This window comes from Bubalus bubalis, chromosome 4, assembly GCF_019923935.1.
Source record: "Bubalus bubalis isolate 160015118507 breed Murrah chromosome 4, NDDB_SH_1, whole genome shotgun sequence".
NCBI classification, from domain to species: Eukaryota; Metazoa; Chordata; class Mammalia; order Artiodactyla; family Bovidae; genus Bubalus; species Bubalus bubalis.
Genome location: NC_059160.1, coordinates 114,621,542 through 114,765,720, shown reverse-complemented (window position 1 = coordinate 114,765,720; position 144,179 = coordinate 114,621,542). Strand labels below are relative to the sequence as shown.

Below are 144,179 nucleotides of genomic sequence, written 5' to 3'. Positions count from 1 at the left end.
GCAATCATGAGAGAGTTCATGATTCAGACAATCTTTGACAAGATGTAAACAAGCTTTCACTTGAAGGCATGAAGACTCAACAAGATAGTGAATAATTAGCAGCCCATGACCCAGAAGAGGAGAGAAGTTAAGACAGGCAAGTTTAGGACTTAGCTTCACTTTTCCCCTGGTGCTCCTAAGAGACTGAGAGGCTGAGCAGCATTCTAGACAATATCCCCGGAATCAGTGGAAAAGAGTTGGATTCCAGGACCTGCTTGGGAGTATGGTGAAATGCTAGTGATCTAATAGACACATTCCGGGTTAGGATCTTGAAGGGTTGGCCCTTAGGAATAACAGCGAACCAGAAGTGGTCCTTCATTGGAATGAGACTCAAGCTTTCAATTCCCTCAGTCTCAGAAATTAAACGGAGGTCATCCCAGATGCTAGTACCCAGAGATAACTGTTGAAGCAAAAGTAAATAATCTTCAAAGACATTAAATCAGGACTCAATTTCTACAAGTGATCTTTAACACAAAAGAGTGTTAGTCACTCAGTCATGTCCAACTCTGTGACCCCACATACTACACAGCCCACCAGGGTCCCCTGTCTATGGAATTCTCCGGGCAAGAATACTAGAGTGGGCAGCCATTCCCATCTGCAGGGGATCTTCCCGAGCCAGGGATTGAAACTGGGTCTCCTGTATTGTAGGCAGATTCTTTACCATCCGAGCCACCAGGGAAGCCTTTTAATACAAAGTCTGTGCTCAAACTGAAAACATTCACACATATGAAAGTACGAGGTAAAATAAATGAGAACCAGTAGAAACAACAAGTGATTTAAAAGGCCTACGGGGGCTGCAGATGTCGATGTTCTCCAACACAGGCTTTAAAATAACTATGATTACTATAATTAAGGCTATAAAGATATAATTGAGAATTTCAATATAGCTGGAAACTACAAAAAAAGGGCATAGTAGATTCTTAAAAACACATAGAAATTCTAGAAATCAAAAATACAATCAACAAAATTAAAAACCCAATGATGGTTTAACACTAGCTTAGAAGTAATGACAGAATTAGTGAAATGCTACAGAAATAAGAAGAAACAAGTTAGAAATAAGGACAAAGAGAGGGAAAATGATTAAAAATACAGAAGAAAGGTGAAGAGGCATGGGGAACAGAATGAGAAGGTCTAAATTGGGTGTAAATCACAGTCCTGGTTAAAGAAGGGATTATGGGTCAGAAGTGATATTTGAACAACGGTGGAAAATATTTCAAAACTGAATATTCTAAGACAGATTCAAGAAACTATAAACCCAAGAAGATTACATATGGGAAATACATGTTTAAACACACCTTAGTAAAACTAATTATGGGTCAAGAACATACAGATCGTCTTCAAAACTGCAGAGGAAATAAACGTAGATTACCTCAAAAGGAGTAACAATTACACTGAACGTTGACTTTTCAAAACAAACAAATGACAGTAAAACACAGTAAAAGCTGGAGATGGTATATGTATAGCGCTTAAAGAAAACAAGTGCTAATTCATAATTCTAGTGAAGGTGAAATAGAAACACTTTTGGGAAAAAATTGAGAGATTTCTTTACCAACAGACCAATATTAAAATATTCAAGACATTCTTTAGGTGGTAAAAAATATAAAACCAGATAAATGGTTAAAAAATGGAAAAAAAAAAAGAATTAGAAGAAGAAATAGCAAACAAAAACAGTAAATGTGTGTGCAAATATATTTGAATATTGACTACATAAAATAATTAAAACTAACAATACAAGTAGCATCTAGTGGGAAAGGTAAATGACATTAAAATGCTTTAAGATTATTTTATTTTCTGGAAATAGATTAAATATAACATTAAATTAAATATAATATAAATATAGTAAAATGTATTTATATTTTAATGAATATATTAACTATTATATGTAATATATTAAATATTATCTTTATTAAATATAATAACAATAATAGATTAAAAACAATTTAATATTAGACTTTGATAAGTTACAGATACATGTTGCAATCCCTAGGATAACACTAAAGAGGATGTAAATTCTAACTTAATTGGATGAGAGCAATGGAAAAAATACAAAAAGTGTCCATCGAAAGGAGAAAAGATATACAGGGCTATCAGGACAAATAGAAATGAACATCATAAAATGGTAGATTTAAATCCAAGGAGATCAGAAATTATATTAAAGATAAATGTTAAGGGTTTCCCTGGTAGTCCAGAGGTTAAGAATCCACCTTGCAATGCAAGGGACACAGTCTGGTCTGGGGGGCATCCTGGTCTGGGAAGATCTCACTTGCCGCAGAGTAGCTAAGCCCGTGTGCCACAACTACTGAGCTCACACTTTGGAGCCCACGAGTTGCAGCTACTGAGCCCGTGTGCCACAACCGCTGAAGCCTGCACGCCTGGAGCCCGTGCTCCACAACGGGAGAAACCCGTGCAATTGGAGCTTGTGCACGGCAAAGGAGCGTGGTCTTCACTCACTGCAAGGAGAGAAAGCCTGCGTGCGGCATGAAGACCCAGCGCAGCCAAAATAAAATAAATAGATAAATACATACATCTTTTAAGAAAGATAAATGCTACAGTTAAAAGTTGGCTTATTGGACTGAATTTTTTCTCTTAATGCTATATACAGGAGAAATGTAGACAAAATTTAAAGGGTGAAAAAGAATTTTCAAACATTTACCAAAAAAATTGAGTCATCTTAATGCCTAAATAAGTAGATTTTAAGGAAAACAAGCACTATAAGAGATAAAGAGGAAACTTTTTTGTTGGCTGATGACTATATATATCCATAAAATGACTAAAATTAAGAAGGAAAACAAAAGAGAATATGGGAAAATGAGAATTCTATATATTCCAAGACAGCAGGAACAAGTACATTTGGAAGACATTCTATTATTTACATAATAAAGACATGCATATTTTCTATGAACTGCTTATTTGCTTTCCCCTAAAATTCATGTCCTAACCCAAATGCGATGGTATTAGAAGGTGGGTCCTTTGGGAAATAATAAGGTCATGAGGGCAAAATCCTCACAATGGGATTAGTGACCTTTGTTAGAAGACAGACAGGAGGGAGCTTGCTTCCTCTCACTGCTCTCTGCCCCGTGAGGACATAGCAAGAAGATGGCCACTTGCAAACGAGGAAGTGAGCTCTCCCTAGACACTGGATCCGCTGGCACCCTGATCTTGGACTTCCCAGCTCTCAGAACTGTGAGAGATAGATGCTTGTTGTTCAAGTCACCCAGTCTGTGGTGACTTGTTATAGTGGGTCAAACTAAGACAATATGTATGTATGCAGAAAATTATATACATATGCATCAGGATTCAAATATTCAATACAATAATGTTCATGGTAGCATTATTCACAATTTTCCCAAACTGAGAACTCCCAAATTTTCATGCCATTAGAAAATAATAAGAAAACTCATACAACAGAGTAGTATAAAGCAATTAAAATTAACAAATTGTTACACACAACATGAAAAACTCACAAATGTCTTACAAATCTAATTTTTAGCTAAAGATACCAGACATATAAGAATGCATGATTTCTGGAAACATACATTGCCATATGTAAAACAGATAGCCAATGGGGGGAAAAAAAGACTATTTCAGTTAAAAAAATATATTGAATTTATTAACATCATAAATGTAGAACCTTATTTAAGTTCAGCTTATTAATCTATTATTTTAATTATGAATCTTCCAAATTTCAAGCAATTATTTTCAGGAGGTTTTTGTAGCTTTATTAAATCCCCTTTATGTTTGAAACTGCTACCTTAATAAATTTATTATACCTGGTTTCCTTTATAAGCCTTTCATGTATTTGCCTAACTCCAAACACCTTCCAAGTACTTAAGTAATTCTTATTTAACCAAGGTTGATAAATCTAACCAATAAAACTTAAGATAACATGTATCTTGTTATCTTAACTATTCCAATATTGTTTATAAGCTTAGTAAAGTTTCATCTTAAAATTTAAAAAAAGGAATGCATATTTTCATTTGAAAGTCACCATTACTAAATTATAACATTTAGAAATACATATGTGGATGATAAAACTGTAAAGAAAAGCAAGGAAGTGATACTATAAAGTCAGGATAATGATAATCTTTGTGAAGGAGGAATAAAGGAGGTCATAACCAGATAGGAGGTTAAGGAACTTCTCCGAGATGCTGGCAACATTCTATTTCTTGACCTAGGTGGTAGCTAGACAATCACTTTGCAATAATTCATTGGGATGTACATTTTTAGCTGTTTTGCATTTTATTCTGTTTTTGTATGTTTGCTTTATTTTATTATTTTTAAATAAACATATAAATAAAAACTTTTGAGAATTTGTAGCCTTACCAAGGTAAGTCCATGTGATCTGGACTAGGTCAGTGGATCAGTCAATTTAAAGTTCATTAATATAAAAACTGGGCTTCTCTGGTGGCTCAGAGGGTAAAACGTCTGCCTGAAATGTGGGAGACCTGAGTTTGATATTATAATAATAATATAAAAATTATTTAAATAAAGATGCTTCCATACCCAGAACATTTAATTTTCAGCTAAAATTATATGCAATCCCACTCCTAGGTATTTGAAAGTGAAAGTGTTAGTCACTCAGTTGAGTCCGACTCTTGTGACCCTATGGACTGTAGCCCACCAGGCTACTCTGTCCATGGGATTCTCCAGGCAAGAATACTTGAGTGGGTTGCCATTTCCTTCACCAGGGGATCTTCCCGACCCAGGGATTGAACCCTGTGTCCCCCACATTGCAGGCAGACGCTTTCCCAAGTGAGCCACCAGGGAAGCCAGGGAACCATAACCCTAACCCTAATGGGAAGCCTAGGTATTTATTCAAAATAAATAAAAACATATGTCCATAGAAAGACTTATATAAGGACATTCATGGCCATTTTATTCACAATAGCCCCAAACTAGAAAAATACAAATATATATCAACACAATTTGCAATATATCTCTACAATATATTGACAAATGATCATGGTGTATCTATTTAAAGAAACACTAGTCTGTAATATAAAGGATTTTTTTCCTGATTCACCTGACCACATGAGTGAAACCAGTGGTGTGCTAACAGCTGACTCTTCAGGGTAGAAAAAAGCCCAATTCCTACTGTTTGCCAATTTCCATAATGTAAATATCCCCACTTAAATATTCCCATTTCAAGCTGACAGTGCCCGCCGGTTGGGAAGAGACCCCACTGACTCTCACAACCTGGTTTGAGCTGCCTTACAACCAGTTGAGTCTCACATACATTATGCCAAGGAAAAGAAGGCAGACTCAAAAGAATACATATTATATGAGTTCATTCACATGAAGTTCTTAAACACCAAAGCGAGAAAAAGAAATCAGAAAAATGGTCATATCTGGGGAGGGGCATTCCCTGGGAAGGGGCATGAGGAAAGGGGCATGGAGGAGATAGAAATGTTCTCGATTGTGATAAGCATGTATATAACAAAAGTCTATTTGTCAAAATTGTACAAAATTGTAAGATCTGTGCATTTCAAAGCACATAAAGTTTACCTCAAAAATAAATAAATAAATCAAAGGAACCAAGGAAAAACGATGGGATTAATTGAGATAGGAGAAGTAGGTGAAAGGCAGAAAGCTGCTAACTACTGGATCTGCATGACGGGTATATGGAGGTTATGTTACTTTGTTTATTTTGCATATGGTAAGTTTTTCTGCAATGAAAAACTTAAAAATAATACATATAGAGATGAACATAAATACATCCAGTTTTCTACACTTGTCTTTGATCATAGGTTCTCTAGTTTTGCTTTGTCTTTGTTGCATAAACTGCTCCACACATGTCTAGTTGTTTTACCTTAAGACAAAGACACATGTAAAGCCATTATTGTACATAGTTCTAGATTGTTCTGATTTTCCCTACATACAGTTTTCCCCTTTAGCAATTATCTCATCCATACTTAATTGACAGATTTTTTTTAGCCACCTAAATATATTGTGCCTTTCCATAACATAAAAATCTAGTTGCCATAAAATCAATACGTCCCTTTCTTTTTTCATTCACATTTCACCAATCATATAATTTTCAAAGTTATGTAAGTAAAATAATAGCATACCTGGCACATACAGGTTTGGAAATGAAGACAACCTCAAGTCACTAACCCTTGGCAAGCAAACAGCAACTTAACTGACATACAGGGGTACCAGAGTGCACCAGAACACTCCTTACCTCTTCCCAGGCTTACCGGGTTAACTGGCACTCTCTACACCCTCTTCTAAATACAAAATCTGATGCATATGGCTATTTGATTCCTAGACTCTTTCAATGAAATTTAAAACTCCAAAGTTGCCTGAATAATATACGGTGATATATTTCAACCATTGCTGACTGTGTATGTATGTCATTTTGTCTATTGGAGAATATGTTTTAAGTCCTCATTTACACATATTTCGGTCTTTTATAGTTGTAGTTCTATCCAGCAGTGACATTTGATGTCACAACAGAAAGATACACTAATGCCTTATAAACTTGGAATCTCTGCATAAGACATGCCACCAAACTCCCCCAACAGTCTGAAGAAGGGTAGATGCTAAAGAATACAACACACTTTATAATGTAATGAAGTTCTAGAAAACTAACACAAAATGAAACAAATCAGAATAGTCGTTTGGGGAATGGTGAGCGGTTTATTGAGAAGGAGTATGAGTGAATTTTAAATGTATACACGGGGCATTCACCCTTGGAAACCGAACCTTTAGATCAACAATCTTATAATGCATTTATAAGAATGGGAGAAAGGAAGCAAGAAAGCTGGGCACAGCTCTATTTTTCTGCTTTTCTAGCCTGAACTCACCTTAGACAGAAGGTTCTTGTCTGCTGCATTGTTTTACTTCCTGGAGAGGAAGTTAGAATATGAATAAAGAATGATTTTTTTGTTCTGTAAGAGACAGATGTCAGATGTACTCTGGCCAATGGATATCCTTCAGTGGCTAACAATGGGCCTTCCGCTTCATCCTTTGAAAGTCAAGAGAGCAGAGAGAATGACAACTCGGTGACGGACAGGTCCACAGAATAGCTCTGTGCACCTGCGTGGGCTGGCCATGGAGGCCCACAGCGCCATTCAGGTGTACTTTCGGAAAATCTAGGCCATATGACCTTCTCCATCTCTCTCAAGGTTAAGAATACTTAATTTCATATATAACCAGAATAACAGCAATTCTTTACAGCACTTTTAATTGGCACCAGGAAATAATTGCTTCACATGGATTATCTCATTTGACCTTCCCCCAAATCCTGTATGTGAGATGCCATTATTATTCATGGTTTTTAAAAACAGGGAAAAGTAGCTCAGATAGTTTAAATAGCTAACCCAAGATTGCCTAGCTAACAGAGGTAGAGCCTGGATTCCAATCCGTGCAATCTGACTCCAGAGTGCCTATTGTTAACTACAGACAAGTAAATCGATGAATGTGCTGCAAGGAGCCAGGGGAAGTGTCAGCAAAGTAGGATCCCCTTCTTTGATCCCCTTAGACTCAGTATTAACTAGGAAGTAAAAGATGCAGCTGATGAATCCTGGTCAGAATTTGCCCAGTGACGCAAAGTCTCCAAAAGATGATGCAAACAAAAGTACTGTGATTGCTGTCCTGGGAAACTAGCAGAGGAATTTTTAAATCACAGGATTAAAAATCAAGAAGATTAACAAGAGTGTAGCAAAGGAAGGGAAAGAGAGCGAGGCGAGGTCTGAATGTGTTAACAGCATTCTCCTGTATTTTAGAACATTACATTTTTGCTCTGCGTGCGTGCTAAGTCACTTAAGTTGTGTCTGAATCTGTGACCCTGTGGACTGCATAGCCTGCCAAGCTCCTCTGTCCATGGGATTCCTCAGGTGAGCATACTGAAGTGGGTTGTCATTTCCTCCTTCGGGGGTTCTTACCGACCCAGGGATCAAATTCCCTCCTCTTATGTCTCCTGCATGGGCAGGCAGGTTCTTTATCTCTAGTGCTCCCCTGGAAGCCCATATTTTTACTCGAATTTTATAGGGAAAAAAAGGAAGGATATTCATGTGTACCATTTCATATTCTTGTAGCTTATATCAGACGTGACTTATCCGAATTGAAGTGCCTCATTTAGTATATACTGGGTCAATTTATTTTACAACTTTGATGTTTTCATTTTGCACAAATGCAAATGCGTTTGCCTCCTGGCCCTGTGACAAAGTAACTGTTAATAAAAGTAAAACACATGCACAGGTATGAGTGTTTATATAGATACAGTATATATATTTACATTTCTATCTTATCAAAAATACACATTTCTGACAAGTTGGAAAGAACAGACCATATTCAATCTATCACCAGCAATGTTCCATGACCCCTAAGATAAATAATAACAAGAACAAAAATTTCTCTGCAAAAAGTAACTCCTTGTTTATCACCTTGAGATTCTTTTTCCAAGATCAAAAGTACACATATTATAAGATAATGGCATAACTAGCCAGATGACCTTGGACAAGTCACTACAATTCTTCTTATCTTAGGACAAAGGACCCGATTCAGGGCTGTGACTCTGAGCTCTCCTTCCATCTTAAGACTGTCTCCGCTGCAGCATGGCTGGGGACAGAGGGTATGATGAAAGAAACTTTTCATGTGTTCATTCTATCTCCTCCCTGCATTTCCCCCATTCTGCATGGAGACGCCAAGACCTTCGCAGAGGCTGAACAAGACAATTGACATCTCTGATAGTTTGCTGCTACGATTGCATCCAGGTTTTGAAAAGCCATTGGACACTAGAGATATGTATTCCAAAGTCCTGGAGAGTTCAAACTCTTCGATAAACTTGTAAAAATCTCAACTGAGTAGGAATAGGAAAAAGCATCTGGGTAACACTTACAGGAAGCTCCAGCTGATGGGGAATAAATGGGCTCTATACTCAGCAACAGCTGCAACAACAGAGGGCTGAGCCTTGATAGGTGGACATGCACAAAACAAGCTGAGCTGGGACCTGGAATTCCCCGAAATGAAACCTGAGAACTATTTAGGTTGACCTTCTCTCTCTCAGCACAGTTGACCCTTAAGAAATAAGGAACGACACATCCCAAAGCACACTAAACTTTACAACAGCAGTTTAAAAAAAAGAAAAGATTGGAAAATGCATGAGAGTTCTCTTACAATACTGGAAGAATAAACTGGTTGACTTGACTGCCTTCTGTTTGAGGGAAAAAAACAAAGAGATTATTTAAGAATCGTATATGCTGGGGCTGCTGTGGAATGCACAGTTTCTAGAAAACAGACTTATCTGTTATTATCATCAGGCTTCCTACACTGCAGGACTCATTTTTACATGGCAGTCAGGGTTACAATGACATAAAACAGAATGCCATGAACTGTAATGAGAAAAGTTGATCTTTAAAAAATAAAATGCAATAGGGAGAAAGATTGACATGTTTGGGAAAATACACACAAGCAGGTACAGTATAGATGGGGAAATACGCTCTTTTTCAGTCATGGCAGTCTCCTCAATCATATTTTGCAGAAAATTGAAAAAAGAATTTTCATAGCAGGGAAGCCATGTAAGTGGCATCACCTGCTGGAAAAGTATGTCAGGATATGTCTTAAAAGGTTGCTCTAAATTAGGTCTCCCACGTGGAAAGCAAGGCTGGTATGAGGCGTAGTCCCTTGGATTACCCACTTCCATCCAGCCTGCAGTGACGGGCTTGGGGTAGGAGAAAGAGCAGCACCGGGAACGCCTGTCCTGGATAAGAGTCCTCTTCTGACTCTGACGGTCGAGTCACGCAGCCCTCTCTTTACTCGGTTGGACACTAATGTACACCTCCTTCAGTTCAGTCGCTCAGTCGTGTCCGACTCTTTGCGACCCCATGAATCGCAGCACGCCAGGCCTCCCTGTCCATCACCAACTCCCGGAGTTCACTCAGACTCACGTCCATCGAGTCAGTGATGCCATCCAGCCATCTCATCCTCTGTGGTCCCCTTCTCCTCCTGCCCCCAATCCCTCCCAGCATCAGAGTCTTTTCCAATGAGTCAACTCTTCGCACGAGGTGGGCAAAGTACTGGAGTTTCTTAGTTTTGTTAAAACTGTGCCTCACAATCACAAGCATACAAGAAACAAGTGCAGTCCTAAGGATGATCTGGCAGGAAGTGCTGGGAAGGAAAAGCTCCATAATTGTTCAATGGGGAGAAACCTTAGAAGCCATCTAGGCCCTTAGCTTGCAAAGGCTGCCTTAAGCACTGTGTTCTTTGTAAAGCAATGGTCAGAGCAAATAGAGATCAGAGACTGCACTGATTCTACATCACTAACAGAATGTGTACAGACATGATGACTTTATAAACTCTCTTACACAGAGTGCAACAACACAAAAGAATGGCGTGCCCTCTCCAGACTTTAGTACAGCCACAGTCGAGAGCAGTGTGGAGGTTTGCTAAAAAACTAAGAGTAGAACCATCATATGACCCTACAATTTGACTCTTGGGCTTATATCCAGAGAAAACTGTACTTTGAAAAGATACATGCCCTGTAGTGCTCACTGCAACACTATTTACAAGAGCCAAGACATGGAAGCAACTTAAGTGTTCATTAACAAGTAAATGAATAAAGATATGTATAAGTATATATATATATATATCACATCTTATACTATACATATATATATGTACATCAGATATACACAATGGAATATTACTCAACCATAAAAAAGAATGAAATAACACCATTTGTAGTAAAACAGATGGATCTAGAGATTTTCATACTAAGTGAAGTAAGCCAGATAAAGATAAATATCATATGGATAACACTTGTATGTGGACTCTAAAACTAAAAAGATGTAAATGAACTTATTTCTAAACCAGAAAGAGACTCATAGACATAGAAAACAAACTTATGATTACCAAAGGGGAAAAGGCAGTGGGGGGAGGGATAAATTACAATGTTCAGATTAACGTATACACACTACTACATATAAAATAGATAACCAACAAGCACAGGGAAATAAACAAATTTTCTAAATTAAAACAAAAAATGCTTAAACTCAAAAGAGTTGTCCGTAATCAATATCGTCTTCTCCCATCCTCTCTTAAATCCACCCAGAGAAGTCTTTGGCCCCAACACTAACACCTACTGTTACTACAGGCTCTAATAAGTCCTGTTGCCAAATCCACACCCAATTCTTAATCTTCAACCTAGTTGACCTTTGAGCAGTTTTTGGCATAGTTGGTCACTTCCTCCTTGAAACACTGTCTTTACTCAGATCTGAACCACCACGCTCTCTCGTTTCCTCTCCTGCTTCACTGGCTAGTGCTCCCTACCATCCCTCCACCCTTCTCCATCCCATTAGCCTCTAAATACGGAAGTGAATTTGATAAGAGATCTCTGTAATTCATTGTGTGGTATTTCAGTAATTCAACAGCTTAAGGCAAAACAAACAAAAAGAAAAGCACTAAATATATGTAAATGGGATATAGGGAGAATATGTTTCTTAGCAGAGGAAATATATTTCAGGAGCTGCCTTTGAAATATGGGTGGACTCTATGTCCTCAAGTCTCCTGGAAAGCTGGCTGCTACCATGTTCTTATTACTTCTGCCATGTAGAAAGTAGAGCAAATGCCTCTCCAAAGCCCTTCATTTTATTCAAATGCTGAAACTCCACTACAGGATGACCATGGAGTCTGGGAATCACAGACACACATTTGCCTCATTTTAGTGACTAAATAATGCCTGTACTTGATGGACATCCAGAGCAACTCTGTCAGGATGGCACACCATCCCACTGCGCCAGAGTGGTAGGGCTGGAAGTCTGGGCACAGGCTGATGGAAGAGCGGTGTTGTGCACCGTGATCACCGCAGCTTTGCACAACACATTCAACTATACACTGCGAATGAGGGCTGACACAGCACCACACCATGGAATTTACAGTAATACCCACAAACTACTTATCATGGGTATTTATCCTCTGTTTCCAAGATTTTATCGTCACCCTGCATGCTACAGACTGAATGTTTGTGTCCCCCCAAAATCCATCTGCTGAAATCCTGATCCTCAGTGTGATCGTATAAAGAGGTGGAGGTCTTCAAGGTAATGGTTTATGAGAGTGGAGCCCTCGTGGATGGGATTCGTGACCACAGAAGAGAGGCCCCTTCCCTTTTCCGCCTTGTGAAGACTAACTGTTGAATTGGAAGCAGGCTCTCACCAGACACTGAATATGCCAGCACCTTGATCTTGAACCTGCCAGCCTCCAGAACTGCGAGAAATAAACTATTGTCAGGTATAAGCCACCCAATCTATGGCATTTTGTCATGGTAGTCACGTAGATTAAGACAGTGGAGAATCCACACATGGTGATAAATGTGTTTGGACCTGTTCTGGTCCAGTTCAAAATACTTACAATATGGGCTGGGTCCTCAGCTCCCGAAAAACAAAGGCGGTTTTGACCTCTGCAAAGCTGCCCAAATAACGAACAAGGAAATGAAACTCACGGGGTCCTTGCTGTACTATTGGCATAGTTCTGGAAACTTTCACACACCTACTCCACCTAACCCTTACACTCTCTCAAGGCAGAGACGGTGCTCAAGCCTCATTACAACCATATGAAGTGAGTTCTAACACTTTGGGTGTTCGGCGAGGGGGTGGTTCCCTGGTGGCTCAATGGTAAAGAACCCACCTGCCAATGCAGGAGACATGGGTTTGATCCCTGGTCCGGGAAGAACCCCTGAAGAAGGAAGTGGCAACCCACTCCAGTACTCTTGCCTGGAGAATCCCATGGACAGAGGAGCCTGGTGGGCTACAATCCTAGGATCACAGAGAGTCAGGCACAGCTTAGTGATTGAAAGTGAAAGTGAAAGTGAAGTCGTGTCCGACTCTTTGAGACCCCATGGACCGTAGTCTACCAGGTTCCTCTGTCCATGGGGTTTTCCAGGCAAGAGTACTGAAGTAGGTTGCCATTTCTTTCTCCAGGGGATCCTCACAACCCAGGGATTTAACCCAGGTCTCCCGCATTGTAGGCAGACACTTTACCATCTGAGCCACCAGGGAACTACAACAACTAACACTTTTTTAGGCTCCAACAGGCTAAAGAACTAAGATTTAAACTCATCTCCTCTGCTTCTAAAATGAATGGTCTCTCCTCCATGCCACACTATTTGTTCCAATTTTACAAATGAGTCAACAAGGACTGTAAGAGATTGAAAAGCTGGCCTAATGTCACATAGCCAATCCTTGGCAAAGCTGAAATTCAAACTTGGGTTTTTCTAACTTCAAGTTCCATAATCTTTCCACTATATAGCAGAACAGTTACATATGTTTTTAAAACCAGGGATAAAAAGGGAAGATAAAAAGAAGCCAGGAGGGAATTTGGGGTCTGTGTCTTTACACTGGACAAGAATAAGCTTGACATGATAAAAGAAATAGCAGATATTGGAACATTCATTATTCTGCATTTCTACAGCCTTGAGTGGTTGAATTGGAACCATCCCCAGAATGAGGACCAAATTAATGCTGAAATCACTGCAGTTATTCCAGAGGTCAGGAACACAGTGCTAATGAGGTCAGGGCCAGGACTTCAGACTGCCCAACTTCTCTCTGATCTAAAGCCAACCTTCAAAGTTCTCCCTATAATGCCAACTCAGAAACTCACCCTGTTGGTTACAAGTAGGACTAGAGAGAGAGTAAGAATCTGTACACTGTTAACATTGTCAGAAAAACAAAGCTGGAGCACATGCCCTACAGCATGGGCATTTATTTTATGCTGGGTCAGAGCCACTAGTTTTATATTATAATCAAAGGAGAGCCTTCTATATTGAGCAGAAGAATAAACAATGTGAGCTTCAGCTGTGGATTCTATCAGATACAAAGCTCTAGGACGTGTAATAGAACCGTCAGAGCCCATGAAGAAGACACACTCCATGGTGCTGCCCCTCCAAGGGTCTCTGTTCCCCTCCCCTTCCCTTCTCCTCACCCTGCAGGTACAGAGCTCTCTGGGACTTGACCTTGACTTCTCTAGAGATTGGGCCACTGAACCATAATATTCACAGCAGTACTAAAAGTGATCAGGCCTTTTCTTCAAATATAGTAGGCATTCAGACCAATTTTTTTTAGTTGATTTACAATATTGTGTTAGTTTCAGGTATACCACACAGTGATTCAGTTATTTTTTCTAATTATATTCTAGAAGGCAATGGCAGCCCCCTCCAGTACTCTTGCCTGGAAAATCCAGTGGACGGAGGAGCCTGGTAGGCTGCAGTCCATGGGGTCGCTGAGAGTTGGACACAAACTGAGCGACTTCACTTTCACTTTTCACTTTCATGCACTGGAGAAGGAAATGGCAACCCACTCCAGTGTTCTTGCCTGGAGAATCCCAGGGACGGTGGATCCTGGTGGGCTGCCATCTATGGGGTCGCACAGAGTCAGACACAACTGAAGTGAGTTAGCAGCAGCAGCAGCATAGGTTATTACAAGATACTGAATCCAATTCTCTATGTTGTATAGTAAACTCTTATTGCTTACCTATTTTATATATAGTAGTTTGCATCTGTTAATGAGGAGTTACTTCAGAGAAACTAAGTTAAGGTTTTAAATTGAGTAAAAAAGAAAAAGAAAAAATAGCTAAGGTTTTAAGTCCAGAAGAACCTCTATTGTCCTTCATGGATCACAGCCTTGTCATGGCAAAGGGGCTTGTGTAACTCAATGAAGCTATGAACCATGCCATGCAGGGCCACCCAAGACAGCTGGGTTATAGTGGAGAGTTCTGACAAAACATGGTCCACTGCAAGAGGGAATGGCAAACCATTCTAGTAGTCTTGCCGTGAGAACCCCACGAACATAAACAGTATGCTTTGACCACCTGATGTGAAGAGACAACTCACTGGAAAAGACCCTGATGCTGGGAAAGATTGAAGGCAAAAGGAGAAGAGGGCAGCAGAGGATGAGATGGCTGGATGGCATCATCGACTCAATGGACCTGAATCTGAGCGAATTCCAGGAGATGGTGGAGGACAGGGAAGCCTGGTGTGCTGCAGTCCACGGGGTCGCAAAGAGTCGGACATGACTTAGAGACTGAACAACAACGAAACCTCTATTATCCTGGAAGTGTCTGTTCTCTGTTGAGCCCTAACAGTATTTAATGAAAAGAGATCAAGAGATAGATGAGTGTCATCATAGAATGGAGGGTACAGTGAGTACTAGCCTTTATTAGTATACGTTCATAAAAATCACAAGTGACCTTTTTTAGAAAATTACAAGAAAACAGCACAGCAAATATTACACAAAACTGGTTTCCTTTTAGGGAGGAGAGCTAGGAAAGGATTGCATCCTCTTGGAAGATCTCACGTGGAGAACAAAAGCAGCTCTGTGCGCACTTTAGTTCCAGGTGAATGTGATTATACAGCCTCATTCTTCTGTCCTAAAAAAGCTTGTCTCTGAGAAAGACAACTGGCTCCTTTGCTAAGATTTCCTGGCAGCGGGAGCTTACGAGAGTCCTGGGTACTTTTTCACACCCAGTGCATGTGAGGCCAGTTTTCTAAAAATAAGCATTAGTTACCTGCTCGGGAATCAGGGTTGTTTTAGCCCTTAGGTCCTATAACCTAGTCGACATAGCCCTTACTTCCTGCCTTTCCGTCGTGATACACATATTTCTACATGCCCATTGGCAGCTGAGAGTTGATCTCTACTTTCTCCAAAGGGTGTGGTTATGTATTTAAGCACTCCCAATGCTCGTGGGAGCTGCACACCCTCACTTTTGGCTCTGGCCTGCCTCTTATTGTGGCATGGGTATAGTGAATGTTATGGCTGTCTTTCCGTTTCCTGAGTTGCTACCCAAACAACAACATCTAATAATGCCAGGAAGAGTCATCAATTCTCTCTATATATATCCATAAGAATGAGCTCATCTGCAAATGAAGGATGGAGGGTACCACGAGTCTTCAAACTGTCCATGGTTTAGTCTAGCAATGCCTTAGAATGTCTCAAACTACATGGGAAACATGTCTGTGGACACTCAACACTGCATGCAGTGAATTAGTCACCTACTTATTAAAGACACACACCCTCCTATAGTGCTTGGCACATCTATATGTGCTAAACACTTCCTGGCTCAGATGCTGTGCTGGCGAGAGGTCAGCTGGACACATGTATCTGTGTATGTGGGCACTGGCTCCTTCCTCTAGGATCACTGTCTGAGCCCTCACTTTAATTACAAGGAAATGATCAAACCAGTCAGGATCATGGTCCGTTGCCTCTGTGTGAAAAGGGCAACCACCCTTCCTTCTCAAACGTGGACATGGACATTAGCCGCCTCATAAATTGAATCAAACCCACTACTACAGCTGAATTATCCACTTCCAAAAAGTCTTGCTCCTCTAGCCACGTGGAGGGAGAAAGGGACTCTATTCCCAGTATCACAGACACATCTTATTCCACCAGGAAAAAGAAAAGTATTCTCTGTAGGACTGAGTGCTCAGAAAGTCACTTTGAATTAGGGAGGATGGGCTGAGGCATGCTCTGCTCAAAGGAAAATAGAAGCTGGATTGACCAGAGGCAAGTATTTCCTTCCTCTATTTTCAAAAGACCTCCCTTCTTGACTCTGATTTTCCACCAAGCGCCCTAGTTTCTTTTATTTAGTTCACAAAAATAGCAGCCAATGCTAAGATTAGGACCTGAAAACTGAAACTGGAAGCAAAGGAGAGATGAAAGTTGAACCTTCGAACTTGTCTATTTGTCCATCTTCACATGCAGCATTTTCCCCCTCATGCCCTAGTTCTTTGTACTGTATGCCAATATACCAGCTTCTCAAAATGCTGACTATTATAGGTTGACAAATGTCATCAATTAACAAGGCAATACACAACTGGTTTTATTTTTTAACATCAATGGATGTTTTATCTTATTTTTGACATTAATGGATTTTAGCCAGAATTAATTAGTATTTTATTGATAGCTCAAGGTTTTGCTTAAAGTATATATAAGACAATCAGCTAGAGAGTATTCAAAAGAAATACATTTATTATTTGGTCACAGTAGGAAAGACTGGAGAATTTCAAGTTACAATTCAGTTCTAACTTTTGCCTAATTTATCTTTGGAGTTCGTGGCTAACTTCCCTCACAGTCTCGGCCTTTCTATATGAGGACTTAACTGGAACCCCATAATCTCTACTGTCATCTGTATTTCCTGTCTCAATAGCCTCACCTTGAAACTGGGCAAGTTCTCAAGGATACAATAAGTCAAAGTCAAGCTGAACTACTTTTCAAAGGCTTTTTTTGGTGTCCTTTACTAACCAAGGGGCCTTTATTTACCTTGACTTCCAGGGGCTTAGAAAAAATTAGCCTTGCTGCTAATGCTGCTAATACACAATAACCCCTTTTCAAACCGCCTAAATGTTAAACAAATGCCATTCATAATTAACTGAAAGTGATCAAATGCCAGATCTGCAGCATTTGAGATCTGTCTTTTGACTCTGTTTTAAAAAGTTGGTTGTTTACTCTGGCAAACAGGAAAACAAAAGAGCAGCATTATTTTTTTTCAATCTAAAAGCTATGAAGGGAGGAAATATGCATGAGGCTCCAGGGTCTTTTCTACTTATTTGTTGAGTGGCCTTAACCTCTTTAAGCTTTCATTTCTGCATCTATAAAGTAGAGATAATCTATGAGATATGAAAAACATGCCTGGCACATAATAAACACTGATGAGACGATCATTAATTGTTAGGAAGCTGGTTTATGACATCATTTCCAGATACTACCCAACCCAGGGAGAAACAGCAACATGCCTGTTCCTTTAAGGAATGATCAAACCCACCACACAGGAGCACCATTCTGCCACCTTTGTCTTCATCGCTGGCTCTGTTCACGCCCTGATGGCTCAGACGGTAAGGAATCTGCCTGCAATACGGAAGACCTGGCTGGTTCAGTCCCTCGGTTGGGAAGATCCCCTGGAAGAGGGCATGGCAACCCACTCCAGCATTGCAGCCTGGAGAATTCCCAGGGACAGCGGGGCCTGGTGGGCTACTGTCCATGGAGTCGCAAAGAGTCGGACACAATTGAGCAACTGAGCTCGGCACAGCACACCTTCACCAACCCCCAGAACCTATGAGCCATCAGATACCTCCCACCTGTCACCCGGCTACCTCTGACCTACCATCAGGGCCAGCTTCTATTCCCTCCTACAGGTATCCTCTCTTTTCAAAAGCTTGCTTTATAGCACTTCACTCTTGCTTTATAGCACTTCACTCTACAAAAGATCTACATTGGTACCTGTTTTCCTAACAGAAAGAAATATGAGGAGGATTTTCCCTTTACAAAACAAGGTGAAAAGCCAAAATAGCGTTCGGTGTTTAGTTTGCAGCGGGTTGTCAGAGAGGCAGTGCAGCGAGAGTAGCACCAGGAACTACCACACTCGGCATCTCAGCATCAAAGTGCCATAGATCTGAACTGTGTCTGTGACCATGTGTTTTGTGCATCCATTAGCAAGGTGTGTGTTAAGGTAATTGCTTTTACAATTCACATCACTTTGTCTCACAAAAGTTTCACAGGGATTCTCCACTTGCAGATAACAGAAGAAACCTGTATTTCTTTTTCCCATTTCCTGCTTTCTATTTCTCCTGCCTTCCGTTTTCCTTGACTGTTCTGCAGATAGAATCACTAATTAGCATAGGCTTTACCTTCTTTTCCTTCCAGTCAGAAAACAGACCAATCTCGCCACAGTGGCCTTTGGTTCTCCCACACTGTTTTCATGCTAGTTGTTTAAAAGCGCTTTCTTTGCTACCACAAATGACTATATTTCTTTTTTTATTCAGAATGCTTGAGGGTGAAAACAGACATGATCACTAGTTGCCTGAGGTTTTGTTGTGTCAAAGCAAAAAGTCATAACCAAAGCCAGCTAACTTGCTTCAATCATTTGTCCTTATTCTACAAGTTCATCTCTCATACAACTGCTCAGAACATCAAAGGCTTTTTTTTTTTTTTTTTTTTACTAATAATACTCATTGAATGTTGCATATGTGCCTGGTATTATGATGAGTATTTTACTTGTAGTATCTCACTGGCTTCTCGTCACAGTTCAAGAGATGATGATGATGATTCCTATTTCATAGAAAAAGGAATAGAAAAAATCTGAAGCTCAGAGAGGTTATCCAGCTTTTATGTGTCTAAGGATACAACCACAGATCAGTCTTGCTTGAGAGTCAGTCCTCAAGTCCATATCCTATGTATTTCTTATAAGCTTGCCAGTAGGAAGTCTTCTGGAGAAGGCAATGGCAACCCACTCCGGTACTTTCGCCTGGAAAATCCCATGGATGAAGGAGCCTGGTAGGCTGCAGTTCATGGAGTCGCTAAGAGTCAGACATGACTGAGCGACTTCACTTTCACTTTTCCTTTCATGCATTGGAGAAGGAAATGGCAACCTACTCCAGTGTTTTTGCCTGGAGAATCCCAGGGACGGCGGATCCTGGTGGACTGCCGTCTATGGGGTCGCACAGAGTCGGACACGACTGAAGCGACTTAGCAGCAGCAGCAGCAGGAAGTCTTCTAGGCTTGCTGCTAAGTCACTTCAGTCGTGTCCAACTCTGTGCGACACCATAGATGGCAGCCCACCAGGCTCCCCCCGTCCCTGGGATTCTCCAGGCAAGAACACTGGAGTGGGTTGCCATTTCCTTCTCCAATGCATGAAAGTGAAAAGTGAAAGTGAAGTCACTCAGTTGTGTCCAACTCTTAGCGACCCCATGCGCTACAGCCCACCAGGCTCCTCTGTCCATGGAATTTTCCAGGCAAGAGTACTGGAGTCGGGTGCCATCGCCTTCTCCGCTTCTAGGCTTGTGTAGCTTAAAATCAGAGTGTTCTCAGCTGGGATCCTTTCTTTAAAGAAACAAGATTCCATTTAAGAAAATGGATATAGAAGAAAACAAAATCTGCCTTTTACCTCCTATGGGACTGTGTCGCTTATCCCCAGTTAAAGACAGAACAATCTAAAGTTTATTTCAAGACCTTACCACAGGGTCATAAACCTCTGAGTTTCCAAATGCATATGTACACCAAGCACAGTGCACATCTGTTTTCTGAGTGAAAAACCTAAGTGGTGGCTGTTGAGATGAATAATAATCCAAATGGATTTTAAACTTTTACTGAACTCATAGACACTTAGTCCCCTTTAATCATTTTGTATTTTCTCTCATCAATGGATGACTAAAGTAAAGCAGTCATCATATGAATATCTGATAATATTTTACGTTAAAAGTATTTACACTTCCACAACTACTGAGTCCATGTGTCGTGACCACTGAAGCCTGCGTGCCTAGAGACTGTGCTCGGCAACAAAAAAGCCACCACAGTGAGAAGCTCGTGCACCTCAACTAGAGAGTAGCCCCACTCTCTGCAACTAGACAAAGCTGCAGCAAAGACCCAGGACAGCCAACAATAAATAAACAAACATTCAAAAAGAGAAGAAGAAGAAAAAAGGGGATAAAAGCCCCCAAAAAGGATTTGCACTTAAAAAAAAAAAAAAAAGGAGGGAGATCTGGATATGATTGGATTTGAGGCTTACTTCATAATTTTGACTTCCCTGGTGGCTCAGATGGTAAAGCATCTGTCTACAATGCGGGAGACCTGGGTTCGATCCCTGGGTCAGGAAGATCCCCTGGAGAAAGAAATGGCAATCCACTCCAGTACTATTGCCTAGAAAATCCCATGGACAGAGGAGCCTGGTAGGCTACAGTCCATGGGATCCCAAAGAGTTGGACACGACTGAGCGACTTCACTTTCACTTTCACTTTCATAATTTTGAAAGGCCGAGTCGCCCCAGTTATTTCCAGTTGCCCGAAACTATGTCAGGTCTCTACATTCTAATGTCAGCTCATGGTTTTGTGGGTATGGTATTAGGCATACAGAATGCTGGTGCTGGGATCATGACTCTCCTGCTGACAAACTGTGTCATCTAGGGTCATGTGCTTAGCTTCTCTATTCCTCTGATCCCTCTTCTATAAAGTAGGTAATGATAATGTCTGTAGTTGGAATTTTTAGAAGTATTGTATGAGATTCTCCAAGAACAGTGTAGGGCACAGAGCAAATTTTCAGTTAATCTTTGCTTTTTGCTTGGTACCCTTGGTAGACGCAAACCCAATCACATTAAGAGCTCACAGTCTGAATGGCAGGATTACCTTATTTTGCTTATGAGCAGAATCCTAGATTTACTCTGGCCCCTGAGAAATGGTTTCCCAGGGGGCACTAGTGGTAAAGGATCTGCCTACCAATACAGGAGACGCAGGAGAAGCAGGTTTGATCCCTGGGTCAGGAGGATTCCTGGAGTAGGAAATGGCAACCCATTCCAGTATTCATGCCTAGAAAATTCCATGGACAGAAGAGCCTGGCAGGCTACAGTCCATGGGGTTGCAAAGAGTCGAACATGACTGAGCATACACATACATTGAGAAATGGAGTATTTCCTACCATGTCAATAAACAAGGATGTCAGAGCCATAAGAGATTCTGGACCTCCAAATGTGAATTTCTGAGCCTGGAGGGCACCCAGGAAGGAGAACAATACCTGCTGTCTGGTAGCCATTCAGATCAGATCAGATCAGTCGCTCGGTCGTGTCCGACTCTTTGCTACCCCATGAATTGCAGAACGCCAGGCCTCCCTGTCCATCAGGCTGCAGCTGTTCCTTATGGTGAGAACTGGGATCTGGGGAGAATGTGAAAAACTCAGGATACTGACCCCAGATGGCTGAGATGCATATGAAAGGAATGATTTCAGTGAGCCCAGACTCTTGCATCTTCCCATACACACAAAAGCACTAAATTCCTTAACTTGAAATACCTGCTGCTGCTGCTAAGTCACTTCAGTTGTGTCCGACTCTGTGCGACCCCATAGACGGCAGCTCACCAGGCTCCCCCCGTCCCTGGGATTCTCCAGGCAAGAACACTGGAGTGGGTTGCCATTTCCTTCTCCAATGCATGAAAGGGAGAAATGAAAGTGAAGTCGCTCAGTCGTGTCCGACTCTTCGAAACTCCATGGACTGCAGCCTACCAGGCTCCTCCGTCCATGGGATTTTCCAGGCAAGAGTACTGGAGTGGGGTGCCATTGCCTTCTCCGTGAGATACCTGCTTCTCCTTAATTAACACTAATGGTTTACTGTTCAGACTCTCTGCCCTCTGTTGCAAACGTCTGTATAACCTGACTCCTCCTCACTCTCCACCTCTTTGGAGCAGTTTCTCAAGGTTACTTGCAGTGTTGTCTCCTGGGTATGAAGTCCTAAAAATTCCCTCTGAATAAACCATAATTCTTAACCTTTAGGTTGTGACTATTTTTTAAGTCAACTCCCCACTGCTCTCCTTGCAGCACTCCTGATTCCTCTTACTATACTTCATTTTTTTTCTTTTTTTATGACACTTATCACCCTCTAACACATTATATTCTTTACTTATTGTGTTTACTGCTTATTAACTGCCGCCCCAGTAGACTGTCGGAGAAGGCAATGGCACCCCACTCCAGTACTCTTGCCTGGAAAATCCCATGGACGGAGGAGCCTGGTAGGCTGTAGTCCATGGGGTCGCTAGGAGTCAGACACGACTGAGTGACTTCACTTTCACTTCTCACTTTCATGCACTGGAGAAGGAAATGGCAACCCACTCCAGTCCTCTTGCCTTGAGAATCCCAGGGACAGGGGAGCCTGGTGGGCTGCCATCTATGGGGTCGCACAGAGTCGGACACAACTGAAGTGACTTAGCAGTTAGCAGTAGACTGTAAGCTGGACAAGAGCAGAAATATTTATTTTTCCCACGACCATACTCCAATGCACAGATCTATATAAAACATGGCACAGAGTGATTACTCAATAAATATTGGTTAAATAATGGATAAATATCAAGATAGTTTGCTGTCTTTCTCAAAATTACTCCCATCTCCCACTTTTCTCGAGCCTCATTTCCCTTTCAAACTCTTCCCCAGTGAACGATAATTATATAATGACTTAGATTTATTATTTCTTGAATTCCAGGTATCATGGCCAGGCTTAAAAATGCATCATCTCATTTAATCCTGTTGAAAAAGGAGATAGCAGATGCAAAATGGGATCCTTTGTGCTTAATACCTAATCTAATTGCAGTCTCAACCCCCCAGGAATGTAACCTTTAACCTGTCAACCTGGAATTACCTGGTCAGCTCTAACTGAGGTAATCAGGCCCAAAGGCTCTTCTGTTCCCCTTACAGAGGATGACCTCGCCTGACTCAATTCATTCTTTGCTAATAATTTCCTTTTTCCTCCCTCTTTCCACATAATCTTTCCTTTCCTACAGCTCGGTAAACCTCTTTTCTATCTGGTAGATAGATGCTGCCTGATTCATGAATTGTTTAATAAAACCAATGTGATCCTTAAATTATTTAGTTGAATTTTTGCTATTTAATAATCCAATGGAGTAAGTACTGTTATTCCCCTGACATTATGTTGTGGCTACGCGTTCCGGGAAACAAACTCACTCAGAAGGACAATGCAGATAGTGGAGTGCAGTTTATTACACCGGCGGGCAGAAGCAGAGTCTCCTTTTAGCCAAGGACCCTGACCAGTTTTTGTGAAAACTTTATATACTCTAAGTGTATGTGCCAAACCCACCTCCCCAAATTCTCTGAAACTAGTCTGAACAAAGGAAAAGAAAGACACAGTCAAAGTTAACCCATGATTCGTATGCCTTAAGCCTAGGTAGTTAACAGTGGACAATTATCAATAGGCCTGTGGTCATACCCCAATAAGCATAATAGAATTTATGATTCTATTCGGTTACACAGATAATTAGAGTATTCTTTTAGGCAATGGAGAGTCTAGGTACGAGCCCTGAGGCTCTTCCATCCGGGGGTCTGGTTTTCCAGTTGGTATGTCGTTTCCATAGATGCTGGGCACGTAGCTCAAAGTCCACAGTGCAGCCCAAGATGGAATCCTGCTTCCAAGATGGAGCCTGTTCTGTCTGTTTCCTCCTTCAGTTACAGAGGTTTAGAAAATCAAGGCACTTATCCAAAGTCATACAGCTAGTTTAAATGGGGACACAGTTGAGAGCCTTGGGCACCGTTATTCTGGCATCTGAGCTCTAAACCATGACACTCCGGCCTGTGACGGTGACTGTGAGCCTGGCACAGGGCGCCTTCCTATGAATGGGGATCTGAGTCCAAAGGATAAGACCTACTCTCATAGCAAATGCTTTATCTGCACACACCAAGAGCAGAATCCGCACAGTCAGTAAAACAAAGTTTGAGGCTGTCTACATTTACTGGCAGGCTAACACAGCATTCTATGGTAATAACATTGCTATCTTCTGGTTCACTGCATTCACTTCATCATCATGAACAAAACGTCCCAGTGCATGCTAATCTACCAACCTAACCCCAGAGTGATGATAAAATGAAATCCTGCCATAAGCAGCCATCACCGGTCAAGATTAATTAACTTGAATGATCCGTGATGATTTGGCTTTGCAAGGAGTTTGACGTATAAGATTCCATAAGAACATGTCTTTGAGATATTGGAGTAATTAATTCCACTGGCACTAAAGGAAAAGCCCTTGGGATTTGCAAATAGACCTGAGATTTAAGCATTTCCCTGTTTCTGTGGCAACAGTGGGCTTCAAGGACAACCAGTCAGGGCATGGAGTTATCGAATTCCCTTCCCCCTTGTCTGGCCTTCAGCACCTCTAGTTTGCTCAAAGCAGAATCATTTAGCACATCTAAGAGTATGCCTCATCTTCCAGGTCTGTGCAGGATTCAGAGTAGCATGTATTAGAGTGTTATCCTAGAGCTTCCAGGTAATGAGACTCGATAAACGATACACAAGAGAGGAAGGGATGGGGTTGAAGTCAGGTGGTAAGCGTTGCAACAGTTAATGATCAAAAACGACCCATAGAAACTCAGATACAGCTGGCTATCAATCTTGATTTGCTTATGACCTGAGAGCAATGCTTGACAGAGAGGGGATGTGATCACCATCATCGCTAATCTGGGACTGGGGAAGCTAGGAGGGACCTGTGCTGCACGAACGACCTCTCTACCATTATCTTCCCATCCTTCCTTTAACCCAATAGATTTTAAATATCCATTCAACAGAAAAGTGACCTTTTAAAGACTAATTCTTCTGTTCAGGACTTACCTATCTTATTAGTATATCAAACTTATTTCAGGAATAAATAATTCCTTTTATTATTAAGTAATAACAGATGAATTAGTATTTCCATAAATGAAAGCTGGAATTGAAAAAGTGCCATTGAGTGAAATTTTACTAAAACTGGTATTTAGCAAATATACAGTCACTTAAATGATCTTCATCTGAAGAATAACATAATTTTTTGGCAGCAGGGTGATTAAATAAAGAAAAATTGCAATAGTCTGATATACTTTAGTACTTGTTTGAGCTGTATGAAATAGCAGGGGAGCTGCTTTTTAGTTACCTTATAGGAAACCGATATTTTTACTTCTATGCACCTAAAAATCTATGCATCTTAGCTAAGATGGTAAACATTGGAAGGGTGAATGGAGGGAGGGAGGGAGGGATGGAGAGATGGATGAATCAATTCATTCAATAAATATTTAATGAGTACTTATTATGTACCTGATACAAGTAAACACAGTGTGATCAAAAACAGATAAAAATCCTTGTGCTCATGGAGCATATATTCTAGTGGAATAGTAGTTAGATGGCTGAATAAATTCTAAATGGATATAGGAGCTCCCAAGTCCCCATTACATTGTTTCATAGGCCACAAGAGTGCATTTCCCTTAACATGGATAGACCCATAAGAGTTAGTGCCCAATGCTATAGAATTATTGCTGACAAGGGAATCAAACTTCCCTTTAAACTGATGAATGCCAGATCCCATAAATGGGGTTCAAGGTTAAAGCTAGGAAGGTATTACAGTGAAAGGCATTTATTCCTTCTCTGAATGATTAATAGACATATCTAAAAAGAACCAAGTGCACTCTGAGCTGAAACGTGATTGCCAAGCAAAAAAAAAAAAGCAAAAGCAAGCAAACAAAAAACCTGGAATTGGCAATTTGTTCATGAGAACACCCTTGAATTTTGCAAAAGCAAAAGGAGTAGGAATTATTCATGAATGGAGATTATGGAACATGTAACTCTGGTTTCTAAAAGAATTAGGCCTGCTTAGGAATCTTTGAGGTGATTTCATGGTACAACCAATAAAACAGTGGGACCAGACCTTTAACTACTAATATTCACTAGCCTTGTATGTATATTTAATGATAAAAACAGGAAAGACCACATCTCTCTTGAATCTATATTCCCTTTTGGGGATTTTAAAGTGAAGTAAGAAAAACTAAATGCATAAATCCTTTAGTACAGAAACTTTCATGGGGCTGGAGCAGGGAGATAATTAAGAGATAGAAATTAGTTTGCTGATAATACCATGGTGAAATTACCCAGGGTCAGCTATTATTGTCAGGTTTTCAAGTTTTGAAACTTAATTTTAATCATAGTACACAGGACTGCTCAGCCCTTCAGGGGCCCATTTCTACACCGACCAAAATCATAAGATTCTGGTGTATAAACCAGACTGCCAATATGAACCTATGTTGGAAGTTATCTCCTAGCAGGTGTTTATGCCTTCTGATGGGCATAAATACTCAGTCCTACAAATTATCCATCAAAAGACTTAAAACCAAATAGACTGTATAATCTCAAGACATCAGGGTTCCAACAAGTGAAGGAAATAATGGATTGTTTTCTTTTAGGGAGATGGTCCAGCACCGAAGCTAAGTGATTAGGGTATGGGTGAAAGACCAGGGCTGGATTCAGAGTTCATCTACCACCAGATAGTGACTTTGAGGAAGCTCACTAGTGCTTATTGCTCTCTTCTGAATATGGGAATAAAAAGAGTCAATACATTTAAAGCACTAAGCTCAATAATTGACACACAGGAAACAGTCAATAAATGTTCAGCATTATTACATGTGTAACTAAAGACTTGCTATTGGTTTTCTGGGAAAAGTTTGTCTTAATAGGGTTGTGAAAATTAATTAAGATGCTCCATATTAATTATTGAGGAAAAGAAATTGATTTTTTTGGAATCAAAATACCCACCACCTAGAGAGAAGCACTCAACATATTAAAATTTCCCAATTTCAAGACTGCGTTCATAAGACACACTAAACACCCCAGGATGATATTTTGATCAGTCCTCTTTTTACCAGACATGTTCTAAGCATGACTTTCTGAGCCTGGCAGCCTGATCTGGCTTGGGGGGTGGTTTCCTAAATCTCTGGGGAAGATTAATTCATTAGGGGTGTAGCAAAAACAAGACCAGGAGCTGACTGTGGCTCAGACCATGAACTCCTTATTGCCAAATTCAGACTTAAATTGAAGAAAGTAGAGAAAACCACTAGACCATTCAGGTATGACCTAAATCAAATCCCTTATGATTATACAGTGGAAGTGAGAAATAGATTTAAGGGCCTAGATCTGATAGATAGAGTGCCTGATGAACTATGGAATGAGGTTCGTGACACTGTACAGGAGACAGGGATCAAGACCATCCCCATGGAAAAGAAATGTACAAAAGCAAAATGGCTGTCTGGGGAGGCCTTACAAATAGCTGTGAAAAGAAGAGAAGCGAAAAGCAAAGGAGGAAAGGAAAGACATAAACATCTGAATGCAGAGTTCCAAAGAATAGCAAGAAGAGATAAGAAAGCCTTTTTCAGCGATCAATGCAAAGAAATAGAGGAAAACAACAGAATGGGAAAGAAGACTAGAGATCTCTTCAAGAAAATTAGAGATACCAAAGGAACATTTCATGCAAAGATGGGCTCGACAAAGGACAGAAATGGTATGGACCTAACAGAAGCAGAAGATATTAAGAAGAGATGGCAAGAATACACAGAAGAACTGTACAAAAAAGATCTTCATGACCCAGATAATCACAATGGTGTGATCACTGACCTAGAGCCAGACATCCTGGAATGTGAAGTCAAGTGGGCCTTAGAAAGCATCACTACGAACAAAGCTAGTGGAGGTGATGGAATTCCAGTTGAGCTATTTCAAATCCTGAAAGATGATGCTGTGAAAGTGCTGCCCTCAATATGCCAGCACATTTGGAAAACTCAGCAGTGGCCACAGGACTGGAAAAGGTCAGTTTTCATTCCAGTCCCAAAGAAAGGCAATGCCAAAGAATGCTCAAACTACTGCACAATTGCACTCATCTCACACGCTAGTAAAGTCATGCTCAAAATTCTCCAAGCCAGGCTTCAGCAATATGTGAACCGTGAACTTCCTGATGTTCAAGCTGGATTTAGAAAAGGCAGAGGAACCAGAGATCAAATTGCCAACATCTGCTGGATCATGGAAAAAGCAAGAGAGTTCCAGAAAAACATCTATTTCTGCTTTATTGACTATGCCAAAGCCTTTGTGTGGATCACAATAAACTGTGGGAAATTCTGAAAGAGATGAGAATACCAGACCACCTGACCTGCCTCTTGAGAAATTTGTATGCAGGTCAGGAAGCAACAGTTAGAACTGGACATGGAACAACAGACTGGTTCCAAATAGGAAAAGGAGTACGTCAAGGCTGTATATTATCACCCTGCTTATTTAATTTCTATGCAGAGTACATCATGAGAAACGTTGGACTGGAAGAAACACAAGCTGGAATCAAGATTGCCGGGAGAAATATCAATAACCTCAGATATGCAGATGACACCACCCTTATGGCAGAAAGTGAAGAGGAACTCAAAAGCCTCTTGATGAAAGTGAAAGTGGAGAGTGAAAAAGTTGGCTTAAAGCTCAACATTCAGAAAACGAAGATCATGGCATCTGGTCCCATCTCTTCATGGGAAATAGATGGGGAAACAGTGGAAACAGTGTCAGACTTTATTTTTCTGGGCTCCAAAATCACTGCAGATGGTGACTACAGCCATGAAATTAAAAGACGCTTACTCCTTGGAAGGAAAGTTATGACCAACCTAGATAGCATATTCAAAAGCAGAGACATTACTTTGCCAACAAAGGTTCGTCTAGTCAAGGCTATGGCTTTTCCTGTGGTCATGTATGGATGTGAGAGTTGGACTGTGAAGAAGGCTGAGCGCTGAAGAATTGATGCTTTTGAACTGTGGTGTTGGAGAAGACTCTTGAGAGTCCCTTGGACTGCAAGGAGATCCAACCAGTCCATTCTGAAGGAGATCAGCCCTGGGATTTCTTTGGAAGGAATGATGCTGAAGCTGAAACTCCAGTACTTTGGCCACCTCATGCGAAGAGTTGACTCATTGGAAAAGACTCTGATGCTGGGAAGGATTGGGGGCAGGAGGAGAAGGGGACGACAGAGGATGAGATGGCTGGATGGCATCACTGACTTGATGGACGTGAGTCTCAGTGAACTCTGGGATTTGGTGATGGACAGGGAGGCCTGGAGTGCTGTGATTCGTGGGGTCTCAAAGAGTTGGACACAACTGAGCAACTGATCTGATCTGATCTGAAGTTTATCCATTATGTGATAAATTCTACTTGTTTCAGCCTCAAAACTGCAAGTGAGTTTTTCCTGACCATGGTACTAAATCCACCACCTTTCAAAGGATGAAGAAAGGCACGCATATACATCCAGATCACTGGAGCTGCTGGTTACAATTGCAGACTCCTGGAATCATTAAAATGGTGGCTATCTCAGGCAAGGTGGGTAAGGTTGGCCTGGAAAGGGCATGAGCAAACATTCTGAGGTGTTGGAACATTCTCCAACTTTGTCTGGGTGGTGGCTGTATATTCAGACGATACATACATAAAAATTCACTGAACTTCATGTTAAGCCTTGACAGAAAACAGCAACATTCCGTAAAACAATTATCCATCAATTAAAAAATAAATAAAATTTTTAAAAATTCACTGAACTGAGAGACTTCTGGTTTCCAGTTCTCCATATAAGGAGTTTGGAATTTGCCACGTCATCCTTTTGTTTGTACTGAAAACAAGTTAAAAAAAAAAAAAAAAACAGCTTAAGGAGACAGGTAGAAGAATAAAGCAAGACACAGCTCACTAGAGCAGAGACTCATGAATGGAAACCGCCTCAGGTACAGTGATGCCTTTTTAGATACAACATCAAAGACAAGATCCATGAGAGAAATAATTGATAAGCTGGACTTCATTAAAATTAAAACCTTTTGCTCTTCAAAAGATAGTATCAAAAGAATTAGGAGACAAGCCACAAACTGGAGGAAAATGCTTGCAAAAGACATTTGATGAAAGACTATTACCAAAATACACAAAGAACTCTTGAAACTCAATAATAAGGAAACAAAATCTAACTGAAACACGGGCCAAAGACCTTAACAGACATCTCATCAAGATACACAGATGATAAATAAGTGTATGATAAGATTCTCCACATCATTTGTCTTCAGAGAAAAAGCAAATTAAAACAATGAGATATCACTACACACCAATCAGAATGGTCAAAATCAGAACACTAACAACATGAGATGCTGTGAGGAGGAGGAGGAGCAACAGGAACTCTCATTCACTGCTGGTAGAAGTGCAAAATACGACAACTATTTTGGAAGACAGTTTGGTAGTTTCTTATAAACATCGTCCTACCATACATTTCAGCAATCAAGAACCTTGGTATTTATTCAAAGAAATTGAGAATTTATTTTTACACCCAAAACCTGCACATGGATGTCTCTGGCAACTTCATTCATAGTTGCCAAAACTTGGAAGAAACCAAGATGTCTTTCCGTAGGTGAAGGGATGACTAAGCTTTCTACACCCAGACAATGGAATGTCCTTCTGTGCTAAAAGCAAATGATCCATCAAGCCACGTGGTAACGGAGCCGTCTTCAGCGCATATTACTAATTGAAGAAAACCAATCTGAAAGAGCTATATACTGTCTGACTCCAACTGTATAACATTCTGGAAAATATAAAACTATGAAGATAAAAGACAGGGTTGGGGAGTTCAGGAAATAAATAGGCAGAGCACAGAGGATTTTTAGGGCAGTGAAAATACTCTGATATTAAAATGATGGACATATGTACTATACATTTGTTCAAACCTACAAAACATACAACACCAAGGGTGAACCCCAAGGTGAACTGTAACCTTTGGGTGATTACAATGTGTCAGTGTGACCTTGGAGAAGGCAATGGCACCCCACTCCAGTACTCTTGCCTGGAAAATCCCATGGACGGAGGAGACTGGTAGGCTGCAGACCATGGGGTCGTGAAGAGTCGGACACGACTGAGCGACTTCACTTTCACTTTTCCCTTTCATGCACTGGAGAAGGAAATGGCAGCCCACTCCAGTGTTCTTGCCTGGAGAATCCCAGGGACGGGGGAGCCTGGTGGGCCACCGTCTATGGGGTCGCACAGAGTCGGACACGACTGAAGCGACGGCAGCAGCAGCAGTGTGACCTCATTCTTCAGGAAATGTGTACCATTCTGGGGAATGATGTTGATGGGAGAGGAGGCATGTGTTGAGGCAGGAGCAGTAAGGGAAACCTATGTACCTCCCTCTCAATTTTGTTGTAAACCTAAAACACCTCTAAAAAATTAAGTCTTTTAACAATTCATTGAACTGTGAACTTAAGGTGAGAGCACTTTATACAGGTATGGGACAACTCAATAAAAAGATTTAAGCATCAAATAAAAATGTCTGGCCTCACCTCAGACCTTCTGAATCAGAATCTCTGGGCAAAGGGCATGGTAGTCTTCATTTTTATTAAGCACCCTCGGATGATTCTAATGTACACTGAAGTTTGAGAACCACTGATATGAAAAAGCACATTTTGAATATCAAATACAAAGAAAAAATAATCTGAAATCAAAACATTAGAGAAATGCCACATAAATACCAGTTTTCATATATTCTGAAACCTTAGAGCTTTGAGTCAAGAAAGCAACATCTGTTTCTTGTACTCTCTGCTAGCTCTCTACATGCAGCTCTAAGAAAAATTGAAAAAAGCTGTTGGGAGGGGAGGACCCACAGAGAGGCTGCAGCGGGGCTTGGCTCTTAACGTTCACCTTGTGGCCAGAGCCTCAGGCAGAAGAGCTCCCCCTTCCAATCTGATAACATCAAGAGCCACTCAAATTACTGGGGGTTGAATTACAATGCTCTTTGGGAAGAGCTCTTGTCAAGAACCTACCTCCTCCCAAATAATCAGGGGTCTGTTCAGGAAAAAGAAGAAAAAGCATCTGCCTAATGGAGCTTTTTGAAAGCTAAGATAAAAGACTTTCTTCCGTGTTACTGCCTGCAGAGTGTCGTGATTCCAAATGAAAAACTCTCTGGCTCTCAAACAGATGCTCTAATGTTTGAATGAATGAATTGGGAGCCTATTTAGAGACCCGTCCAAGACCGCTGCAAGGATTTGCTTACAACAGGCTCCTTCTGCTTTAGTGTTACTTGACACGGCATCATTTTCTCGTAATACTCACTGTGGTGTTATTAGGGATGTTAAGCAAGAAAAGGTGAGCTTGCCTTCAAGGGCGTCATCTGCCTGCATTTACAGACTCGGGGAGGATATACAACATCCACAACAAACTATAAGACTCCGGTTACCCACCTCTTAGGTTTTCCTTTTACAGTTTTGGATGTATGTGGCACACTTTCAATAAAGGAGGCCCCAACTGAACAGACCTTCTCTGAGCTGCAAATCCACAATCTCTCCTGTGGCCAGCATGGCTAAGGTTACAGTGAAAAGTGATCCCCAGCACAACTTTCATGACTAAACCCCTTCGTCTCTAGCCCTGTCCCCACTCACAATAGTCACATTCTTCAGTTTGTGCCCCACCCCCAACAGCACACCTGTTATTACCAACCTATAATAACAGAGTGCAGACTTCCCTGGGGAGATAGCAAAATAACTCGAGGTATTTATCAGTTGGCAACACCGTGCTTCCATCGGAGACTGTAATATGTACACAGAGATTTCTTCTCACGTGAATCATAGCATTTTCCAGCTGGACAGGCCTTGAGGACTAATCTAGGGAGCCATCTCATTAATAGATACAGAAACACAAGCCCATAGCACACTTACCTCAGGTTACAGAACGAGTTAGGAAGAAAATCTGAGCTTCAGTGAATGTCCCCTGGCCAAACCAGGATTGCTTAGAACACAGGCTTTGTCAACAACTCTCAATTCTTCTTTTTAAAAAAAATTTTAGAGCAGTTTTAGATTTTCAGCAATGTTGAGTGGAAGTAGAGAGATTTCTCATATAACTGCCCCATCCCCACACATGTCTCCAAGTCCTTTCTCAGTAACTCTAGGGCAGTTCATGGAGGTTAAACCAAATTAATACCTTTTTCCTCTCTATTTGTCATGTATTTTTTCAGGATGAGACATCAGATCAGATCAGGGTCACATTAGGAAAATGTCACAAATGTCCCTATCCTCCTGCAACCAAACTACATTTGTGTTTACATCTTCCCAACAACTAATCCCATTCCCTCCCTCTTCATTGTGAATCATGACTTCCAGTTCCCTCCTAAATTCATTAATTTCTCCAGCTCTACTTCCCTGGAATCCATCACACAGTTTCTTCCAGGCCACAGCACACGTGTCAATTATGTTGAAACAGTCCATGTTTTTTCCCCAATGTTTATCATCAGTTTCCAGGCGCTTCTCTGGTGGTCCCGTGGTTAAGCCTCTGCAATTGCCCTTGTGGGGGCATGGGTTCAATCCCTAGCTGGGAAACTAAGATCCCACATGCCACACAGCCTGGCCAAAAAATAGGGGCAAAGAAGTATCATCAGTTTTTTCACATGAGAAAGCACTGGGTCATCTTGGCATTCTTATTAGTCTCTGGTTGCATTTCAATGGTCTCCTACAAACTGAATGACAAAAATGTCCACAATATTCAAGAAGCTGCACATTTTCATCATGCCTCATTGTCCCCAGCAATGAAAGCACATGTTCAGGATGAGTCATCCCACTTCCTGCCAACAATAATTGGCAGCATTCTGCAGCTTCCTTTACACTTCTTAGTCTCAGCTATTACAATTTTAAATCTCAAATCATTCATGATTTTAGTAAAATCTGAAATTATTATAAGCAAATGCCTTGTTTCATATATTGACAGACAGAGGTGAAATATACATATAAGCAAATTAGAAATTTAGCATTGGCAAGTAATAAGTATCTTAGCTTCATTTGTTTTTTAATAAGCATCAGAGGGGCCTATGGCACTTTCAGATAACCTAATTTAAGATGGGGAATCACAGACTTTCCTGATATAATATTCTTCCAAAATTTCAGCAATGTTAGCTACTTTATATAGAATTGTATTTAAGTTTTGATGAGTGAGAAAGTGAAAACAGCAAATCCAAGGTCAAGGGGCATCAATGGGAGAACAAAGACTAAACTATGCATCAAAGGTGCCTAACCAGTGAACCCAAATCTACCAACAGATCTTGAAATCTTTCTTGACAGATCCCTAAACTGTCACTACCACACTCTGTGCCTAACCAAGCTCCCCCTACGTTACTTTCCAGGCCATTTTTCCTATGAGTTCCCGGATATTAAGCCTTCTGTCTCACCCAGCCTCTCAAGACCTTCATATCAGCATTACTCAAGGTCTACTCCACCTCATTCCATTCTCCATTCATAAAGAGATGGAAAGGAAATGGATATGAGCCACAAAATGTCTCAAGCTCCTTGTCCGAGGTCTTTTCATTTTTAATTTGCAAAGAAAGGCAGTATTAGTGGGAAGAAGAATGGATTTAGTGTCAGAAAACCCAAGATGAAGTCTAGTTCTGTTATTTTATAGTTCTGTGACTTTGGGAAAAGTCACTGAAATGAATTAATCTTGAATTAATCTTACAGAGTTTCACTTTCCTCGTCTTTTACACTGGTATGGCACATTGGTTTACTGCGAGGAGCAAAATCCATTGAATGCACTTTTAATGCTCTATGAATGTAAAAGACCGTAACGCTGGATACCTCTAACCCTGAGAGCAAAGCGGCACTAAAGGGCCTATTGGGCTTCAGTGACTTCTTTACAAAAGATAATAATGATAATCATGTCCTAATCCATGTTCTCAAAACTTTTCCCTATAAATCTTTATTAGGAAAATGGAGAATGAACCACCAACTGGGGTAAATGAAAGAAATTTATTTGAAAATTTATGTCTACTTTTTAACCCATGTTTTATTTTAAGATAGTTTAACTTTCCAATCAAATAACCCTGATGCTTTGGGAAGATATTTACCACCTGTTCTTTCATGCCCTCTGGCATCCTTGAGTCATTGGTTGGAGCCCTCTGCCTTCCTCATCTGTATGTCCTGGGAAGTTATCAGAGCTATAGTATAGCCCTCTGTTTACTGGTCTTCCTCCTCCAGACAGGCACTTTGGTTTCTTTCTTGTATTATCCCTAGAGCCTAACATAGTGCTTGCTGTTCTGCAAACATGCTATACACATTTGCTGAATTAATCAGTTAACTTCCTCTTTTCAAGGAAGTTTTTGAGTTGGTTGATAATTAATGTCCTAATTACTATTTGATTTCTGCTGATACAAATGAAAAAGGCGGGACTTACTCGTGGTCCAGTGGTTAACAATCCACCTTCCAAGGCAGGGGATACAGGCTGGAGTCCGGGTCGGGGAACTAAGATCCCACATGCCATAACTAGAGAGCCCGCACTCTGCAATAACAACCCAGCACAACCCAAAATAAGGAAAGAAAACGGTCCAATGAAAGCTCTGAAAATTAAATGGTTAGGCCTGAATCCTACGTCCAATGCTGGCTTTTAGCTCTTCCATCCAGTGTCCCAGCCATCCTTTCCTGACTCTCAACAGCCCGCTGCTCAGTAGGGACGTTCAGTTCATCACTACCGGCCAGTCTTCACATATGAGCAACTTTGGTGGCTCATTCTGCCATTTGATTTCTATAACCCTCAAGTATAAGTTTAAGAAACCTTTCTCCAGTCCTTGTTCCACATTCCACAATGATGGTTTCACACACACACACACACGTTTCCCTTAGAAACCAATGAGCATACTGTGCCGGAAGATACCCTCGGGATGAGGCAGGAAGGCAGGGAGAGGAGAGAAAGAGAATGAGAGCCACCATCTGTTGACAACGCTCATGGGCAGAGCCAGTTTTGAAGGTTAATGACATGTCACGCATCCTCTAGCGTCTGGTAACAAGAATAGGCTGCTCTCCCAGAATTTGATAGAACAGTTGTTGCTCCGTGGAAGATGTAACATGTCAGCCAGCACTCCAGCAGAGTCCAGGAAGGCGATTCTTGCCAAAAGCTGGATGAAATTTAACAGCGGTCCAGGAAAAACAACTCTTACCAAAATTCAAAGGTGGAAGCGATCATTTTTCCCTGAGGCCAGTAAAGAGGCTGTGAAGCATTGACTTTTCAAAACGACCCTGCCTAATGGGTTGTATTTTTAAAGTGCTCTCGAATTTCATCAGCAACTCTTCAATATACATCTACTCCTTTCTCTACCTATTTTCAGAAAAATAGGGGTGTAAGCCTCTAGTAAAAACAGTTCCAGGGGTTTACCAAGGATCCGCCCATGGTTTCTTTGGTTAGTTAAATTATTGGTGTTGCAGCTGATCCAGGGAAAGTCTGGGTCTCAACTTCATTGACAACCTACTGTTCAATGACTCACTTTGCTGTCTCATCAAGAATTCACCCAGTTGAAAGGGTGCACCTTTTCAAAACTTTCCCCACATCTCATCTTTTCTTGCTTTAATTTTCAAAGCCCTGCTGAGCAACCTTTGAAAATCTGGGCCCTTTACCACCTGGCACTTGAGGGATGTCTTCAGAGGGGGCAGCTCTGCTAATTTTGCTGTTAACCTAAGAACAAACTGTCTAGCCCCAGCATGCAGTAGAGTGGATGGACCAAGAACTTATATAAAGGGACAGAGCAGTGAAATTGGTGAGCTCCCAGCTCCTTCGGATCATGTCTTTATAGTGTGACATCATTGTTCTGTTTGAAGTAAAATGTCTTTTTTAGCTCTGCCTAAGTTCAAAAATAAGTATAGAATACAAATTTAAAAATTAAATGATTGCTTGATTACTTGCCAGTTTGAACATATCCAACCCTCTCTTATTTAAGATCAGACAGACTGTAAGAAACAGCTCTTTGCAGGAAATCACCCTCAACAGAAAGCCCTTTTCCTTGTAACTTCAGCAAAACTATATTTCGTAACTAACTTTTAAACCAAACACCACCCATGTCTGTATTCATCTCTGGCCCAGGCACACCTTTCAAGTCTTTTTATCACACAAAACTTTGCCTAACTTGTTGATTCTTTCAGTAGATCAAAGAAGCAGAAATGAAAAATAAGTAAGAGATGACCAGGTCTCTACCCTGGCTGCCCATTCAGTAATCTCCCAAACAAACTGTGTGAACAAGATAACATCGAGAGGGAGACCACAGGAGCCTACACCCAGCGAGGGATGGAGACAACTCTGACCCTTCTTCTCGATGATTCACTGAGATGACTTGTCTTCTTCCCTTTAAAACATTCATGGTCGAGCAGAATCAGGGGGTGGATTTGGGAGGGATGCCGACTCCACCATCCCCCCAGATTGCTGGCATTCTGATTAGAGGCAACTTTCCTTTCTATCAACGTGTGTGAATTTTGAAAGCAGTGTAAGTGAGCTGTGAGCAGTGGGACCCAACTTGATAACAATACCAGTTAAAGTCTGGTGACATGAGGTGCTAAAATGATCACCTGCACAGAAGTCAGGAGGTCTGGGTTCATTTCAGGCTCTTCTTGTGTGACTTTGTGTAAATCATTTAACCCGTCTGGATCTCAAATTCCTCAATCCTACAATTAAACTCAAGTAAGTGTGTTTTCAGCCACTGAAAATAGAAGGGAATTTGTCTAGATCAGCACTGTCCAATAGAACTTCAGCAAAGGAGGAAATGTTCCACATTTGTGCTATCCAGTATGGAAGCCACTGGCCATATTGAGCAGCACATTAAATGTGAGTACTATGACTAAGGAATGAATATTTAATTTTATCTAATTTTAATAATTCACAGTTGAAAACATACATAGCTAGTGGTTGCTGTATAGGTTCAATTATTTCTAAATTACTTACTGAAAGTTTTGATGATTTCTAAACCTAGCTGCTGCTGCTAAGTCGCTTCAGTCGTGTCCAACTCTGTGAGACCCCATAGATGGCAGCCCACCAGGCTCCCCCATCCCTGGGATTCTCCAGGCAAGAACACTGGAGTGGGTTGCCATTTCCTTCTCCAATGCATGAAAGTGAAAAGTGAAAGTGAAGTCGCTCAGTCATGTCTGACTTTTAGTGACCCCATAGACTGCAGCCTACCAGGCTCCTCTGCTCATGGGATTTTCCAGGCAAGAGTATTGGAGTGGGGTGCCATTGCCTTCTCTGCTAAACCTACCTAATGGCCCACAATAAATCCTTATTATTTCGCCTACCCTGAAATTTACTTCACAAAGTATTTGGTATATATTAATAACATTAATCTTTATCAGTGTAGCAATTAATCATCCTAATAAAAAATGGCATCCCTACATTCTACATGAGTAAGATAAAACACATGTGAAAGAATTTTATGAACTCTAAAATGCTATGAAAATATAAAGCATTATTAATAAAATATCATACCTAAATACACACCTTTGCCAAGTGCCATCTGGCATATATAGAATAAAAACTCTTTTATTTCATTGCCCAGACCAATGGAAATTCCTTAATGGAGCCCTGTGGTAGTCCTGAAAACACACTTTCTGAATACCGTCTTGCACTGACATTTGTTTAAACAAACAAATTGTAGATTCCTTTTCTTTACATCACATTCATCAAGGGTTTCAACCTGAATATTTCCATAATGCATACAAGAAAACGATGTCTGTTAATTATGTAATGTCTTACAACAGTTGAGTGAGCGCATTTCTTTTGCTTTTAGACTTTGCCTAATACCAGTGAAACTCATGAAACATTGACCAGGGGAAATCCAAAAGGGCTGATTCACCACAGGCTCATACTCTCGCCTGTGCCTGCATTTGCCCCTTTTCACCTCTGCCCCTCGGCTTCCTGTCTCTGAGCTTCAGACTCTACTCTAGCCCTGCCCACGTGGCTTCCTGACTAATGTTCCTCTCGGAGTCCCAACACTCCCCATTTCTTCTCTATTCTGTCCTTGTTTCCCCACTCCTGGCACATTTGCTTAGTTCTCTACCCTCCGACCATCCAGTTTACGATGACCCTGAAATTTCCTCCTGGGTACTGGAGAATTCCATGGACAGAGGGGCCTGCGGGGCTGCAGTTCCTGGAGATGCAAAGAGTCAGACATGACTGAGTGACTAACACACACACACTGACTTCATGGGCAGCTTAAGCTGGTACAACCTTGAGACCATGCCTCTGACCCTTCCTCAGCTCCCCAAGGTCCAGGATCCAGACCATGGATTTTGATTTGAAGGAAAGGCCTCTCTTACCAATTATTGAGGGACAAATCATTTCCCATTTTATCTTATTTTTAAGTGATTATGGAGTCTTCTACATAAAGTATACAGTTCATAGCTTGGAAAAGGTGATTTTAAAAAATAGCTTTATCATATGGATAAGTGACATGCAATAAATGACACATATTTGAAGTGTACAGTCTGTTAAATTTTGACATACGTATACACCCAAAAGCCATCGGTACAACCAAGACTATAAGTATATCCAGTGTCCCGAAGTTCCCTATGCCCCTTGTCTTTTATCCTTCACCATCACCCTTACCTGCAGCTCTCACTTTTGCCCTAGATTCAGGCACTCACTTGTCTGCTTTCTGTCACTATAGATTATTTTTAATTTTCTAGAATTTTAAATAAATTAAATCATACACCATGTACTCTTTTTTCCCCTAACTTCTTTCCTTTTTTATTAATGAGTAGTGTTTATTTTCAGAGAAGACAATGGCATCCCACTCCAGTACTCTTGCCTGGCAAATCCCATGGATGGAGGAGCCTGGTGGGCTGCAGTCCATGGGGTCAACTAAAAGTCAGACACAACTGAGCGACTTCACTTTCACTTTTCACTTCCATGCATTGGAGAAGGAAATGGCAACCCGCTCCAGTGTTCTTGCCTGGAGAATCCCAGGGACGGGGGAGCCTGGTGGGCTGCCGTCTCTGGGGTCGCACAGAGTCGAACACGACTGAAGCTACTTAGCAGCAGCAGCAGCAGCAGTGTTTATTTTAGGATATACCATAAAATGGATTAATTCATCATTCATTCATCTATTGACAGACATTTGATTGTTCTCAGCTTGGACTACAATAGATACAGCTTCCATGAACATTTAAGAACATCAGGCCTTTCTGTGATCATGTGACTTCATTTCTCTTGGGCAAATACCTGGGAGTAGAGTGACTGGATCATTCTTTTAAGAAACTGCCAATATTTAGCATACTCAGTCTTTTTAATTTTAGTTATTCTAAGAGGTGAGGGATGCATATTTTCCAGTTTCTTAAATCTGCCTCATAGTTGTTTTATCTCACTGATGCTTTATCTATTTTTTTTATTCCTTTTTGTCTTTATCTTTCATTTTGAATTCTTTCTATTGTAATGTCTTCCAATTCACTAATCTTTTGTTTTGCAGTCTCTTATCCACTGCTAATCCCACTACAGTGTGTTTTTCATCTGAGACATTATAGTTTTCATCTCAGCAATTTCAAAAATAATTGGGTTTTTTATCTTCCAGGTCTCTACTTAACACCTTTCCTCTAGCTATTGGACAATGAAACACAGTTATAACTGTTTTAATGTCCTTACCTGCTAACTCTAATACCTAGGCTAATTCTGTTTTTGGTGTCCTCATTATGGGTCATTTCTTCCCATTTCTTTGCATGCCTGCTAACTTCTTAATAGATGCCAGACATTTTGATGTATTGTGTGATGGATATTTTTGCATTCTTATAAATATCTTTGAGTCCTGAGACACAGTTATATTACTTGGAAACAATCTGATACTTTCAAGGCCTATTTTTGAGATTTATTGGACAAGACTAGAGCAGCATTTAGTCTTAGGTTAATTATTCCCCATGACTGAGGCAAAATCTAAGTATTCTATCCAATGTGCCATGAATTATGTTTTTCCAACCTGGCTGACAGGAACAGGCACTATTCCCAATGTTTTGTGAACTCCTAGAAATCTCCTCCTAATCTTTCTGGACAGTTCTTTCCAAGCCAAAGAGTAGTTTTCTCATACACATGTACTCATCACTATTCTGCTTCAAACTTAAAGCTCAGCAGGCCCCTGAGCCTCTCTCTGTTGCAGCTCCTCCTCTCCAGAACTCTGCCCTGCAAACTCTGCCTTTATCTCTACAGCCTATCAGCTCCATATCCTCAATTCACAGGGTCCACTGGCCCAATCTGGGTTCCCCTTTCCTACACAGCAACCTGAAAACTCATTCAGAGCAGTAAGTTGGAGCAATTTTAGAGCTTATCGTGTTTGAGCCTCATGCTGCAGATATCACTTTTCTGAATTTGCCTGGTCTCCAATGTCTTCATAATTTTGTTTCATATAGTTTGACTTTTATTTTTCCCTCATTGTTTCATGGTGAAGAGTAAATTTGGTCCCAGTCTCTCTATACTGGCCAGAAGAAGTCAGTTATTTCTTTTTGAAAATTATTTACTTCTACCACATATCCTCAATATAAGGAGGAGACACAAATAAATAATTTTATCCTTACAGGAAAGTTGACTAGTTAAGTGAAATCTACCCAGACAGTACAAAGCTTCAGTGGAAAAGTGGGAGAAACTGAGTGGCCTTCTACAATGTTTAGACTCAGAAGTGCAGAACTTTCTGGAATAGGGTCACATAGGGAAAGTCAGGAAAAAAGATGCTTCTGAGCAAAGACTGGGATTGTGAGTCCTCTGGAGGATAAAACGAGAGTATGTATAGGAACGCACACGGCATTCACTGAAACTCCCCCCCTTCCTCCCCAGGCTCTAACTACTGCTCATACTGAGCAGTCTGAACCGCTTCTGCCCTTGCTCCTGGGTCTTCACTCTGGTCTCTAGCCAGTCTCATGCCTTTCCCCCATTTTCTTCCCAAGCCAACTCTCTTGTCTCTCACATCATTTGGCTTACTCGGTTAAAGTGGTGGGCAGGAGTTGATCCAGAAAAGCTGCCCTCCACTATAGGTCCAAAGGCAACAACCTTAAAAGAGAGGACAAGACTGTCCAGGACCTTTATCAATTTAGACAGCTCAGTGTAATTGCTGATGACTTTCTGATTAATTTTTTTGCTACTTTTATTTATTTATTTTTTGGTCAAATGGATGTGAATTTCAGTCTTAACCTAAAAACATGTGCCTTCTGGGAGGGATAAATTAGGAGGCTGGTATTAACATACACACCTTGCTATACATAAAATAGATAATCAGAAAGGACCTACTGTATAGCACAGGGAACTCAGTATTCTGTAATAACCTACATGGGAAAAGAATCTGAAAAAGGATTGCTATATGTATATGTATAACTAAATCACTGTACTGTATACCTGAAATTAACACAACATAAACCAAATATATTCTAACATAAAAATTTTTAAAGACTATAAAAAATTCAAACATGTGCCTTCTGAGTACCCACATTTACATAAAGGTAAGACTGAAATACAGGTAATACCTTACCTCTTTTAGGTAGAAAAATGAGGTTTTAAATAGTGTCTTTCAACTGACTGACTTCAATATTCAGTCTACTCTGACAGCACGTCTTTTGATCACAGCAGTGTAAAAGTTAAAGAGAGATAACAGAAGTAGAGTAAAACTCAGAAGAAACACAAGACATTCCTGAATTAATGGAAAGATGCCATAGGTCAGATCACATTCTCAAAACACGGCTACATGAATTAATAGGCCATTATAAAAAGACTAACAACAACAAACATTAGTTCTGATTCCAATGCCAAAACTATAAAAGAATGACACCTTTCATCACAAAAGGATCCAGTTAAAAAGTGCAGAGGATTTTCTCCTCTTGGAGTCATCACAAATTTATTTCTGCATGGGACTATGCAGCATAGAAAGAAATGGCTGAAAATTCAGTTCAAAAAGATACTTGGTATCACACAGAATTTTTAAACCTTGATTTACAGCTGGTTTCATTTAAACTGATTTATCTATGTAGACAGAAACAATATTGTAAGATATGTAGATAGATGGATTATAGGTGGATAGATGGATTATAGGTGGATGTAGAGATACACAGATATCTGCAATATATCATTATTTTCACTTTATTTTTTTCTTTGCATTGACCAGTACACTGGGAGAGTAGGACAGATCATGGCTCAAGCAGAGTTTTAACAACAGTAACAAGAGATAGGCTAATGTCTGATTTAGAGAAGCATCTCCCTAAGCATGGTCTGAGGAGTAGCGACGTCATAAGCATATGGGGCACTGGTGTAAATACCAGGCCCCTCCCAGACATAGCACATCAGAATCTCCAAGAGAATAGCCTGGATTCTTCACTTTAACAGACTTCCCTAGTGTCCTTACTTCACATTAAGACTTACTCCAGGTTTCAAGCATAGACTCTAGAGCCAGACTTCCTGGGTTCAAAATTCAACTCTAGTGAATGGATAGATCATTCCACCTCAGTTTCCTCATCTGCAAACTGGAGGTGATGGTATTAATGGTACCTACCTCATAGGATTAGAAAATAACTAGATGAGTTAACACAGAAAGTCCTCAGAATTGTACTGGGCACCATATAAGTGCTATAGCTGTGCAAATACAACAGGCTTGACTTAGCCAACCAGGCTCCAAATTACTACATCCGATAAGCACAGGAATTCAATAGGAACACAATATCAGCAATAAGTTACGGGGAGTAAAAACACAAATGGGACCCTTTGCATTCCCTTTAGCATATCATCTGGGGGTCCTTTGTGGTGTTGCATTTCGCTTTGATTGGCAAAAGACACCCTGTTGTGAAGCTGTCCCTTGCTGCCCTAGAAGATATGGCCTCAGGAGAAAGTTATTAGTTGCTCAGTCGTGTCCAACTCTTAGCGACCCCATGGACTGTAGCCCACCAGTATCCTCTGTCCATGAAATTCTCCAGACAAGAATACTGGAGGTAGCCATTTCCTTCTCCAGGGGATCTTCCCAACACAGGGATTAAACCTGGGTCTCTGGCATTGGAGGCAGATTCTTTAGCATCTGAGCCACCAGCCCTGCATCTAGAAGATATGGCAGTGCCAAGTAATTCCCCTTCTATAACCAGAACTTCAATGCTCTCCTGAAAGTTCTACTGAATCCTGGGGCATTGCCCTCCCCAAATAAACACCATATGCCTCTGATGCAAAAATGATTCTTCAATCATCTCTCGTCCAGAGGCCTCGGCTAACCCGGAGGTGTCCTGATTGCCTAACCACCCTCTGGATCTCATGTGACTCAGGAGTTTCGACCTACTCTTACTATCAGGAATTCATGCTGGGTTGGCTCCACAATTTGAATTTTAGTGTATGTGCTGCTGAAGTGAGCACAACTGCACAGTTTCTAGCAAAGACTAACTCTTGAGAAAAATGAGTGGAGGAGATTCTCAATAAACGGGATTCAGAAACTGTTCTTATAAGTCCTTGATTCAGACAAGATGGACAGCTGAATATAATAAGCCAGTGAACGAAGTCCCATCTGTGATTCTACAATTTCACATCCACTGCAGGCCAGGATGTGACACATGGGACAATGAGAAGTCTGCCAAGGTGTGTGCTAAGTCTCTTCTGAATCAGTTTCAAGTTATCAGCCTCCTCCAGCCTCTGCTTTTCCATCCAGCCTGACTTCCTGGTCCATGACTTCCACATCTCTCTAGCTCCCTCATCCCTCTCTAAATTCAGTCCCATTCTTAATCGATATAAATATCCACATCATAAAGCCCAACTTCCTTAACTCTACCCCAATCTTCATGCTCTCCCCCTCTCTCCCTCTGTCTGCCCCAAACATACTGAACTGCTTGCAGGTTCCCAAATATGCCTCTGTCCCTCTCCCTACATCTTTCCATATGCTGTGTCTTTTCCCTAGGACATCTTTCTCTCCCACCTTGGCCTCACCCATCACTTGACTCATGCCAACTCATTTTCTCAGAATCCACCTAAGGCATCACCTCCTCCAATGTCTTACCTAATCCAGTCCCTCCCAATTACACATCAGTCAGGCCCTTTTCCGGAGAAGGCGATGGCACCCCACTCCAGTACTCTTGCCTGGAAAATCCCATGGATGGAGGAGCCTGGTAGGCTGCAGTCCATGGGGTCGCAAAAAATCAGACACGACTGAGCAACTTCACTTTCACTTTTCACTTTCGTGCATGGGAGAAGGAAATGGCAACCCACTCCAGTGTTCTTGCCTGGAGAATCCCAGGGACAGGGGAGCCTGGTGGGCTGCCGTCTATGGGGTCACACAGAGTCGGACACGACTGAAGTGACTTAGCAGCAGGCCCTTTTCACACTGTAAGTCCCAGGTATTCATTGTCTTTTCTTCTGAACTCCAAATCCTTAAGGAACCATGTTTTGTTCATTCTTGTACCACCAGCCCATAGCTGAGGGGTTTACACTGGTACTCAAGAGGTACTCAGTACTTATCAGACATGAGTATGTGGGGTGGTGACCATGTATTTGCGGCCACCATGGCTGGGTAGTTCCATGGAAAGAACACATACTTTGGCCTCAGATACACCCAGGCTTAAATCACAGGTCCATCACTTGCTGCCCATTATGTTGGTCAACAAATTACTAAACTTATTTAAATCCAAGTGGTACATCTGCAAGTGAGAATGATAATCCTTACCCTTCAGATACATTTTTAAAATATTAAATTAGATAATATATTCCAATCGTTGACCCAGTGTCTGATAATAAGGTAGTTTTTAGTATTATCATGTTAATGATGAGAATCAGAATTTACTCCTCTATAAATCAGATCAAAATCAGTCATAACTCATAGACAATGTGTTGCAAGTACCTGAAAGAGACTGAAGTCTCACACAAGTATCTGAGAATGGCTGCACACACCTGAGGGAGACTCTCGGGATACTAGTTCCTACAAATCAAAGTCTCTTCAATAGCCCAATTAATTTCAAGTCATTTGGTTCAGCTTTCAGTCAGTGTCACTACAGAAGAAATTCTCAGATGTGCTGAAAGTAGCATGGTCAATGTAACACGATAATGCTAATTAATTACTATCCCTGATGTTGGTGTTTAGTCATTAAGTTGTGTCCAATTCTTTGTGACCCCATGAACCATAGCCTGCCAGGCTACTCTGTCCATGGGATTTTCCAGGTAAGAATACTAAGTGGGTTGCCATTTCCTTCTCCAGGGGATCTTCCTGACCCAGGGATCGAATTCACGTCTCCCGTACTGGCAGGTGGATTCTTTACCACTGAGCATGGGAAGCCCATTACTAACTAAACGTGGTGATAAATGCTACATATGTCTTTTTTTTCCCCTTTTACTTAATCCTTAAAACTGATAAGGCACTCACTGTTGCCCTTATTTGACAGTTGAGACTTCCCAAGGTCACACAGTGACTGAGCAGGACACTGCCTTCAAGATTTCAGAGGCAGAGTCACTTTGCTATCCTTTTTGATGTGATAACTCACGTTGATGGCATGGGGGTAACTTGAAAATTTGTCACCTGAAAGTTCCTCTACCCCTAATTTGGTTAATTTTGTGATTTGAATAGTCTTCAGCAGTGGATCAGAGAGGCTTTTGACTTCAAACTTTCCACTGGAGCTGGCATTACCATGGTCTGGGACCTGCTATGGATGATAGTTCAAAACAACAAGGTTTTAGTTGCTGCTTTTTCAGGTGTGAAGTCATAGACTAGAGACTCTAAAAAGGCAGGGCATGCATTGTAATGAAGATGCAGGTTTCAGTGCTGGTGAAGGAACTTCAATTCCCATCATGGCAGGGCATGGCTATGTCAATTGGGGGTTATTTCCACTGTGTAGCTAGCCTGATTCTTTGAGCAAAAGCAGTTGGTTTTTCTGTGCCCAGTGCCATAATTCCAACCTCATAATTCTCTAGTAGAAAAGTAGCTTATTCTTAATCCATTAGTTCTATAATTCATTAGTTTTTTTATTAATTCATTCATTTATTTAAAAATTAATTCAAAATGCAATTCATCAAGCACTTGCTATCTAATGGCACAGGGGCAGGCATTACGCTACAGGGGCAAGAATGGATTTTTCAAGTCAGGTAAATATGGCTTTGTATCCTGCTTTGTAATTTACTAGATAATAACCCACACTGGTATAAATGGATATTAAGGGCTTGAGTTTTGGAGTCAGACAGAACTGGCTTTAAAATTCAGCTCTCCCCACTTATTAGATCTATGACTTTGAACAAGATTCTCTGAGCTTTAGCTTCTCCACCTATAAAATGGAAAGAATAACACCTACCTTATAGAATTCTTGTGGAGAGTTAAAATGAAAATGAATATAAGGCACCCAGTACAGTTCCTGACAGAAGGTAGATGCTCAGTAGATTTACTTCTCTTCCCTCTCGCACTAGGTTCCAAGCACTGTAGAAATAGATACATTTGAAATTTATAACTTCCATAGAAAAAGAGAATAAAGGGAAATGAAGCTAACATACTGAATATCTACTTTGTTCTAGGCATTTCCATGTCTTGATACCACTAAATTTAAATAAATGCATACCTACATTTATTCACTCATTCATTCATTTATTCACTCAATAAATATTTCTTTAGCACCTGCTGTATTCTAGGCACTTACCTAGGCCCTGAGTGAATGAATGAATAAAATGGACTAAGTCCTGATTGAGCTTACATTCTAGGGCCCCATATCCTTTGTGCCACACCTTGCTGCATAAATAGCTTTGGAAATTAAAAATATAAAGAGAATATTATGTCCAACTTAGAAATCAGGGAAGTTTCATGTAGAAGGGAAAAGCCTACCTACCCTAGATCTCAAAGGACCACAGAGTTCAGAGATGTATGATGAGAAGAGGGGTGGGTGGAACCAAGTACACAGTTGCTTAGAGGCAAGAAAGGACAGGACCTGGGAGGACGCAGGGAGGTTGACTTGATCATCAGGTGGGGCGGGTGAAAGTGAGTAACAGGAAAACTTTCAGAAACATATATGGAAATCGGATAGTGGTTCATACTGAAAAGCAGACTGAAGAGTCAAAATTTCACTTGTAGAACGCTAGAGTAATTTATTGAACAAGGAGGTACTATAATATGATTAAGGAATTGCTTCACATGTTTTAATTGGACAACAGTGTGTAAAATAGATTAAGAGAGGCAGGGAGACACTGGAGACAGTCTTAGGAGGTTGTTGATCAAACATTACTGGGTATGCTTGGAGATTTCAGTTGTTGTGTTTTGGCTAATGGCAAAACAGATCATCAGAAAATTCAGATAGATTCTTTTTCATCAGCATTTACAAAGGTAAAAGTGGAGTTTTTTTTAAAAAGCTAGGAAAGAAAATCTGTTCAGCTGAGAAAGCACTACATGCTGTCATGGAAGGGACCAATTCCTTTGATGTATGAAAGATACTCAGTTGTGTCTGACTCTTTGCGACCCCATGGACTGTAGCCTACCAGGCTCCTCCATCTGTGGGATTCTCCAGGCAAGAATACTGCAGTGGGTTGCTATTTCTTTCTCTAGGGGATCTTCCCAACCCAGAGATTGAAGCCGGGTCTCCCGCATTGCAGGCAGACGTTTACCCTCTGACCCACCAGAGAACTCTGGGAGTTGGTGATGGACAGGGAGGCCTGGCATGCTGCAGTCCATAGGGTCGCAAAGAGTCAGACATGACTGAGCAACTAAACTGATGAAATATACTTGGTGTCCTCAGTAGAAGAACAAACTAAATTAAACATAAAGAAGGGTGCATACATGCACAGTCGCTCAGTCATGTCTGACTCTTTGTGACCCCATGGACTGTAGCCCACCAGGCTCCTCTGTCCATGGGATTCTTCAGGCAAGAATACTGGAGTGGATAGCCATGCCCATCTCCAAGGGATCTTCCTAATCCAGAGATTGAAACTGTGTCTCCTGCGTCTCCTACATTGGTGGGCAGATTCTTTACCCATTGAGCCATCTGGGAAGCCCAGGTGGGCTAAAACCTGAGACAACAGGCCTCACAGCAAAAGTTTTACACTAAGTTGATTCCTCAGTTCAGTTCAGTTCAGTCGCTCAGTCATTTCCAATTCTTTGCAACCCCATGAATCGCAGTATGCCAGGCCTCCCTGTCCATCACCAACTCCCGGAGTTCACTCAGACTCACATCCATCGAGTCAGTGATGCCATCCAGCCATCTCATCCTCTGTCGTCCCCTTCTCCTCCTGCCCCCAATCCCTAGCCCAGAGCTTTAAAACGTCTGCAAGCAAATTCTGATTCCTCAATGGCTTTCTGTAATAAAATTCCTATCATAAAATAAGAATAAAGTTAAACATTTATGTGAGAACACTTGCAAGGTGACAGATACTTCCAGCCCATTTTTGGCCATTACAGGAAAAAAAAAAAAAATTTATTCAGTGCAGTTGATGTTCTTCCTGGTCAGGAGTGCTACTGGCCCAGGTAGCTCTCAGCTGACGGAGAGCAATCCATTTGCAGGTCAGCAGGTGTCACACAGCATTCTGCCTTCAAAACATTACCCACTTTGCTACCTGGGTTTCCACAAAATCGAACTCAGACTACTCCGGATTGAGATTATTATCTTCCCTTCTCCCAACACCTTCCAATTCCATCCTTTCTTCCCCCAGCCTTCTATTTATTCAACAAAAACTGCTCTAACACTACTCTGTACTGGGATCTCTGCTGCAGGCACCACTAAGCAACAAAACCTTGGAGTCACCTTTAACTCCTCCCTCTCTCCCAGCTCTCACACTTCCCAGCAATGAAGGCCTCGGAGCCAACCTCCCCCAAAGACTCCTAACTGATGTTCATCACTCTCCCTGCACCTGCGCTCTCCTCTAAGCTCTCTTCCAGGGATGGATCCAACCCAGAATCTTTGAAAGCCTTGCCGCTCAAGGTGTGGTCCACAGATCAAACCTGGCTGCCAAAGTTATCACCTCTGGTTAGAAACACAGACTCTAACAACAGAATCTGCATTTTAACAGAATCCCCAGATGATTCATATGCGCATTTGAATTCCAGACCCACTAGCTGAACACATAGATCTGATCCTGTCATCCCAGTTGACATTCTATTATAAGGACCAACAAATTAGAGCCCACAGGCCTCATCCGGCTCACCACCTGTTTTTGTATGGTTTGTGAAGTAAGGATGGTTTTTACATTTCTAAATGATTGAGAAAAAAAAATAAAAGAAGGATATTTCACAACACAGAAAAATTGTACAAAATTCAAATTTCAGGGTCCCTAAATACAGTTTTATTGGGACACATTATGCCCATTCATTTACATATTATCTATGGCTGTGCTAGGATAGCACAGTTGAGTAGCTACAACAGAGACCATTATAGCCAACAAATCCTAAAGTATTTACTTTTGGGCCCTTTACAGGGCAAGTTGGTTGAGCCTTGTTCTAAGGAGAAAAACACATGGTTAAAAAAAAAGAAGAAGAAAAAGATCTGCAAGTTATGAGGTAAGAAGGAAAAAAGAAAGGCCTGAACAAATGCTTTCTCTCCTGCCTGCCCATAACAGGTGCCAAGGTTGCTTTACCATCCCATATGTCATGCTATTGATATAGTCTTTAAAGAATGGAGAAAGATTTCACTATTTTCCTTCCATTTCATGGCTGCTGATTTCCTTCCTTAGAAAGACAAGAGGGTAGGTTTTAAACAAGATGAGAAAGAATTGTCTTGGGGGTTCAGACATGTAGTGGGGCTCATGGGGGACTTAAGTGGACTGTCCCCACTTAGGTTCTTATTCCTAAGGCCAAAAAAAAAAAAGACATCTCCTGGCTCTGGAGAGCTACACGAATCACCATCACCACAGAAACTTAGTACTCTGCTGTAGACAAGAACTCTTCCACTAGAAGGAATGTCTGAAAATTCCAAAATTCAGTGTTTTAAATGTAAACAACAGCCCACCTGCAGGTCGTCCCCTAGCCACATTCTCTGATTTTATGGACCTCAGTTCAGTTCAGTTCAGTCGCTCAGTCGTATCTGACTCCTTGCGACCCCGTGAATTGCAGCACACCAGGCCTCCCTGTCCATCACCAACTCCCGGAGTTCACCCAAATTCATGTCCATCGATTTATGGCCCTAGGAGACATTAAAAAAGATCAGTTCAGATTTCATTCATTTGCCAAATGCAGACCCTTTTGGAGTAACACTGTCAGAGCTATTTCTAGTGGCTTGCTCTTTGCTTAATTGATACATTCCGCCAGAGTCACTTTATACCACTGACAAGCAGGTGTAAGAAAATAGTTGGAATTCCAGTTCCATTCCAGAATGAGAAAGAAGGGGAAGTTCATGGATTAGGAACCTTCCAGAGAAGTTGTCACAGAAGCACCGAAGAGCTTAAAGCCAGAAAGTGGTCACGTTTTCACTCTTCTTCCCCCATCCTTATCTTAACATTTTCTGGAACAGCTAACAAAATGATTTTGCACGCACCCAACAGCAACTTATGCTACCAGTTGACAGCTGAGTCAAGTACTTGAGTAGACGCCTGGGCTGAAAGAGTGAATCAAATATTGCTCCTCTCCTGGAGAAGTTGACTGACTTGTAGAAAAGTCAGAGGCAGACCATCACAACACGGTATCTAAAGCGTTACAGTGCAGAGCGAGCAAAGGAACCATGTGAGCCAGAGGGACACTGAGCTCAGGCTGATGGGTTCAGAAAGGTTTCCCAGAGACAGCTTTGAGCTGAGCTCTGAATCTGCCAGATAAAGGGCCCAAGTGTGAAAGTGAAAGTCGCTCAGTCCTGTCCAACTCTTTGCGACCCCATGGACTTTACAGTCCACAGAATTCTCCAGCCAGAATACTGGAGTGGGTAGCCTTTCCCTTCTCCAGGGGACGTTCCCAACCCAGGAATCGAAACCAGTTCTCCTGCACTGCAGACGGATTCTTTACCAGCTGAGCCACAGGGGAAGCCACAAAGGGCCCAAGGCCAGGATTAAAAAGGGCATTCAATTTCTGTGCTTGTGATGGGTCTGTTAAGATTTTCTATTTCTTACTGGTTCAGTTTTGGAAAGTTGTACTTTTCTAAGAATTTGTCCATTTCTTCCAAGTTGTCCGTTTTATTGGCATACAGTTGCTGATAATAGTCTCTTATGATCTTTTGTATTTCTGTGTTGTCTGTTGTGATTTCTCCATTTTCATGTCTAATTTTATTGATTTGATTTTTCTCCCTTTGTTTCTTGATGAGTCTGGCTAATGGTTTGTCAATTTTATTTATCTTCTCAAAGAACCAGCTTTTGGCTTCCAAGGCACAAAGATATCAAAGATGAGGTGGTTTAATCCATTTGAACTGCACAAGGGGAGGGGTAAGAGAATAAAGGAGAAAAGCCAGAGTCAGGTAAAGAACAGTGTGTTTGCTATTCCAGAAAGTTCAGACTTCATAATGAAAACAAAGGGGATGTATGGTAGCATTGCCGGTGGGGCGACGTGATGGCAGTTGTAAGTTAGAAAGCAAATTAGCACTGAAGGAGGGAAGGCTGGAGGCAGGGAGAACTGCGAGAACGCTGCGCAGAGGGAACGATGGCGACTGTGAGGCAGGAGAAGATGGGCCCCTCCCACCGCCACCCAAGGTAAAGCAATTGGACATTCATTCCTCTGACTGAAACTCCAAGGCAAGAATAGCAGGACAATTAAGGAAGAAGGCTGGGCTCTGCCCAGACCACATATTTCTTATTCCCGAAGTCAGAAGACCTCCCCGACCACACATGCACTGGGAAGGCTCCTTGGAGGGCAAAAGGGAGTCATGTCAAGGGATGTTCCCTACCCATACACCTTTTCAGTAAAATCCATTTTGGCTAAGAGATGCACGCACACACATGGAAAGATCCTGAGATCTATCAAATGTGGACTGTGAACCAAGCAAATCAAATGATTGGTTAAAGGAAAACCCATTAGTAACACCCCATAAAAGTAATTCAAACTTCCACGAGGGTGCAACTCAGGAACTCTGAGTCTGCCCAGGTATCTATCCACACGTACTGTACTTGTTTTCCTCTTAATAAATACTTTACTTGTTTCACTACTTTCCACCTTTGTGGGAATTCTTTTCTGCAAAGACGAAGGGCCAGGGCCCTGGTCACTGTCCACTGGTCTAGTGGCTAGGATCTGGTGCTTTCACCGCTGTGACCTCGGCCCATTCTCCGGCTGGGAGCCCAAGCCCTGCTCCAAGCCACTGCAGGCTGAGGGAGGTCACCTGAAATCAACTAGAACCATAGGGAAGATAATGGAAATGGAAAAGAACACGCCCCAGGCTACACCATAAGGCCATGCAGGTTATGCCCTGCACAGAACATTCTTCCAAGAGGTAAGTGGTTGCTAAAAATCACACTGTGGTCTGCTGGCCAAGTATTGTGGGACAGCCTGGCGGAGGAAAGGGATCCTTTTTTTTACTTATAAGCCAGACATTTTGTTAACAAAGGTACCATTTTGTTAGTCTCACAATGTCATCATATGTATAGGCAATGTTGAAGACCCCATCCAAGACGAACATATTCTAGAGAATTTTAGGGAAGAAAACAGCTGATCAGCTATAGGAATTAGACATAGAGAGTCAGAGGGGTCACTCCCAAGTTCATCCTGAGCACCTTGTCATTCGCTAAGGCAGGAAGTGCTTTTTCAGTCCTAGCCCATCTCCACTTTGCCTATTCAACCCAACTCCTTTTGTGCGACCACAAATTTCATACGCACGTTCAAATAAATCTGTTCAAATAAAAAAGAAATACATTTTATTTGTATTTGCTGTTTTTCACCTCTGATTCTTTCTCTTTTTCTGCTTGTATTTACACCACATCTGAAATAATATGGCATAACAGGAAGAAAGTGAATTTTATCGTGGGATAAACCATAAATCTCAGTTCTGCCAACAGTTATAAGACCCTTCACTCTTCTGAGCCTCAGTTTATTCATTTGTAAAATGGAGATAATGCTTATTTGTAGGATTGCTGCACAAGCCAGTGACTATAAGCCACCTCACCTAGAATCTAACACATACAAGCAAACACTCAATACTTCCAGCTACTGTTGGTATTACTGATCAGATGTTCTGTCACTTCCTTCTCCACTCCCATTTTCTGTTTTGATGTCAAGCTTTCTAGTCCTGTCAGACCTTCCTTTTATACAGTCAACCTTAAGATACCAGTAAACAGCTTGCAGAAGCACTTATCTAGTGGTCAAACTTTCCCACCTAAACAACTTCTCAAATGTGCAAGTTCACCTAGTAGATTGCCACTGAAAATTCTAAAAACAGATTAAAAATACAACTCCTGAATAATAACAGAGTTCCAGTGGTGAGGATTAATAATGTATAGGCTCATTTGGGAATTCTTCCTGGAATTTATCAGAAAATGAATGAAGGTGATGGAAGAATAATTAAGATCCTTTTAGGCTATGTAGCTTAGACAACTTTTTAGAAGCAGTGATAACTTACATAGTCTGATTTAGAGCGTGTTAAATTTATACTATGTGAATGATACTATGTTAGATAATTTAGGGACATCTTAAGGAAAAGGAAAGCATCTCTCCTCTTGGGAAATGGGACTTTGCTTTCTGTTTCCAGTTAGGGAAACTGAAAAGTTGAATTCTATTTCAATAAAACATTTAGGTAGGAAGCAAGATCTTAACCAAGAATTTTTAGATAATCTTCAGCAGCCAGTGCATAAAAAGATGTTACTGGAAAAACTTTCAGATTTGTTTATCCTTAAATAATGTGGTCCAGTTTCATTCTGAGAAAAAGAAAATAAATTCCACTGCAGGGTGGGGGGGAAGGTTTGCATGACTGGCTGAGTCACACTGTGTAGACTTTTTCCAGTAAGCTACATTATGCTGGATGCTGTTCCAAAGGGAAAATGTCAAACGCACTGGGGTTCAGTCTGGCATGTGGGTGGGTTTACTCAAGCACAGAAATCAAATATAGGCATTGGAGCCAATACTTTAGAAAACAACAGAATGGCTTATAAATCAGAGCTGGAATTTCCAGAAATTCTCTTTCAGCTGAATCCTACAAATGCAATATAAATGAGCAATACACAAGTGTGTATTCTAATGGCATTTATTGTAATTCTTAGAAGCCTAATGTAGAAAAAAATTTAGACATTACAAAATTCAGCCTTCCTCCCATACAATAACTCCTTCTATGACACATATCTCTGAAAAGTTTTCATACTTCTGCTCAGAATCTTCTGGTAGTGGAGTGCTCCCTGCCTTGTAACCCCTCTTCCTTGGTCAGACGATACAATGCAGAGGAAAAGGACTGGAATGATGAAAGTCAAGGTGGTAACAGTGGTTACATATGGATGGTGACATTATGGGGTTTGTTGCTGCTATTCTTCTGCTTCTCTGTATTTTCTAACTTTTCTATAATGAGTTTGCATTTCCATATCGCAAAATTATAAAGAATTCAAATACTAACTAACAGATTGTTCCAATCCCTTAAAAGTCAAGCCAGAGTAAGATTAATTGGCTGCAAATTAAGCACCAAAATGCCCAATGCTTCAAAAATCCATGACTAGGGATTATCAGTTTCAACCACACCATTATGTCAACCAAAGTGCTGCTGATCAAATTGTTTTCAGCTCAATTGAAAGTATTAGTTGCTCAGTCATGTCTGACTCTTTGCAGTCCCATGGAATTTTCTGGGCAAGAATACTGGAGTGGGTTTCCATTCCCTTCTCTAGGGAATCTTCCCAACCCAGGGACTGAACTTGGACCTCCTGCATTGCAGGCAGATTCTTTACCATCTGAGCCACCAGGGAAGCCCATATTGCTCTTGGTTAAATTTTATCTTTAATCTTCCCAGGTGGTGCTAGTGGTAAAGAACCTGCCTGCCAATACAGGAGACACAAGAGATGCTGGTTTGATCCCTGGGTAGGGAAGATCCCCTGGAGGAGGGCATGGCAACCCACTCTGGTATTCTTGTTTGGAGAATCCCATGGACGAGGAGCCTGGTGAGCTATACAGTCCATGGGGTCACACAGAGTCGGACATGACTCAGGCAATTTAGCATGCAAGCACAGATATCTGAATACAATTTTACTGTAGGACTTTACATTTCTCTTTGGTAAGTTTGATCATATGGCCTTGGTTTCTTTCTGCTATGAGGTCTGGAGCATTTAAGATGTTGTAGGAGATATGAGATTCCTGAATGGGAAAGATCATGCTGTTGAGGGAAAGATCATGTTCTCCTCATTACTGTTTCCACACCTGCGCCTTGCAAGTCCTTGGGCTTCCCATCCTGTTCCAATAATTTACCCAATTCCTAACAAATAATATACTTTAAATGAAATCATAGGCATTCAACATCTACTATGTGCCTAGTGCATTCACAGAGATTCTTCCATTTACTCCTCAAAATAATCCTGATGGTGCACGCATGCTAAGTCGCCTTAGTCTTGTCCAACTCTTGGTGACCCCATGGACTGTAGCCCGCCAGGCTCCTCTGTCCATGGGATTCTCCAGGCAAGATAATGAAGGTGGTTGCCATGCCCTCCTCCAGGGGATGTTCCTGATCCGGGGGCTGAACTGGCATCTCTTGTGTCTCCTGCACTTGCAGGCGGGTTCTTCACCACTAGCACCACCTGGGGAGACTCGACCTTGTTGGTAGGTACCACTATCTTCATTTTTAAAGCGAGAAAAGATCTTCGATGAAAGTAACTTTCCTTAGATCACACAGTTACTCATTGCAAGGGTAAGATTAGATCCTACATCTGAGTGGCTTTAATGCAGGTGCTGCCTCTGGGTATTCATCAACCTTGGCTGCCTATCCTTACCCTTGCCTCTCTGGTCTCAATAGATGCTGTCACTTATTCTCTGATTTACAACACTGACCTGGATGCTCAGACTTTTGTCCTTTGTACCATTCTCACTAATGCTGGAGGCAATGCTTTCCACTTATCTAGAATTTAAATCTCCAACACATGAGCATTATCTTAAAGGTCTGTAAGAGATCACAGTTGTTCATTTGTATCTTTTGCTAACTTTAAAACTTATGAAATACTAAAACAGATTTTTTTCCAGTCTTATATATTTTCTTAAAGATAATTTGAGTACTACATATTAGAAAACAATTCATCCTCTTGTGCATGGACCTATATTAATACATTTTGTCAAATACCTTGCTGAAATCAAGACCAACTGCATTCTCCTGCTCTATAATTTTAGTAACTCTCAATAACTAAACAGAAAATCCAACTTATACTGAACTGTGCCAGCTCATGAATCTAAACAGTTCAAAGACAGAACTGAGTTGATGCAGACTTTACTCAAGTAAAGTCACCAAAACCTGGTCTCTCCATTTTTTGGTTTAGTGAAGTTTTTGGTTTCAATCTCAGTCTTCACCAGAGAAGGCAATAGCAACCCACTCCAGTGTTCTTGCCTGGAGAATCCCAGGGACGGCAGAGCCTGGTGGGCTGCCATCTATGGGGTCGCACAGAGTCGGACACACCTGAAGTGACTTAGCAGCAGCAGCAGCAGCTCAGTCTTCACATGGTACAAAATAATTGCCAGCATTTCCCAACCTACATTCTTCCATATCTACTGCATACAAATCACTACCACTGTTTTAGGAATTACAGGAAGCACATATATAAGTAAAAGAGAGCCCTTGACTATACAAAGACAGCATAATCTAATAAAATATGTGCTTTACTCACTCCAGTATTCTGGCCTAGAGAATTCCATGGACTGTATAGTACATGGGGTCATAGAGTCGGACACACTGAACAACTTTCACTTTCAGTTCAGTCGCTCAGTCGTGTCTGACCCCTTGCAACCCCATGAATTGCAGCACGCCAGGCCTCCCAGTCCATCACCAACTCCCAGCGTTCACTCAAACCCACGTCCATAGAGTTGGTGATGCCATCCAGCCATCTCATCCTCTGTTGTCCCCTTCTCCTCCTGACCCCAATCCCTCCCAGCATCAGAGTCTTTTCCAATGAGTCAACTCTGCATGAGGTGGCCAAAGTACTGGAGTTTCAGCTTTAGCATCAGTCCTTCCAAAGAACACCCAGGACTGATCTCCTTTAGAATGGATCTCCTTAGGTTTAATCTCCTTGCAGTCCAAGCGACTCTCAAGGGTCTTCTCCAACACCACAGTTCACAAGCATCAATTCTTCAGCGCTCAGCTTTCTTCACAGTCCAAATCTCACATCCATACATGACTACTGGAAAAACCATAGCCTTGACTAGATGGACCTTTGTTGGCAAAGTAATGTCTCTGCTTTTCAATATGCTATCTAGGTTGGTCATAACTTTCCTTCCAAGGAGTGTCTTTTAATTTCATGGCCACAATCACTATCTGCAGTGATTTTGGAGCCAAAAAAATAAAGTCTGACACTGTTTCCTCTGTTCCCCATCTATTTGCCATGAAGTGATGGGACCAGATACCATGATCTTCGTTTTCTGAATGTTGAGCTTTAAGCCAACTTTTTCACTCTCCTCTTTCACTTTCATCAAGAGGCTTTTTAGTTCCTCTTCACTTTCTGCCATAAGGGTGGTGTCATCTGCATATCTGAGGTTATTGATATTTCTCCCGGCAATCTTGATTCCAGCTTGTGCTTCTTCCAGCCCAGCATTTCTCATGATGTACTCTGCGTATAAGTTAAATAAGCAGGGTGACAGTATACAGCCTTGACGTACTCCTTTTCCTACTTGGAACCAGTCTGTTGTTCCATGTCCAGTTCTAACTATTGTTTCCTGACCTGCATATAGGTTTCTCAAGAGGCTGATCAGGTGGTCTGGTATTCCCATCTCTTTCAGAATTTTCCACAGTTTATTTTGATCCACACAGTCAAAGGCTTTGGCATAGTCAATAAAGCAAAAATAGATGTTTTGCTGGAACTCTCTTTCACTTTCACTTAGTATAAAATTGAGTCTGGACTTGAATTTAGAGCTTGTCCTTGAGTAAGAACTTCAAACTCAGTTTCCTTAATTACAAGATGAAGTTTCTATGTAGTTCCTGAAATTTATGAAATTTGAACATTTAAATGAGATTATGTAAACATTGGGTTGGCCAAAAAGCTAATTCCAGTTTTTCCATAAGATGTTATGGAAAGACCTGAAAGAACTTTTTGGCCAACCCAACAAAAGGCTGAGCATAATACCAGGAACACCAGAGTGTACAGTATCTTGGCAAAGACAAGTATACAGATAGTGACAATATTAGTAAAGATACATGTTCTCCAATATCAAGATAAACTAGGAGTCAGAGGCTCATATTTGGTTGGGATTATGGTGCTAGAAGGCAGTTCATAAATGAGATGGTATCAGAAGTAGATCTTAAAAGGATAAATGAAATTTTGAAAAGTAACTCTAAAAGAGAACAGCTTAGGGCATATTCAAGCTACAACTGGGGTGTGTGCGTACTAAGTCACTTCAGTCGTGCATGACTCTGAGACACCATGGACTGTAGCCCGCCAGGCTCCTCGGTCCATGGGGATTGTCCAGGTAAGAATACTGGAGTGGATCGACAAGCCCTCCTCCAGGGGATCTGCCCAATCCAGGGATCAAACCTGCGTCTCTTATCTCTCCTGCATTGGCAGGCGGGTTCTTTACCACTAGGGCCACCTGAGAAGCCCACTACTGGGGTAGAGGTCGTCAATGGTGGTGACTGGAGATATACTCAGAAAAGACTGAAGCCTATTGTGGGGGGCTTTGGATGTGAGGAATCTGTGTTTAATTCATTGAAAGAGACCTCCTTGAAGGTTATCAAGTAGAAGAGTGACAGGACAAGGGTTATATACATGGCTATACAAAATGGACAGAAGAGCTGAGGCACAGAAGGCAGAGACAAAGCAGTGCCATGGTGATAGGGTGGAAAAGATTCACAGAAATAAGATTTCAGAGGCAATATAGGCGAGGTTCATCAACTGATTTGATGTTAGGAATAAAAGAAAGTGAAGAATCAAAGTGTACTTGTTTTCTAATCTGGATGTCTTAAAGAATAAAGACACCACTTAGAGAATTAAAGAACAAAAGCAACTTGGGGATGTCTAGGGGAAAAGAGGAGAAACAATGAATTTGGTTTCTGACATGGTAAACTCGGGTACCTATGAAATATCCAGATGGCCATGTTGCAAGAGGAGTTGAAAACATTTGATTAGAGCAAGCAAGAAAGATGTGGACAGGAGACAGTTCCATTTTTTAATTCTTTATTTTATTTTTTCTTCCCCTGCCAACTTCTGTTGTTGTTCAGTTGCTAAGTCACGTCCTACTCTTTGCCACCCCATGGACTGCAGCCAACCAGGCTCCTCTGTTCTCTACTCTCTCTCAGAGTTTGCTCAAATTCATGTGCATTAAGTCAGTGATGGCTATCTAACCATCTCATCCTTTAGTTTCTAGTTTGATATATAACCTGAATTTCCTAGCACTTCACCAATCTATGGCCACATTAACGATAAGGACACAACTTTCACTGGTTATTGCCCACATACTGACTTCAGAAAATCTCCTTGACCCCCACGTCCACCCCCTCAGGAAGAGTGGCCCACAAATCCCCTTCCTCAGGGGGCGTGGCTGCATCCCCACAGGGTCTGCAGCCACCTTCTGGTGTGGCCTCCTGCACACTGACACCCCCGTGGGTGACAGTCGTGGTCTCCAGAGGTGTGAGAGCACATCTGCCCCCTTAGTTTCACTCCACTCAAAGGATCCCCAAAGCAGGGCTATCTGTGCCTCAGGGATTGAGAGAAACTGATGAGCCAGTCTATAACTCTTGTATGGGATCCACACAAGGATCCATTAAAAATGGACCGCAAATTCTGAATGTAGATTACTGTTCTCAAAAGACTCCTCAAACTATGCCTATGTTGAATGGATCTTGACTAATTTACAAGACACTTAGGTGTAAGCCACAATTAAATACTTTTGAATAAATGATTGAATATCATTCAAAGATACTGATTCACAACTCAGTAAGTCAATCAATGTTTAAATCAAACATCTAGAGTCTCTGCTGTAAGACAGCCATTAAAACTTTACCTTCTTATCTGTTGTATCTTCAACATTTTTGCATTCTAATTATGAGAAATAATTGAAAAAACAATCGCCTTTCCCTGAGCCATAAGAACCCACAGAAGAATACATACATTTATTCCACATTTTCTTTCAGTGAATAAAACAAATGAACTATATCAAATGATTCATGGAAAGCCAGGAAAACAGAGCAAATGTTATTGCCTTTTTTAGACACACTGTTACCCACAGTTCAGATAGGATGGTAATCTCACACTTCAGAACTCTGACTTCTGAGCCACGATGTGATGCAGTGAAAACAGAAATTCTATAAAGTAAGAGGTGAGAATCCAACTTGGTACACTGAAATCCCAAAAGAACCAAGAATCAAAAAACAGACAAAGCACAAGCACTAAGTGAGCTTGACGGTCAAGGTAAAGTTTAAAAAAAAAAAAAAAAAAAAAAGTGGCAGGGAAGAGGGAGTTTTGATTCTAGACAGCTTTTCTCCAAGGGGCTTTTGCATTTGGGGCCAAGTTGTCGGTTACTATAGGCAGTTAAGTAAATCAGTGTGATTATTCTGACACGTGCAGAACACCTTGCCTTTAAATAAAATTTTCTTATACCATATTTCATTTCATCTTCTTAAGCAGAGCACAGGATGGAAGACATAGGTGTAGAAAATGGTTCCACATATAATCAAGCTGCCTGATAAATTTTGTGGGTATGGAGCCAATGCAGTGCTATGAATTCCAGTCAATGGGTACCTATGTGAAATCTGTGTGCTTTAAACATCTGGAATACATAGAGCTTGTGGTTTACAGGTGCTGAGTTTAGCAGATGTGTGATAAAAGGTATCACCTTAACACAGAGTTTGTATAGAGTAACCTTCTGAAGTGATTCACACAAATTCTCGTGTGAGGGTAAAATATGGGGGTAACACCAATCTGTCAGTTTGGGAGAGAGTGAGTTCCCTGCCTCTTACTTCCATGAAGGAGGCCAACTCGTGTACAACCTGTTGGCCCCATTTAATTACCCAGGTTTATTTGTCCTGGCTGGGAATCATGAGTAAAAATCGAAACGCTCTAGTGTTGCACCTGAGAGGGTTTATCTCTCTCCCTGGGAGACAGCCAAAGTCAAAACTATAAACAACCCGATACCTGAAATAGGCGGACAGCTTTTAAAAGTCATAACACAAACAGAGCCTCTGTTTACATTTCCTTATGTGAGTGAAATACCAATGCACACCAGAAGTCTTTGATGAACTTGGGGTTTTTCCACGCACGCACACACACACATCCTGCCTCACACCCAACTCCTTGGTCGACCCCCAGACCCCTTCCTTTCCAACACAGCCATTCAGCTCACTATACATCTGTTTTGTGGGAACCAAAGCCTATGGGAAAGTACCCAGAATGTACTCAGATGTGGACACATATTTTCCAAGCCTTTATTCAACAGGTGGAGAGTTTACTGTGCTCCAGGTAGCATAAGATCAGTAGGCACGGTGTGGCCAGCACTCATATTCTTTAGTAACTTCAGTAACCCTGAAGATAAATTATCCAGAACAATCTTGGGAGAGGGTATGACTTTTTCCATTTTATAGATGAGTTAATTAAGATGCAGAGATATAAATAGATTGTTCAAAGTAAAGTGGCTTTTAAGTTACAGAAGTAGACTATGAATCAGATGTTCCTTACTCCAAACTCTATGTTCTTGCTGCTATACCACTCTTAGCTCTCCCGTCTCCTTTAACTTATCTATTGATGTCAATCAGTATTTACTCTGATGCTTAAAAAAATAATCCTGTCCAGTGGGCGTGCGTGTGTGCTAAGTTGCTTCAGTCCTGACGAACTCTTTGCGATGCTATAGACTGTAGCCCGTCAGGCTCCTCTGTCCAAGGGGTTCTCCATGCAAGAATACTGGAGTGGGTTGCCATGCAGGGGGGATCTTCCCAACCCAGGGATCGAACCCACATCTCTTATGTCTCCTGAATTGGCAGGCAGGTTCTTTACCACTGGGAAACCCATTGAGTGTGCATATAAATCAAATAAACAACCAATCCAAAAAAAAAAAAATCATCAAGCAAAGTACAACATCCCTACTTATCCACAAAGACAGTTCATTTTAATAGATCCTGTGACCCACTCAGGTTTCCTGAGAAACAACAAAGTTATTTCTCTGAGCTACTATTCATTTTCCATTTGATTTTTATTTCCCAAACCCATGTCTGAACTGCAATTCCCACTGAAATGCAAACATAACTATTTGATGTTCAGAACAAATACATTGTTCTCAGAATAAAACATCAATTTACACACACTTTTAAAAAATCATTTTACAAAGGAAACTATTAGCAAGGTGAAAAGACAGCCTTCAGAATGGGAGAAGATAATAGCAAATGAAGCAACTGACAAACAACTAATCTCGAGAATATACAAGCAACTCCTACAGCTCAACTCCAGAAAAATAAATGACCCAATCAAAAAATGGGCCAAAGAACTAAACAGACATTTCTCCAAAGAAGACATACAGATGGCTCACAAACACATGAAAAGATGCTCAACATCACTCATTATCAGAGAAATGCAAATCAAAACCACTATGAGGTACCATTTCACACCAGTCAGAATGGCTGCGATCCAAAAGTCTACAAGTAATAAATGCTGGAGAGGATGTGGAGAAAAGGGAACCCTCTTACACTGTTGGTGGGAATGCAAACTAGTACAGCCACTATGGAGAACAGTGTGGAGATTCCTTAAAAAACTGGAAATAGACATGCCTTATGATCCAGCAATCCCACTGCTGGGCATACACACTGAGAAAACCAGAAGGGAAAGAGACACGAGTACCCCAGTGTTCATCGCAGCACTGTTTATAATAGCCAGGACATGGAAGCAACCTAGATGTCCATCAGCAGATGAATGGATAAGAAAGCTGTGGTACATATACACAATGGAGTATTATTCAGCCATTAAAAAGAATACATTTGAATCAGTTCTAATGAGGTGGATGAAACTGGAGCCTATTATACAGAGTGAAGTAAGCCAGAAAGAAAAACACCAATACAGTATACTAAAGCATATATATGGAATTTAGAAAGATGGTAACAATAACCCTGTGTACGAGACAGCAAAAGAGACACTGATGTATAGAACAGTCTTATGGACTCTGTGGGAGAGGGAGAGGGTGGGAATATTTGGGAGAATGGCATTGAAACATGTAAAATATCATGTATGAAATGAGTTGCCAGTCCAGGTTCGATGCACGATACTGGATGCTTGGGGCTGGTGCATTGGGACGACCCAGAGGGATGGAATGGGGAGGGAGGAGGGTTCAGGATGGGGAACACATGTATACCTGTGGCGGACTCATTTTGATATTTGGCAAATCTAATACAGTTATGTTAAGTTTAAAAATAAAATAAAATTTAAAAAAAAAATCATTTTAATGAGTCAGATACCCAGAGCTAATCATCAGCACGTCACTGTTTCCTGTCCAGCTTTTGCAGTCTTCCCTGACCTCTCCACAGTATTATTATGACTGTGCTCTGTGTATTATGCTCTTTTCAAACAGGGAACCAAGTTTGGAGTGATCCTCTGGATCAGGATTTGTTTTACTGAGTCTGAAGTTGAAATGAGCAAATTAGCCATGAGAAAATACAATCTTATTTTCTTAACAATTATAATGCTCACTTGAAAAATAACTGAAAGATGCCAGCACCATTCTGGAATTAAGAAATAAAATGAATCTATAATGAGCACAGTACCAAGCAATTCTCCATTGTATACAGAACTAATCAGGAAGCAACAGTTAGAACTGGACATGGAACAAGAGACTGGTTCCAAATAGGAAAAGGAGTACGTCAAGGCTGTATATTGTCACTCTGCTTATTTAACTTCTATGCAGAGTACATCATGCGAAACACTAGGCTGAAAGAAGCACAAGCTGGAATCAAGATTGCCAGGAGAAATATCAATAACCTCAGATATGTAGATGACACCACCCTTACGGCAGAAAGTGAAGAGGAACTCAAAAGCCTCTTGATGAAAGTGAAAGAGGAGAGTGAAAAAGTTGGCTTAAAGCTCAACATTCAGAAAACGAAGATCATGGCATCTGGTCCCATCACTTCATGGCAAATAGATGGGGAAACAGAGGAAACAGTGGCAGACCTTATTTTTTTGGCTCCAAAATCACTGCAGATGGTGACTGCAGCCATGAAATTAAAAGACGCTTACTCCTTGGAAGGAAAGTTATGACCAACCTAGACAGCATATTCAAAAGCAGAGACATTACTTTGCCAACAAAGATCCGTCTAGTCAAGGCTATGGTTTTTCCAGTGGTCATGTATGGATGTGAGAGTTGGACTGTGAAGAGAGCTGAGCACCGAAGAATTGATGCTTTTGAACTGTGGTGTTGGAGAAGACTCTTGAGAGTTCCTTGGACTGCAAGGAGATCCAACCAGTCCATTCTGAAGGAGATCAGCCCTGGGATTTCTTTGGAAGGAATGATGCTAAAGCTGAAACTCCAGTACTTTGGCCACCTCATGCAAAGAGCTGACTCATTGGAAAAGACTCTGATGCTGGGAGGGATTGGGGGCAAGAGGAGAAGGGGACGACAGAGGATGAGATGGCTGGATGGCATCACTGACTCAATGGACATGAGTCTGAGTGAACTCTGGGAGTTGGTGATGGACAGGGAGGCCTGGCGTGCGGTTCATGGGGTCACAAAGAGTCGGACATGACTGAGCGACGGATCTGATCTGATCTGAGGGACACAATGTCTCCACCTTTGACTATTTCTAAGAAAAGATAAAGTTAAAACCTCTTCTTCCTAGAATTTTGTACAAGGCAGAGGATGTGGGCTTAGGGTCTTGAAAGCCTCCACCCAGACTCTATGATCCTAAGGCCATTGTTTTCTCTTGATTATGCCTTTCTACTTAAAGCCATCTAGTGTCTCCTATCGTCTACAACATAAAAAGCAAGTCCCCTGGAATGATTTTCTAAGCCCTTTGTATATTACACAGTCCTCATGCCACTTACTTCCTCACAAATTTTATTCAAGCATCACCAAATTACTTCCCTATTCCTGAAGATACCATGAAGTTTCAAGTTTCTGTCCATTCATTCACTCAGCAAATACATATTGTCTGACATGTATCCTCAAACCTAGTAGCAAGCAAGAGGGTTATGATGGTGTCTAATATTTAAATACTATTAGCGGCAAACTTTTCTTCTATGTTCAGGATATACTGAGTCCTATGTTAAGTATTTTACATATATTATATTATAATAAATACTTTACACATATTATAATTACTTATGAGCTTCTCTAGTGGCTCAGACAGTCAAGAATCCACCTTCAAAGCAGGAGACCCAGGTTCAATCCCTGGGTCAGGAAGATCCCCTGGGGAAGGGAATGGCAACCCACTCCAGTATTCTGGCCTGGAAAATCCCATGAACAGAGGAGCCTGACGGGCTACAGTCCATGGCATCGCAGAGTTGGACACGACTGAGCTGCTAAGCACACACGTGATAATTTATGATATACAACTTATTTATCCCCATTTTACAGATGAATAAACTAAGGCACAGAAAGTTTAAGCACATTGCAGATGGTCATAGAGCTCATCAATTGAAGAGCTGGGTTTGTGTGATTCTAGAGTTGCTCAAGCTTATAACCACCAACTCCCTCTCACTGTCAGTTTCCTCTGTCTGAAATCTTCAGGCACCTTCCTCCACTTCTGCATCCTTTTTATAGGCTCCTATTGGCTGCGAAAGTAATCCCTAATTATCACCTCCTCTGAGAAGCCCTGCTTCACTCCCTGGGATGCTAAATCACACCCCCTCGGACCAACACCATTCCTGGATACATTTGCTTTTTCACCTGTAAATCCAACTCTGCTTCCTTCCTGCTACACAAAGAAAACAGCATAAATTAGTGTTGGAAAGGATTACTCAGTAAGCAGTTACCTACTTAGAGGAAAAATCAATCTAGATGTTAAATCAGACCATAAACCAAAATAAACACATGTGGATTAAAGCATTAACTTTTTTTCCTCAAAAAAGAAAGAAATCAAAGTGTGAAAGAGCTAAAATAAGGACAAATATTTATCATCACCATGGAGGGGAAGGACCATCTATGTTTCAAAGGAAAGAAAGGCATCATAAAGGAAGTGGATTTCACTGTGGATTTCACTATGTAAACCTGTCTGCACTGTCTGATGTTGAAATATAGCAGAAATTACAAAGAATTTTTAAAAACTGGAAAAACATATTTGTCTTAAATGTGATAGAAACAAAACTTTCTACTGTATGTAAAGTTACTGAAATAAATGGAAATAATACTATGATAAACTACAGCCTCACACAGCAACATGAATGAATCTGGCAAACAAAATGCGGAACAAAATAAACTAGTCACGAGTTCAGAGTAAATTTCCACTTTGTAAAGTTCAAAACCAGGCGCCACTGCAATCAATTGTTTATGAATGTCCATGCAGGTAATAAAAATATTAAGAAAAGCAAGGGAACAGTTCATCAAAAGTCAGGGCCGTGTTAACCGAGGATGGGGGTGCATAGGACACAGTGGAGAAGAAGGTGGTGATCAAGAGGGGCTTGTCTTGGGGGCAATGTCCTTAACTTGAGCCATGGTCGCATGGGCACTCACTGTATGTGTGTGTGCTAAGTCGCTTCAGTCGTGTCAGGCTCACTGGACGATTATTCTTTAAACTGTTCATATGTTTTAGACACTCTTTCATATGTACAGTATCTATCTCAAAATAAGAAAAGGGAAAGGATCTCAAAAGATGAATGGACAAAGGAGGTTCATAGAAAAACCCCAAAAAGAGCATATGCAAATGACTAATCACTTTATGGGAAAATAACCTGGCTTATGTGAATCAAAGACATGCAATTTTTCAAACAATACAGTGCTGTTTTCTGCCTAATTTTTATTTTTGTCTTTTATGACAGTACTCAATGTGTAGAATAATATGGTGAAAAGGGTACCCTCAGACACTGCTAAGGAAGTGAAAACAATTTGGTGATATTTGTCAAGGATCAAAACCAGTCTTTAACCTTTAACCCGAGAATTCCACCTTGGGGTTATCTGTGAGGAACAAGCCCTAAACTGAAGAGGAAAAAGCAATAAACACCAGAGAATACCAGCTAAAAAATTCTAAACATTAATCTTCTGAAGTCTAAGAAAAGGGAAACGTAAGTAACTAACACAAGCGGTAGCACCAGGTGGAAAACAAAAGCATGTTTATAAAGAATTTTTTAATACAGAATATGCTGATGTTACATTAAAAACAATAAGCTGGACACTAAACTGTATTTATTTTTTGGCACATCTGCATAGAAGTATGTTAAATCTTCCACCTAGAGGTAAAAAGGATTGGAAGGAAATACACAAAAATGTTAACTGTGGTTTTCTTTAAAAGGTGGGAACTATAGCAAATTTTCTTTTTCTCTCTTTTTAAAAATTTCCTTGAATATTTTCAGTTTTTTCTAATGAGAATATATCTTAAGTAATTTCCTTCCTTCTCTTTCTATATCTGTCCATCTTTCATTCAGTCAAGGCTCTTTAAGCTACTGATCCTGACCCAACAAGAGTAGATTAAGCTATATGTTAGCCAGAATTTGGCCTGAATTGACATTTTCCCATTCGCATTAGCTCTGTCTTGCTTTACACCTGCATCCCAGCCTCTGACCCCCAGTTTTATCTCCCAGACTCACTCTCCACTTCTGCTTTCCTACCTTGCTGTTGGGCTAGTGCATGCTCAGCCACTCAGTCATGCCCAACTCTTTGCAACTCTATGGACTGTAGCCCGCCAGGCCCCTCCATCCACGGGATTCTCCAGGCAAGAATCCTGTAGCGGGTTGCCATGCCCTCCCTCCAGGGGATCTTCCTGACTCAGGGATCGGACCTGTGTTTCCTGCATCTCCTGAACTGCAGGCGGATTCTTTGCCCACTGAGTCACCTGTTGAGCTGGACTGACCATCGATTTTCTGACATTCCCATTATGGCCCCTGCATCAGCTCTCCAAAAATATCCCGAAGGAGAACCCCAGCATGCACTGCGCAACCTTCCTGGGACTTAGAGATACAAAGATGCTCTAAGTTTCAGTTCTTTCTTTTTTCAATGGTGACATTTAATTAATTAAAGGTAAAACTCTCACCCAAGCCATTTTATATTTAATTTTATTATAGTTCTTTGTCTCTACTCATTCCCTGCCAAGCCAACAACTTTGCCTAAGAATGTTCTTTAGGAAACCTGCTCCCAGCAAATATAGAATCCAAGAGGGTCCTAAAAGAAGGCTAGGTGCATGCACTGAGTAATAGCCCTGGAGAGATGGAAAGAGGAGAAACTAGAGTGTCTGAGAACCACCTTGAGAAATTGAAGCCAGAGTAACTGAGAAATCCTCACATTTAGGAACCAAAGAAACAGGGCATGGAACTCTTCAAAGCCACTCTAGAGATTTGTCCAAAACCTAGGAGGGTGAATCATGACAAATTGAGACCTACGCCCGAGGTGCGACTAACACAGAGTTCCTAGGTGGATGGCTTTAACTTAGCTCACTGGCTGACTCAGTGAAAAGCTTCGGACAGTTCTGTGCCTTTGCATTTTGAGAATGTGATACTTGATGGACTGTTTCCCTTGGCTGTTCACCCATTTAATGAATAAGCAGTGTACCTCCCCCGGATTATCCTGGAGTAACCGGCTGAATTGCATAGGAAAAAAATATGCACATACACCTTCAATTTCTTAGCCGGAAATGCCTCCTCTTTGTGCCCTAGGAAGACCCTCTTCCTTTCAGTATTTTTCTGCAGGCAATCCAGACTAGCGGCTGAGAAGAAACATGTTTATCTTTACCAGATAAAACACTCCCTCCAAGTTGAAAAGCTTTTATATGCCAAGACACATTACTGAAAACACCTTTAAGCTCAGCTTCTGACAGTGGTGTATAGCAAAATACAAAACAATAGCTATGTACTGTGCATAAAATCAGTGGTTTCCTCACAAACTAGAGGACGTGCATGTAACACATGTGATTACATCTTGAAGAAGGCTGAGCAGCAGTGGTAAGCTAACAATGTTATTAGCATTTACCTTGTTAAATTCATATCCAAGGACAGAGGCTGGCTCATTTCTATTGATATCTTCCCTATCAGCAAGCAAATGGATATGGTTTTTGTTCTACCTTTCTGGTTCAGAAAAGGCCCCCAAATATACACAGGCTTAGACCCAGGCAGCTGTTTGTCCTCACAATTTCCTTTTAACTGCAACATTTTACCCAGAAAAACCGCAGAGACTCTGGCTGACATATCCCATGCTTAACTCGGTGTTGAACACTTATGGGCCATTTAGACCTCATCCGCATTATAATTTGGCTCTGTGCCCAAAACGCCACACAAGTTTTAGGGCTTTTGGATATATGACATCAGTTATTACATTTCCATAAAGCTTCCCAATATTTACTAGCATTTTATAACTTTATTAAATGATTTTCTTCAACTGCCAAAGGGATGCCATCACCGTAGGGACTGTAATTTTCTGTGTCCCATTTGCAGGTTTGTTGGGTTTCATCAAAGGGGCACCTTTCCCATTAAACTCTGTAGTACGTCCAGTCATTAAGGCGGCAGCTGAGCACCCTCACACTCGTAGTAAGAACACCAGCGGAAATTTTACCCTGAGCCATTTGAAACAATTATTGGAAAAAGCTTCAAGAGAGAGCGAGTGGCTTAGAAAATGTAAATCTGCTTCTTTAAGCGGATGACAAAGGAAGAATATTTTGAAAGTTCAGCTTGCTTTCTGGATATCTCTGAGCCGCAACAATTAGAGGAGCAGGGTGATGGGACTTCTCCAGTGTCTTAAGAGGCAGCCCTGGGAACCCAGATCCTGATCTTGCCCCCGGGTCTTCCGTGCCGGGAAAGATTTGCACTAAATGTCAATACAGAGCTCTAATCCCTCCACTGATTTCTATTTCCTCCTCAGGGCTGATCACAGCCTAAGCCTAATTATAGAAATTATCTTTCATTCATTTTTATATCTGTTTGTTGTCTTCCGCACTCAAACCCCAGCAGAGTAGTGAGTTCCACGGAACCAGGTATCTCCTCCGCCTTTTATTTCATCTTCTGAGCATTAAGCACAATGTCTGGCACTGTGTTCAGGTGCTGACTAAATGAATAAATCAAGTAGGTGATGCAATTCTTCCCTTACATACAGTCTTCAAACCTGTAGACTCCCAATTGTCCAAAAAGAAAAAGAAATGAAACAAAACAAAACAAAAACAAAAACAAAAACAAAATACTGCTTCCCTTCAGGGAAGATAAAGCTGCAATAAGTTTGAATTAAATAATTATAGGAATTCAATATTGTTGACTTAAATGCACAACGTGAGAGTTGAGAGTTAAGTTTTATTGGGGGCAACATGAGGACTGCAGCCTGGAAGACAGTACCCCAGAGAGCTCTGAGCAATTGCTCCAAAGAGGCAGCAGGGAGGGGCTTCCCTGGTGGTCCACCGGTTAAGACATCACCTTCCAATGTAGTGGGTGTGGGTTCCATCCCTGGTCTGGGAACTAAGATCTCACATGCCTCGTGGTCAAAAACCAAAACATAAAACAGAAGTAACATTGTAACACATTCAATATGGACTTTAAAAATTGTTCACACCAAAAAAAAAGTCTTAAAAGCAAAACAACAAAAAAGAGGTTGGGGTGCAGAAGTTCAGTATAGACATGATTTTGGTGAAGGGGGAATACATGCAATCAAGCACATATTTTTCCAGAAGGTTTCCACTAGTCTTGAATCTTCGTTAGTCATGAGGAACAGTCATCACCATGAAGGATTTTAGTGCTTTTCTAGATATGGGGAGATACAAGAATTAGGGTCATAAAATCAGCTCCTGAAAATTTCTAACTCTCTGAAGACCTGTCTTGCCAGTTTTCCCCTGAGCACAGAGTGCCTCATTTCTGCTCTCCACCCTGAACTCCTTTCAGAGGGTGTTGAAGGTCAGCAGATGTAGCAATACATGATTTAATCATTATAAAGGTAAACATCTCTGAAAGATATGGGAATACCAACCACCTGACCTGCCTCTTAAGAAATCTGTATGCAGGTCAGGAAGCAACAGTTAGAACTGGACATGGAACAACAGACTTTTTCCAAATTGGGAAAGGAGTACGTCAAGACTGTATATTGTCACTCTGCTTATTTAACTTATGAGTACATCATGAGAAACGCTGGGCTGGATGAAGCACAAGCTGGAATCAAGATTGCTGCAAGAAATATCAATAACCTCAGATATCCAAATGACATCACCCTTATGGCAGAAAGTGAAGAAGAACTAAACAGCATCTTGATGAAAGTAAAAGAGGAGAGTGAAAAGTTGGCTTACAGCTCAACATTCAGAAAACAAAGATCATGGCATCCGGTCCCATCACTTCATGGCAAATAGATGGGGAAACAGTGGCTGACTTTATTTTGGAGGGCTCCAAAATCACTGCAGATGGTGATTGCAGCCATGAAATTAAAAGATGCTTACTCCTTGGAAGGAAAGTTATGACCAACCTAGACAGAATATTAAAAAGCAGAGATATACTTTGCCAACAAAGGTCCGTCTAGTCAAGGCTATGGTTTTTCCAGTGGTCATGTATGGGTGTGAGAGTTGGACTATAAAGAAAGCTGAGCACCAGAGAATTGAAGCTTTTGAACTGCGGTGTTGGGAAAGACTCTTGAGAGTCCCTTGGACTGCAAGGAGATCCAACCAGTCCATGCTAAAGGAGATCAGTCCTGAGTGTTCATTGGAAGGACTGATGTTGAAGCTAAAACTCCAATACTGTGGCCACCTGATGCAAAGAACTGACTCATTTGAAAAGACCTTGATGCTGGGAAAAATTAAAGGCAAGAGAAGGGGATGACAGAGGATGAGATGGCTGGATGGCATCACCGACTCAATGGACATGAGTTTGGGTAAACTTTGGGAGTTGGTAATGGACAGGGAGGCCTGGCATGCTGCAGTCCATGGAGTCACAAAGCGGGGACAAGACTGAGTGACTGAACTGAACTGAACTGAAAAGGAAGACAGGTAGATGGCAAATGTTAGTTTGTTGTTGACAATATGCAGAATCTTTTTTAAATTTTTTTAGCAGTGCTGTGCCTAGTCACTCAGTCATTTCCAGCTCTTGCAACCCCATGGACTATAACCCCCCAGGCTCCTCCGTCCATGGGATTCTCCAGGCAAGAATACTGGAGTGGTTTGTCATGCCTTCCCCCAGGGGATCTGCCCAACCCAGGGATCAAACCCAGGTCTCCCTCACTGTAGGCGGATTCTTTACCATCTGAGCTACCAGGGAAGCCCTTCTCTTTTTTTTCTGTAGCAGCTGTAACTCCAAATGTCCTCACGCATCAACCACTCTTGGGCCAGGATTCACGTAAGCCATCAGGGATATGACAGCCTTTCCTGTCAATCACCCCACCAGCCCCTCCCTGATGGCATGGCCCAGACAGATTGGTTTACATGGTGGAAAGTTTTGTCTTCTCTAATATTGCAAAACAGCCAGCTCTTGATTCAGCTGATCCCCACATCACAGCTCTTGACTCACCAAATCATATTTCAGTAATGAATGCTTTGACGACAAAAGAAAGAATGTCCTCATTTGTCCCACATATTCTATGTGTGAATGATCCCAGTTTCCTGTATGGGAAGACATGATCCACAAAAGTCTTGGAAGGGAAAAAACAAAAATATCTGGCCTTGCATTTTCAGAACTGCTTTTCTAATCTAAGTAAAGACAAATCTGAATTAAACCAGGTATTGAGTCAAGATATATCCATATTTCAAATAAAAGGGAGAGTATTCATCCAAGTTTATTACTAAGTATCTTTACGTGGAAAAGTCCCTCTGTTCGAAGCATGAAGCCATACTAGTGATCCAACTGAGGCATTGGCCAGAAGGAGCAAATCCTTAATTGGACCATAAGAAGATGACTAGAAGGATAATAAGAGTACCATTTCTAAGTATGTTTTCCTATTTCTTAAAAAAAAAGCCCATATATGTAGTATCTAGAATTGAAATTTATAAACAGAACATCAGTATAAGGGTATTGTGATTAATTATAATGAATATGCATTATTGTCCCTTACTGACATATAAAAAGACAAAGGATAACAAAAAAGCCATTATTTAATGAAAAAAAAATGCTAATGAAAAGAAAAAAGATTTAATGAAAAGACAAAAGCTAACTACAGAATTTCAAATACAGGAGAGAATTGTTTTCCCAAGAATCAACTTAAGGTATTAGTTATTCCCTTAATATCTTATTTTTCAAAAGAAGAAAGAATTTTTGTTTTCTTATAACTCATTTTTTTCATTAGTTCCACAAAAGGAAAATTTTATGGTATGCTTTCAATTTTTGGTCTCTTGGATTGACTCATACCTATATAATTTCTTTTTGTTGTATTAATAAGAAAACAAAAGAGCCTTGCTACAGAAGTTACTATATAAAGAAAATACAAGGTAATAAAAACAGTTCATATGTTTTTTATTATCCTGACATTCCCTCAGTCTGAAAAAATCAATATTAATTAAATACACTAAAGTAAGTAGGTTCATAATGGTGAAATGAAAAAAGCAACCAACTATGGCCAATTCTATGGTGCCTAATTACTGATTTATATTACCACATTCTTGAAAGTTCAGCAAAAATATTCAACCAGAATTCTAGACAGGCAGAATAGTGCATTTCCTGCAACGAGTTCCATTTTCCCTTTGACATAAACGTATATGAAACAGACCTACTATATTCATTCATCCAGCAAATATGCATTGGCTCATACTATGTATCAAGTACAATGTTACATGTAAGAGATACATAATGATGCTGACCCAGTTCACTATCCAGGGATGAAGAAGGATACCTAATAGCTACAATGTTGTTCAACTCTTTTGTGACCCCCATGGATTGTAGCGCCAGGCTCCTCTGTCCATGGGATTTTCCAGGCAAGGATACTGGAGTACGTTGCCATTTCTTTCTCCAGGGGATCTTCCTGACCCAGGGATTGAAGCTGTGTCTCCTGCATTGGCAGGGGGATACTTTATCATGGAGCTACCAGGGAAGCCCAGTAGCTACAACAGACTGAGGTGAGCACCCACAGCTCAAAGGAGAGCGCAGTCAACTGTGTCAGGAGGAGCCATCAGGGTAGACCCCTGGTGAAGAGTAACTTCATCTATCCCATGCTCCTATCACTGCCTAGCTGCATATAGAAAAGTGGTTTGCAAAGGACTGTCAGCAGAGATATAGTGGTTTTTGCCACTTCAGAGCAAAATGAAATGAATTATTAAAAATCAATGTATCTCCCTGAAGCTAACTTTATGTCATTTGAGGATTTCTCTTTCATCCTAAAGTTGTGTCCTTCTAATTTTCTTATCTCTTTTCTTTTCTGAAATCATGAATAATATATGACAAGGCTGGTTTTGCCTCTTTCATTGGTCTAATAAGTAGTAGGCAACTAGGTGTGAATTCTCCAAAACACTTAAGTTTTCCTTGTCAGTGAAATCCAGATGTGCAGAAACCACTCTGATGGAGCAAAATCAGTTGGACCATGAAGAGGACACAGATAAGCTTGTTGATTCATGAGTTGACTGTTAGCAGTCAAAGTTTTCTTTTCCAATGTGTTTCAGAGGAGCAGTAATTAAGTGAATTAATCAAAACATCAAGATGAGGCATCATTGAAAAATACATATTTGAATCCTTCCCATTTTAACTTAAAATGTTTGTTCACCTATGTTAATCTATATGCAGGATCTTTACTTTGACTTTTCTTTTCACTGGACCTGCCAGTGACTGAAGTTCTAAGTAATCCTTCTTGCATGAACCACATCTAAAACTCAGGGTACAGAACGTACCCTTTTAGGTTTTTTTTTTTTTTAACTAGCACAATAATTTAAGGATATTATGAAGCAAGATGTCTGGACAATCAATCTAGAATTTCATAAATTCCACCCTCCACCATTTTTCCAATTCATCTCAAATCTCATTCAAAAGGCAATTTGATACTCAGCTTTATTGTCTTTAAAAATATTCCTTACGTTTTCACAAAATCAACTCTGTTTGTGCAAGTGTAATTCAATGTTTACATAATTATGGCCAGATAGGCAAATTTAGAACAAACACCACTGACCCTTGCTTGGTGTGTGCGCTATTTAGCAGGTGGTGACAAAAAAAAACATGAACCTGCCAGAGCAGGGCATCTGACTTTAACGTGCAGGAGAATCACCCAGAGAGAACAAGAGGGCGGAGGAGGAGGTAGATGTGGAGCACATCCCTCTCCACAGATACATCAGGAGTACATCTTCAGACACAGAAGTGCATGCGGAACACCAGCTGAGAGCAGACAGGAGTACCTGACCAGTGGAAAAGAACATAAAGAACCACGAAAAACTCGGTAGGATGAAGGAATTAGGGGGAAAAACAGGAGTGTTAGTAGGGCTGGACCTGCTCTCAGCGGGTGGGAGAACTGAAGCACAAGTCCGATCCCCACATCAGGGCAATTGTCTGAGTCAGAGGAGGAACATTTAAGGCTGAGAGTGAAACAGCTGATCTGTGGCAGCCTAAATGGAGTGAGAATCAGACAGCCCTTGCTGCAGCCATACATACCCCGGACAGGGACGCAGGTCCCCTGAAAGGCACAGCGGCTGGGAACTGGAGTTTAGCGAGTGTGGAACAGTCCCAGGGCGAGGGCTGCTGTTGACTGTGGAGAGATTGAGGGGGTGTGAAGGAGGAGATTGTGGTGGGAATTGCTTATGGAGGAGAGCCGGGCAGGCTGGAAGCAGGGCGATGCTGCTGAGTCACGTGTAGGGGGTGGAGTCACCACCATGGCCTCTCTTTCCCTAGCAACAGCATCAGCAGCTGAACAATAGAGAGGCTGGCCCATTGAACGCAGGATGCACTGAACTACCGAGTATGACCCCAGCCAGGAGGGGCCCTCTATGTGCCTAAACAGGCAGAGCTACGGAGAAAGACTGGCCAAAGAAGCCTTCTGATCACCAGCTACATTTCAGTTTAGTCACTCAGTGGTGTTTGACTCTTTGCAACCCCATGGACTGCAGAACGCCAGGCTTCCCTGTCCATAACCAACTCCCAGAGCTTACTCAAACTCATGTCCATCACGTTGGTGATGCCATCCAACCATCTCATCCTTTCCCAGTATCAGGGCCTTTCCCAATGAGTTGGTTCTTCACATCAAGTGGCCAAAGTATTGGAGTTTCAGCTTCAGCATCAGTCCTTCCAATGAATATTCAGGACTGACTTCCTTTAGGATTGACTGGTTAGCAAGAGAGTTCCAGAAAAACATCTACTTCTGCTTTATTGACTACACCAAAGCCTTTGACTGTGTGGATCACAATAAACTGTGTAAATTTCCTAAAGAGATGGGAATACCAGACCACCTGACCTGCCTCCTGAGAAATCTGTATGCCTGGACATGGAACAACAGACTGGTTCCAAATCGGGAAAGGAGTACATTAAGGGTGTATATTGTCACCCTGCTTATTTAACTTATATGCAGAGTACATCATGAGAAACATGGGCTAGATGAAGCACAAGCTGGAATCAAGATTGCTGGGAGAAATATCAATAACCTCAGATATGCAGATGACACCACCCTTATGGCAGAAAGTGAAGAGGAACTAAAAAGCCTCTTGATGAAAGTGAAAGAGGAGAGTGAAAAAGTTGGCTAAAAACTCACCAATCAGAAAATGAGGATCATGGCATCCGGTCCCATCACTTCATGGCAAATAGATGGGGAAACAATAGAAACAGTGGCTGACTTTATTTTCCTGGGCTCCAAAATCACTGCAGATGGTGACTGCAGCCATGAAATTAAAAGATACTTACTCCTTGGAAGAAAAGCTTTGAAAACCTAGAAAGCATATTAAAAAGCAGAGACATTACTTTGCCAACAAAGGTCCATCTAGTCAAGGCTATGATTTTTCCAGTAGTCATGTATGGGTGTGAGAGTTGGACTATAAAGAAGGCTGAGAGCCAAAGAATTGATGCTTTTGACCTGTGGTGTTGGAAAAGTCTCTTGAGTCCCTTGGACTGCAAGGAGATTGCCAGCTACAAGAGGCTCATAAAGACTCTGATAGGGCCATAATACTGTGGTGGAGACAGTCCGTGTCCCTGCACACCTGGCGCTGCCAGGGTCCCCACAAGCCAAGCAGCTGCACCACCTTCACGCTCAACTCTCACTGGGGCAGAGCTGCCACAGGCAAAAAAGTCTGTATTTATGCGCACAGGGTCACTTCGGTCATGTCCAACTCTTTGTGACCCTGTAGACTGTGGCCATCCAGGCTTCTCTGTCAGGGAGAGGCATTTTCCAGGCAAGAATCCTGGAGCGTATTGGCCAATACTGGTCACCACACCCTTCTAGAGCAGTGTATTTCCTGCTGCCCTAGCCGCCAACCCCCCTGAGTACCTGGTGCTGCCAGAGGCCCTGTGACCCAAGCAGCTGCACCATCTCCACGCCTGGCCCTCACGGGGGCAAACCCAAGCCCTCCCGGCCAGCCTCAGGAGCAAACCCCAGTGGACGACCCCCACATGCAGAGGTGGGAATAAAACCACAATTGAAACCCAGGGCAGTGTGACTAAGGAAGACCCAAAACCTTTCCACCAGCTGTACAAGCTGAAGACCAAATCCTATCAACTAGGCAGATTCTGTGTCTATGGAATATATAAAAGGACTTTGAGAGCTCCCACAAAAGAAAACACACTAGCTCTGATAGCTGTAGACATTGGAGGCAAGAACACGCATGAGTAGGACCAGATTAGAATCTGAGCTGCCCCCACAGCAGGTCCAGAGACCAGCACAGGTTGGAGGGCGTCCTAGGGAGGCAAGGTGGACTGTGACTCCCAGCGAGGGAGAGGACTCTCACAGCAGTGACTCCAGAAAAACATTTATTTTTCTTACATTTCGACTTGTTCTGTAGATTCTTTTGGATTTTTTTTCTCCCCCTCTGTTTTAGTTGTCTATTTTATTGGCACTATGAAATCTAGTTAAACTTTTAAGCTTTTTTTTTTCCCCTCAGTCAAAATTTTATTGTTATAAGCCTCTGCCTCTATGTTGGGCTTTTGCAGTTCTGTAAAGTATCCTTTTTTATTTTCTTTTTTTCAATTTTAAATTTTAATTTTTAAATCTATTACTATTTTTTCTACATTTATTCTCTCATTTGCTTTTCCTACTGTTCTTTTCCCTTTGCAGTTAATCTTTAATGCATATAAATCTTCTTTGTCTATTTTTTTAAGTTTGCATATCTATTCTTTCTTTCTTTTCTTTCCTCTTAACATATTTGTTAGTTTTATTTTCATTGCTTTATTCCACAATTGGCACCTTGCTTTAGTTTTGTTTTGCAGTTTATGCTTTAGTTAGTTTTGTTCTCATAGATAAAAATTTTGGTTTCCTTTTTTTGCCAGGTCAACCTATTGTACTTTATTTTTGTTGGACTGTTTTGATTTTGCTTATGGGTGTATATGTATATGTGTATATTCAGTCACACTGTTTACTGTTGTTATAAATCTCTGCCTCTACTTTGGGCTTTTGCAGTTCTGTGGAGTATTCCTTTTATTTATTTTTTTCTTTTTTATATTTCTAATTTTTTAAACCTATTATATTTTTCCTGCATTTATTCCTTTGTTTGCCTTCCCTCCTGTTTTTTCCCCCTTGTAGTGAATCTTTAACGTATATAAATCTTCTTCATCTACCTCTGTTTAATTTTGTGTATCTATTCTTGCATTCTTTTCTTTCTTTCATCTCAACATATTTGTTAGTTTTGTTTTCATTGTTTTATTCCCCACTTGGCAGCATGCTTTAGTTTTATTTTCCAGTTTGTGCTTTAGTTAATTTTATTCTTAACTGGTAAGTATTTTTTATTTCCTTTGTTTGCTGGGTCAATCTACTGAACTTTATTTTTGTTGGATTGTTTTGACTTTGCTCATGGGTGTATATGTATATGTGTATATTCCATCATTTCCCTGATTTTGTAACTGCCATTTGTCTGGGGTTCATCTTCAGTTTCTCATTTTGGATATTTGTTTTAATCTCACTTAATGCCATAGCAAACCGAATCTTGTGGAATCTTCTTTCCTGACCAGAGATCAAGCCCTGAGCTTTTGGAGTGGGAGCACTGATTCTAAGACCCTAGACTACCAGAGAGCTAACCCTAGAGGGTATCAAATAGTGAGAACTCACACAAAGGAAATCATTTGAATACAAGACCTGGCATCAGCCAACCACCAGTAGCACCCTGTGTAAGAAGCCTCATCAAAACAATAAGCAAAACAAAAATACAAACACAATCATCAGCAGACAGAATTACCACCTCACTCACCCTTACCCATCAGAGGAAAAACAAACAAATAAACAAACAAAAAAACTCAGCACAAATCTCACCCTATACAAAGCTTACACAAACCACTGAACGAACCTTAGGAGGGCAGAAACCAAAAGGAAGAAAGAATTTAACCTTGAAGCCTGGGAAAAGGAGAACTCAAACACAATAAATTAAAAAGTAATAATAATGAAAAGGCAAAGAAATACTACACAAATGGAGGAACAAACTAGAAACGCAGAAGTCCAAATAAAAGGAAATAGGCAAACTACCTGAAAAAGAATTCAGAATAATGACAGTAAAGATGGCCAAAAACCTTGGAACCAAAATGGAGAAAATGCAAGAATTAATTAACAAAGACCTAGAAGAATTAAAGAATAAACATACAGAGACAAACAACACAATTACTGAAATTAAAAATACTCTAGAAGGAATCAATGGCAGAATATCTGAAGCAGAAGAATGAATCAGTGAGTTGGAAGATAAAATGGTGGAAATAACTTCTGAAGAGCAGAATAAAGTAAAAAGAATGAAAAGAACTGAGGACAGTCTCAGAGACCTCTGGGATAATATCAATTCACCAACATTCAAATTATAGGGGTCCCAGAAGAAGAAGAGAAAAAGAAAGGATGTCAGAAATTTTTTGAAAAGATTATAGCTGAAAATTTCCCCAACATGGAAAAGGAAATAGTCAGTCAAGTCCAAGAGGCACAAAGAGTCCCATATAGGATAAACCCAAGGAGAAACATGCCAAGGCACTTACTAATCAAACTAACAAAGACTAAACACAAAGAAAGAATATTAAAAGCAGCAAGGGAGAAGCAACAAGTAATATACAAGGGAAACCCCATAGGCTTAACAGCTGATCTTTCAGCAGAAACTCTGCAGGCCAGAAAGGAAAGGCAAGATGTATTTAAAGTACTGAAAGGGAAAAATCTACAACCAAGATTACTCTACTCAGCAAGGATCTCATTCAAAATTGATGGAGAAATAAAAAGCTTTTCAGACAAGCAAAAGTTAAGAGAATTCAGTACCACCAAACCAGCTTTTCAACAAATGTTAAAGGGACTTCTATATCAAGAAATAATCAAGAGAAAAAATCAACCCCAATTAAGAAAACAGCAATAGGAACATCAGTTCAGTTCAGTTCAGTCGCTCAGTTGTGTCCGATTCTTTGCGACCCCATGAATCACAGCATGCCAGGCCTCCCTGTCCATCACCAACTCCCGGAGTTCATGCAGACTCACGTCCATCGAGTCAGTGATGCCATCCAGCCATCTCATCCTCTGTCGTCCCCTTCGCCTCCTGCCCCCAATCCCTCCCAGCATCAGAGTCTTTTCCAATGAGTCAACTCTTCACATGAGGTGACCAAAGTACTGGAGTTTCAGCTTTAGCATCATTCCTTCCAAAGAAATCCCAGGGCTGATCTCCTTCAGAATGGACTGGTTGGATCTCCTTGCAGTCCAAGGGACTCTCAAGAGTCTTCTTCAACACCACAGTTCACAAGCATCAATTCTTCAGTGCTCAGCTTTCTTCACAGTCGAACCCTCACATCCATATATGACCACTGGAAAAACCATAGCCTTGACTATATGAACCTTTGTTGGCAAAGTAATGTCTCTGCTTTTGAATATGCTATCTAGGTTGGTCATAACTCTCCTTTCAAGGAGTAAGCATCTTCTAATTTCATGGCTGCAGTCACCATCTGCAGTGATTTTGGAGCCCCAAAAAATAAAGTCTGACACTGTTTCCACTCTTTCCCCATCTATTTCCCATGAAGTGATGGGACCAGATGGCATGATCTTTGTTTTCTGAAGGTTGAGCTTTAAGCCAACTTTTTCACTCTCCTCTTTCACTTTCAAGAGGTTTTGAGTTCCTCTTCACTTTCTGCCATAAGGGTGGTGTATGCAGATGACATCTGCATATCTGAGGTTATTGATAGTTCTCCCGGAAAGCTTGATTCTTTTGAAGGAGGTCACCATTATCTTCACTACCTCCACCATAGTTTAGTGAAGTGAAGTCGCTCAGTCGTGTCTGACTCTTTGAGACACCATGGACGGAGTAGCCTGCGCCAGGCTACTCCATCCATGGTTTTCTCTAGGCAAGAGCACTGGAGTGGGTTGCCATTTCCTTCTCCAATAGTTTGCTGCTGCTGCTGCTGCTGCTAAGTCACTTAGTCCTAGGTAAACAGCAGAGTTATTGATATTTCTCCCAGCAATCTTGATTCCAGCTTGTGCTTCCTCGAGCCCAGCGTTTCTCATGAGGTACTCTTCATATAAGTTAAATAAGTAGGGTGACAATATATAGCCTTGACGTACTCCTTTTCCTATTTGGAACCAGCCTGTTGTTCCATGTCCAGTTCTAACTGTTGCTTCTTGACCTGCATTCAGATTTCTCAGGAGGCAGGTCAGGTGGTCTGGTATTCTCATCTCTTTCAGAATTTTTCACAGTTTATTGTGATCCACACAGTCAAAGGCTTTGGCATAGTCAATAAAGCAGAAATAGATGTTTTTCTGGAACTCTCTTGCTTCTTCCATGATCCAGCGGATGTTGGCGATTTGATCTCTGGTTCCTCTGCCTTTTCTAAAACCAGCTTGAACATCTGGAAGTTCATGGTTCATGTATTGCTGAGGCCTGGCTTGGAGAATTTTAAGCATTGGTGGCTTATGCCATACCCAAGTCTGCTGCGCTCATTATTAGAGAAATGCAAATCAAAATTACAATGAGATATCACCTCACACTGGTCAGAATGGCCTTCATCAAAAAGTCTACAAACAATAAATGCTGTAGAGGGTGTGAAGAAAAGGAAACTCTCTTGCACTGTTGGTGGGAATGTAAATTGATACAGCCACTATGGAAGTCAGTATGGAGATTCCCTTAAAATAAATAAAACCACCATATGACCCAGCAGTCCCACTCCTAGGCATATACCCTGAGGAAACAAAAATTGAAAAAGACACGTGTATCCCATGGTTCATTGCAACATTATTTACAATAGCTAGAATATGGAAGCAACCTAGATGTCCACTGACAGATAAATGGATAAAGAAGTTGTGGTATATATACACAATGGAATATTACTCAGCCATAAAAAGGAATGCATTTGAGTCAGTTCTGATGAGGTGGATGAACCTAGAACCCATTATACAGAGTGAAGTGAGTCAGAAAGAAAAAGATAAATATTGTATTCTAATACATATATATAGAATCTAGAAAAATGGTACCTAAGAACTTATATACAGGGCAGCAATGGAGAAACACACATAGAGAACAGACTTATGGACATGGGGAGAGGGGAGGAGAGGGTGGGATGTATGGAGAGAGTAACATGGAAACTTACATTACCATATGTAAAGTAGATAGCCAGCAGGAATTTGCTGTATGTCTCAGGAAACTCAAACAGGGGCTCTGTATCAACCTAGAGGGGTGGGAGGGGGAGGGAAATGGGAGGGAGGGTCAACAGGGAGGGGATATATGTATACCTATAGCTGATTCATGTTGAGGTTTGACAGAAAACAGCAAAATTCTTCAAAGCAATTATCCTTCAATTAAAAAATCAAATTAAAAAGAATCACCTAGACATCCTGTTAAAATGCAGGTTCTGCTTTGGTAGCTCTGGAGTGGGGCAGAATCTGGGAATTCAAGTTCCCAGGTGCTGCTGCTGGTCACAGAGCAAACCAGAGGTCCCCTTTCTCAGCAGCACATTAGAGTCTCCTGAGGTCAACCCCTGCTGACTTTGCTCTAAGGGGCCATGGAAACAGAATCTTTAAAAGCCGGCCGGACGATTGCAATGTACTAGAACGTAGACCAAATATTCATGTGGCATGAGAATCACGTATTTCTTTTACACCATGGAGAGAAACGGTGTATTACACCATTAGTAACCCAGGGAGTAAATCTTCCCACTGAAGTCAGTTAAGAGAACTACTGTGTGCACAGTCAGTAGATGTCCCTTTCCTATCTGAAAGCCCTCAGGTTCAGTGGGTCTGAGGGTGTTTCATTGTTTTGTTGTTTAATTGACTTCCTTTCTAAAACTTCCGATTTCCCCTGTATAAAAAGGGATTAGCGAAAAGGGAGAAAAACCAGAATATTTGAAAGGGACTAGCACCTAATATCCATTAAACCATCTAGGAATTAAATTGGCCTTTCTTCTTGGTTTTGGTGTAGCTATTACACAACAGTTCACAGGCAGGCTCCAAAGGCTCCGTCTAACCTGATCCAATATTAAAGGTTAGGAAGCACTGATAGAGACACAGAAGGCTAGAGAGGAAGGCACAAAAGGGAAAATGAGAGAGCTTCAAGTTCAATACTAGCCATTCAATCTATGATGCAAAGATAATACACAATATGAAATGAGAAATCCTCATCCATGAGATAAGAGTTATTTATTGTAAATATGCATGATTGAAGACTGCTTTGTGTGGGACCTGTTCAGTTGTGATTTTAGTCTCTTGATGCAGAGCAGGGACCAGCTGCCTGTAAACACAGTTTTATTGGAACACAACCATGCTTATTCACTTCTGAGTTGACTATTGCTGCTTTGGGGCTATTTATGGCAGAGTTGAGTTGCGACAGGGATCATATGGCCCACAGATACTAAAATGACTCTCTCTGGACCTTTACAGAAAAAAAAAAAAATGCCAACTTCTGATTTAAAGACACCATCATCAAAGCATACTCATCCCCATTACCAACAAATGCAGCATCCCACCAACAATCTCAACGTGGCATTGCAGGGCCAGTCCCAAAAGTCAGTAATACCCTCTGAGCTTCCTGTTAATGATTCATGTCTAAATCACTTAAAATCTTTGCTGGGGAGGACACATTAAAGGTTGGTCAAAGTGTGGTTATGAGCTCAGAAGGAAGTTGAAATGCAGCCCATAATGAAAGGGAAGCAGAGCAAAGAAATGAATTCAAGAGATATCAAGCTCTAGGGAGGGAAGTGGGTCCAAAAATGGATTCTATTCATAATATCCTGTGTGCTGTGTTTATGCCAAGCTATAGATCTTTTTAATGCAAAAGCAGTTATTTCAGCCTAAGGTCCAATCTTTCAGCAGCAGAGTTTTTAGGCACTGTTTCTTTCACATTATTCAAACTGGTCCTCCTAATTGATTGCCTTTTCTTTAGAGTCCAAATTGGAATATTATCCTTTTCATCAATTTTCTCAGCAGTTGGCAAATGTACTATTTATTGCAAGTAAGTCCTACTTAAATAATATTCAATCATCTTTCCAACAAATTTCAATGAGCAATGTTCCTGTAGATGCTTAACCACCTGTAATGCCTATTCATTGTGTGGAATGCTTCTAATGACAAATGGCTAATGTAGGAACTCTTTAGGCTTATCGTTTCTTTAGATGAATTTTCTTGACAGGGTTAAAAAATGAACATCAGTGTTTGCAAAGGAGTGTATCGTGCATTCCCAGTAGCTATTCTTTATGCAGCCTTTGTTCAGACTGTACAAACTGGGATGATAAATCAACTGCATAGTGGCAGGGGAGGGGGAGGTTTGACCAGGGTGGGAAGGGGGCTGGAGAAGATATTAAAAAGTCCATAAAGTGAAACTGAGTCCCCCTGCTGAATCTATGACTAACCTCTCTATCCAAAATTTTACTCCCTTTCCTATCCAGCCCTTATTCCCCTCAAGATGAGGAGTATCAAAAAAAAAAAGAAAAGAAACAACTGAAGCCAGGCAAGCTTCACCCCACAGGGCCTTGCCAAGTTCAAAAACCCTCCATTTGAACTTTCCCCCATTTCTGAATTGCAGGGGGAAAAAGCTTTAGTCTCCAAGCCCTTCTTGAGTTCCAAAGAGCAGGTCCAGGTGGTTGATGATCAGGACCAGAATCAGAGGGTTCCAAGTTCCTCCTGAAGGGAAACAGATAACCATCTTATGCATATCTTTCAGTTGTTCTGTAGGAACTAAGACCCCCACTCAAGAGGAGAGTGGAGGCTACATGCTAACCACAAGCACAGAGACCCCAGATGGTTGAGAGTCTCAAAATATTACCCTGTTACATCACCACCAGCCAATCAGAAGGTGGTCCATGAGCTGATCACACAGCCTGTGACTCTCTCACCTAACATTGTCTTTAAAAACTCTTACCTGAAAGCTATAGGTGCATTTGGGTCTTTTGAACATAAGCTGCCCATTCTCCTGCTTGGTGCCCTACAATTAAACTCTCACTTTGCTGCAAACATTCACTGTTAGAGTTTGGCTTTCTGTGCATACGAGACCTTAAGTAGTAACAAAAGCATGTATATCAGCATTGTATTTAATATATTTACAAATTTATTTTAAATGCTTTTCACCTAAAGCAATGGCTTCACTTTAGGATTTTTGCTCCAAGTTCCCTAAATGAGCAGGCCCTAAATATGAAAGTATCTATTACTCAAATCTTGTTGCTGCTTCCTGATTAGGATAACTCATCAAACCAGCTCTAGGGTATAGAGTTCATTACTAAACTACTCATATACATTATTACACTGCCTATGAGAAAGTATTCTCAATAAATTACAGGCAATAGAACATACAATGGTTTCTCAGCACCAAAGCACTAGCAGGGACAAAAGTCCTATTGGGTCCAGAGAAGGAGGAAGGTATTCAGCCTGGAGTGTCAGGGAGGCTTCATAAGGAGGTGATATTTGAATGAAGTCTTGAAGTTCAGTGAGGAGAAGAGAGCTGAGTACATGAATTCCAGATAGAAAGAATGGGCACAAAAGGACAAAAACAGGCATACATAGTCAGGTGCCATAAGCAACCCAGTGCTACTGAAGCATGGAGTGAACGGAGGGGCAGAGGGAGAAAGGTGGATGAAGGGATGTGAGGCCCAGCAAACAGCAAGTAGCTCAGACCACCTTCACTTCCTTCCTGTCCTCTTCATTTCCATCAGCAGGAGATGGTAGAGAGAACACAGGCCTCCTAGTCAGAATTTGTCACTTCTTGGTCATTTAACTTCGGGCAAGTGATCCACTGGGCTTCATTCATTAAAATGTTGATTCAGAGACCTGGCTAATCATTGAATCAAAATACTATTTCTCAGTCCCCCTCCCACACCTCCTGAATCAGATATTCTGGAGATGGCCCGAGTAAGCTGTGCGTTTTCAGCACCCAGTTTGTGAATCACTGCCTTAAGTACAATATTATGTGGAGGAAATCACCTTTGTTAAAAATGCTGTGAGTGTTATTTCTTTTGGCCTTATTTCTTCCAAGGAGAAAAAAAAAGAGCAGTAATCTGAAGAGTCTGACTTTATTTAAAACAAACAAACAAACAAAAAAAACCCTTTAAAAATCCTTTAGCTGGGTTTGTGGCATTTGCAGGGGGAGGGAGAGATTATCCCAAGGTAAGAGACTTTTCTTCCTTTGAAGCTGTATTGGTATGATGTGAATCAAACCATTCATGCAGAGAACAAAAGCGCCTTTGACTTCAAGAGCCAGTTAAGATGGTAACTTAAATAAACAGGGAGGAAAAGAGATATGACAAAAGGGCAACTTAGTCATAGCTTCTTGAGCTTCATTTGAAGGAATGCCTCAGGCTGAACAGCTGAATCGAGTTTGCAATTATTCACCCTTCCAGAAGTTCCCAACCTGAAGCTACCAGATCTGTGAATTCAGTTCAGGGGGTGATCTGGAAGTTTTGCTTAGTATTTCAAAATTTCTAACGCAGAGCTTCTCAAAGTGTGGTTCAAGGAACGATGAGATCTGAACAACTTGAAAAATGAGAACAATGCTTATTAAAAATGAGGATTCTTGTTTCTCAACCCAAGAGATTATATTTTAGAATATTGCGATTAAGGCCTGGAAATCAGTATTTCTTTTCAAACACTAGGTGATTTTGAGAGAACGCATTTGTGATAAGTCTCATGAAATAGGAAGAAGGGATAGTTAGGAGGTTTGGAGTGGGCATGTCACATTGCTATATTTAAAATGGATAACCAACAAGGACCTACTGTATAGCAGACGACTCTGCTCCACGTTATGTGACAGCCTGAATGGGAGGGGAGTTTGTAGGAGAATAGACACATGTGTCTGTATGGCTGAGTCTCTGCTGTCCACCTGAAACTATTACAATGTTGTTAATCAGCTATTCTCCAATATAAAATAAAAAGATTTTTCACAAAAGAGAAACCTTCACATGAAACCTTCACATCTTTAGCAGAACTGGGTAAAGGAATTATGGTTCATGCATGCACTAAAATATAGTGTTGCCATTAATAATAAAGTATAAGACTAGCATGCAATTAGGTGGAAGTAAGTTTTCAGACTAAAAAGATATAATTTAAATTTATAGCTTTATAGCTGATTTTTGAGGAAGAAAAGAAAGGATGCAGGATAAACACAATATACTCTATTGTTTAATTCTAGTTTTGTAAATTATATTACATATTATTTTTTTATGACTCATTAAAATATCCCTAAAGTAGCATCCCAATGTATTCTATTTTAGCCAAAAGGATTAAGTCAACTGAGCACATGCTAATTAGAATTTCTAACAATCAGACACAGGTCTTTGATTAATAAAAGTGGGGTAATAAGCTATTATGTAATAAATTAAGACATGAGTCTACAGGGTAACTCTTTTAAAGGAACCCTTGGTAGTAAAATTTGAAATGGCTTACCTTTGTCTGCTCTCCTCCCCCATTCTTGGGTAAACATGTTGTCTAGAATCTAGATAGTAAAAAAAAAAAAAAAAAACCCTAGTGGAAGCAAGTACCCTATTTTATCCCATTTTCCTACTCAACATCAGTCCCCTTACCCCTTTTCTCCACATGCTTCCCTTCTGTTCAAATGGAGATAGCCACTCCAGTTGACATTTGGGCATATGCCGAGCGCACTATGAGGGAAGCTACACTGCTGAAACATTGTCCTGGAGAATAAAAACCAGTGATCCACCATTAGTTGATATAAAAGGTATTTCCAGAGCTAGATTTTTAAGGCTTTGCCACACAGTTCACTTCTCCTACTTCAGTAGAAGGGGACTTTTGGAAGTTTTGACTTGAACAGTTATTAAAGAGAGAGAGCACTAAAATTTAATCCTATGTTATTTCAATGAGCATGTGAAAGTAAAAGAAAGTATTATTCACTCAATCATGTCCAACTCTATGCAACCCATGGACTGTAGCCCACCAGGTTCCTTTGTCCATGGAATTCTCCAAGCAAGAATACTGAAGTGGCTTGCCATTCCCTTCTCCAGGGGATCTTCCTGACCAGAGATTAAACCTGAGTCTCCTGCATTGCAGGCCGATCCTTTACTATCTGAGCCACCAATCATGTGATATGATTCCATAATTATAAAATATAAAACACAGGATTCCATCAAGTTTGTGACCTTTAAAATTCACTGGGAAAGACATTTACATAGTTAAAAGCTGAAGAATTACAACATCTAATCAAACAATGTAGGGATTGTAGATTCCTCTAAGTAGAAAATTAAAAATCCTGACTTATGAAACCGCCACCTCCCCTGCAGTTATGAATTCAATGACATAACAACTATAATCCGGTTCCATCAATGTTACCAAAAAGAATCTCCTCTTATTATGCAACCATAAGTTAATTGCAAAATTACATAGAAAGATGTTTCCAACTGACTTAAGTCAAATTGGTTAGGAACAACAATCAGGTTCTTCTTGGTAAATACCAGGGGCTACTCACGCATAACCTCACCACTATGCTATTAAGCAAGTAAGCCTCAAACCAAATTCTACCACACATACAGATACATGAAAGGTAAAACTGAAGGACTAGCAGGATTCATATGCTCTTCACCAAAAGTGAAGACTGTATCAAATGTCTTAGCCAAACCACATATCTTTAATAGCTCCAATTCCACATATAAGAGCATATTTCTCTCATCTATTATGCTAGCCAGACACTATTTCAAATATCTCTATAATATGAATTAGACAAAAAGTTTGGTAAAGTTTGATAAAGATAGATGAAGTTTTTGCAGAAGCTCCTGTAGAATTAGATCTTCCTGATCACATGTCAACTGACAACACTTGGAGTGTGAATTCCTTATCAGTGCTACTGATTATTCCCACAATTCAGCTTAAACTAACACCCACACAAATACACATACTTATATCTCAAAATGAGCAAGGAGGGGCATGATGCAATCCTTTCCTTAGTACTGATCAGTGTAATTTTTCTAAGGAAGATTAAAAATAAAGCATAAAATTTGTTTCTGCATTAAAACAAAAAAAATATTATTGTGTTAAGAAAGTTGCACATACTGGATTTATTTGTGTAATGTTTTATAAAATTTACCTTATTAGAATAACAGGTCAATAATAATTATTTATTACAATTAAAAATACATACTTGGGGAACTAATTTAAACTTGTGAATTTAAGTTGAAATTTTGCTAAGTTTATGTACAATATTAGAAATTTTAACTACACTCAAGTTTGCAATATCTATAATGCACCTCTTAGATTTATAAAAAGTAAATATAGAGAAAGCTTTGAAAGCCAGCTAAAGTCTTTTAGAAGAGGTCAAATCTACAAAATGTAATTTAAAATGTTTCAGTTCAGTTGCTCAGTCTTGTCTGACTCTTTGTGACCCCATGGAATGCAGCACACCAGGCTTCCCTGTCCATCACCAACTCCTGGAGCTTACTCAAACTCATGTCCATCGAGTCGGTGATGCAATCCAACCATCTCATCTCCTGTCATCCCCTTCTTCTCCTGCCTTCAATCTTTCCCAGCATCAGAGTTTTTTCCAGTGAGTCAGTTCTTCACATCAGGTGGCCAAAGGATTGGAGTTTCAGTTTCAACATCAGTCCTTCCAATGAATAATCAGGACTGATTTCCTTTAGGATAGACTGGTTTGATCTCCTTGCAGTCCAAGGGACTCTCAAGAGTCTTCTCCAATACCACATTTTAAAAGCATCAATTCTTCGGTGTTCAGCTTTCTTTATAGTCCAACTCTCACATCCATACATGACTACTGGAAAAACCATAGCCTTGACTAGACGGACCTTTGTTGGCAAAGTAATGTCTCTGCTTTTTAACATGCTGTCTAGGTTGGTCATAGCTTTTCTTCCAAGGAGTAAGCATTTCTTAATTCCATGGCCGCAGTCACCATCTGCAGCGATTTTGGAGTCCAAAAAAATAAAGTCTGTCACTGTTTCCATTGTTTCCCCATCTATTTGCCATGAAATGATGGGACTGGATGCCATGATCTTCATTTTCTGAATGTTGAGTTCTAAGTCAATTTTTTCACTCTCCTCTTTCACTTTCATCAAGAGGCTCTTACGTTCTTCTTCACTTTTCTGCCATAAGGGTGGTGTCATCTGCATATCTGAGGTTATTGATATTTCTCCCAGCAACCTTGATTCCAGCTTGTGCTTCATCCAGCACTGCATTTCACATGATGTACTCTGCATATAAGTTAAATAAGCAGTGTGACAATATACAGACTTGATGTACTCCTTTTCCTGATTTGGAACCAGTCTCTTGTTCCATGTCCAGTTCTAACTGTTGCTTCCTGACCTGCATACGGATTTCTCAGGAGTCAGATCAGGTGGTCTGGTTTTCCCATCTCTTTCAGAATTTTCCACAGTTTATTGTGATCCACGCAGTCAAAGGCTTTGGCATAGTCAATAAAGCAGATATAGATGTTTTTCTGGAACTCTCTTGCTTTTTCGATGATCCAGCAGATCATCTGCCAACAAAAGCAGATGTTGGCAATTTGACCTCTGGTTCCTCTGCCTTTTCTAAATCCAGCTTGAACATCTGGAAGTTCACAGTTCATGTACTGTTGAAGCCTGGCTTGGAGAATTTTGAGCCGTACTTTACTAGCGCGTGAAATGAGTGCAATTGTGCGGTAGTTTGAGCATTCTTTGGCATTGCCTTTCTTTGGGATCGGAATGAAAACTGACCTTTTCCAGTCCTGTGGCCACTGCTGAGTTTTCCAAATTTGCTGGCAAGTTGAGTGCAGCACTTTCACAGCATCATCTTTTAGGATTTGAAATAGCTCAACTGGAATTCCATCACCTCCACTAGCTTTGTTTGTAGTGATGCTTCCTAAGGCTCACTTGACTTCGCATTCCAGGATGTCTGGCTCTAGGTGAGTGATCACACCATCATGGTTATCTGGGTCATGAAGATCTTTTTCTATAGCTCTTCTGTGTATTCTTGCCACCTCTTCCTAATACCTCCTGCTTCTGTAAAATGTTTCACAGTATTTAAATGACTAAACATTAATGGGACCAAATATTATTCAAAAATCCATCAGAGCAGTAGCTAAAATTCACTAGATAAAAATTCACCTCAAGCTGAATTAGAGGTTAACAGAAGTAGATTTTTTATTTGAAACTTTATTAAACTGAATACTAATTTCTATGACCAAAGTAGAATTGAATTAGCTTTTTCTACATATAAAACTCACTTTCAGGGTACCAAAAGTTCATTATCAACATCATTGAACAAGCTGTCTTTGTCACCTGGGCTTGCAGCATTTCCCGTTTTTTAATATTAGAATAATTTTTTGAGGTATACAAAGAGAAGAATCAAGGAACTCCATCCCACTGCTTGGGGAGTCAGAATATTACAAGAATCAGTGGTGATTTTAGAATTAGACTGGGGTCACAGAGGCCATTTGATCCAATCTATGGAGGAAGAAACAAACTGAGACCCAAGAAGAGTGACTTCTCTGACATACTCTGTAAACCAGTAGTGAAGCCAGGATTAAATACGAGTCTCATGACCCCCAAACCAGCATTCTTTCAATACTAATGAATGACTATTAAGCGCTTACTATGAGTCAGTCACTCTTTCTAGACACAGGAGATACAGAAGTGATAAGGAAAAAATCTTTTAGCTTCTAAGAGGATGGAGATAGGTGATAAATGCATATATAAATGAGAAAATGTGAGTTGGTGATAATTGCTCTAAAGAAAACAAAACAACGAATGGTATCATGAAGGAGAGTGGCATGCCTGACAGGTGGGTGTGGGTTGGGATGTGATACTTTTATTTATGTTTGTGGAGGAAAGTCATCTCTACAGGGTTGGCATTTGGACTGGTACTCAAATGATGAGAGAAGACCGCCAGGCAAAGAGTTATGGGAAAAATATTTTAAGTGTTACAAAGGATGGTAACTACAAAGAGCTTGGGTGAAGAAGAGCTTGGAAGGCAGGAAGAGTGAACATTAGAACTTACAAGCAATGCACGCTTGTTTGGATTTTATTCAGAATACATTAGGAGACCGTTGGAGGATGTTGAGCAAGAGTGACATAATTAGATTTACCTTTTTAAAGGATCACACCAGCTACTATGAAGAGAGCGTTCTGTAGGGGTGGCAAAGGAGGGACAGGAAAACCAGTTAGGAAATTGTAGTATGGGTGGTAGTATAGGGGATGGGAAGAAATCGCTGGGTTCTGAATCTATTTTGGAGGTAGGATCTATAGCAGCAGTCTGCAGTCTTCCTGGCACCAGGGACTGGTTTTGTGGAAGACAATTTTTCCATGGACTCATGGGGGTAGAGTGGGGTGATGGCTTGGGGATGAACCAAGTACATTACATTCATTGTGCACTTTATTTCTATTATTATTACAGACTTCAGATCTTCAGGCATGAGATCCCAGAGGCTGGGGAGCCCTGAGATACAGGATGTGTATAGCCACACATTTTTTGTGACTAACAGATATTTCTTGTGTGTCTCTGGTGATATCTGCTATGTTAAGTGACAAGTAGTCGTGATAGGTGCTCAAAATTTGGGATCCCCATATTTTAAAATAGAAGAGGATATAAGTTTTTGGTTAATTCCAAATAAACAGATCCCCAACCCCAGACATGACCCATCTCAAATCCCCTCATCATTCAGAGATTCTTCAGCAGTGCCCGAGACATGGATTGTATACGCTAATTACTCAAGAGATAAGGAGATAAAGCAGAAAAGGCCTTAGAGACAGCTGTGTTTGTGCTCAGTAGCTCAGTCGTGGATGACTCTTGGCAGCCCCCTGGACTGTAGCTCGCCAGGCTCCTCTGTCCATGGGATTATCCAGGCAAGAACACTGGAGTGAGCTGCCATTTCCTCCTCCAGGGGATCTTCCCAGGCCAGATATTGAAACTCAAGTCTCCTGCACTGGCAGGTGGATTGTTTACCTCTGTACTACCTGGGAAACCCAGAAAGAGACCTGGCACACCCCGGCACCACAGCTTACCAGGTCGACAATCTTGAACCAATTATCTAACTTCTTGGGACCCTTCCTCTACTTTCTATGAAATGGGTAGAGTTTTATCTGTTTTTAATATCTAAAATGCTTTGCACATTACCTGATTATGCTTATACTAGGTATTCAAAAAGAATACTTACTACCTTTAACTTGTTCTCTGTGATCTCTTCCATTTTACTGGTAAGAGACTATACAAGAACCTGGTGAATTTCAGCCCTTTAAGTTTAGAAGTGACTATATACCATAAAGGCACATTTTATGGAGCCTTGGAGGATCTCAGTATCACTGTAAGTATCTTCTGCTAGGTTCACAAATACTTAAAGTAGAGGGCCATTGATCACAGACTGACCTGAAACTGTGACTTTACAGTTGATCTCCTGAGGCTTTGTGAAATTGCCTAGAGCCCCGCATGTGAAATATCTTAATTAAAACCTCCATTGTGAGGGAAAGAATCCAGGATGGAAAAAGTCAGAGATGGTCCGCTCACTGCTGAAATTACCTAGAGCATAAAGCAAGAGCCTCAAGGTCAAGCACTATTGAAACAAGCTTAGTAGAGATATTTTCAGACTCTCACGCAAATCAAAACTACTAGGTTAAATATAATTCTGAGCATAGTGTGCAGACAGGTCAGTTCAGCCTCTCTCCCCTTCCAAACACCTATAATTTGTCATATGTACTTAAATGTTCCTTTTTTGGCATCTTCAGCTCTGCAATTAATAGGAGACTTAATCGTATGCTAATGCATTGCCTCTGTCCACACATATCACCGCTTTTAGTTTTCAAGGTCTCTCACCAGACTCTGGCCTCACAGAGTTTTATCTTTGTTATCTTAAAGGTCAATTGCCCGCACTTCTTATGGACACCAACAGCCCTGCCAAGTGACTGGTCAGTTTTCAATTATATATCCATGAGTCTTTCCTTCTCCCCTGTCTCACAGCTCACATCCTTGATCTTTCAAGAATCTTAGAAACATGATTACTACCTAAACACAACCAGCACCCAAGCATAAACAATGTGCTAGCGTGTGCCCCAACGTGCTTTCCATCCCACTGCCAGGCACTAAATTGGCTGTAGGAAACCGGTAGAGTAATAACAGTGTCAGACAGTTCATCATCACTCAGGCTCCAGTATCTTAGGGGTCTCATCAGACTAGTCAGTGTTGACCATTACCTTATGCAGTGGTTTTTAATGACATTCCCTTCATAGAGCATTTACTTGTGCAGAGATTCTATTGTTTAATGGTTCTTCTATTTATCCTGTGCTGTTTTGCACAAAAGTAACAACTAATATTTACATGGTGCTAACTATATTCTGGAGAAGGCGATGGCACCCCACTCCAGTGCTCTTGCCTGGAAAATCCCATGGACGGAGCAGCCTAGTGGGCTGCAGTCCATGGGGTCGCTAAGAGTCGGACATGACTGAGCGACTTCACTTTCACTTTTCACTTTCATGCCTTGGAGAAGGAAATGGCAACCAACTCCAGTGTCCTTGCCTGGAGAATCCCAGGGACGGGGGAGCCTGCTGAGCTGCCGTCTATGGGGTCGCACAGAGTCGGACACGACTGAAGTGACTTAGCGGCAACTATATTCTGGGCACTGTTCTGAGAACCATATACATATACTTACTGAATCCCATAAAAATCTTATAAGGATCATACTATTAGTTCATTTTGTAAATGGGGAAGTAAGCAATGAGGTTAAGTCATTTGTACAAGGCCAAATGAAACTGAGTCAGTCTGGCCCCATAAAAGAAGCTTTTAGCTCCTATGCCAGAGTTTCTCAATGTTGGCATACCTGTCATTTCAGAGGATAACTGTTTGTTGTGGCAGGGATGGGGATGGGGGTGCTGTCCTTTGCATTTTAAGATGTTTAGCAGCATCCTTGGCCTCTTACCTACTAGGTACCAATAGCATCCCGCACACAACATCCCCAGGGGTATAAAAATCAAAAATACATCTGTAGACAAATGTATTGTCTACAGCTAAAAGTCCCCTGGTGGATGGGAGGTCAAATCACACTCCTCACCACCACTACCCACTAAGAATCCCCACACTGAACTGCCACTGCACAAAACAGGCAGAGGATAACTACGCTTACTGTTACAGAAGACAAGTTAACAGGCTTGTCCCTGAAATCCAGGAATTGAATTGTCATCAATTAAACGGATCCTCACCCAAATATAATTGATATTGACTCTGATTCCACTATGCTTTTCTTGTTCCTTCCTCTCTTTTCTCTTCCCAAGGTGGAAAATGGCTCATATAAGGCCCCTAGGCTGCTTAGTTGATGATTTCAGCCTTTCCTTCGAGTCTATGACAGAAGCCTTGAAAGAAGGATGCAGCTTTTAAGGCAGTAACTGCAGCTGACCTCCAAAAAATTAAAAGCTTTTACAATCTTGAAGGCGTGAGGAGAGGCAAGCACAAATAGAACTTCATTCCCTTTCAGAAAGCAGAGTTACTTTCCTCTTTGGATCCATTGCAGGTTTTTGCTGCTTTGTTCCCTAAACAAATATTGTTTGTGGATTGAAACATTGCGTGGTTCACAGGATTCTAAAGGTTTATGTGTTCACGCTGTCTAGCTTAGGCTCTCCCTGGATGCTGTCCGTAGGAATGTACCAAGAACTTGCCACTTGTTCTTATCTCCTTAATACTTTCTGAGATGAAATAGATTGAGTTGAAAATAAGGAAGACTTTATCTCAGCTTTTCAAATCTCCATAACCAAGAGGATGCCTTTGGTAATCTTGGAAACTACTGCCAAGGTGAACATGTTTCGTGGCCAACGCCTGGTAAGTAGGTGGAGGACCGCACCTGATCAGTAAACAATGGTGGGCTTGTTCGCATGATCCCTGTTCTCCATGGACTCAACCCAAGCAAATCACCCCATACATAAATCACCAGCCAGCATGGTATCTCGAAGGCATCAGACTATGCTCAACTAGAATAAAAACATTGAATCGCGTGTCATCAGGCTTTTGGAAGCTCTTAGAATTTTTCCTTGAGGTAATGATTTTGTTGAATACTGATGTAATTAGCAATTATTGCACATGCTTGGAACTATTATGCTGTTCTTCACTCACCCACAATTTCTCTGGCAGAAACTACGGTGAAAATTTCAATGAGGTAGAAATCAAGAGATCTGGGTTCCATTGTTTTTTCTGCTAATAATACAGTTGCAACCTTTACTAAGCTAGTTAACTCTATGAGAGTCAGATTCTCCAACCTAAAATTGAGGAGTTTGGATCGTTAGACAAACTGTAAGTTCTCCTACAACTCTAGAGTTCTGTAATTTTTTAAATTTATTTTTCAATTCAAGTTTATTGAGCTCCGATTACGTGCCATGCACTAAAGTTCTAACACTTTACATGTATTATTACACCTAAATTTCACAATAACACTGTAAGGTAGTTCCTATTATCTCCATGCTAAGGATGAGAAGTAATTCTATAATGCAGTTCAATGTACCGCTTCACTGAGAGGAAGCCTGCTATCCTGATGGATGGAGAAACACACGAGACAGCGAGCAGACTAAGGCCAAATCACTGGCTTCCATCAGCACCCATCACAGGTTCTGGCACATATGGGAAGTTAGTAGGCACTGATCAAAGACAGAGATGAAAGAAAATGCAGTAGCGCTTGTGTCGGGTGTATTACTAAGGATGGGAAGCTATACTTTGCAGGTTTGGAGCCCATTCAGAGGCTCATATTCTGAGTCTCAAAACAGTTGAGGATACAGCTGTCATTGTAGTTTGTGATGCGTCAAGCCGGCAATGCGGGAGACCTGGGCTTGGTCCCTGGGTTGGGAAGATTCCCTGGAGAAGGAAAAAGCTACCCACTCCAAAATTCTGGCCTGGAGAATTCCATGGACTCTGTAGTCCATGTGGGTCGCAAAGAGTTGGACACAACTGAGTGACTTTCACTTTCACTTCTCTTTGAAGAGTATCCTTGACCTGCTCTATAAAGATAAACGTCTTCACATGATGGAAGAAATTTAAAAGTGTATTCAATATTAACCATGGCCTTTCATTGATAACTCTAGACTGTGGGGGAGTTTTCTCCTTTTCTAATCCTGGTCTAAAAAAATATTTTGAGGGAGTGAACTTAGCTGCAATCTTATTTTGAAAATTTCCATAGAGAAATTAAACATTTTGTCACTATCTCAGAATGTTACTTTGTCCTTTGGGTATGCCTGATACATTTTACAGAAGTAAAAAAAAAATAAAAAATAAAAAAGCAAAACTAATACAATTATGTAAAGTTTAAAAATAAAATAAAATTAAAAAAAAAAAGAGGCATTCTTATCTAGATTTCAGAGAAGGTGAGCTATCTGTCACTCAGGTGATATAATGACTGTTGATATCTATATCACGTGCTTTAAAGGCTCCTAACCAAAACACCTAACTCCTCATTGCCTGTACCAGAGTGTGAAATCAGCAGCATTGTTACTCCATTAGGCTGAAGCATTAAAATATTCTGTTAAAATTTAACAGAACAGAATGTCTACTGACAACAACAAAAACAAACAGAAAATAACCAGCGTTGGTGGGGATGCCCAGAAGTTGGAATCCTTGAGCACTATTGATAGGATTAGGAAGATGTGCAACCGCTGTCAAAAACAGTATGGCAGGTCCTCAAAAATTCAAAACAGAATTGCCATGTGATCCAGGCATGCATATACTTTCTAGGTATACATCCAAAAGAATTAAAAGGAGGGTCTTAAAACATATTTGCACATCCATGTTTATATCAGTACTATGCACAATAGCCAAAAGGTAGAAGCAACCCAACGGTCGATCAATGGATGAATGAACATACAAAATGCGGTATGTGCATGCAATGGAATACTTAAAAAAGAAGGAAAAATGAGTAAGATGAGGGACTTCTCTGGTGGTCCAGTGGTTAAGAGTCTGCCTGCCAATGTAGGGGACAGGGGTTCAACCCCAGGTCCAGGAACTAAGAGCCCACACGCCACGGGCAAGTCAGCACACGGACCATAACTGCTCGGCCTGTGCTCTCCAGCCCATGCAATGCAACTCCTGAAGCCAGCGCACCCGAGAGCCCGTATTGTGCAACAAGAGAAGCCACCGCAATGAGAAGCCCGCACACCACAACTAGAGAAAGCCCATGAGCATCAGTGAAGGCCCAGCACCACCAACAAAAATAAGATGCTTAAGACGGTAAATTTTATGAAATGCATTCTTTAACCACAATTTGAAACAATGCTCCATACTCTGTATAACAGGTCATTCTAAACCACCTTCCTTTGTATTTTATTGTGAATTCACTTATCTGATGAGCTTCCTTCCCTGAAGGATGGATATGTCAAGTTTTGATGAGGAAGAGAGAGTGAGATCTCAGACAAGGGGCTATTATTTAGGAAAGGAGGCTCAGGGACCATGGAAGTCTCCAGGCATCCAGAGAGCACAGGCGAAGGAGACACCTAGGAAAGCAGGGATGGTGGGGGGCTCCTGTGGAGATGGAGGAGGGATGCAGGAGAGAAGGGGCAACAAAAAGGCAGGAGAAAAGGCACGAAAAATACATTTTCTTCTTCGTCATCCTATTTCCGCGAAAGCTGCTCTCTTGGGCTGACCTCAATAACTGGCAGGCAAGGAGCACCTGCCTTGCAAAGACAGCTCGGAGAGGCACTAAGAACAAGAGGACTTGAAGGGCCCTTCTGGCACGCGTGCCACCGCCGAGTTTTCAGAACCACAGGGGCAGACCTCAAACGTTTCCCGTGAGACGTGGCTGCACTCCGCCACACTCTGGGGGCCCAGCCAGTCATCATTTCTAGGCACGTTTTCCTCTTTCCATGGCTGAGTGGGAGCTGTGAAGCATGGGAGGAGAACGGAGTCTCAGAGCCAAGGCAAAGTCTCCGTTTTCAGGAAACCACAGCAGCAGGAGAGAAATGTTGGCCCAGGGCTCCCTTCTCTCTGGCAGAGGAGGGACGTCTGGTGGCCTCAGGCAGGAAAGCAGATGAGAACTTGGGGCTGAGGAAGCCCTCAGAGCCCAACAGTACCTACTGGCTTCAGCTAATGAAGAGGTGCTGAGTGTTACCCCGGCGCCGCCTCCAGTGGCTAATTCCTCATTGATGGGCTTTCCCAGCCCTGCCTGGACCTGCCCTGGTCACTCACCCTCCACGGGCAGGCTTCCCAGCCTCCAGCTACTCATCCTGCTTTGTCCAACCTGGCCTGGAGCTCTCATGGCCCTCCAGGGTTCCCGGCAGAGAAGCTCCATGTGCACAGAATGAAACTACAGGATTTTCCAAGAGATTTCACTCAGCAAATACAGTGACACCGCTTAGAGCACGAGCCACAGGCTTCACCTAAGGACATAGAATAAAAAATCAGGTAATATGCTTAGTTGCTCAGTCATGTCCGACTCTTTGCAACCCTTTAAACTGTAGCCCACTAGGCTCCTCTGTCCATGGGATTCTCCAGGCAAGAATACTCGAGTGAGTTGCCATTTCCTCCTCCAGGGGAATCTTCCCAACCCAGGGATTGAACCTGCATCTCCTGTGTCTTCTGCATTGCAGGTGGATTCTTTACCCGCTGAGCCATCAGAGAAGCACGTAAAAAACTATGTGTTAGCTATTTTTATTCTTTATAAAAAGCAGTTGAATTCTGACTCCAAGGCCCATTCCTATTGGATTTTGAAGAAGTGAAGCCCTAGGCCTTCTTGGGACTATCTCCTATAAAGGTAGAAAGCTCTGGGGTCTTGCCTGTCTCCAAGGTGGGGAATACCTCAGGTTGTCAGACACGAGTCCACACCGGCTACAGCTAAGCCACTCATTGTTCCAGGCTCTGCAGCTTCTTTGCTGAAACTGGAAATCTCAAGTGAACTGGAAACATGAGTCATAGAACCCAATCCATCAAAGGGTGCCCGCACTGTATATCATACTTCCTTCCCCTTGTCACGTCCTGGAAGTGAAAGGTGTCAGCCACTCAATTGTGTCCAACTCTTTGCAACAGCATGGACTGTAGCCCACCAGGCTCCTCTGTCCATGGGATTCTTCAGACAAGAATACTGGAGTGGGTAGCCATTCCCTTCTCCAGGGGATCTTCCCAACCCAGGGATTGAACCCACATCTCCTGCATTGCAGGTGGATTCTTTACTGTCTGAGCCACCAGGGAAGACCTGTCACCTCCTGTGCAGAACACAAGTTCTGAAGGCAGGACATCTCTCTCTGTCCCTGAGTTGCCAGAAATCTCGCCTTGCAGCCTAACTGACTCTCCCCACTCCTTACCCCCTCCAGGATACTCTTCAGCTGCTTAGGATTTTAACACAGAGCCTTGAGTTTCATTTAAGCATTTTCTGCTTTCCACTTCGATAAATTCATGAGATAAGAACCACAAAGCTAAGCCAATATTAGGAGCTAGGATGTCTATTTGAAACAAGGCACAGGAGGTTAAGTGTTGTACACAGTAGGTTGGAGGCAAAATCTGGACACCAAGCCAGGTGTGCTGATGGTAGGGAAGTGTTATTTCCATGACATCTCAAAATGGCAAGTCAGAAAGCCTGCAGCAATTTGAAAGCAGCAGGAAGAAACTGAAGGCTCACTTGGGTTGTATCATCAACAGTGGGGAAGCTGAGTAAAGTCAGTGAGTGGTGGGCAGAGAGCCAGCATTCACTTGATTCAGTCTTCACTCTGTGGTTACCAGCCAGTGCCATCCAGGGAGAGCCTGACTCTGAAGGAGAGGCCTTGCTGCCCATGCAGAGAGCGCCTGTGTTTGCCTGTGCCTACCACCCACTGAGAGCAGATGAGCAGCGACCGGAGGGAGGCAGAAGAGAGGACTCGGACCCTGACATCCAGGGAGGGCAAGCTTTGTCAGGCAGCATGTTCCTCCTCCTCCATCTGGGTGTGAACCACTTGCGCCTCATCAGAAGCTCTCTGAACTAGATGTCCAAGTGTGGAGACAAAAGTTAAGTAAGGGGTTGACTTTGTAGTGTTTATGGCTTTGAAGTCAGCTTCACAGACTGGACCAGAGCTTCCCTGGTGGCTCAGATGGTAAAGAATCTGCCTGCAATGCAGGAGATCTGGGTTCCATCCCTGGGTCAGGTAGATCCCCTAGACAGGGAAATGGCAACCCACTCCAGTATTCTTGTCTGGAGAATTCCATGGACAGAGGAGCCTGACGGGCTATAGTCCATGGGGTCGCAAAGAGTCGGACATGACTGAGCGACTAACACACTTTTCACAGACCGGGGGACAAGGCTGCTGTGAAGCTACATCAGGAAAGCCCTGGTATTGATACCTTCGTACTTTTATTTCAGAGCACTTCATATCCCTCTGGACGCCTTGTCCTTGCTATGCCCAAGGTCTCCGAGTGGCCTAGCTCCCTTTCTCATGCTCCGCCCAGTCCTGAAACACCCAGACTCAAGTTTTTGCACCAAAATGATACTGCCCTCTTCACCCCCATTACAGAGCCATTTTCTGGATGTCATACTGTCAAAAGTGGGGTGCTGATGATGAATAAGTTCACATAAACAATTCAGCCTAAAATAGGAGTCCTATGAATATTTTAGTGGAAAAGAAACATTCCAGGCGAGTATAAATTCTATGAACTTGAGAATTTTGTCAGCTTTGTTTACAACTGTGATTTGATAGAAAATTACCCCATTAAACAAAACAAAACAGGCCAGTAATAATAATATGGTTTAAAATGAGCCTCAGGAGAAAAATGTAGTAATGTTTGCCAAATTTGGAATGTAGTATATCATTTTGGTATTAGTGAAAATCTCAGCAATAATAACAACAGTGAAAAAATACTTTCTCAGACGGGACCATAATTTCATAATAAATTTAACTGATTTATTTGCATTCAGAAAACAAATAATATATTAAGCTTCAAAAGGAATGAGTCACATAAGGCAGAGAGATGCCATCAGCAGAAGGTCAGACAAGAGATCCAAGAACATCCTTTTGGCAATGTGAACACAGTCTGATGCAGAATTTTTCAAACTTCATGTCATGAGTGTGGTAGAACCAATTCAGTGAGTTTTAACCAAACTCTTCTTTCTAGTGGTATAAAATTGAAAGAATTGAATGGACTGAATTAGAATGGAGAGGAATGGAATGGAATGGAGATGCTAAGGTCTGTGTACACATGTATTTCAAATATGAGTACCTATGATTTGAAATGCAATCACACACAGTATGGATTGTGGCCTAAACTGTTTGAAAGCTATACGTCTAAGGTGCCAGTTAATTGGTAAACTCACTTTAGCCTCAAAATGTATGTGTGGAAGCCTAACATATACAATGCTGCTGCTGCTGCTGCGTCGCTTCAGTCGTGTCCGACTCTGTGCGACCCCATAGATGGCAGCCCACCAGGCTCCCCCGTCCCTGGGATTCTCCAGGCAAGAACACTGGAGTGGGTTGCCATTTCCTTCTCCAATTCAGGAAAGTGAAAAGTGAAAGGGAAGTTGCTCAGTCATGTCCGACTCTTTGCAACCCCGTGGACGGCAGCCCACCAGGCTCCTCTGTCCATGGGATTTTCCAGGCAAGAGTGCTGGAGTGGGGTGCCATTGCCTTCTCCGAACATATACAAAAGACCCATGGAAATCTGCTCCCACTGAAGCTGTTACGAATGGAGTCAGCCCTGCCCGCTCACTTCAGTCCTTCTTCCTCTAAGAAGCAGAGTCTGAAAACCCCTGGTCTAGAACTTAGACTTTTTCAGTCTAATGATGCTTAGCGTTGAAGTGTTAAGAAACCAATAATAGCATCTTCTGTCCCACTCAAATTCAGAATTAGCTCAGAAACAGTGAAGTCAAGCAGATGAGGATCAAGTATCAGCGTAATGCTAACAAAGGCTGGGCCACAGCAAATGTATGAGACAGCAGTGATTCTCCTGGTCTGAACTGCATGCTTCGACAAAAATGAACAGTTAGAGCAGTGCTGGAAACCTGGAAGGCCCAAACTCACCTTCCACCCAGAGGCAGAGGCTCAGAGTGGACAGGTTCACCCCAGAAGCAGAGGCAAGGGAAGGCTAAGTGAGCCCAGCCCAACTCAAAGCAGCCAGAAGCACTGCTGTAAATGAAGTCCCTCTACAAGGAACCATGAAGCAGAGGGAAAGAAGGTTCGTCTTCATGAACCTTAGCAAAGTGGAATATACTTTTCCTTCATGGCACTTAATGGAATTGGAATTCATGTCTGCCTCCCATGAAAGACTATTAAGCTTCTTGAAAACAGAGACTATATCCGTTCTATACACTGCTTGCTTCCAGCATTTCGGTTCAGTTCAGTTCAGTTCAGTCGCTCAGTCCTGTCCGACTCTTTGCGACCCCATGAATCGCAGCACGCCAGGCCTCCCTGTCCATCACCAACTCCCGGAGTTCACTCAGACTCACGTCCATCGAGTCAGTGATGCCATCCAGCCATCCCATCCTCTGTCGTCCCCTTCTCCTCCTGCCCCCAATCCCTCCCAGCATCAGAGTCTTTTCCAATGAGTCAACTCTTCGCATGAGGTGGCCAAAGTACTGGAGTTTCAGCTTTAGCATCATTCTTTCCAAAGAAATCCCAGGGCTGATCTCATTCAGAATGGACTGGTTAGATCTCCTTGCAGTTCAAGGGACTCTCAAGAGTCTTCTCCAACACCACAGTTCAAAAGCATCAATTCTTCGGCGCTCAGCCTTCTTCACAGTCCAACTCTCACATCCATACATGACCACAGGAAAAACCATAGCCTTGACTAGACGGACCTTTGTTGGCAAAGTAATGTCTCTGCTTTTGAATATGCTATCTAGGTTGGTCATAACTTTCCTTCCAAGGAGTAAGCATCTTTTAATTTCATGGCTGCAGTCACCATCTGCAGTGATTTTGGAGCCCCAAAAAATAAAGTCTGACACTGTTTCCACTGTTTCCCCATCTATTTCCCATGAAGTGATGGGACCGGATACCATGATCTTCATTTTTGCACACTAAATGCTCATTAATGTACTATAGGAACAAAACTAATGTAACATGAATAAATGTTATTATTCAGTATTAATGCTGTCAAGATAATAACCACAACACTGACACCCCATCTCCAATATCAAGGTATTGGAAAATTGAATAATATTCATTCAAGGCAGACCTAATTGACAGGCCCACTCTGGAGGGTATTCTAAAGATTACCTCTTGATGAGCAAAGAAAAAACAACTTGGCCTCCTCAGAGAAAAAGGTCCATGAAAAAGTAGTAACTCCAGCCTAAAGGAAGAAAAACAAGAGCAACTCTTCCTCCTCCTGGAAAGTCCCCAAAGACGTCATCAGGTTCTTATAAGACAGACTTTTCTCTCACTCTCTCTTCACTGTAAATAAACTACAAATCACATCTTTCATCTTCTTCTGTGGGAAAAAGGCTTTGATTCATCAAGCCTGGCTTCTAAAAAGGCTCAAGCCTTTTAAATCTACAAGGTGGTGAGGAAGCTGTCACAATCAATGAACCCACAAGGAGTAGAAATGTAAATAACAGAAATTATGGCCATGTTTCTCCACACTGCAGGTTCACACCTCTCAGAAGCAACATGTCTCCAGCCACCTAAGAGTCTTATTAACATGAGCAGCATGTGAGGTTCAGTGGGAATACACAGGGACACTAGGAATGGCCCCTGCCAAGAATCTCTCCTTCGCTCTTCCCACTAAGGAACCTGAAATTGCCACATTATAGACTCCTGTGATGAAAGGCTATGGAAACTCAAGATTTGAATATATTTTGAGCAGATGAGCCTGTTTGACATTTATATCTCCTCCTTATGGACTTTCAGCCCGTCAACAATGATTATTGTTGCTTTAAACAGAAATTAATCTTATCCTTTCCACACACGAAAAAAGCAACGTTTTAATAATAACAAGCACACTTGTTTCTCATGTAAAAGCAACCAGACTGAATGATAGTACTCAAAGTTTAGAACAATAGTCACCCCTGGTGGGGAGCATACAGTGAAGGGGAAAGAGTTTGGACTTGAGACTTCAAATTACAACATTCCTTTTCTTACACTAAATGGTACAGGGATTTTTTTTTTTAATTGTTATTCTTTACCCTTATACTTATTACCTCTATTTTAATCTATTTTCAAATAAAGCAATACAGTGAGAACAGATGAGATAAACAATTTCCTATGTTGATTCCAACGTTTTATTCCTTCCCCAAACATCCTGAGTGCCTACTAAGCTTGAGAACATTGTGTTAGATTTTGATATGACAAGACTGAAAGAGAAACAGTCCCTGTTTTCAAAGAGTTCTGAGTGTATTTATCTAATAATTAACATCTACTAAGAAATACATACCTGTACATGAACGAATCTAATAAAATGCAGAATACAAAATTAATTTAACAGAGCCGGACTTTTCTCAAGTCCTCTAAGCTACATAAATGACGTGAGGAATTTTGTACAGACACACAGTGAGATCAAAACGAAGCTGCCAGCTCTAAAAGTCAGGTCAGCCAATTTTCCAGGTCCCGTCTGGGGCTACAGGGCACCCCTCTGCGCCATGCTCTGTCTTTTTGGCACATGGTGAACCAATCCAGAATTCTGAGAAAGAGCACTGCAACATCAGAAAATGCTGACCAGCTCCATGAGAAACTCGTTCGTCTGAAATCATCTTTTAAAATATACACCCATTGCCCACAGCCTTGAGAAAATTACATATAGTCATTGAAAAATATGAGGGTGTTCAGCATGTACAGGCCAGCTCATCTCTACTAATCTGGAAAGTCATTTCCTTTCCTTTGAACTAATTTGATTTGGTTTGCTTAAGGGCCCCAATTCCTTTCTTTCACCTTCATTTTGGGACTGCTGTGAAGTTCAGCCCTCGGCCCACACAGAAGTTCCAAATCATTTTACCTCCTTGCTCATGCATACCACATTTCACGTCTGCGCCAAAAAAGTCACTCTATTTGCCAATTATTCCATAACTTTCAGACTAAGACATGTTAGATTGCAATACAGAGATAAGAAAGACATTGAATATCCTGAAGTTTTTGTTTTTTTTTTAAAGAATCGAAATGAATAGGGTTGTAAATCTACTGGCAAAATAATCATTATGCCCAAGCAAGAAATGTCTAATAGAGTTGTAAGCTTAAGAGAACCCGGAAAGTAAAGGAGAAAAAGCATGGAATTTACGGTCAGGGATACTCCTTTTAAACCCCGATTCTTTTGTTAACCATATGACCCTGGAGAAATTCTAAACCTTTAAAATAAGGATAAAATTCTCAGACCTTTGAGAATTAAATGACAAAGTGAAAACCCTGAACCCCCGCAGACAGTAGGGCTTCATAATCCAACTCTTAGACATTTTCATGATATACTTATGCAGAGGCAATGTTGAAATATCACTGATAAATGTAAACATGAAGGAAAGTGGTTATCTGCCAAAATTCCTGTTGCTGAATTTTAAGATGTTTGAAATCAATCTTACAACTCAATATCTAGTATCTGAACACTGAATTATGTCCATTGTAAAACACCATATGGAAGTGATTTTTCAATTTTAGTTTCTACATATACATCAGTCACCTGGGAGTTTGTGAAAATACAGGGTTAGGGTTCTCTCTTTGGAGAAGATGGTTTAATAGGATTGAGGTGGTTCAGTAATTTGCATCTTAATAAATTTCCAGGTGTTCTGATGGAGATGGTCCTCCATTACATTCTGATCAATTCTACCTTATTCACAATGTATTTGTATATTTATAATGTATTTTTGAAATTTTTTTAAAGAAATGGCTGACGAGCCATCATCTCTAATGTGAAGAACTATCAGTCCCTAGGACATTAGTGGGATTGGTGAAATAAGAAGCTCCAAAATCTGCTTTAATGAGAACATGGAAAAATTTTTATCAAAATCAAACATTTTCAGAACTCGGAAAATTAGTGAAAAGCTAACAACAGTCTGCAGAGAGCATTTATTCAACAACAAAAAATAGCTGAATCTTGATAAGAATAGCAAACTTTCTGGAGTTTTAATTTGCCCTATTCCCATTCCACTTCCCATAGCCCTGAAGTAGCTTTGAAAACCAACAGCCTCACAATAATGATAACCATGAAAGCCAGCTAAAACTAGAACAACCAGACAGAAAACCAGTAAGAAAAGGGGAAAACCAGTAAGAAAAGGGAAATCCCAGTTTCCTCATCTATGAAATATAGCCAATACTTTATCTACCGTAGAGAACTGTGCTTTGCTGTTGTTGCTGTTGTTCAGTTACCCAATTGTGTCCAATTCTTTGTGACCTCATGGACTGCAGCACACCAGGCCTCCCTGTCCCTCACCACCTCCCAAAGTTTGCCCAAGTTCATGTCCATTGCATCAGTGATCCCATCCAGCCATCTCATCCTCTGATGCCCTCTTGTGCTTCTGCCCTCAATCTTTCCCAGCATCAGGGACTTTTCCAATGAGTCAGCTCTTCACATCAAATGACCAAAATACTGGAGCTTCAACTTCAGCATCAGTCCTTCCAATGAGTTCAGAGTTGATGTCCCTTAAAACAGACTGGTTTGATCTCCAAGGGACTTTCAGGAGCTTCTCCAGCGCCACAGTTAGAAGGCATCAATTCTTTGACATTTTGCCTTCTTTACAGTCCAGTTCTCACAACCGTACGTGATCACTAGGAAGACCAGAGCCTTGACTATATGGACCTTTGTCGACAGAGTGATGTCTCTGGTTTTCAACACACGGTCTAGGTTTTTCACAGCTTTCCTGCCAAGAAGCAATTGAATTCTGATTTCATGACTGCAGTCATGATTCTAATACAGTGATATTAGAGTCCAAGAAGAGGAAATCTGTCACTACTTCCACCTTTTCCCCTTCTGTTTTCCATGAAGTAATGGGGCTGGATGCCATGATCTTAGTTTTTGGGGTTTTTTTTAATATTTAGTTATAAGCCAGCTCTTTCACTCTCCTCCTTCACCCTCATCAACAGGCTCTTTAGTTCCTCTTTGCTTTCTGCTATTAGAGTGGTATCATCCACATATCTGAGGTGGTTGATGTTTCTCCCGCCTGTCTTGATTCCAGCTTGTAACTCATCCAGCCCGGCATTTCTCATGATGTGCTCAGTATACAGGCTAAACAAACAGGGTGACAGCAGACAGCCCTGCCGTACTCCTTCCTCAAGCTTGAATCAATCAGTTGTTCCATACAGGGTTCAAACTATTTCTTCTTGACCCCTATACAGGTTTCTCAGGAGACAGGTAAAATGGCCTGGTATTCCCATCTCTTTTAGAGCTTTCCACAGTTTTTTATGAGCACACAGTCAAAGGCTTTAGCATAGTCAATGAAACAGAGGTTGATGTTTTTCTGGAATTCCCTAGCTTTCTCTATGATCCAGTAAATGTTGGCAATTTGATCTCTGATTCCTCTTCCTTTTCTAAACCCAGCTTGGACATCTGGAAGTTCTTGGTTCACATAATTCTGAAGCCTACGTAGCATGCGAGATTTTAAGCATGACCTTATTAGCATGGGCAATGGCATCCCACTCCAGTACTTTTGCCGGGAAAATCCCATGGATGGAGGAGCCTGGTGGGCTACAGTCCATGGGGTCGCTAGAGTCGGACACGATTGAGCGACTTCACTTTCACTTTTCACTTTCATGCATTGGAGAAGGAAATGGCACCCCACTCCAGTGTTCTTGCCTGGAGAATCCCAGGGACGGGGAAGCCTGGTGGGCTGCCATCTCTGGAGTCGCACAGAGTCGGACACGACTGAAGTGACTTAGCAGTAGCAGCAGCAGCAGTATTAGCATGGGAGATGAGTGCAATTGTTCAATGGTTAGCACATTCTTTAGTACTACCCTTCTTGGAAACTGAGATGAGGATTGACCTTTTCCAGTTGTCTGGCCGCTGATGACTCTTCCAGATTTGCTGACATATTGAATGCAACACCTTGATGGCATCATCATTAGGGTTTGGAATAGTTCTGGAATTCCATCACATCCACTAGCTTTATTAACAGCTGTGGCTCCTAAGGCCCATTGACTTCACTCTCCAGAATGTCTGGTTCCAGGTGGTTGACCACACAATCACAGTAATCAGTTCATTAAGATCTTTTTTGTACAGTTTTAAGTATTCTTTCCATCTCTTCTTGATCTCTTCAGTGTCTACTAGGCCTCTATCGCTTCTGTCATTTATAGAGAACTGTTCAGTTCAGTTCAGTTGCTCAGTCATGTCCAACTCTTTGCGACCCCATGAATCGCAGCACACCAGGCCTCCCTGGCCATCACCAACTCCCAGAGTCTATTCAAACTCATGTCCATCGAGTCGGTGATGCCATCCAGCCATCTCATCCTCTGTCATCCCCTTCTCCTCCTGCCCCCAATCCCTCCCAGCATCAGGGTCTTTTGCAATGAGTCAACTCTTCACATGAGGTGGCAAAGTACTGGAGTTTCAGCTTTAGCAACAGTCCTTCCAAGGAACACCCAGGACTGTCTCCTTTAGAATGGACTGGTTGGATCTCCTTGCAGTCCAAGGGACTCTCAAGAGTCTTCTCCAACACCATAGTTCAAAAGCATCAATTCTTCGGCACTCAGCTTTCTTCAGAGCCCAACTCTCACATCCATACATGACCACTGGAAAAACCATAGTCTTGACTATATGGACCTTTGTTGGCAAAGTAATGTCTCTGCTTTTTAATATGCTATCTAGGTTGATCATAACTTTCCTTCCAAGGAGTAAGCATCTTTTAATTTCATGGCTGCAGTTACCATCTGCAGCAATTTTGGAGCCCAAAAAAATAAAATCTGACACTGTTTCCACTGTTTCCCCATCTATTTCCCAAGAAGTGATGGGACTGGATGCCATGATCTTAGTTTTCTGAATGTTGAGCTTTCAGCCAACTTTTCACTCTCCTCTTTCACTTTCATCAAGAGGCTCTTTAGTTCTTCTTCACTTTCTGCCTTAAGGGTAGTGTCATCTGCATATCTGAGGTTATTGATATTTCTCCCAGCAATCTTGATTCCAGCTTGTGCTTCTTCCAGCCCAGTGTTTCTCATGATATACTCTGCATATAAATTAAATAAGCAGGGTGACAATGTACAGCCCTGAAGGACTCCTTTTCCTATTTGGAACCAGTCTGTTGTTCTATGTCCAATTCTAACTGTTGCTTCCTGACCTGCACAAAGATTTCTCAAGAGGCAGGTCAGGTGGTCTGGTATTCCCACCTCTTGAAGAATTTTCCACATTTTTGTTGTGATCCACACTGTATAAGGCTTTGGCGTAGTCAATAAAGCAGAAGTAGATATTTTTTTGGAACTCTGTTGCTTTTTCAATGATGCAATGGATGTTGGCAATTTGATCTCTGGCTCCTCTGCCTTTTCTAAATCCAGCATGAACATCTGGAGTTCACAGTTCATGTACTATTGAAGCCTGGCTTGGAGAATTTTGAGCCTTACTTTCCTAGCCCGTGAGATGAGTGCAATTGTGTGGTAGTTTGAGCATTCTTTGGCATTGCCTTTCTTTGGGACTGGAATGAAAACTGACCTTTTCCAGTCCTGTGGCCACTGCTGAGTTTTCCAAATTTGCTGGCAGATTGAGTGCAGCACTTTCACAGCATCATCTTTTGGGATTTGAAAGAGCTCAACTGGAATTCCATCACCTCCACTAGCTTTGTTTGTAGTGATGCCTTCTAAGGCCCCCTTGACTTCACATTCCAGGATGTCTGGCTCTAGGTCAGTGATCACACCATTGTGATTATCTGGGTCATGAAGCTCTTTTTTGTACAGTTCTTCTGTGTATTCTTGCCACCTTTTCTTAATATCTTCTGCTTCTGTTAGCTCTATACCATTTCTGTCCTTTATCAAGCCCATCTTTGCATCAAGTGTTCCTTTGGTATCTCTAATTTTCTTGAAGAGATCTCTAGTCTTTCCCATTCTGTTGTTTTCCTCTATTTCTTTGCATTGATTGCTGAGGAACGCTTTCTTATCTCTCCTTGCTATTCTTTGGAACTCTGCATTCAGATGCTTATGTCTTTCCTTTTCTCCTTTGCTTTTTGCTTCTCTTCTTTTCACAGCTATTTGTAAGGCCTCCCCAGACAGCCATTTTGCTTTTTTGCATTTCTTTTCCATGGGGATGGTCTTGATCCCTGTCTCCTGTACAATGTCACGGACCTCCATCCATAGTTCATCAGGCACTCTGTCTGTCAGATCTAGTCCTTTAAATCTATTTCTCACTTCCACTGTATAACCATAAGGGATTTGATTTAGGTCATACCTGAATGGTCTAGTGGTTTTCCTACTTTCTTCAATTTAAGTCTGAATTTGGCAATAAGGAGTTCATGGTCTGAGCCACAGTCAGCTCCTGGTCTTGTTTTTGCTGACTGTATAGAGCTTCTCCATCTTTGGCTGCAAAGAATATAATCAATCTGATTTCAGTGTTGGCCATCTGGTGATGTCCATGTGGAGAGTCTTCTCTTATGTTGTTGGAAGAGGGTGTTTGCTATGACCAGTGCGTTCTCTTGGCAGAACTCTATTAGCCTTTGCCCTGCTTCATTCCATACTCTAAGGCCAAATTTACCTGTTACTCCAAGTGCTTCTTGACTTCCTACTTTTGCATTCCATTCCCCTATAATTGGGAGTGAAGGTTAAATGAGATAATGCATGTCACATCTTAGCACAGTGCCTGGTAGATAATAAGTAAATAAGAATGATACTAAGAAAATTACCATGCATTTAATAATTTTCCATACCAAACGCAGAGAATTCCACAGACTAACTTCTATATTGTCACATATCCTTTTTGAGTTAAAATCAGTTTTTTTTTTAAATAACAAGATTTCTGTACTTTCTTCCTCTTGTACTCAAGAATCTTCACAGCTTCCATTGGACATATTTTCTTTTTAGGAATGAAGGAAAATTCTCCCGTTATTGAGCCATCCTTTTATGTGCATTCTACAAAATTGCATGTAATTTTATACTTTAAAGATACAGTTTTGCAAATATTCAATATTCTGCTAATTCGATTTTGAATTGTAGATGTCAAGTATTCTGTTTATAATAAAACATATTACTATTGTTGGAAAGGAAAAATTGTACATTTTTAGAATGTTTTTATGAGTAAATTTAATACACTGAAAATAAAAATTAAGAAAAAGATTCCTACGTGCAGATGGAAACATTTATGCAAACAGTAAATGAAGAGTTTTCCCCACAGTGATTTCTACTGCTGAGTTAGAGGAGAGGGCAACATGTTCAGATATCATACAGGACTGTCTCTAGGAAAAGAGCAGGCAATCTCAGAGAAGGTAGTTGCTAGCTGCATTTGTAATAACAATGAAAATGAAAAAAAAAAAAATCAGCAACCTGAGAGATAGGCAGGATTTCATGACTTACCCCAATTTTATCAGAGAATATCACTGTCACAAGAGTTGAATCACTTGACTAATATACAGAGTCCACATCTCATTCTTCATCTCATCCCCTCTCCTTTTACATTTTGTCTCTCCTTGACCTTTTATGTCATTAGAAAAGACAGACCTGATTTTCCTCTCATCTCAGTGACTCAGCACTCCTCAAAGTATCAAAGTTCTCCTTATTATAGTCCAGGTAAGTATGAGGAAAATACTCTTCAAGGATTCAAGATAAAATTTTTAGGAAGGATCCAATATTATTTTTTTATTTTTCTAAGGCTAAGCTTGGGCAAACAATCTATTTTAAATTCTCCTGTCAAACATCCAAATAAAATAATTATTATCACACCTTTTTAGCTGAAACATTAAATTTTTACTTTGGAAAGTTCAATGCCCAATAATCCACACTGAAGATGTGAGCCTCCCTCATGTGTATGGCAGGTACCCTGCTGGAGATTTCAAGGAACAATATTCAGATGCTAAGTCCACAGTAACACAGAAACAGATTATGATTTCATTTCCACTACGGATGGTACTTAAACATTCTAATTATCCTGGAAAACTACTCCATTAAGAAATCTAAAGATAAAAACAAGACCTAGTATTAAAACCTAGGATTACCATTAAAAGATAATTGACATATTATCCAGGCAATCAGCAATTCCTTTGGATAAAGATGCTTACAATTTCTCAATTAATCTGTTAGCAGATGTTTCTTCTAGATCTGTATTCCTTTTTACATAGTCAACAAATAATTATTAAGAATCTATTTCTTCTCAGTTTTAAAAAGGAGCAAATTACTAATATACAAAACAACATGGATGGATTTCAAAAGCATTATGCTAAGGGAAAGAAGACAGGCACAAAAGACTACCCACTGTATGAGTCCATTTATATGATATTCTAGGAAAGGCAACACTATAGGAACAGAAAACAAATTGATTTCCAGGAGCTGGGGATGAAAGCAAAGTAAGGGATTGATGGCACAGAGGAAGGAGAAAACTTTAAAAGTGATGGAACTGTTCTTTATCTTGATCCTGGTAAAAATTACATGACTCCATATGTTTGTCAAAACATATGAAAATATGCACTTCAAAATTTAAATTGCATCATGTGTCAGTTATTTTGCAATTATAAAAAGAAGAATCAGTTACAAACTCCTAACACACACACACCAAATCACAAAGAACCAACCACACATCAGAAGGGAGCTTAGCATTGGAAATGAAATGTGAACAAGATACACAGAGTCCTTGATCTCAGGAGCTTGTACCTAGGGAGGCAAATAGACTTTTCAAAAACAATCACAGGGACTTCCGTGGTAGTTCAGTGGTTAAGAATATGGCAGCCAGGGGACATGGGTGGCAGGTGACACAAGTTCAATCCCTAATCCAGGAAGTTTCCACTAAGCCCATGCTAGAACTGAAGTCCAAACACCCTAGAGCCCACGCTCTGCAACAAAAGAAACCACCATAACTAGAGAATAGCCCCCTCTCACTGCAACTAGAGAAAGCCCTCGCACAGCAAAAAAGACCCAGTGCAGCCAAAAACAAATTTTTTTTAATAAAATAAAAATAATCACAGGAAAATATATAATCACAAGTCTGAGTCAGTACAAGGGGTCAATGAGAATAGATGATATACAGAGACCCAAATGAGATCTTTGTGAATTATACGGATTTGATTTGGAAGGTTTTAAGTGGCAAGACTTATCTAGAGCTAAGAGGAAAGCGGGTCTTTCATTTCATCACTTGGATCCTAGAAACTGGGAAAACAGCTACAGTTTTTCTGAAAGACTATAAAACAGAGACTAGAGAAGTCTGTTAAGCCAAAAGGAATCTCCTCATATTAAAATTCCAGGACACTTCCACTCAGTCCCTGGACAAGGGAACAAACTGTGTGAGATTGTTACTCATAGAAAAGGCAGCTTTAATTAAGCTCATTTGTATGTTATTAATAAAAACGTGTAATATTTATGAGCTTGATTCTTGTCTGCTCCTTGCCTCTCTTTCTGTTTAATTAGCTGTGTGTAGGATGTGCTGAATTGCAAAAGCCTCTTTATTTTACAGTGATATTCCCAGTACAGTTTGAGATGCATTTGAAACATAACAAAGAGAAAGTCAAATTGTTCCTTTGGCCCTAATATAAAAGGAAGTCTGTGGGCTCACACCGTCACTGAAATTGCTCCCACATTTGAATTACATTCTATCCATGGTGGTTACTTTGAGAAAGACCTTGCCCCATGCGTAGAATATTTTCAGAACTACCAAAAAAGAAAATTCAATCTATTATTGAGTATTGTGAAAATAAACTAGCAGACACTTAAACATCACCATATGTATGTGCACAAATAAATATACACACATGCATCCATATGTTTGTCACATACACATTTTTTAAATTAATTTATTTTAATTGGGGGCTAATTACTTTACAATATTGTAGTGGTTTTGCCACACATTGACATGAATCAGCCATGGGTGTGCATGTGTCCCCCATCCTGAAGCCCCCTCCCACCTCCCTCCCCGTCCCATCCCTCTGGGTCATCCCAGTGCACCGGCCCTGAGCACCCTGTCTCATGCATCAGACCTGGGCTGGCGACCTGTTTCACATATGATGGTATACATGTTTCAGTGCCATTCTCCCAAATCATCCCACCCTCGCCTTCTCCCACCGAGTCCAAAAGTCTGTTCTTTACATCTGGGTCTCTTTTGCTGTCTCGCATATAGGGTCATTGTTACCATCTTTCTAAATTCCATATATATGTGTTAATATATTGTATTGGTGTTTTTCTTTCTGATTTACTTAACTCTGTATAATAGGCTCCAGTTTCATCCACTTCATTAGAACTGGTTCAAATGCATTCTTTATAATGGCTGAGTAGTATTCCTTTGTGTATATGTACCACAGCTTTCTTATCCATTCGTCTGCCAACGGACATCTAGGTTGCTTCCATGTCCTAGCTATTGTAAACAGTGCTGAGATGAACACTGGGGTACACATGTCTCTTTCAATTCTGGTTTCCTCAGTAAATCACAGCAGGATCCTCTATGACCCTCCTTTCAGAGTAAGGGAAATAAAAGCAAAAATAAGCAAATGGGACCTAATTAAACTTAAAAGCTTTTGCACAATGAAGGAAACTATGAGCAAGGTGAAAAGACAGCCTTCAGAATGGGAGAAAATAATAGCAAACAAACCAACTGACAAAGAATTAATCTCAAAAATACACAAGCAGCTCCTGCAGCTCAATTTCAGAAAAATAAATGACCCAATCAAAAAATGGGCCAAAGAAATAAACAGACATTTCCCCAAAGAAGACATACAGATGGCTAATAAACACATGAAAAGATGCTCAACATCACTCATTATCAGAGAAATGCAAATCCAAACCACAATGAGGTACCATCTCACACCAGTCAGAATGGCTGCTATCAAAAAGTCCATAAGCAATAAATGCTGGAGAGGGTGCAGAGAAAAGGGAACCCTCTTACACTGTTGGTGGGAATGCAAACTAGTACAGCCACCATGGAGAACAGTGTGGAGATTCCTAAAAAAAACTGGGAATAGAACTCCCATACGACCCAGCAATCCCACTGCTAGGCATACCCATTCTTTTTTTTTTTTTTTTTTAGTTATTTTTTTAATTAAAGGATAATTGCTTTTCAGAATTTTGTTGTTTTCTGTCAAACATCAACATGAATCAGCTATAGAACAAACACATATATTCTTAAGAAAAAAAAGTTCAGCTTTTGTATTTGTAAAGTTGATTAACAATGAAATCTACACCTTTAAGCACCTCAACATGAACTCACTGCAAAAGAAGAAAATAGTACAATTAAAATAATAATGAACATTTATTTGGCCCTATATGCCAGGCATTCTTCTATGAGCATTTATACATATTGACTCATTTTAAACGCTCAGCACTCCTATAAGATAAATACTTTTATCACAAGTCTCATTTAAAATGGGAAATGAGACTTCAAGAGGCTAAAGAACTTACATGACTAAGTTAAGTCAGAGTAGAGGTGGGGTTGGAACCTAAGATGCTAGCGTGTTCCATCACTTCAGTTGTATCTGACTCTTTGTGACCCCATGGACCGCAGCCTGCCAGGCTCCTCTGTCCATGGGATTCTCCAGGCAAGAATACTGGAGTGGGTTGCCGAGCCCTCCTTCCAGGGGATCTTCCTGACTCAGGGATCGAACCCATGTCTCCTGCATTGCAGGCCGATTCTTTACCACTGAGCCACCAGTGAAAGCCAGAACCTGAAATCAGATCAGATCAGATCACTCACTCAGTCGTGTCCAACTCTTTGCGACCCCATGAATCGCAGCATGCCAGGCCTCCCTGTCCATCACCAACTCCCAGAGTTCACTCAGACTCACGTCCATCGAGTCAGTGATGCCATCCAGCCATCTCATCCTCTGTCGTCCCCTTCTCCTCCTGCCCCCAATCCCAGCATCAGAGTCTTTTCCAATGAGTCAACTCTTTGCATGAGGTGGCCAAAGTACTGGAGTTTCAGTCTTAGCATCATTCCTTCCAAAGAAATCCCAGGGCTGATCTCCTTCAGAATGGACTGGTTGGATCTCCTTGCAGTCCAAGAGACTCTCAAGAGTCTTCTCCAACACCACAATTCAAAAGCATCAATTCTTCGGCACTCAGCCTTCTTCACAGTCCAACTCTCACATCCATACATGACCACAGGAAAAACCATAGCCTTGACTAGACGAACCTTTGTTGGCAAAGTAACGTCTCTGCTTTTGAATATGCTATCTAGGTTGGTCATAACTTTCCTTCCAAGGAGCAAGCGTCTTTTAATTTCATGGCTGCAGTCACCATCTGCAGTGATTTTGGAGCCCAGAAAAATAAAGTCTGACACTGTTTCCACTGTTTCCCCATCTATTTCCCATGAAGTGGTGGGACCGGATGCCATGATCTTTGTTTTCTGAATGTTGAGCTTTAAGCCAACTTTTTCACTCTCCACTTTCACTTTCATCACGAGGCTTTTGAGTTCCTCTTCACTTTCTGCCATAAGGGTGGTGCCATCTGCATATCTGAGGTTATTGATATTTCTCCCCGCAATCTTGATTCCAGCTTGTGTTTCTTCCAGTCCAGCGTTTCTCATGATGTACTCTGCATATAAGTTAAATAAACAGGGTGACAATATACAGCCTTGACGAACTCCTTTTCCTATTTGGAACCAGTCTGTTGTTCCATGTCCAGTTCTAACTGTTGCTTCATGACCTGCATACAAATTTCTCAAGAGGCAGATCAGGTGGTCTGGTATTCCCATCTCTTGAAGAATTTTCCACAGTTGATTGTGATCCACACAGTCAGAGGCTTTGGCATAGTCGATAAAGCAGAAATAGATGTTTTTCTGGAACTCTCTTGCTTTTTCCATGATCCAGCAGATGTTGGCAATTTGATCTCTGGTTCCTCTGCCTTTTCTAAAACCAGCTTGAACATCAGGAAGTTCACGGTTCACATATTGCTGAAGCCTGGCTTGGAGAATTTTGAGCATTACTTTACTAGCATGTGAGATGAGTGCAATTGTGCGGTAGTTTGAGCATTTGGCATTGCCTTTCTTTGGGATCGGAATGAAAACTGACCTTTTCCAGTCCTGTGGCCACTGCTGAGTTTTCCAAATTTGCTTGCATATTGAGTGCAGCACTTGTACAGCATCATCTTTCAGGATTTGGAATAGCTCAACTGGAATGCCATCACCTCCACTAGCTTTGTTCGTAGTGATGCTTTCTAAGGCTATTTGCCTCTAAATAGATCTCTGGATTCTGTGAGCTATGTGTCAGTTGCATCAATTATGTATAGCACATGTTTTGACACCCAGAGAAGTAGTTTTGCTTAACACTAAAACCACTGTAGATGTGAAGGTCTTAAATTTCTATCATGAATTAATTTTGTTTATTCCTAATCAGAGATATATATATCCTTCTTATAAGAAAAACCTTAGAGTAAGTAATACAATTATCAAATAGCATAATTATGAATCCAAACACTGGAAAATCAAAGTTCCTTGAATTTTTACATGGTATTCAAAAAAGGTAGAGTGGAGCTAAGCACTGGTGTGGATAAGGACATTTATTAGATATGTTACCATTTTATTTTATTGACTTAAAAAATTTCAATAACACAGACACTGAGTTCAGCTACTTCTCCATCTCAGTGTGGACCTGTGAAATTTAGTCCTCACTCCTTGACTCCATCTCTCCACCTCCTTGTGTGTTGGGTGTTTTTCAGGCCACAGTGGGGCCCGAGGCTATAGTGGCCCAGGTTTCTCAGCTTCCCTTCCTTAGCTCATCTTCTTTCCCTCAAGAAGACCCACCAGTAGGTGTTCTCCTTTTGCACATACACTTCCCTCCACCACCTTTTCAATCTCTAATTACAGTTCCCTCTGCCCAGTTCCCTGAAATCTCAGTTGGTAAAGAATCCACCTGCAATGCAGGAGATCCCAGTTCGATTCCTGGGTTGGGAAGATCCCCTGGAGAAGGAAAGAGCTACCCACTCCAGTATTCTGGCCTGGAGAATTCCATGGACTGTATAGTCCATGGTCTGAAAGAGTCAGACACCACTGAGTGACTTTCACTTTCATTTTCTGTCTAGTTAGGCTTCCCTAGTGGCTCAACAGTAAAGAATCTGCCTGCAATGCAGGAGATGCGGGAGATGTGGGTTCAATCCTGGATCGGGAGGACTCCCAGTGCTGGAAATGGCAACTCACTCCAATATCCTTGCCTGGAAAATCCAATGGACAGAGGAACCTGGCAGGCTACAGTCCATGGTCTGACCAAGGGTTGGACATAGATTGAGTATGCATGCACGCACTGCCAGTTAAGACCACCAGCACTCCCCCACCTACAAAAAGCACTGCTGGTGTGACACCCTGGCCTCAGTTCCCTCTCTGGAATTTCAGTATGCTATTTCCCCCTTGGGCTATGCAATAGAAAATCATAGTATGAAATCTGAAGATTACATTTTCTCATGTCAAGTGAGATTAAACAACCTCTTGAATGGGCATTTTACTTGGATGGCACGGCCAAATCCATATGACAAGCCGTGGCTACTGAACTTGGGACAAATTCAGTGAAGGTGAAATGAAAGACACCGCAACAACAGAAAGAGCAGCGCAGTAAATCTAATAAGGCCTTTGGCAGTGTTTGGGGGTAAACAGTAGAATTCAGTCTGACAAGACTATGTTGTATTTGTTGAATACTAAATAGGCATTGTTGTCAAACAGAGAGAGGGGTTCTTAAAACAAAGTATCTGTCTTTAAAGCGTTTGTGTTCTTTGTTCTAACTGGGAGAATACACACGTACGAATGATGAAACGTGGCAAAATGTCCTCACACAAACTGAACACATAAGTGCTAAGAATAAAGTGTTGATTAAAAGGATGTAGGGCTAACCAGGCTTCCAAAAATGATTGGGTTTTGAAACAAGTTTTGACGATGGTGATGGGAGGCAACTAGCCCAGAAGAAGTGGGGAATTTCTAGAAGTTATATAAGAAGCTGTTCAGAAACCTGACGTGGTAAGGCTGAAATTGTGATAGCTGGTTGTTAAGTATGTAAGATAGTTATTTCAAAGATGCCAACGAGTTTTTTCTGCTAGTTTTATATTTTTAAAATTTAGCCAGAAGTGGAGGCATCATTCATAGTGGGTGGGCAAGGGATTCTCTTTTGTCTTGGATAAAATTCTTAGAGCATTTGATTACATGAAAAGAAACCCTAAATTCAAGTCCAGCATGGAAAACATGAGACCATGAAGAGTAAACTGCTCTGTACAATTTCGTCAAAGGTTGTAATCAACGTGGACTAAAGTGCTCTCTGGGAGAAGAAGGGACTTCCATAACTCTCTAGAGCCAATGGAGACCCGATGGCCTGGGCCATTAGGCCAGGCAGGGGAGACGTGGTCAAAGGCCACCGTGCGGGAAGGCGCACACACGCTCAGCTGCCGCTGACTCTTTGCAACCCCCTGGACTGTAGCCTGCCAGGCTCCTCTGTCCATCCGTCCAACAAATCCTGACCAGATTTGTTAAGGTCCCTGCAACACGGTAGCAGGGCTTAGAGGAAGTTTGATAGATTAAGAGAACAATAAGAGGCCTCTTTTGAGTGGCTTGACCAATGAACTCTAGTGATAGCTAGCTCTCAGGTTACTTTTCCTTTTCTGCAGAGTAATTCTCTTCTGTTATCCTCAAATCATTGGTAAAGTTTTGTAAACTAGGTAGCCTGGTCTTCAAAGGGCTGAGAAAGCGAACTGAGTCCACACTGAGAGATTCTCAGCAGCCAGGAAAAGCAGTTGTGAAATCTCCAGAGTCCACCCACAGAAAAGCCTAGAACACGAAGGCAGACTTGAGAGCCCATTAAAGGCTAGACTTTTTGATAATTTGGGAGTGCAAAGGGGGCCTGTAAATTGTCATTAGGTATTAAATAGAAGGTTAAGCCCTGGAGCCCAGAGAACTTGTGATATATCAGGATATCCTGAGATACATCAGTATAGAAAATAGATAAACTCTCATAGCATTTATATTTTAATTAGAAAGACAGGCAATACTTAAATAAAGCAAGTGATAAGTACTATTAAGATTTTAAAAAAAAAAAAAAAAACTACTGCAAAGGAGACACATTACTGAGACCATAAAAGTCCAGATTTGGAATTTTATAAATTAAAAGCACAGAGATGCACCATTCATTGGAAATCCACAGGGGTGAGCACTAGCTACTTATAATAAGCTGTAACTAGCTGCAAAACCCAGAGTAAGTCAGGTAACTTCTCTGAGCCACAATTTCTTCGCCTACATAAGTGAAGGAAATTAGATTGCATCAATTCTAAGATAAATAGGAAAACTTTAAAAAAGAATGAAAGGAAAACCTGAAGGAAAAAGCAAGCCATTGTAGTAAACAGCAATTTCTCAAAAGGTCTGTAGCCATATGCCCTACTACTATACCTTATTTTATTATGATTATGATCAGATCAGTCACTCAGTCATGTCCGACTCTTTGCGACCCCATGAATCGCAGCACGCCAGGCCTCCCTGTCCATCACCAACTCCCAGAGTTCACTCAGACTCACGTCCATGGAGTCAGTGATGCCATCCAGCCATCTCATCCTCTGTCGTCCCCTTCTCCTCCTGCCCCAATACCTCCCAGCATCAGAGTCTTTTCCAATGAGTCAACTCTTCGCATGAGGTGGCCAAAAACTGGAGTTTCAGCTTTAGCATCATTCCTTCCAAAGAAATCCCAGGGCTGATCTCCTTCAGAATGGACTGGTTGGATCTCCTTGCAGTTCAAGGGACTCTCAAGAGTCTTCTCCAACACCACAGTTCAAAAGCATCAATTCTTTGGTGCTCAGCCTTCTTCACAGTCCAACTCTCACATCCATACATGACCACAGGAAAAACCATAGCCTTGACTAGACGAACCTTTGTTGGCAAAGTAATATCTCTGCTTTTGAATATGCTATCTAGGTTGGTCCTAACTTTCCTTCCAAGGAGTAAGCATCTTTTAATTTCATGGCTGCAGTCATCATCTGCAGTGATTTTGGAGTCCAGAAAAATAAAGTCTGACACTGTTTCCACTGTTTCCCCATCTATTTCCCATGAAGTGGTGGGACCGGATGCCATGATCTTCGTTTTCTGAATGTTGAGCTTTAAGCCAACTTTTTCACTCTCCACTTTCACTTTCATCAAGAGGCTTTTGAGTTCCTCTTCACTTTCTGCCATAAGGGTGGTGTCATCTGCCTATCTGAGGTTATTGATATTTCTCCCCGCAATCTTGATTCCCGTTTGTGTTTCTTCCAGTACAGCATTTCTCATGATATACTCTGCACAGAAGTTAAATAAACAGGGTGACAATATACAGCCTTGACGAACTCCTTTTCCTATTTGGAACCAGTCTGTTGTTCCATGTCCAGTTCTAACTGTTGCTTCATGACCTGCATACAAATTTCTCAAGAGGCAGATCAGGTGGTCTGGTATTCCCATCTCTTGAAGAATTTTCCACAGTTGATTGTGATCCACACAGTCAGAGGCTTTGGCATAGTCGATAAAGCAGAAATAGATGTTTTTCTGGAATTCTCTTACTTTTTCTGTGATCCAGCGGATGTTGGCAATTTGATCTCTGGTTCCTCTGCCTTTTCTAAAACCAGCTTGAACATCAGGAAGTTCACGGTTCACATATTGCTGAAGCCTGGCTTGGAGAATTTTGAGCATTACTTTACTAGCGTGTGAGATGAGTGCAATTGTGCGGTAGTTTGAGCATTCTTTGGAATTGCCTTTCTTTGGGATCGGAATGAAAACTGACCTTTTCCAGTCCTGTGGCCACTGCTGAGTTTTCCAAATTTGCTTGCATATTGAGTGCAGCACTTGTACAGCATCATCTTTCAGGATTTGGAATAGCTCAACTGGAATTCCATCACCTCCACTAGCTTTGTTCGTAGTGATGCTTTCTAAGGCCCACTTGACTTCACATTCCAGGATGTCTGGCTCTAGGTCAGTGATCACACCATCGTGATTATCTGGGTCATGAATGATAGATATTACCCACCTTCTTAGGAATTCACAATGTTTTAGTGACTAACCCCTCTGCTTCACAGTGGCTTCTTTTTTATCTTAATAGTACTTATCTTTGATTTATTTAATTACGGCCTGTCTTTCTGATTAAAATATGAGTGCTACGAGAACTTGTCTGTTTACTGATCTGTTTTCAGCATTTAACACAGTATTTGGCAAATGGTGGATTACCTTTTAGATCGACACTGAAGTGGTTACATTTTACATATTACAGTAAATAATAACCCAAAAGCAAAGTATTAAGATTCCCTAGCAATGCTTTCAGTTACCAACCATGCACAAACTAATTCTACCTGAGAGATTTGTCTCCAGTGAAAAGTGTCCGATCAGACCCGGAGTGGCACCCCAGGATCCCACAAGACAGTTACTTTATGAAGTCAGGGACTGAACAATTTCTGGTAAGCTTTTTTAATTTGCATTTCTCTTTAATGATTTGAGACCTTGATAACATAGAAAACACCAGGAGAAAGCCATGCTGGGTTGAGTGGGAATGGGGAACAAAGCTGAAAGCCTGTTAAGGCACCTGGTCTCATGAGATTACATCACCATCATCCCCTTCATCAATAATTAACAGCAATGAAGTTCTTACTGTAATCAAAGCACAATAGCATGAATTTAAAACACCAAAGAACAACTTCTGGCACAAATAAAAAATGAAGCCTGCACCCAGAGAGAAAAAGACCTATATCTGGCTTGATGAGCCTATTCCTAGGACCTAAGAGATTTCAGAGTTCCAGCCAAAGCTCTCACGCCACTGGCTCCTAACTTCTTATCAGGAATAAAAACAGTTCCATCTGATCAATAATATTGGTGACGTTTACCCATAAAAGCACCAATTTTTGCAATTAAAACTAAACTCAGCTCCTTCCAACTATTTTTTAAGAGAGAAATGGGCCATGAACTGGTGTTGGAAGAAACCCAAAGGGAGAGAAGAAAGTTGTGCAATGTCCATAGATTTTCCAACTAGACATAACACACACTGAGGTGAAGTCTACAGGATGGGACTTTATTATGTACAGAGATAACCTCAAAAATTTCAACATCAGGTCTGAAGCACTGTAGAATACTACTAGGGTAACAAAAGACTCTGAAACACCAACTGAGCAGGTGTTAGAGAGAGCTGTGCTGCCGGGGTTTATACTTTCCTGAACTGAGCCCAAGAGTCACATCCCTAGTTTTACCAAAGACCTTCTTTTTCCCACAGCAAAAAATAACACTTCACATCAAAAACATTCCTTCTAGTCCACAAGTTTGTCAAGAGTAATTTGTTTAGATAAAAGCTGCAGAACTCACTATAAGAAGCAGGAATCAACTTGTATCCATAAACAATTTGTTTTTTCATTCAAAAACATCTTCCCACTCAGCTCCAACTTGCATGGACAACTTTCCATGAACTGCCTGTCTTTCACCCTCCACACACACACACACACACACACACACACACACACACACGCTGCTTCGGGACTAGCTAATACATGTTTAGGACTTGAGCTTCCTAAGGACATAACTAATATGCTCTATGTCCACACAGAATACTCACTCTTATGATATATACCAAGCACCAATCTGCCATTCAAAACCTTAGTCCTGTTCTGTTTTTAACTGTTGATCTTGATATTTCTTTTCCCATTGCTACTTCACTCTTTCAACTCCAGCATCTGGTATAATTTTGACTCTTCACAACAATGACTCCAGTTCTAATCTTAGTCTCATGTCACTTAGGACTCCATTATACTACTTCAGCTCTGTCCCCATGTCTTCACATCAACTCTAGGCCAATAAAAAGAATCTGGATTTCCCACAAGTCTTATGTTCCCCTTTCAACTAAGAGACTTTTTTTTTAAGTTTTTTGAAACTTAAAAATGGAGTCCAAACATTTTTGGTTATTGGGAACCAGAAAATATAACAACTGAATTCACTGTACTGAAGACAATAAAAATTAGTAAGAATGGTTGATCCTGAAAAGTTATATAGCTCCTGCAGCTTGGATTTTAGTATGTAGTAGGTACTGTTATTTTGCTTCCTGAAGCTATAGTGCTTTGGAGAAAACATTAACTGATAAAATTACCATAAATACTCTGCTTGTTAGAAATGTAATCAGAACTTAAATTTGCTCTTTTACATTTCAACCAGTGGTTTTCCTTGATGGCAAGGTTTCTGATTATGAGATTTTTTTTTTTTTTAAGAAAGGCATTAAAAGTCTCTGGTATAATCCACATAACAATAAAAGCATCCATGGATGCTAACTACCATGCTGGGAATAGGTTAATATCTCATTTTCATTCAAGTGTTGGTTGAGAAATCCCTATTATCAAGGCCCTGAGATATGCACAGAAGTTTCAACAATGAGACACACTATTCTCCTTAAGGGCTTTATAACCCAATGGAAGAGACAAGTAATGAGCAGCCAAGGATAATACAATCTGACATGATCCGGTGTTAAGGGAGCACTTAAGTGGGATAACCCACAAGTACGCCCAGGCCATGCTGGGTTCTAATTTACAGGGGTATAATCTAGGTTACACTGGGTTCTAATTTAAGGGGCTTCCCTGGTGGCTCAGACAGTAAAGAATCCACCTGCAATGCATGAGATCCAGGTTTGATTCCTGGGTCGGGAAGATCCCCTGGAGAAGGGGATCGCAACTTACTCTAGTATTCCTGCCTGGGAAGTTTCATGGACAGAGGAGCCAGGCAGGTTACAGTCCATGGGGTCACAAGACTTGGACACGACTGAGAGACTCACACTTTCACTTCACTTTCAAGGTAGAAGATGAGGATTCTAGGAAATACGGATGGGGACATGTATTGGTTATCTGTTGATCTAACAAAAGACCACAAATTGAGCAGCTTATAGCAACATCCATTTTTCACCTCACAGTTCTGCAGGTTAGAAAGCCAAGTGCATTTTCACTAGTTCTCTGATCAGGGTCTCAAGAGACTGAAATCAAGGTGTGTTCAGGCTGGGAGGTTATCTAGTGGCTTTAGAGAAGAATTCACTTCCTTATTCAAACTATTGGCTGAATTCATTTCCTTGCACTCATAGGACTGAAGTCCCTGGTCCCTTACCAGCTGTCAGCCAGGAGCTGTTCTCACCTCCTAAAGGCTGCCCACATCCCTTGGCACAAGTATTTTTCCATCCTCAAAGCCAACAATGCTGTGTCCAGTGCTCCTCTGCGCTTTTAATCTCTCCCACTATCCTGTCTCCTACTTGGCCTCTCTGCCACCGGCCAAAGAAAGCTCTTTGTTTCTAAGAGCTCCTGTGATTACAATGGGCCTACCAGATAATCCGGTATGACCTCCTTATTTTAGGATCAACTGTGCAATGTAACATAACAAGCAGAGAAATCTTATCACATTCATGGGTTCTAGGGACCAGGGACAGGGCATCTTTGGGAGACCATTTCATTATTTTTTAATTAATTTTTATTGCAATATAGTTGATTTACAATGGTGTGTTTCAGGTGTGCAGCAAAGTGAATCAGTTGTACATATACATATAGCCACTCTTTTTTAGATTCTTTTCCCACAAGGTCATTACAGAGTATTAAGTAGAGTTCCCTGTACTATACTGTAGGTTCTTATTAGTTATCTATTTTGTATATAGTCACGGTTCAATTCCTAGGTCAGGAAGATCCCCTGGAGTAGGAAATGGCAGCCCACTCCAGTATTCTTGCCTGGAAAACTCCATGGACAGAGGAGCCTGGCAGGCTACAGTCCCTGCTTCAAGTAAAAAGAGCCCAGATCTCTCTAAAGCGATGGGAATGATGGAGTCGCAGATGCTCCTTCTGACCCTGCTGACGGTGAAGATGGAGAATGGCTTATCTACGCAGAACAGGCAGAACAGAACCTACAATTAATGTGCAAAGAGAAGGAGAAACTCCAGAAAAAGACTTAGGAGCTGAAGAGCAGACTTCTCCTATGCCAGAGGAAGAGGGAGCTGGCGGATGTCCCGGACGCGCAGGTCGCGGTGCTGCGTCCCTTTGAGGCCGTGGCCAGCCGCTTCCTGAACAGTACAAGGCGTGCGCGGCGGCCCTGGGCACCGTGCGGCACGAGCTGCCCGTGCAACCGTCCACCCGAATGGAGACAGGCAGCTCTTCTTAGACAAGTTGCAGCGGGAATAGATGGCCACACGCCGTCTGCTGGGATAACTTGGCATCGGCAGCTCAGAAGAAAACGCGAAGGCATCGGACCTGATGAGGGAACTCAGGGAGTTGACCCAGAAGCAGCACCTGGAGCTGCGAAGGAGCTTCAGCCAAGTTCTGAAACTCTCTGCTGAGGCGAGTAAGGAGGTAGCCTTAGTCAACCAGGAGGCCTGGGAAGAGGCCCAGGGCCCCAAGGCCCCCAGCCGGTGATCTTTTGATCCCAAGGAGGCCACTAGTGGAGAAACTTGGGGAGAGGTCAGGAGCCTCTAGGGCCACAAAGAGCTATGAATCCACACGCAGGCCATGTCCCTGATCCAAGTGGAGAACTTCCTGTGCCCAGTGGGGAAGGAAGCACATTTTGTGCCCCTTTTTCAGGGGCACAGGGAACCTGCAGCGACCCACCTGTGATGTTCTGAAAACTTGAGCACCTTATGCACTTAGCCTAGCCATATAGTTAATTTTGTGTGATAATCTCATTTGATAATTTAACAAATAAAAACTATTTTGCAATGAAAAAAAAAAAAAAAAAAAAAGGCAGGAGCAGCGGTGTGAATATGTCAACCCCAATCTGGGAGGCTGTTTTCGAAATTCTGTTACCAGAGGCCTCTAACCAACGTCATTCTTGAATTACAGCAATTTATATATACAATGCACTTGATACAGACTTTTTTACAGTGAGGCCTTGTTTTCCTCAAAGATAAGGTCGCTTGAAAAATCAGGGTTGTATGAATAGTCGTGAATCTTAGAACTAGAAGGGTCTTCAAAAGATTATCTTTGAGGCACATAAGAAACAACCGTCTTCATTTTATACTGAAGGTGCCTAAATCCAGAGAGAGGAAAGGAGACACACTCAGCACCACTCCCGGCAGCAGAAAGACAGCAGAACCTCCCTGGCTGCTCTTCACAGAGCTGGCAAGTTCACACAAGGCCTCCTTCCCTCAGATCCTCCCCAGAGCTGTGGAACTCCTCACTGTTGGCATTTTGCATCAATGAGCTGCTCTGTTTAAACACAAACCGGCATCTCCTGCAGCAAACCCAAAGATTCAGACTTTCCTTGTCTGAGCGTCTTTCCTGCGGATAGTCATGAAGGGCCCAGTTAAAAATCAAATATGTGCTTATATTTAGGTAAAATATCACCGATTCAATGGACATGAGTTTGAGCAAGCTCCGGGAGATGGTAAAGGACAGGGAAGCCTGGCGTGCTGCAGTCCATGGAGTCGCAAAGAGTCAGACACAACTGAGCTGCTGAACAACAAATCATGCTTTTTAAAGCATGGGCTCTGCAGGCAGACTTGAGTATCAGTCGACCTTCCTTCAGGAAGTTTCTTAACCTCTTCTCTGTAAAATGGGTGTGATATTACTACCCATCACATAGGGCTACTTGGAGGAGTAATTGAGGTAGCATGTGAACATTTTTCACTTACCACAGTGACAAGACAATTATTATTATTTACTAGATCTCCACACGGGTTTTTCACGACAGTAATTGCATTAACTACCCTCTTCTATGGCCATTTCTACTGCCGATTAGAGGAAATGGCCTTACCCTCTTTTTTCCTACACCCCTTGACATCAGTCTAATTGAATAAAACTAAGAAACTGCAATTTAAGTCTTACACATACTGCTGTGGAAACATCACTTCTCCCATTCCTCTGCTCAGAAGCACACAAGTTCCTTTGGTCTTCAAAGGAGTTTAATAGTGATATGCAAAGTTGATCACTGGGGTGATCAACTGTACCAGGAATGAGGAATTTCAGGGACATGGGAACTTCAGTGATAAAACTGAGATGATCCCAGGTAAAATGGGACTGCTGTTTACCCTAGGACAGACTGCCTTTGTGATATTGGGTAGGTTACTAACCTTTCTGGGTCTCAGTTTCCACATACAGAGATTACAGCAACCCTCCTTCATAGAGTTGTTTTTTGGTTTGTTTTGAAGAGCAAATGAGTTAATACATAAAGTGCTTAGGATCATGCTTAGTATAGAGTAAATACTCAATAAAAGTTGGTTATTATTATGATTACTAACCACTAAAAGGAGACATGAAGTAATAAACTAACATAGAAGGACATGGCAGAGAGCCCGAAGTCTCCTGAAGTCCTTATAGCCCAAGAGTGGAGCCCCTGAAAAGATGTTTTTTCCCCTGCATCATTGTGTCATAATTCTCTAAGAGATCATGCAAACAAAGAAAAATAAGAATATTCTATTATCTGAAGAAAGAATAATGAGAAAATACAAATGAAAACTACCCTAAGCTACCATTTCATTAGATTAACCAAAACCAACAAAAACAAACAAACAAAAAAAGCAGAAATGTGGCTATACCCAGTTACTTAAATTGAAGGGAACAGGCCCTCTCACACTGTTCCAGGCAGTTGTAAAATGGTCAGGCTGCCTGGAAGGACATCTGCCAACATCCATCAAAATCACAGATGCACTTGAACTACGATGCTGCTTCTGGAAACCTCTCCTATGGATCCTCTCATGCATCACATCATGGATCTATGTATAGGACCATCCACGGAGAACGGTTATAACAAAACCTAGAAACAATCCAAATGTCCAAAAATAGGGGACAGCCATACAGTGGAATATGATGTGGAAGCTAAAAAAAAAAGAACAAAGAGCTCTCTGTGTATTAATGTGGAAAGATCTCCAAATATATTTCATTATTGTTGTTTGGTCACCAAGTCCTGTCTGACTCTGCGACCCCATGGATTGTGGCACCCCAGACTCCTCTGTCCTCCACTCTCTCCTGGAGTTTGCTCACATTCATGCCCTTTGATGGCACCCCACTCCAGTACTCTTGCCTGGAAAATCCCATAGATGGAGGAGCCTGGAAGGCTGCAGTCCATGGGGTCGCTGAGGGTGGGACACGACTGAGCGACTTCACTTTCACTTTTCACTTTCAGGCATTGGAGAAGAAAGTGGCAGCCCACTCCAGTGTTGTTGCCTGGAGAATCCCAGGGAGGGGGAGCCTGGTGGGCTGCCGTCTATGGGGTCTCAGAGTCGGGCACGACTGAAGTGATGCAGCAGCAGCAGCAGCATGCCCGTTGAATCAGTGACACTCTCCAACAACTTTATCCTCTACTGCCCCCTTCTCCTTTTGCCTTCAGTCTTTCCTAGCATCAGGGTCTTTCTCTAATGAGTCCAAATATATTATTTGGTAACAAAAAATAAAACATATATATAATATGCTGTCTTTTTTGGGAAAAAGGATATATATATATACACATATATAAGTATAGATATATAAATTCATATATGCTTGCATATGCATAAAGAAATACTGGAAGAATAAGCAAGAGAATAATTAAAATGACTATTTCTTAAGGGCAGAAAAAAAACGAGTAGATGGAAATGGGGTAATGACAAAATATCTCCTTAGCTCTTTATATTTCATTTTATTTTGGCATCTCTAAATATCTTACCCACAAAAAGACTTTTAAAAAATGTGAAAAATCAAGAGCTCTTTATCTATATCCACTGAAATATTAGTACCACTGTCTTCTATGAAATGTCTCATTTGAGAAAACAGGAAGTTGCGCTGAAAACAATGTTGTTCTCCATCCACCCAAACAAATAAAGCAAAGATTTCCAACATGCGACTTTGAGGACCACCCCTTATCTGCCAAACAGAAAGGAACCGAGGGGTTGTTCTGAGGGTACTCCTCTGCGGTCCCCTCTGATTCGTGAATACATCCCCCTCTCAACCCAGTGGCGTGGGTCAGCATCTGAGGGGACAGAGGATGCTGCGTGTTTTCCTTTCTCAGCCAGGAGGAGGTTTCATCATCCCATCATCTTACACTTGCACGTTAGGAGCTCTGTTCTGCTTTTTATGTTAATTGGAATCGGCTGCTTTGGGCTCTGACACAGGCATTTAGCACTAGCAGTCAATTGCTCTTTCCTCAGCCATCTGGCAAAAGAGTTGAAACCAGCAATTTTCTGAGTCAGAATTAGACATCTGAAAAAGAATGTGCACATAGACAAACCCCTCAGAAGTGTGGAATGAAAGAAAGGGGCAGGTAGAGGGATGGGCGGCTACAGACCCCACTGTGGAGTAACGTGATTTCAAAGAGAACGCAAAACGGCACTTTGATTTCCTGACACCAGCAGCCCTCTTCCCCTGTGCAGGACAGAGCACTCAGGATTACGCAATACCTCTCCCTCACCTTCTATCCTGCACGACAGATGTTGCCTTCACTTTAGCCATCTGCCTTCTCCCTCCCTCTTGAAGACGTTCTCATCAGGAGCTCATGGCCAGCCCCTTTAACTTCTGCAGGACTTACGGAGCACCCTCGCTTCTGTGACAGCATCGTCTCCTGGTCCTTCAAGTTCTGACTGTCCTTGTTCCATCACCTTCACATGCCCCTCTTTTTCCATCTGCCCTTTAGATGTTGGTCCTCTCTGCAGGCTTCTGTCCTCCACTCATCTTACTGCGTATAGTTACTCTCTTGTCTGCAGGTTTGAGGTCTTCACAGACCTAAATGCCTGCATGAAAATAGCGCTGGCTTAGGCCCTGATGGCTCAGACAGGAAATAATCTGCCTGCAATGCAGGATACCCAGGATCAATCCCTGGGAACCTGGGTTGGGAGGATCCCCTGGAGAAAGGAATGGTTACCCACTCCAGTATTCTTGCCTGGAGAATTTCAAGACAGAGGAGCCTGGTGGGTACAGTCCATGGGGTTACAAAGAGTCTGATACAACTGAGCAATAAACACTTTTTAGTTCTTAAAGGGAAACCTTATATTAAACCCATTCTGACCCTGCTTACTTTTTATATGAGCCCATTCTGTATTTCATGAGGAGCACCACACTCTCTTCACACAAAGGCAGCAGTGAATATACTTCCATGTGTCATTCCCTGTTTGGTAGAGTTGAGAGTCTCCAAGATTTGGGCAGGATGCCCGCCACCGCCACCACAAGTGTCAATGCCCAAACGCTATGCAAGTAAACCTTAAGTATGATCGTAATAAGGTACAAATGTCATCTCCAGATTGATGGCCATGTCATCCCTAAATTATCCACACACTGGTGATGACCATTATCACTCCATTTTTGGCCCACCTATCCTCTGCCTAGAAAATGCCCAAATACACAAAGTGCTCATCAGGTTATCAGGCAGCTGCAGCTATGCTCAGTATACCTGCCACTGCATCTTTCCCAGAGAGGAAACCTGTGCTGGTTCTAAGCATCTTCCATCTGCCTGAACATATGTGTGTGTGTGTGTGTGTGTGTGTGTGTGTGTGTGTGTTAGTCACTCAGTCATGTCTGACTCTTTGCAACCCCGTGGACTGTAGCCCACTGGGCTTCTCTGTCATGGGATTCTCCAGGCAAGGATACTGGAGTGGGTTGCCATTCCTTTCTCCAGGGGATCTTCCTGACCCAGGGATTGAACCTGGGTTTCCTGCATTGAAGGCAGATTCTTTGCTGTCTGAGCCCCCAGGGGAGCCCTCCGAACCCCCTTGCTTCCCTGAAACTCTGGCCCGCAGGTGCACATGGACAGGAAGGAAGGCTGGTGTGGCAGACAGTCAGGACGCACGGAGACTGTCACACAGGCTGCAGGATCTGTGGGCCTTCTGCCCACGTGCGCCTGCCCGGGTGTGCTGTTTCCTCTGACTGCTTCTCACTCTGGGTTTTAAACTGATTCAATGAGCTACGTTCTTCCAGCATATTAAGTGAATCTGTGAGCCTTTCCGTTTCATGACTTCTATAATAACTTGTCTGGGATGGTACGTGGAGGCTAGCACTGCACCAAAGTAATTTCCCACAAGACATTTTATTGACAGGTCTCTCTTATCTGTGAACTACCTCTTCATCTCTATTTCATGATATGATTAGAAGCTTTTTCTTTCCAGTTTTCAGTTTTCCTATAATAATTCTGTAATCTGGAAAGTAATTATGCTTTTCAAAAGGGCAAAAGAATCCACTGCTCCCTACCGGAGCCCAAGTGCTAAGTTTTGTTACCCAGTACCCAGACTAGTGCCCCGTGGGGTGACGCAGCGGATGGAGCGGTACTCAGTTCTATGTATGTTGGCTTCTCTCCTCTGTCAGGTGGCCTACTTGCGCTCTCTGTCCCCTCACTCCCCACTTTGTGTGTATGACTTATGTAAAGACTCCACAGTAGCCTAAAGCACAGGACAGGCTCAAGGCAGAGTTCTTGGAGCTAGTGTGTCTACTGGAATTCAGGTGAATATAGTAGGGGTGAGGAACCGTGGGAAATCACTTCAGAAAGACTGACTCGCCACTAGCTGGGAAAGGCTCTCCCAGCCCCTGGTGCCAGAGATGGACTGCAGCATGTGTCCTCCTCAGTTCAGTTCAATCGCTCAGTCACGTCCGACTCTTTGCGACCCCATGAATCGCAGCACGCCAGGCTTCCCTGTCCATCACCAACTCTCGGAGTTCACTCAGACTCACATCCATTGAGTCAGTGATGCCATCCAGCCATCTCATCCTCTATCGTCCCCTTCTCCTCCTGCTCCCAATCCCTCCCAGCATCAGAGTCTTTTCCAATGAGTCAGCTCTTCACATGAGGTGGCCAAAGTACTGGAGTTTCAGCTTTAGCATCATTCCTTCCAAAGAAATCCCAGGGCTGATCTCCTTCAGAATGGACTGGTTGGATCTCCTTGCAGTCCAAGGGACTCTCAAGAGTCTTCTCCAGCACCACAGTTCAAAAGCATTAAACCTGACGTTCAGATCGCTTCCATCTGTTGACACATTCTGTCTCCAAACCAAGCACACTGTAATTCCTAAAATGCCAACTTCTAAGAGCATCACACACAGACCTCCCTGACACTACAGACCCAAGCCAACCTGATTGTATTTGGAATGTTCATGGTCTCATGGTCATTGTACAGGTTATTATACAGAATCCCATTTCTCTAGGATTTCCTATTTTCATTTTCAAAATGGGACTGCAATTTCAGAGCATGCAAAATGGCAGCCCATACACACAATTAAGAAATTTAATTATTTTTTAAAAATCCAGATTTATAGCCTGTCTTGAAAAATAGGAGCTCTGGATCTGCCATGGCAACAACAGGCTGCCCTCTTGAGCAGGCCATAGGCTCTCCAGTTTCTCAGAGACCCTGCCCTCTTCTACAGTAATCCACTCATTTACGTTTCCTGGGAGACTCTCCTGGGATGCATCATGGCATTAGTCTTTCTGGAGCTTGTCCCCTGTTTTACCAAGATGATGTCGACCAGTCATCCATTCTCCTCGTCTAATCTGTAGGGCTTGGGAGGCCCAGTTGTCCTGCCTATATTCTTGCTCTCTGACTGTCATTTGACCTTGGCCAGTCTTCTTGTTACTTTGTCCTTAAACCACTAAGATGCCCTGACATCAAGAACTACCATAAGCCCCGGGGGCCTCTTGTAGTGGCCTTAATGTTCATTTTCAGCGTTTCAACATAGGGGTCATCACACCATTCCAGCAAATAATTGTCAGAACCCCAGAAGCTTCTTTGAAAATTAGTCAAGGGCCTCAGAAGTCTCATTCTCCATCCCTCGGGCCTGTGACCTATCCATTCAGTTGGCATCAAATGCCTCCTGAGATTAGACAAAGGCCTGAGAGATAATGAGATGAAATGACTTGACCTTCACATTTGAGATCTCTCCTTTCCTTCCAAGCCTGTCGCTGGTTCCGATTATTTTTATCATTTTTCAAAGCAGCAACGTTTATTTCCTCTGCTTCACTGAGCTGTGCAGATGCAAGGTCTGGAAGGAATATTTAGTGGTCGCCATGGTTACCATTAGTCATATGAAGTTATAGCTGGTGTGCTGATTCCTCTCTTCACAGCTGTAAAAAGAAAGCACACTCCAATAAGCAGGCTTGCTGGGGCTCGGAAGACTGTAAGTCTGTAAGGCACTCGGCCCCTCTGCTAATTTATCTTCATCTGCAAGTTTAATTCACACTTCAAAGATTTTAGGCAGGGAAGGTTTCAGAGAACTTGAAAGCTAAAAAAGAATTTAGAGATAATTTAGATTTAGCCTCTCATTCTACACATAAGGAAACGGAAGACCAGAAAGGAGAAGGGACTTGGGTTCACACAGTAAGTCCATTAGTTATCTAATGGTGTATAATAAGTGAGTACCAGTCCCAGGGTTCCTTTTGCCCCTACCAAGTCTCTCGTCCCAAGTAATCAGCTGCTGCTGCTGCTGCTAAGTCGCTTCAGTCGTGTCCAACTCTGTGAGACCCCATAGACGGCAGCCCACCAGGCTCCCCCGTCCCTGGGGTTCTCCAGGCAAGAACACTGGAGTGGGTTGCCATTTCCTTCTCCAATGCATAAAAGTGAAAAGTGAAAGGGAAGTCGCTCAGTCGTGTCTGACTCTTCGCGACCCCATGGACTGCAGCCTACCACACTCCTCTGTCCATGGGATTTTCCAGGCAAGAAAAGTAATCAGCAAGGATAAGAAATATAAAGATTTAGGATGGACAAAGATCATCCAAGTTCAGTGCAAGGCAGGGAAATCTGATCCTACACCGAGAAGTTGGATCTTTGAGATGGATCTTAAGTTAAAAACTACAATTGGTCTCTAAGGCCATATTGGCCTCGGAGTGTCAACAGAGCTTTATGACTGGTTAAGTTTAGATGGTACAGTTGTTATTTCAAAATGGGGCTGTTTGTCTGCTGATTCCTACAAGTTTTCTGAAAAGTGGGTGCCCCACAATTTTCTGTACCCTCTTCCAGCATTCTGACCTCTTTCTAGTTCTCAATTCCTCTACTCTCCTGACTCAATACTCAACAGAGCCTCACTTCATGAAGCCTATGGCTCTCATATTATTGCTTTGCAATTGATCGGACATAAAAATAATACTGTATATAGAATATGAGTCGAAGAGCCGACTCACTGGAAAAGACCCCGATGCTGGGAAAGATTGAAGGTAAAAGGAGAAGAGGGCAGCAGAGTATGAGATGGTTAGACAGCACCACCAACTCAATGGACATGAGCTTGAGCAAACTCCAGGAGTTAGTGGAGGACAGAGAAACCTGGCGTGCCACAGAAAATGGAGTTGCAAAGAGTCAGACACAACTTAGTGACTGAAGAGCAACAATAGTAAAACATTTAAGACAAGCGTCAGGAAGTAACCTAATGCCTTCATACTTTCTAATTCAAGAAAGTTTTCCTAACTCTTTTACAATTCACAATATTTTTTTGTCTGAAGAGGCTCAACATTAGATGATCTGCACAAATGCTTCCTTGCAGATCTTGTTTCTAAGGACCATTCCTTGTTAAATGGAACCAGAACTTAGAGGAAGGAGGGCTGGGACAAAGAAACATGAGAAGCATTTACAGTATATCGTTATCCTAAAAAGGAAGGAAGCACTCCAAAATAATGATAGGAGATGTTACGGACTGAAAGAAAGTCTGTGTCCCTTCATAAATCATATGTTGAAGCCTTAACCCCCAAGGTAACTGCATTTGGAGCTAGGATCTATGAGAAGTTGATAAAGGTTAGGTGATGTCATGAGGACAGGACCCTAATCCAATAGGGCTTGTGGCCTTAGAAGAAGAAAAAGAGATGCTAGATTTCTCTTTCCACAACATCAGGATTCAGAGCAAAGACGGCCATCTGTGAGCCAGGAAGAGAGCTCTCATAAGGAACCAAATAGACCAGCACCGGGAATTCCCAGCCTCTAGAGATGTGAGAAAGACATTTCTGCTACTACTTAAGCCGTCTAGTCCGTACTGTTTTGTCATGGCAGCAAACAGACTAATAGAAGAGATAGGTCAGAAAGACTCAGGAGCCGCTTTAGGGGCACCCACTGACCTAATCTGGAACAAGTAGAGCTTCAAAATGAATGAACTGATAGTCAGTTCAGTCACTCAGTCGTGTCTGACTCTTTGGGACCGTGTCCATCACCAACTCCCAGAGCCTACTCAAACTCATGTCCATTGAGTTGGTGATGCCATCCATCCATCTCATCCTCTGTCGTCCCCTTCTCCTCCTGCCCTCAATCTTTCCCAGCATGAGGGTCTTTTCAAATGAGTCAGTTCTTCCCATCAGGTGGCCAAAGTATTGGAGTTTCAGCTTCAACATCAGTCCTTCCAAAGAAACATTCAGGACTGATTTCCTTTAGGATAGTCTGGTTGGATCTCCTTGCAGTCCAAGGGACTCTCAAGAGTCTTCTCCAACACCTCGGTTCAAAAGTATCAATTCTTTGGTGCTCAGCTTTCTTTATAGTCCAACTCTCACATCCATACATGACCACTGGAAAAACCTTTGTTGGCAGAGAAATGTCTCTGCTTTTTAATATGCTGTCTAGGTTGGTCATAGCTTTTCTTCCAAGGAGCAAGCGTCTTTTCATTTCATGGCTGCAGTCACCATCTTCAGTGATTCTAGAGCCTCACAACATAAAGTCTCTCACTGTTTCCATTGTTTTCCCATCTATTTGCCATGAAGTGATGGGACCAGATGCCATGATCTTAGTTTTCTGAATGTTGAGCTTTAAGCCAACTTTTCCACTCTCCTATTTCACTTTCATCCAAAGGCTCTTTAGTTCTTCTTTGCTTTCTGCCATAAGGGTGGTACTGGATTATAACATACTTAACAAAAAATAAGAATCCATTAATTCAACTAAATAGCATAGAAGGCAGTTTCTACCCAAGCATCTGGTTTGTACACCTCAAAGTAAAAAAAAAGAAAAAAGCAATGTCATAAAAGACCAAATTGAGGAATTGTTCAAATGTAGGAGATTAAAATATAGTCTGAGGTCCTGGATTGGAACCTGGTTCAGAGAGAAAATAAACTGATATAAAAGCATTATTAGGACAAATGTCAAAATTTGAATATAGTCTATGTTAAATGTCATGTGATAATGGTAAGGGATGATGGTACTAGCATTCTATAAGGGATAAAGGGGTATGATGTCTGAAACTAACTCTAAAATAGTAGAGAAATAAAGGTAGACAAAAGGAGAGACAGTAAAGGTAAATGAAGCAAAAATATTAAAGCAGGTTAATCCAGGTGGGTTTAGAGAGTTAGTTCTTTGTACTATGATTAAAATTTCTAAGTTTGAAATGATTTCAAAATAAACATAAAATCTAAAAACTTTTCAATTTCAAGGAATCCATGCAAGTAGCAGGTAGGTAAAAATAAGATAAGCTCAAACTGAAAATTCACAAGTAATAAGAAATTTACATTTGGTCTTTTCCCCATGTTCCTGACACAGAGTTCCCGAAACACCTGGAATTCCCTGAATGATAAGAGTATTTTTGGTATGAGATAAGGAGGCATCGCACCTGGCACATTACAACAAGCGCTTGACTATCACATCCAGGGAGATCCAGACCGCCGTGCGCTTGCTGCTACCTGGGGAGCTGGCCAAGCACACCGTGTCCGAGGGCACTAAGGCTGTCACCAAGTATACCAGCTACAAGTAAATATAATATGCCTAGCCACTGTTAATGGAGAAGGCAATGGCACCCCACTCCAGTACTCTTGCCTGGAAAATCCCATGGACGGAGGGCCTGGTGGGCTGTAGTCCATGGGGTCGCTAAGAGTCAGACACGACTGAGCGACTTCACTTTCACTTTCACTAACTGTTGGCTGAGGGGGTCCTAGATAGCTTCAGGATGGGGACTGGTTAGCAGAAAGACCAAGTCCTGATTGGAAGCTTGAACTTTCAGTCCCATCCCAAACCTCTGGGGATGGAAGAGGAGTTGGAGATTGAGTTCAGTCACCAATGGTCAAGGATTTAATCATCATGTCTACACAGGGGAACTGCCATAAAACCTCCTAAGTGACAGGGTTTAGGGTGCTTCTGAGTTGGCAGACACTCTCATGTGCCAGATGGGTGGTGCTCCCCAACTTCACAGGGATAGAGCTCCTGTGCTCCAGATTCTTCTAGACCTTAGCCTTTATCCCTCATTCTCCAGTTGTTCATTTATCTCCTTTATAATAAACTGGTAGCAGTAAGTAAGGGGCTTCCCAGGTGGCGCTAGTGGTAAAGAATCTGCCAGTGCAGAAGATGAAGGTTCACTTCCTGGGTGGGGAAGATCTGCTGTGGGGATCTCCTGGGAATCTCTTCAATTCCTGGGTGGGGAGGAAGGCATGGCAACCCACTCCAGTATTCTTGCCTGCAGAATCCCCATGGACAGAGGATCCTGTTAGTAAAGCGTTTCCCTGAATTCTATGAAATGTTACAGCACATTAGCAAACCTGAGAAGCACGCCACAGGAACTTCCAATTTCTAGCCAGCTGGTCAGAAGTACAGAGGGTCTGAGACCTGAGACTGGCATCTGAAAGTACGTGGAGGACGTACTCTACTCCTAGTCCTGCAGGACCGAGCTCTTAACCTCTGGGGTCTGTGCTAACCCTGCGTGGCTGGTGTCAGAAATGAATTGATTTGTAGGGGACCCAGTTAGTATCCTGAGAGTGGGGAATTGGTTGATACGAGGAAACAAACTAACATTTTGCATGAGAAGTGACTGGTAGAAAAATCACTTCACAATAATCCAATGGGTTAAACATTTTGCAAACAGCACACAAAACTGAATTTGACATACGCCATCCACTTGCCTGATGTTGACACCACAGATGAGCTGATCTGGCGCACATTGTCATGTGCAATACAAGCCCACTCGGATATTTCTAGCAGTCCCCTAGGTTATACCCTGTTTACCACTGCAGTTGTGATCAGCATGTAATCAATAATAATAACAGCTTTTCTCTTCAGTGCCTCATTTCCTTCTACTTTCTATTAGTAAATTCTTTCAATTCTCTAAGACGCGGCAGTTCTATGTTCTTCAAAACAGCACATTAAAGATCCACACAAACCATCCGCTTCCCCGAGCATCCTTAACACTCGGAATCAAAGCACTTAGCACTGAAACTTATGCTTATAGACCCTTAATAGTCTGGTGTCGTCTGGAGCTTATACGTTCTCGTCAAGGACCCAGATGTGGCACCAAGACACCATTTCAATCCTGTGCACCTTTTACAACTTTTAGAACAGAGCATGACATTAAGAGATACCTGCTGATTAACAGACTGATACTAAACTACTAAAATGTTCTCTTCTATGATCCTGTTTATGTTGATAACTTTTCTTTAACCCCGTACAAAAAGTACTTGAAGGAAAATGTAAGTTTACTACACCCTAGTGAAAGGACTGGCCTGGTGAATGATGTATTTTAGGGGGATGTCTCTGTCGCCTTGCTGACCCAGAGCTATTTTGCCACTTTATGGTCCTTGCTGACCCAGAGCTAACTTGTCACTTTACGGTCCCTGGACTGGTCATGAAAGGAGCACAGGACTGACATCCCCTGCCAAGAATGTAGACAGCACTGAACACGCTTATGAGCACAGAGTCTGGAATCAGGCAGGAATGACTTCAAAGCCTCACTTTTCCTTGGACGTGGGACCTTGCGTGATTTAACTTCTATAAACCTTAGCCCCATGTCTTCCAAATGGGGATACTGATCCACTGTCCTCAAAGCGATGCAGATAGGATTAAATGAGACGTGTAAAGTACTTAGCACAATTACCTGAGAAGAGTGGAGGAAGTGTTAGGGATTCTTCTTCAAAGGAGGGCATCTGGGACCCTCTGCATGTCTGGGAGATGAAAACAGGAAGGTGTTTTCCTTGGTCCTTCTGTTCTCATCTTGCAGGTGGCATATCTGAAAAAGGACAATGATACACAAATAAAGTGTGAACACTCAAATCACAGGGGAAACCAGCTCCTGCTAGTTTCTCAGGCCCTTTTCTTTCTGATGCTTTCTTTCTCTCCCTCAGCTCAACTCTCTTCCAGATAAATTCTTCATTTATTTCTCTCCTCTAATCATCATAATGTTTGGGAGAAATGCCCTCATTTGGTTGTCTTGGATTACTTTCCATAAACTTTAATTCAGCCAGTGTAAATCTAATCTGACAAGCTAAACTTTTCAAACTAGGAAACAGTTCCAGGGCTGATGTTTCTATTTGGGGCCATTCAGACATGAAAGTTATTGAACGCAAGGCACTCCTGCCAGCCAAACAGGGGGTGACAGCTTGAACTCACCAAGGACTCAACTGTAGCATCTGCTAAAAATGAAAAGAAAGAAACCATCCTAAAACTAAACCCCTATTTCCCAGAAAAAAATAGATGCTCAATTCTTTAGAGACTTGTGCTGGAGACAACTTACAGTGCGTGGTCTGGGAGTGACTCATGTGGCCACTTGGACAAATCGTTTAACCTCAGGGCTAACCAGATGGATGTCCTTGCCATTTGAGAGAAAAGAGATTAAAGATGGGTATTCAGACCCATTGGATATTAAAGATGGGTGGAAATGGAGCTCTGTATTCAGTCCTCAGCTCATGGACTTCCATCTTACCCCCAAGTCACCTTTGGAATAACAGGGAAGGTTAGCTGGGGAGAGAGACATTCCCAAAGGATTAAGGAGAGAGACTAAGGCGACATCATTTTGATCACTCCCAAATGACAGGCTTTTGTGTCAGGGCCTGGGCTTGAATTCTATGTAAAGACCTGAGTTCTGACACTAGATAATTACCTGACCCGTCATCCACAACAAATCCCCACACTCTAATGATTCATTTTGAAAAGCTCCTGAACAAGCACCAACTCGGGAATCTTCCATTCCGATTCTCTTGAATTGAGAAAAGAATATGCTTTAGAGTTGCTGAGCACGGGGCAGAGCGTGGGATGAGGGCATGTTTAGAAGCAGGAGATGAACCATTAGCAAAGATTAATGAGACTTTGAAAAAGCAAGCTTAGACAATGTGCTTATGAATCTGGAGTTATTGCAAACCAATCAAAATCAGAAAAAGACATGGCTGTCTTTTACCCTTATGTTTTGGCCACCCTGTAGAACAGTTGCTTCATACCGTCTTACTGGCTACCCCAGGCCAACAATGATTTTGAAGTCCCAGTCTCAATACTCCCTCCAACTGGAAAATAATAATAATAATAATAATAAAAGAAGGGGAGAGACCAGCAATAAGGGAGAACTATGAATTGCAGTGGTTTTTAGAAGCCTGTAACCCTGCCCTTTTACTAGCCAGTCTTATACCTCGCATGATCATTTTTATAAGATATTGCCTCATTGGAATTTCAGCAAAGCAGGGTCAGTGCTCCCCATAATCCTGGCAAGAGAGAGTAAAGTAAGGAAAGACAAGAGTCTCCAGCAACGATAAGCAACCCTAATCTCTAGGATTCAAGTGATTCGACCTGAGAATTAGAATCAGTGAACACTAAGAAGAAGCAGTACTATGTTGCTGCTACTCAAATATGCCTGCAGATTAACATTAGTGGTTGAAAAGCAACACACATTTCTTACTAACTTTCTTTTATTCAACAAACTAGATATTTTCAATTGCCAATAACCACCCCCCACCTCCCACTATGGGACTCATTAAAACTATTACCATTTTGAATGAAGGAAAAAAGTTAACCTATAAGGATTTTTATTTTTTTAATATAAACAAAGTAGGGTAGTTTTGTAATGGTTCATAGCATTTACAACCTTGTATATGCATTGAGCCAAAATTGTGAAAGCTTTATGTATTGGATGTTTGGTATCTTGTAGAAAGCTTGTCAAATCTCCAGGCTGACAATATGAAAATAACTTTTCTTCAGTCTCAACAG

General features: G+C 41.5%; 1 pseudogene; it reads left to right on the top strand.

Annotated features, from left to right (window-relative positions):
- Window positions 1-52,570: 52,570 nt before the first annotated feature.
- Window positions 52,571-128,877, top strand: LOC102405453 (annotated as a pseudogene).
- The last annotated feature ends 15,302 nt before the right edge of the window (window positions 128,878-144,179 follow it).